This window comes from Dysidea avara, chromosome 15 (assembly GCF_963678975.1).
Source record: "Dysidea avara chromosome 15, odDysAvar1.4, whole genome shotgun sequence".
NCBI classification, from domain to species: domain Eukaryota; kingdom Metazoa; phylum Porifera; class Demospongiae; order Dictyoceratida; family Dysideidae; genus Dysidea; species Dysidea avara.
Window position 1 is genome coordinate 7,500,133 of NC_089286.1, and position 144,179 is coordinate 7,644,311.

Below are 144,179 nucleotides of genomic sequence, written 5' to 3' on the forward strand. Positions count from 1 at the left end.
TCATGTTGTTTAAAGACTATTCACTAAAGATATAAGGGGTAAGCTTCATTATAGAGTAATTAATTCGTGTCATCTGTAATGTGGGCATGTCCACATTCAAAAATGTGCCAAAATGCTTGTGAATGCACTGTAAGACTAGTTCTCACCTTAAGTAACATTTCCCAACTTGTACTTATTTGGGTGAGCCTGAGCGAGCCCCACACTAGCGAGAGAGCTGTAAGTCATCATCCAATACACGGTGATTTATGATCAAATACAAAAAACTGTAAGTCATCGTTCATTACAACGCAACTTCACAAATAAATACGAAAAACGAACCTTACAAGTTATTTAGTGTCACACAAGGACGTGATTATTACTGGACTTCCTTATTTGTACTTGTCATTGTCAATGCCATGGTAAAGTTAAACAGCATAGATTACTGAACTTCCTTCTTTGTACTGTTAGTCATTGTTCAAGTTAAATGGCAATAAATAAGGAAGTCCAGTAATCTACGCCGTTTAACTTTGCCATGGCATTGATGATGACAAGTACAAATAAGGAAGTCCAGTAATCTACGCTGTTAATTATGGCATAGATTACTGGACTTCCTTATTTGTATTTGTCAATGTCACAGTGACTTTTTGAAGACTTGTAGTACAATTGATAGAGCTTACTTCCTTCGAATGAATAGGCTGTCCACACAATTTTGGATCTTCGATAGCAACGGAAGCGCATACAAGCAACTCCAAGATAATGCGCACCTTCACAGTGATAATGCAGACTGGATAATGACACTGATAGTACTAATGACGATGATGAAGAGCTACCAGATTATTCACCATGTGACTGCGTAGTCTTCGACACTTTCAACCATAATACAGTATAGTGGTGGCTATATAAATGAAATAAAATGCTTTAATTGAATTGTTTTTAATTGTAATATTGAGGTAGTTATTCATTACTGAATGAACATGTTCCAATATATGTAATGACTGCCACTATCTCACTACCTACATAACACAAACAATGCCATACAGTCACCAGACCATATTAACCCTCTCACCGCCACAACTGCCATATGGTGGTTTCAATTATAAACACCCATAGCATCACATTCTAAATGTTCTGTAACTGCATTCAAGTATTTTAGTAGCCCCTGCACTTATCCTGTAGTGGGCACATCCTTAAGTGAACGAGAACAGGGATAACCGGTCTCTCGCTCACTATTGCACGGTTAGATGATGCAATCGTGTACTTTCAGAACGTCGATAACAAGCATTCTTCAACATGATAATGGCACTACTAATAAAGAGTAACAGCAAGGAGAGGTAGATTGGGGTGGCGCATTGCTACTTTTGTATGCCTCGAAGCAGTGACCTCGTGTTTGTATGTGCATGCGTACTTGCTCAAATGCTGGAAAACCTGAGTTAGAGTTAATTGCTTCAACTGTGAACAGGTTAGTGATGTTTATTGTACAAACAGTGCTAGCCAGTAAAGTAGTGAAATTTCACGTTTGGTTTCACTTAGATCGATTTTCGTACTTTACAGTTATATAATAGATTTGTGGTTGCTCTTGTGTAAACAACAACTTCATAATCAAATTCCTTGTTCTATAGCGAGTAACTTGATATATAGTTTTATAGGATTATATGGTATGGTGTGTAAGTTACAGCAGTTTAGAAACAGTAGATTGGAGCCTCTACAAATTTGGCGGTGAGAGGGGTGAGAGGCTCCAATCTACTGTTTCTAAACTGCTGTAACTTACACACCATACCATATAATCCTATAAAACTATATATCAAATTACTCGCTATAGAACAAGGAATTTGTTAATTAAATTAAGCACAATTACAACTACACAGGCTCACCCCATGATGCTGATAGCATCTGTCTAGTAGAATGGCAGGGATACTGAAATGCCATTACTTAAGTGCTTCTTGTGGTAACACTTCAATTTGTGGTAATCATCATGTGAGCATTAATTTATTCATCAATTTTGGTCTGAGTTTGTTTAAAACAGAGGGCGGTACCACTACTTCATCCACATGTAGTGTTACATTGGTTACTAGCCGATTAATAGGTTTTGATTAAATCAAAGCTGATGTTAATCTCCACTTCACTGTGTAGTATAATGATGTGGGGGTGGCTAGACATAAGTTATTTGGCATTTTAATTAAGTTATGTGGTTATGTGTTGATGATTTAGCAGTAACTACAAGCCATGCCCATAATAAACTGTCAGGGCCATGCCCATAATAAACTGTCAGGGCCATGCCCATAATAAACTGTCAGGGCCATGCCCAAAAGTAAACTGAGGTTTTTAGTAAAATGTACTTAAAAACCTGTTTACCATGAGTAACTTTTACTTGTGGTATACATCTAACTTTACATTGTAGCCTCGAATGAACTGTATATCAATGGATGTGGCACTAATATGAGTCATTTAATATCAATGAGGATGAGTGTTAGTGTTGTTAGTGTGTATCGGATCGGTTATCGCTATCGGCTAATTCTGTTGCTTAATATCAGTTATCGGCTAATTTGGATATCGGTGCAACACTATCCACATCAAGGCCATGCTTACTTTGATGAAAGTGGTTTGCTCATTTAGAAGTGCAACCACTTTCCTGGGATACATTTCAATCAAGAGTTCATAATACTAGTAAGGCTTACTGCTGTATAATATGAACTCTTGTACACCAGTGTATATTTAGTTGTCTCCCTGTAAGTTAGAGTTAAAGCACTGCGGCACGTGTGTATTAAATACAGCACGAGGGAGCATGTCAAGAGGCTAATACAACACGAGGCGAAGTGGAGTGCTGTATTTGCCTCGAGACCCCCCCACCCCCGAGTGCTGTACTTTCCATACACACAAGCATAGGCAGTGCTTTAACTGTTATGTTGTACTTCCTGGTCGTCTGGCTCAGAGCGATTTTCTCTAGTACTCAAACTGCTTCGACTTTTGGTGATCAGGATATCAGTAAGTGTTTAACTAATAGAACGAACTAATAGGATTAGTTTGGCTAGTTTTAGCAATTTACAATGTCACACACCTGATCAATCATGCTGTCTTAGTGGAGTCATGTTTTAAAAGCTTTGTGATCAGACGATCAGTATGTGTTTATACAATCTATTCCTAGCCGTAGAACGAACTTGTAGGATTAGTTTGGCTGATTTTAGCAATTTACAGTGTGTTGTTTCCGTAACATTCCTTAAATAAATTCTCCGCATAATTGTACTGTATTTGCCCAAGTGTGCTATATTTGCCCAATTAAGCGCTTGATTAGTACTGTATGGACAATACAATACACGGCATCGCTTTGATCCTCCCATGAAAAGTACAACAGAGGTATACATGGAAAATGTATCCTCTGGAATTCCTTTGATCTGAGGTGTGAAAGTGTTACATTGAATGTAAGAGACCTATTAACATGATGTGGCAATGCAAAATAATCCCACTAAGCGAAACCTGACCTAAGTTTTGATATAAATGCAAAACAGCATGCATTTGTCTTGTAAGTATGTATGCCTCACTTCCCTTGCTGCTTATATAAAAGTTATCATAATTAAATGCCATCTCTCCCACTACCACTGTGTACAAAGTCTCCCTACTATTGCCTCTATTTTTATGTTGTGACATAGTTGTGGATAAGTTTCATGGAAACTATTTGCAGTAGCTAAGAATTACTTTTTTGCATCCCTTTATGTAGAAAATCAAAACCCACAATTGAATGTGGAAAGTGTCTGTATAAAAGAAATTACAGAGTTTGACAAACAGCATAACCTGCATATGATTTGTAAAAAAATTGTTCTAATTTTTTTGTAAACGGTTCTACTAAACTGGTCGACACCCTTGTATTGTCAATGTGTTAGTATGTGTAATAACCTTGGTTACTGCTGAAATGACTACATCATCCTCTTATGATGCTTTCTATCCATCACTGATATTCTGTGTAGTATTTTCAAGTTTTCACACATTCATTTAACATATGTGTACAGCTCTGAGGCATTGTTGTATAATGTGATACTTTGTTATAATTCTTGTTATTTCAGGTGGGGAAACACCTTGTACATATCTTTTATTTTATTACAGGAAACGACACCCTTGTATTGTCAATGTGTTAGTATGTGTAATAACCTTGGTTACTGCTGAAATGACTACATCATCCTCTTATGATGCTTTCTATCCATCACTGATATTCTGTGTAGTATTTTCAAGTTTTCACACATTCATTTAACATATGTGTACAGCTCTGAGGCATTGTTGTATAATGTGATACTTTGTTATAATTCTTGTTATTTCAGGTGGGGAAACACCTTGTACATATCTTTTATTTTATTACAGGAAAAAAGGCATAAGCCTGTGAGTTCTGCTAGAAACTAAATCATTAGAGATAATAATTATCAAACATAATCTTGAAGTTATTTACTGAGTTAATCGACACTACTTCGTTAGATAGATTATTCCAAGCATTTATTGATCTTATAGAGAAGGAATTACTTTGAGCAGATCTTTGTGCATTTGGCTTGGACAATTTGAGATTGTGTCCTCTTGTTACACTAGACAGTTGTTGGTGAAAAACTGTAAACTGACATCGCCATATAAAATATTGTGCACCATCAACATATCTGTCCGATATCTTTGGTAAGATAGTGAAGGAGGACTTAGAGCATTTAGACGATCATCATATTCTACATTAAAAGTTTAAGTCCTAAAATACAGTTAGTTTAGTTTGCATATCCTAACTGGATCAAGCTTTTTTTAGGATTAGACTGAGTCATATCTTCTTCACCCTTGTAGAGTTGGAGGAGAAAGTGGAAAAGAAAGCAGCTCACATATTCACTCTATTCCAGGCATAATTTTTCGACATTACTTGTGGCTAGAGGTTAGTAGATCAACAAATTCAAAATGTTGTGATTGCTTTTCATGTGCTGGAGTATTCTAGAGTTTAAGTGTTTGTATATAATACTTACATCACTCTTATTTCATTCACATATTTTATACAGTAGAGAAAATTGTAGAGGTTACTTCTGGCCCATACAATATGTTTACTGTTTGAACATTTGATGTATAAGGGAACAATGTTACTATTAGAACTAACTGAGAACCTTACTTTGTTTTTATATTGTTCTGTTATGATTTTGATTTTGTAATCACTAAACTAGGTATGTATGTATGTATAGGTTATTGCACAAATCCAGGTATCTTCACTATTTGCCTGAGGTGATTATGTGCCATTCAAAAGGTCTCTAAAAGAGCGAAGATAATGTGGATTGTGCAATAACTAATGGTTCATGCGGCTCTGGTCACTGCCAATACGTGCGGCTTCCTGATCAAATTAGTACTAAAATAACTCACTGGTAGGCTTCCTAGATGAATATATAACCATCTTTATTATTCAGCGATGCTTTCTTTACACTCGAATCCAGCAAAACATGTGACGCAGGTGACGAAAAGTTTTGTCATGGGTATCTAACCGGTTTAGATACCTACCCGCGAGTTTCTATTGGATTTTATAAATACCTCATTAACGACTAAACTTCAAAGCATACTATGCTTACCATAGTCTAATTTGTGTAAAGAGCAGGACTCACAGGCATTTGCCTTTTTTACCTGTATGATTATTATAGACAACCATATACATGTTTAGTATCATGTACCGGGTAGTTGGAAAAAGCAGATACGGTCGGACGTGGACACAGACACAAATATTTTTATAATACACTTTTACAGTTACAAAACAGTTATTTTTCATACCTAACGTTTTTACAGCAGCATTCGCTTCTAGACCCAGGCGTCGATCTTGTCATAGCGCTTATCCATTTATAAGCGCATGTGCAAAGGATAGACTAGCACTCTAAAGACCATATAGTGTTGTACACGTGCTCTAGAAATCTAATTCAGAGACTTAGAGATTAAGCTGGCATGTCCCGACCTAATCTTGTAGGCCAGGCCCTTGAAACCCTCAATGCTTGATATAAGCGCCTGCGCCCTTATACTAAAAGGCATAAAATTGTGGATTTGGCCTGCTAAGCTAAGTTGCATGGGGGCATACAAGCCAGCGTTGAAACCGGGTCACTACTGCTGACCCGGATGACCCACTGACCCGGATAGCAATCTGGGTCAGACCCGGATTTGACCCAGATGTGATCTGGATTGACCTGGATTAATTAAAGCCGAGGCGTGTAATAAGAGCTATGTTTCGGCATGGTTTCGGGTATAGTCAAGTCTTGCAGCAGAATTAGTACTTTTGTGAGCCACACCCACTTCAATATATCGGGAAATTGTAATACTAGGTATGCATGAAGCCACACCCAATTACTGTCTGTAAACTCACAGTAGCTACGTGGAACCAGACTCACTGACTGATTTTAAATTATAAACTTACCGGCTTAGTTACCACATAACTACTCGTTTACTCAACACGAATTGAACGCTCAAAATGTAGTCTCGCTCGCTCGAGACTATACAACCTACAATAATTGATTAGTGGATGTGGCTCCTCATAAGCTTGCAGGCAGCCAATGGACACAGTTTCATGCTACAAACTGCACTTACTAATAAATGGGTGTGGCTGAGCATATATTTGTAATGTGATGAGTGGGCGTGGCTCACGAAAGAGCTACGCGAGTAGCGTTTATAAGTTTCCACGTTGTCAAACGAACAGTTTCGTTTCTCACGTGATCCAATCCGGGTCAGACCTGAATAATTTGTAAACCGGGTCGGACCCGGATGACCCGGAGAAAATGTGACCCAGATGACCCGACCCGGTTTCAATGCTGATACAAGCTAATCTCTACAATTATATAACTCTGTATTAGACTTTAGAGCATGTGTACAATACTATATGGTCTTTGGTATTCTGTGGAGCTGGTCTAGTCCTTCACACGTGCGCTTATAGATAGGTGCTATGACAAGATCAACCCCTGGGTCTGGAAGCGAAGACTGCTATACAAACAACGTTAGGTATGAAAAATAACTATTATATATGTAAAAGTGCTTTTTGAAAATGTCCGTGTCCGATCATATCCGCCTTTTCCAACCACCTTCATGTACCAATGAGAAGCCAAACTATCTATGTATTTTAGACTGGTAGTTACTTGTTTCTTTGTGTAGTATTGAGGCCATTGTAGGCCACATGTTTTCATAAATTGTTATCATACCTTTGTGGGTGTGGTGCACATGGTGGTTTCTCCTACCACTTTCACAACTGTCTGAAGTAAGTTTCAATTATCATACAGTATAGTAGTACTGCATATTAGGGATCATGGAAGGTGTTATTTTGCAGTAGTACATCATATATTCATGTAATGTAGCATTTGTTTCTTGGTTGTAAAAGCCACACAAAGTGTTAGGCAGCTGAAAGAAGGGCTCTGGGAACCACACACATTAGAATACTTTATGTCAAGAGTTCATAATATATATATATATATTTAGATTATGAACTTTTGTTTTTGTCAATTCTGAGATATTGGGATTGAATGGGTTGAACTTTTTTTGAAAAATTAAGCACGTAGCCTTAGCCATTATATTATCGAGTTGCGCTTGCACTTGTCTGAAGGCATCAGGCAGTCGGTCAGTCAGTCAGTAGAAAATTCCATAAAGTAAATTATTTTAAATTCCGTAGCAACTTGTTGAAAGCATTTTGGGTTGATCAGAAAGCTTGTTTGGACTACCAATACTGCCTCATCGTCATCAGGTAAAATTGAGGCTGGTTTTTGGGTGAAATTATTCCGTGGGCCACGCCTACTCCTTTGTGGTCCCTACTATACAGTAACTATCGTACTGTATGATAATTTTTATAAAAGGTTCTACTCAGCTAGTGGATACCCTTGAACATATAGTTCTTTCAATCCCTTACAACTAGTTCTTCTGTTTCAAGCATGGCTTGTATTGTACTAGAATATTACTTAATCATGGTTGATGTATCAATAAAAAAGTCAGTGGCCACATTAATACAGCAAAAAAAAATGTTTAAGTTATCAGTACTAGTGATAATAGTTATTAAAGCTCTGCAGTAGCTAAGAATTACTTTCTGCTTTCATTGCATCCCTTAGTGTTCATTAACTGCTCTAATATTAAAAGCCAGAAGGTTGATACAGAACCAAACCACAAAAATTCTGCCTTCAAAAATCACCATAGAAATATGATATGTGACAAAAAGGAAGAGTCTTAGTTCAAATCCATGCAGCGTTAAAAACAGGAAATACTTAAGAGATCTTGAAAATTTAAGAAGAATCACCAAAGCCCGATTTTTGGTGACTGATTGACTTCCAGCCAGCCTGCCAGCCTGTCTGCCTGCCTGCCTGCCTGCCTGCCTGCCTGCCTGCCTGCCTGCCTGCCTGCCTGCCTGCCTGCCTGCCTGCCTGCCTGCCTGCCTGCCTGCCTGCCTGCCTGCCTGCCTGCCTGCCTGCCTGCCTGCCTGCCTGCCTGCCTGCCTGCCTGCCTGCCTGCCTGCCTGCCTGCCTGCCTGCCTGCCTGCCTGCCTGCCTGCCTGCCTGCCTGCCTGCCTGCCTGCCTGACCACAGTTGCAAGGCTAGAAGCTAAACGAAACAACATATAGCCATAGCCACCATTTCTCACCACAATAACAAATCCATCTGTGGCACATGCCTTTCCTGGTTCAATAAATGTCCTACTTTTTATACTTTCCCTTTCCTTTAATCTTCGGTTGTCTTCTTCATACAAGGAAACCATATCAAGGCATTAGTTTCCATATCTACAGTTTCCTTATAAGAACATACTTCCACTACAAAACACTTATACACTATTGTAAGAGGGAGTAGATACCTGTAGCTGCACTTATAAAACAATTGCATTGTGGTCCATCAGAACAACATGCCAACTGAACTTAACTAAAATACGGAATGTGCTAGAGCTAACAGACTGGAAAATGGGTTTGCTAACAGACTGGAAGAAACTTGCCTTAAAAATTCTATTTATCACAATTAGCCACTTAGAAGCAATACAATAATGGTAAATAACCTCTAAGCACCATCTTGAAGCCAATGCTAAGCTCTGCACTTACAGCAAGTATTAAATTTCTTTCTTTTTGTGCTCAGTTAAAGTATACTCTTTGAATTACAACTGTAAACAAGTCAAGATACAAGCTTCAATAATTGTTGAAGTGACACTGTTACTTGGATTTGTTTTGGGGTTAATTGCTGCAATTAGTTTCGTGGCTGCTTCTCAGGTTACAGGTGATAATGGGAAGGCTTCAAGGTCATACCACATTGTAGTTCATCGGCTAGCAAAGGCTGGCTGGCTGTTACATTGGAATTTTAATGTTATGTTATTCATTATATAGGATGATTTTAAACCATTTTTATGGCACTAATGGTCAAAGTGATACGTTCACTGATCACTTGCATTAATTAAAGCACAGAGATTGATGGTAGCTTGATCACGCTTCATTAAATCGTGTTGAAGGGTTTCTGCAAGATGTCTGCTATGCTCAGTATTGTTTTTGGGATGCTGTACTGTGGACTACATAGAAAATTCATATTTTATACTTATAGGAGCTGGTCCATTAGTGAGTCCGTTTTCTAGTCTGTTGTGCATTTTAGTAATGTCCCATGCTGGCTCACCCTTACATCACGGAGCATTGTGACCACGCCCCTTAATGATCTAGCTGCAATCAGCTACAGTTTTGCTGTATAATCAATCCAACCCCTTATTATACAATTGTGTAACTCGCTTGAGATAAGTAGGACATAAACACAAAACCAATTAATATTTCCCATATAAAGGTTTTTAATGCACTCCTCTAGTTAATAAAACTGGGATTATACTGTCTTGGTCAGTAGGTTATCTGAGTCAACCTTGATACTTATTGTTAGTCTCTTACACCTTTATCATTCCCACCTTCGTCTCATTTTCAGCAAGACAATGTCCTAAACAAAGTATAACTCCCATCAAATAATCAAAATTCCGGATACTAGTTAGTGATCTTAATTGATTATGTTAATAACTTGGGTGAAGGGAAGGATTTGTAAACAAAACATGTTAGTAGTAACTAGGGATGAGCAGTATTGACATTTCTGGCATACGATTATTGTCATGAGCCATTATCACGATTATCTCAATTATAGTCCACTTAACCACCATGACAAAAAATGCTAAAACATTCACAAAATATTTAAATTATTCTTTTTAAAATTCCTCGATTATCATGATTGTTACATGATAATTGCCGATTTAGATTATCACTAGTTGATGAAAATTAGACGATGACAATTATTGCCAACAAAATAATCACGATTATCACGATAGCTGAATAGTTGCCCATCCCTAGTAGTAACATGTTGTGTTTGTTTATAACAGAATAAAATATAGGATAGCTACATATTAAATAGTATTTCATCCTAGTATATATTAAAAGTTATTAATTTTAACCCATAATGCCGCACGCAATTATTAATAAAAGTGTACTGAAAACGCATAGGCCGATATTTTGGCTATCCAGCATGACTGTAAACACAGTGCTGTAACGTCCGTACAGTAAGTGCTAAGGCTACACAATTTGTACCATTCTGTTCATGATGTAATAAGGGATAAAACAGTACCTAGGGTTTTACCCTTTGGCAAAAGCATAAGAGCAAAACTCACTGTGAATACTAGCTGACACAAAACGCGAAAACAACTCATTACATACTTTCGGAAAACAGCTGATAACTTCTTTACAGTGTGTCCTATGGAGTTCTGGTAAGGACCATTTGATTTTCCATTCAATAACAAATCATGCCATATACAACTCAAACCTTTTATAAATGGCTACCGACACGATACGTGTGAAGTAACAGGAAATACAGTCGCCGTTTTAGTGGCGTCATAACAAGTGAGCAATTGTTGCTATAATACTATCGTTCATCTCTTGTTTCACTACTGTTTATTGCTTGGATCTCTACTTTATTTTGTTTGGTTTTTTTTTGTTATAGCATATAGCTATGCATACACGTGTGACTCTATTAGGGTGACTGCTGTCAGAGGTGGATTTAGGGGGGCTAAGGGGGCTGTAGCCCACTTTCCTTTCTAAGTTACGTAGTAGTTGACCAATAAAACCCTAAATCTTCTATGTGTATCAAAAGCAGACTTATTTCAGGAACTATGCATCACTACCAACACAAATAATGTCTATGTAACTATACCTATTGTTCAACTCTGTTCCAGGAGAGTATTGTGGTCATCATAATTGAGCAAATAGGTTGTTAAGAGGTATTGTATCCATGCTCGATCATTATTAATCACCCAAGATTGTTAATGGACATGGTATTGAACCTATCGTGAAGTTGCAGGTATCTACTGAGCATTAGAAAATGGTATGCATAATATATGCTTTGATCTTTGGAGGATAATGAGGTCTTTAAAATCCACTAAGAGACCTGCTAGCAGGTTCTTAAAATGGTTAGAAACCTGCTAGCAGAAAAGACCTCAAGCATCACAAATCTCACTTTCGATCATTGATTTGCGATGCTCCCTCCAAGCATATTCAGGCCAATAGCCTGCAGTGGGCGACCAGTCACCCAGGCCAACATGTGGTTAACCACTCTATTTATTTTATAGGCAAACCTAAAAGAATTCGATTATGGGAGGTACAATCTAACGTTGTACATACGTTTGTCACGATGAACAGAGAAGTCCAAAAATATCACGGAAAATTCTGTTTAGCACCCATCTGTTTCTAGAGTGTTTTATGGCTGTTTTCGTTGTCTATTAAACTATGGATGTACTTTACCAAGACCTAACTAGGTAAGCTTCCTTGTAGAACGTTATTTTTTGCTACGTGTAATGTGGGTGCGGTCCATATTAGAAGCTGTGCCTGTTCTTTGTGCTACTGTGGCGCCACCGAAGGCACAACTTGTGACAACTCATTCCCATCGTATAAATCCACACAAGCTGCTTCTTCGACACACATGTTCTTTACACTGCCGTGACGCCATAGGCACTGGCTACCACTAACCCGGCTCGACATTATTAATCACTGCCGTTTCCCAACTGTGCCAGATCCAATTAGTCTAACTTTCGAAAGGAAGCAGTGCGAGCTTCGATTTTTTTTCAACACTTCAACAAAAACATGTTCAGTCTTCCGTGATTAATTTAACATTGCACTACGATTTTGGTACGACATATAACCCAATCCCACAATGACTCCACCTATATTGACATGTATAATGCATACATTTTCTAAGTCAGTTAGAGACCACGCCCTCAGACCTTCGTGTATTTTAAAAACCTTGCTTTACTCAGTTTTTAAAACCCACGAAGATCCTCGTGCTAGGTCTCTAACCTATACTAAGCGCTTAATTAAGTTTGTAGCATCTAAGTGTGCTCAATGAAGGTGTTGAGAGTGAAATTAATGATTCAATATGATTCCATTGCATAAAGAAGGATGAAGACCAGCCTGATTGAAGATAAAAGGAAAGACAAGGTGCAGACAGCACACTTGTCAGAACCCCAAAATGCACATGCCAAGGGTGAGTTTGTTATTGTGGCATAAAATTGTGGGTGTGTACTGCTTTGTTTGCTTCTTTTTCTTATAAAAATATGTCTACCAGAACAATGTAACTTGTAACTGTTCTATCATACATGACTGTTGTATTAGAGTGACTGTTGTATTAGAGTATATCTCAAGTCAGCCAAAGGGTGTGCAGCTAGCTAGACCAATAAGGGGTGAGGTGATCTTGTTTACTGTTAAGTATTGTTAAGAGGTGGGGTCTCCATAATCTATCGCTATTAGTCCACCTACACCTTTATTTGGTCTGAACCTATCGTAAACGAGATCCCAATAGTGAAGTTGTAAATATCTAGCTAGTGTACCTCTTATAGTAGCGCCGGGACTGAAGCACTTCTGAAATCCAGCTCTGAAATAATTCTGTGACATCTAAATATGCTGCTGAAAGAAAGTGTTGATATGGAAAATCATTGCCATGATATGGTTTCATTGGATGAAGAAGACAAGCAGCCTGATTGAAGATATAAGAAAAGACAAGGCATAGACTCGTCAGAATCCCAAAAGGCACATCCCACTGCTGAGTTTGTTGTTGTGGCGTAAAATGGTGGCCTTGCATTGCTTTATTTGGTTTGCTTTATTTGGTTTGTGACTGTGATCAGTCAGGCAGTGAGTCTAAAATTTGAGTTTTAGCGATTTTTAAAAAAATTCTGTATCTGGCCACCTGTAAGTGTTTTGTTATGTTTAATGTATTGTGTATTATATGGACTAGTACTATTCAATAAAGGTGAATTTCATCGCGTAGAATGTCTCTAGGATGATTTTTGAAGGAGAAATTTTGGTGGTGCACAAAATTTTCACCACGATCCCTACTTAAACAGTGTCGTTTGATAAACATAAGTTTCAATGTGTAAAATGTGTCTAGGATGATTTTTAAAGGTGGCCTTTTAAACGATTGCATAAATTTTGGGGGGATCAGTACTTACTTAAACAGTACTACCATACTGTTTGATGCTGCAATGTGGCACTATTTGTAGTGTTTCAAGAAAATTGATAGTATTCCTAAAGCTTGAATCAGAGGAGGTTGGACATGCTCCTAGCACCTTTAAAGCAAACTTATACAATAATTGTTTTATTACAGAGACAATAAGCCAATTTCAGTGTAATGTAGTGAATCATCATTGTTCTGTTAATAGAGTAGATTATGACAAATCTGGTGAAATTGTACACACCAATTGCAAACCACAGCTTATTAATTTCACCCAGAATTAAAGCGCTTCTCACAAATCATACATTGTCTTAAAGCTTACGTGAAGCACATTCTGAATATCTAACAATCCCCAGCAAACCCCTTCATTTTTCAGTTTTGTATTGCGACTATTGAGGGTCAAGCGAAATACCAAATAAAACAATGCAATTAAGAGCAATATATTTAGGTAGCATTTAAGGCACATCAATATGGCACACTCTTGTAATATCAAGTGTGGATTTAGTGCACAATGTTCTAGTGATGTGATGTTGTGTATTGTATAGTGTGTATGTGGAGGTTGTGGTAGAAAATTAAAACCCACAATTGAATGTTGTAAATGTCTGTATAAAAGAAATGATAAAGTTTGATAAAATCAATAAGGAAATATTAACTTTATTTGTGAATTTGAATTTTTGTAAAGGGTTCTACTAAACTAGTAGATACCCTTGTATTGTCAATGTGTTTGTATGTGTAAGAATCGGTAGCAATACCCTTGGTTACTGGTGTTATCATTGCAATGACTACATCTTCCTCTTGTGACACTTTCTATCCATCACTGATGTTCTGTGTAGTATCTTCTCTCCCATTTTAAGTTTTCACACATTCTTTTAACATATGTGTATAGCCCTAAGGCATTGTTTTATAACGTGATGCTTTGTTATAATTCTTGTTATTTCAAGTGGGAGATCGCTTTTTACAATATCTTGACTGAATCAAGCTTTTTTTTTAGAATTGAACTGGGTTGGTGAAGAGGGTGGAAAAGAAAGCAGCTCACATATTCACTATATTACAGGCACAATGTTTTGACATTACTTGTGGCTAGAGGTTAGTAGATCAACAAATTCAAAATGTTGTGATTTCTTTTCATGTGCTGAGAGTATTCTAGTGTTTAATTAAAATTTTAATATTAACTTAATTAATTAAGTGTTTGTATATAATCCTTACATCATTCTTGTTTCATTCACATATTTTATACAGCAGAGAGAATTTTAGAGGTTAGTTCTGGCCCATACAATGTATGAAGGACTATGCTACTATTGAAACTAGCTGAGAACCTTACTTAGCTTTTATATTGTTCTGTTAATGTAGACAACCATATACATGTTTAGTATCATGTACCAATGAGAAGCCAAACTATCTATGTATTTTAGACTGATACTTGTTTCTTTGTATAGTAATGAGGCCATTGTCGGCCACATAATATTATTTTCATAAAGTATTATCAGGAGTAGTGCTCTGCGATATACAGGTAATACCGTTTATCGTGATAAATTATCATACCGTGGCAACCTTTGATAACTGATATATCAAAATACTGGTATATCGATGAATACCAATATAGGATTGCTGTTAACCCAATTTGTTGATGGTTTAGCAGACACGTACTAAACAAAACTTGAGGTTGTCACATTACAACACATGCCTACTAGTACTGAACTATATTTTTTGGTTTTTGGGATACATACTGCTTCATACTAGGCCCAAGAAATGGTGCAATAGATACAATAACAAGGTAACTATATAATAGTTATATGGGCACAATGTGGAGTCTATGAAATTTATTAACCTGAAGGCCCAGGTTGTAACACACGTGCGAAGCGAGGGCACTACTAAGGGCCAGAGGGTTTATAAATTTCATAGACTCCACGTTGTGCCCGTATAACTGTTTTAGACTCTATTTCACATTACACTCAGATTACTTACCTCATCCACGGCTGTTTCTGCTGTAGGCTTGGCAAAAGCAGCTGGTTTTCTAGCGCTATGGCAACTATGCATCCTCACGTGACAAAATAATAACGCTTGTTAAATCACTGCACGTGAACAATGCATGGCGATTGGATAAACCTAGATGTTGAGCATATGTTATATTGTGCCTGAAGGCGTGGAGTATAAGGTGGAGTATATGAGATTTATTACCCACCCAAAACAGCCTAAATAGAGCCTAAATACTGATATACCGCGATATTTTCCTGTTACTAATACCGTGTATTCAAATTTCAATACCGCCGAGCACTAATCAAGAGTTCATAAAATAGAAAGAGAGCTCTTTTTATATTATGAACTCTTGATATTATCACACCTTTGTGGGTGTGGTGCACAAGACTAGCACACAGTGGTTTCCCCTACCACTTTCACAACTCTCTGAAGTTTCAATTATCATATAGTACAGTAGTACTGTATACCAGGGATTGTGGAGTTCTACATTTCCTCTCAAAAATTGACCAGAAACCAGTCTCACAATACCATCATGGTACCTTGGCAGTATTGGTTAGGTGCAACTCCTAAAAAGCATGTTCAGTATGGCTTGAAATGCTTCTGACTGCCTGCCTGAGTGACGCCTTCAGATTTGATAGCTACAGACTTGATTTTCACTGTTCAACATGACTTCAGCCCAGCATGTACCTTTGACACATACAATACATACTTACCTGTGTCCTTGTTGTGTTTCATTAATCCTTGTGATAGTGCCATGTGATGTTTTCCCTACGTTTGTAACAGGAATATTAATGTTAATTTGTAGTAGTACATCATAGGTTCTTATCACATAAGAACTAGTATAGTTTAATTTTTAAAATGACCATTATGTGCAGATCCATAGTCATAAATTATGTTACAAAAAGGAACATTTTAAGCTCAAGGAAGATCATGGAAATAGAAATTAATGAAGCAAGAGATGTTGTCTACATATAGCAGGATATCAGGACCCCTAAAGTGTTTTGTTGTTTTAATGCTGTAATTGATGTTGAATGTGTAAATATGATAGTGATGGTTTTAGACATGGCTTTTTAAATCGCCGCGTGTCACTTTAGGGGGGAGGGAATCCTACTAAACAGTACAACCGTACTGTTTGATATGATAATATTTTAACTTTGTAGGCATCTGCCAGATCACCAAATTTAATTCCATGTGAAAATTTCCATTCATACGTTATCTTAATTAATTGTTTCACTACTTTTTATTGCTGGAACCCTACTTCATTTTTTAAAAATTGGATAACACTTTGTAATGGATAAAGTATAGCTGAAAACCAAGGGAAATTCCTTATCATTAATTGATACATGTTCAGATTTGAAATTTATTCATGTCCTTTTTTAAAAAATGATAACTCAAAATTTTGTCTGTCAGCCTGTCTGCCTGACCACAGTTGCAAGGCTGGAGGCCAAATGAAGCTACGTACAGCCATCATTTTACACTACAGCAGCAAACTTACAGGTGAGATGTGCCCGACGAATGTCTGCATTCTGCACTTTGCCATTCCTTTTATCTTCAATTAAATGGTTGTCTTCTTCATGCCAGGAAACCATATCAAGGCATTAATTTTCTGTATCAATAACTTCCTTGAGGAGCATATTTAGATGCCACAAAATTATTTGAGGTGCTTAACAGACCAGCGTTGAAACCGGGTTACTACTGCTGACCCGAATGACCCACTGACCCGGGTAAAACCCGGATGTTATCCAGATTGACCTAGATGATAATTAAAGCCGAAGCGTGTGATAAGAGCTATGTTTCGGGTAGTCTCAAGCGAGCGAGACTACATTTTGAGCATTTGATTCGTGTTGAGTAAACGAGCAGTTATGTGATAACTAAGCCAGTAAGTTTTAATATGATTTAAAATCAGTCAGTGGCTTTGGTTCCACATAGCTACTGTGAGTTTACAGACTAGGCACCAGCCTATTATGGTTTTACAGGTTTTTGCAATTGAATTCGTCGTCTTTGCGATTGAATTCGTCCCGTTTGCAATTGAATTCGTCGGCATTGCAATTGAATTCGTCCCGTTTGCAATTGAATGCGTCCCGTTTGCAATTGAATTCGTCCCGTTTGCAATTGAATTCATCGGTTTTGTCGGTTTTGCAATTGAATTCGTCGGTTTTACAGTTGAATTAGTCGGTTTTGCAATAGAATTCGTCGCATTTGCATTACAATTCGTCATAAACAAAACGGCTCCAAGAAACCAACCCGTTCATTAAGAGATGAACTATTTATGCCTTGGAGAGTTACACTTGAGACACTAGAAAGTAATTGGAGCTGGTAGTACGCGAAGTTGATAGCTGTCTGACAAGTTATTTAACTTGCTCGCGAGTGACCACACCCATCGCGAATGGCGCAGTAGAGTTTGGAATGTTGCTGGATAGGCTGTAGAGGAAGAATTATTGCCTTATAAAGAGTTGTTTACTACTGTTGTACTTGAACAAGTTCTTGTAACAGCTGCTACATCATGTTTTCGTGTTTCCTCCAGCTGCCATTCTTGTTACGGACGAATTTAACTGCAAAACTGACGAATTCAATTGCAAAACCGATGAATTCAATTGCAAATGGGACGAATTCAATTGCAAAAGCGACGAACTCAATTGCAAACAGGACGAATTCAATTGCAAAACCGACGAATTCAATTGCAAACGGGACGAATTCAATTGCAAAAGCGACGAACTCAATTGCAAACGGGACAAATTCAATTGCAAAGTTGCCGAAGTCAATTGCAAAAACCTGTAATTTGGCTTACTATGCTATGCTGCTGTGCTCAAAAATTTTGCCTATTATGCTCATAATTATGCTCAAACTTTTTGCCACAGTTCCCATATTTTGCTACTTTCTATGGATAATCATAAACTTTGGCATATTAACAACTGGCTAAATGTAAAAAGTACTTGTTGTGCATTAAGAATTTGGCTGCATTGTAAACTATAATAACAGTCATGTCAGATAACTACTAAATGCCATATGAGTGGCATCAACTGTTCTGTTATTGTAAGTCAACCTTTTTCTGTGGTATGCATTTGTGCTTACAGTATGACATAATTATTCTGCCTATTATGCTAGCATTATGCTTGATGCTTTCAGGCACCTATTATGCTCAAAATCATGCCAGCATAATAGGCTGGTGCCTATTACAGACAGCAATTGGGTGTGGCTTCATGCATACTTAGTATTGCAATTTCCCGATGTATTAAAGTGGGTGTGGCTCACAAAAGTACTTATCCTGCTGCAAGACTAGACTATATACAACTCATACAATAATCAATTAGTGGGCGTGGCTCCACATAAGCATACAGACAGCAGCAGACACAGTTTCATGCTACAGACTGCACTTACTAATAAATGGGTGTGGCTGAGCGTATGTTTGTAATGCAATAAGTGGGTGTGGCTCACGACAGAGCTATGCGACTAGCGTTTATAAGTTTCCACGTCATCAAACGAACAATTTTATTTCTCACATGACCCAGTCTGGGTCAGACCCGGATAATTTGTAAACTGGGTCGGACCCGGATGACCTGGAGAAAATGTGACTCGGTTGACCCGGATGACCCGACCCGATTTCAACGCTGTAACAGACTGTAGTATCACATGTAGCAACTGAGCTGCACTTTTAAAACAATTACCACAGTCACACCCTTAAATGATCAGAATGCACCATGACAGCAACCTGTCTCCATAGGAAAATAAGACATTTTGCCATGCCCACTAACTTAATCTACTGCATAGTTGGATAGCAAGATCAAGATATTCTAATACAGCAGTAACGGCCACACGTGTATGTCATAACTATGCTCTAACAAAGAAATTAACAAACTAGCACCATAACAATGAAGCAGGGTTCCAGTGATAAAAAATAGTGAAATAAGAGATGATGGCAGCTATGAGGGAAAATCCCTAGCTACTTGGCAATCTACTTTTACCAATATGCCGAGTATGGATTTTCCTACACTGCTACAATGTCTAGTAACTGGGCATTTCCCCTCATAGTTACCATCATCTCTTGTTTATTGCTGGAACCCTACTTCATTTTTTTGGAATTAATAATTTTTTATTGCTTTAGTTTTATTATTAAAGTTTTAACTGATTTTACATACACGAGATTAGGCAAGAAGCAAGGTGCTGTATCTAGCAAGCTTGTCAAGTATGGTGATGTTGAAGGTTGTCAAAAGAGAAGTAAACTGATTTGTAAAATCTAGCAAGAGTGTTAGCTATACCTGTATGGGAGACACAGTCTGTACTAAATTTTTACTATTGATGTACTGATTGTCAGCCTGTGACTGGTTAATCAAACAGTTTTATGACTGTCTCTACTATCACAGGTTAAGGTCTACTCTTTCTCCAAAAGGAAGTGAAGATACATACAGTGAAGATCTTGTATGGAACATTTCCCGATCACGTTGTTTCCTTTTCAGATGGTTGTTGCACTGGCTATGGAGTGAATAAATCTCCATCCTTTGTTTCACATGAAAGAGTCTCTATAGTACATGGGCCAATATGAGGTATACATCTTTGTAAACAAGAAGCCACATAGTTAGTTACACAATATGTATTACCATGTGAGATTCCACTTGTATTTCATCAAATTAAACTCTTACCAAATGGAAATTATTAAGCAAACACGAAATATTCTGCTGTCCAAACATTCCGCTTAAATCATGAACCACGATAGTGGTTCATAATAGGGATCAGGGCAAAATTTTCAAAACTCTCTAATAGAACGCACGCCAAAAGCAGCCTTCCAGGCTTTGGATGTGTTTCAAAAACCTTCCAGACCTTCCTCTGGTGTTGTAAAGACTGACCTGGAAGTATAAAACACAAGGGAAGTGGTTTGGGAGTTTTTAAAAATTTCCAAATCGCCCCAAATCTTCATCTTCTTATTTCGCGCGTATACAGCCCACAGGAAGTAGATATCAGCACTAAAAACATATGGTGTATTTTAAAATCATTCCTACCCAGGTCTGTGTGTTATAAAATCTTTGCTTTCTGAAAGATATAGAGCAAGAGTCATGGCTTTGAGGCGCCATTCACTCGCAAAGACATATATGCAAAAACACAGCAGTTTAAAAAATGCCATGTGAAGCAACGCACGGGACTAAAATGCATCAAGTTGTATTAAACTAAACATTAAACATAAATGCTACTCACTGAAATTTATTTGTGAACGTTTTAGAGTTCTTCAACTCGTGTCAATGAAGGGTGTGTGGCCCATATCCTGTCACTGAAACCGCATTCCGGGCACTTTCCTAAGGACTACTACAGCCGTTTATCTGTCAACAATCAATGTAACAGCCTCATAAGCTATTAGAAATAGCGTAACCATTTGAATCGAAAAGGGGGGAGGGGTGTCCCCTTTGTACACTTAAGGGTAGCTCCTGCAAGGCCTTGGCGGAAAGAATTTGCATAAGAAAACAGTATTGACTTCCAGTATATTATGTATCATGCCTTAAGTCTTATAAGCTACCGGAAATTTAATTCAGAAGGTTGCTATTGATGTTCAACGTGGCAATGCTGCTTCTGTAGTGGCAACAATTCCATCATCACAGGATTGGGCAGAGAATTTCTATCATAAACAAGAAGTAAAAAGAGGGTGTGTCTCCTTCATACATAATCGAAATATTGAGAGCACTTGCCTTTAGGATCTACATGAGAGAAGACTAAATAGCTACAGATAGTTAGTTTTTACAGATTGGTAGGGTTTTCCAGCTATATAATTTCAATGCCATCAATGCCTTTATTGTTGTGGATCAAAGCATTTAACACGTTGGGTGAATAGAGCCTGTTGCATAATCATGCCTTTTCAGAGTTTATAGCTATTCCATAAGACTGATCATGAGTACACACTCTACCTGTAGTTAGTAGACAGATGCTTAAGCATCATGGAGCAAGCCTTCATATACTATATTACTATATTACTGCAGTACTATATATTACTTAAGTACTATATTACTGCAAGCAGTGCACACCAGCCATAAAATTGTGCTGTCCATGTGCATGGACATAAAAACATTTCAGAAATTAGGGGGGCAAAAAAGTATTGTTAGTCACAGAAAACTCAGCTAATTAGAAGCCATATGAGAAGAAGCCATACAGTTACCACAAATTTTGGTTTGCTATATCACGCAATTACATTTGCGTAATAAAATGTGGTTACGCTGCATATTGCAGTGCGATAAGGAGCGATTTGTTGTTGTTCAGTTTGTAATGGAAGTAAGTAGAACAGTGAAGGAGCTTTGTTTAAAGGGATTTGTGTGGTTTGCACCAAATTTTCACTGCAAGGATGATAATGTGGTTTTAGTATGGTATCTTAAATGGTGAGTAGAGCACTTCTGCATCAGTTTTCTTTAGTGTACTAGTGAGTAAGACCTCTGTATTTGTGCTGGATTGTGTAATATACGTAGGTGTAGTAACCAGTGGTGTAAAGAAGTGGCTTCTTTTGTTGTAGCAAATAGTACATGCGATGTGTCACAACTCCACTGATGCCTTGCACATTTATTATGGCTTAATAGCGTCATTGTGTTGCAAGCTATCTATTCTTCTTTGTTGCTGGTTACCTACTAGTAGCCCATACTACCATACCATTTTGCGATAGTGGCTTAATACAAGTTCCCTTTATCGCTAGTTGACACCAAACAATTAATTTGAAGGTGCAAATATCTTGCTGTGTAACTTGGCAAATAAAGGTCCCACTTATCTGAATGTATAGTTGCAGGTAGAAGGACACTTTGTTCTTTCAATTACAATCTAGGTTTAGTGTGTAACATGTAGGGTCTATGTGCTAGAACTGTAGTTTATGGAGAATGCATGTAATTAGAGTTTGAATGTCATACTGTATACTGTAACCTTAATAGACTGATCTAGTGTGTACACAAACGTGTGATGTTGTGTATTGTATAGTGTGTATGTGGAAGTTGTGGTAGAAAATTAAAACCCACAATTGAATGTTGAAAGTGTCTGTATAAAAGAAATGATAAAAGTTAGCAATTTGAATACAGCAAAAATGTGTTTGCAGGGGATATAAATTTTTGGAAAGGGTTGTACAATAGAAGTAGATACCCTTGTCATAAACCACAATAGGGATAGAGAATGTTTTGTTCTTTTTCAAAAATCTTAATGCGCAGTCCTTGGAAAGCATCCTTCAACTCAAAACAACCTTATGGTGGTTCTTTACAAAGAGTAAGTCAACTAGTGAATATCAAAAGAAAAGGAACATTCCTGACAACACTGAAATTTATCACATGACGTCAATGAATTTTGTTACATACTGCAATAATTGTGGAGTTGTTGTCAGCATCTGTTCCCAAACCCACAAAATGATATTCAGGGGATTCCCTAGAAATTTTTAGTAGAGCGGTGTGACAGTAAATGTTGTACTAGGTGAAACAAAGAAAGTGTGCCACAATGCAGAGCATGCAGGGTGTCTGGGGGCATGCCACTATCTTGATTGCAGCAGTGAAGGATCATATATACCCTCGGGTTTGTCCACTCATGTGACAAGCCAATTTTGGAAATAAGAGGTGGTTCTCCATTGCCATAAAGTTCACCAAGATGAGAGTTCCATTGTCTTCTTCGTACTGTTCTTCACTGGCCTTTTCAGATGACTTGAGTAGATCTTTGGAATTAAATACTGAGAAAGATGCTAACTTACCCATGTCAGGTAGTTGATTTTAAATGTGGGAAATTAAAGCATCGACAAACTTGACTTGTGTCTGCTTTTGGAAAGTATTCAATTGCAAAACCCAACAGTGAAGACTTCAAATCAGCATCCAGCTTTTTCGATTGGGTACCACAACGTTCTCTTAGATTTTTCAGTTCCTTGATGGTAGTTGATTCCAATTTCTGTAATACTGACAGGTCAATATTTGGATATGGGAATATTCAACTCAAATGAGAGACTACTGACAACGCATCACACATCATGTACAGAGTTGCAATGGAGTTAAACTGTTTGACTATTTTTCACAAACCATGAGCCAAAGCAGCTCACCCTCTCTCTTCAGCTTCACTTTCAAGACTAGTTATCACAGCTGGTAGAACTTTCACTAGTGTTTGACCGGCATTGTTAACTGACAGCCAGCATGTGTTCACAGATTTCTTTAGTTTTAGCTCTTTAGTTAGCAGCAGTTGTTCTATGGCTTTTAATCCACACATCACTGTTTTCATAGAAATAAAACAGTTGTTGCAGTGTTGGTTTTAAAGTGTTGGAAATTATTAACATCGTCACCTGCTTGAGATGCAGCCAGTGCTAAGAGATGTGCAACACAATGTGTGCTGGTAAGCAATGGTTGCCTTCTAGACAGTCGAACAGCCATCCCATTGTGACAACTAGTAATATCATTTGCTTCATCAGATGCAAAACCCTGAGGGTTCACATATCAGGCAAAAACCTGAGTAGCCTGTATTACATGTAACACATGTAGCAAGCTGAATCATCATCTTCTGCAAAGAGCTCCAGACTCATTGTTTTGGATTAGATAGATATCTCAATGTAAAACAACCTTATGATCCATAAAGTATAACTAATAATAGAGGTGTACCGATATGGGTTTTGGCATGTATCGATATCTGATATTGATGCAACCAAAAGAAGCCGATAACCAATAGTCGGTCCAATATTTGCATTAATATTGTAAGCACACAAAAGTGTACATTTACCTACCCTACAACAACATGTGCATGCATTCAGTGCTATACTCTGCCTGTGGTGGTATACAGCTTGGGAATTGTGCAATCCAGACAATTAGGCACCCACAAACATTTTTATGTATACTCCCATGAAGCCTTAAATGGATATTTCTGCATTACTCCACATTCTAATGGTTTGTGAGAAAGCTGGTACACAGCAAGTTTCCTTGGTTATCCTGTGATCCTTCTTTTGTTACAAAGGTACTCTATAACTGCTTCATTTGTAAAGACTGTGATACGCTTTCCAGCAACAAACAGTTACACTAGAATCTCGTGTGTTTATATGGCTTCTCGTAGTGTAGCATTTGTTGCAGAGTGAACAATAAGCCAGAGCCACATAGATAACGTAGAAAACCAATACATAATCTGTTTATGTACAAACTATTGCTACTGTATAAATATCGGTAGCGGTATTGGTCCTCCTGCCATTCTGTACCGATACCGATATTAGTAATAAAAAAAACCATATCGGTGGCCGATATTGTAGCTGATCCAATTATCGGTACACCTCTAACTAATAACAGAGTTATCGTCACTGCAATTCACACCTAGCCTATTCAATCAATCAGGCTCATGTGACTAGGCTTGGGTGTGGTCAGGGCCGCCCACAGGGTGGGAAACTGGGGCATTTTGCACTGGCCCAAGCCTGAAAGGGGCCCCAGGAGGCCCCATGAAGGGCTCCTTAAATACGTGTTTAAAAGATCAATATACTCTAATAGAGCAGTCATATCTAAATACTCTAATATAGCAGTCACAGTATTCTTCAGAGGAACAATGTAGCAAGTTTATAAACAAGAGATATGATTGGTGAGGGCTAGCTATTGTCATTGTCAGAATGTAGTGATCTTTTTTTTTTCATCTTCAACTTACAGCTTGGGTGAAGTTGTGATTCAGAATGGAAACCTCCTTGCCCCTGGGGCCCCACTTTAACTCTTTGCCCTGGGCCCCTTAATTTCTCTGGGCAACCCTGGGTGTGGTCAGCAATAATACACTGCCTACATTTATTTGTTTATTATTACTAAACAGGCAATATTTGCATTGAGGGATTAAATCACAGTTGTCAAAGCACTGCATAAGACATCAAGTGTTTAAATGGCAGATATCATGTGAGATTATTGTAAGTTAATTTTCTTAGATATTATGATTATGATTAAGGTATCTTAATCATAATCATTATCAATGGCAGAAATCATGCAAGCTTACAGTAAGTTAATTTTCTTAGCATCATTTAATTTAATTTTATGATTCCTGATGATGATAACTTCACTTCTAGCTGTGCTTTAGGGATCATACAGTTGCTTACGCCAAGATTTCTATTTTAAGGTCAAGTTGTGTAGTCAACTTGTGATTTCGGGCAAATTTTGTCCTATATCACGTTCACCTAGATGGTAAGAGATGCCACAACTTGACCATACTTTGTATGTGACTTCTTTATCGATGGACTGTGATGTGTGGAAGTTTGGGCTATCAATCGCTTGGTGTGTGCAGACAAAAATCCATTTTTTGAACCCAAAGTCATGCTTAAATGATGCTGCGACAGGAAACCTACCTCACTAATCAAATTACCAATACTTTTAAGTGAAGGTTTACTCAGAGAGGAAGGTTTACTCAGAGAGGAAGGTTTACTCAGAGAGGAAGGTTGAACTCTAGTATTTCGATAAAGAGAAGTGAGACTTAATCCAACATATAACAGCAGTTAGCAAATTATTTTGAGAAGTTTTGGAAGCCCTAAGTCACATGTAGTATCAAGTATGGTTAATGGACTGGTCTAGTGTGTACATAATGTTGTAATGATGTGATGTTGTATATTGTATAGTGTGTATGTGGAAGTTGTGGTAGAAAATTAAAACCCACAATTGAATGTTGCAAGTGTCTGTATAAAACAAATGATAAAATTTAACATATTGTGTGATTGATCATAAATTATGGTTGAAAACCTTTGTTAAATTTTTGTAAAGGGTTCTACTAAATTAGTAGATACCCTTGTAATGTCAATGAATGTGTTTGTATGTGTAAGAATTGGTAATTCCTTGAATTAGTCAAATCCATAAATTTTAGAAATAACATACAGTATGCTATTAGTGTATTGTAACTTTGTTGTGTAATAATACATGCACTGGTAAATTGATCGTATATTACAAATCACCAATTATTTGAAATTAATCAATTATACTATGTAAGTGTAACTGAACAACCCACTTTAATCCACAACTCACACACAGAAGTATCTTCTTAACTGTTGTCTATTGTGTTTAGACAAATTCTCTAGACAATGCCTCATAGCTGCGGTTCATTTTTTCGTGTACAAAGGAGTCATACCCCTTTAATTTAAAAAGATATCAGCATTGTTTTTCAGTCATTAAATTTCTGTTACAGCACATAGACAAGCCCTCCATTAAACAGTTTCACATGGTTTTAGTGACTGATCATACACCTTTCAAATAATCATGACAAAAACAGAAACCTAATTTTCAATACAGTACATATACAACCTTCATCATACAGTACAATAGTACTGTATAGTAGGGACGATGAAGGTGTGGGCGTGGTCCATGAAGAAAAATCTACCCAAAATCATCTTCAGAAATCCTTCACGGCCATTTCACAGTATTGGTCAGGTATAAACAAGCCCAAATGTGTCTTCAGAATGACCCGAAACGTTTCTGATGAGGTGCTACGAAATTTTTAAATATATATATTTTAGCAAATTTTCTAGTGCCTGCCTCACTGATGCGTTCAGTCAAGTGTAGTGGAAAACTGGCTACAGCTACAGCCTTGCTTTGGTGGAAATGCTTCAAATTTTGTGGAGAAAAAATCCTTCACTATATTAAATACCTACGATATGTGCACTACTGTCTTACTGTTTTATCTTTGATCTTTCTTTATCGTGGCCATCTCTCATGGGTACGGCTTCAATCAAAGCATGCACACCACAGCGCCCCAACATATTGGAATAAACGGTTAGCATAATTGTAGCAAGCGCGTGATTTTAATGTTGGGATGCACCTCGGGATATGCTGCTGCCTGTTCAACATCGCCACTACACACAAGGATTAGAATGTTTACTTTGGGTCGAAGGTGGTTTCTTTTCTGAGTTTAAAAACCGGTTGTATATGGCACCTCTCTACAGACTCTATGGGTAGCCCCAGCAGAGCACTTTTCAGGCGTACTACAACTGAAAAACACCATAGTAGGCCTCATATGCTTGCGTATCTCGTCATCTAGAAAGTGGGCGTGACCCGTACTTACGCGAACTAAAAGTAAGAGCAGCCCTGAGGCTTTGTTGAGAGAATTAGTGGAAAATAATACTGTAGACACACTATAAAACAGTTGAAAAGATACTTCTGTGGGTAATGTGTTGTTTAAAGCAGTTTGTTAAAAATCCAGGAACGTTTAGCTGTGTATTTCGAGAATTGCAAGGGGGGGGTGAATTACTAAATACTGTTATTCAATAAAAAAGTACACAAACAAGTGCAAGAAAAAATTAGGAATTTTCCATATAAGTAGGGACTGCAGCAATGAAAAGTACTGAAACAAGCCGCTGAGACAAAACGCTACTGAATGATTGCATTTAAATCCCTACTTTAGCCTGCTATGATGTATGATTAAAGTAGGGATTAAAATGCAACCATTCAGTTGTGTTTTGTCTCAGCGGCTTGTTTCAGTGCTTTTTATTGTTGCAGTCCCTACTCATATAGAAAATTCCTAATTTTTTCTTGCTCTTGTTTATTTTTTGTAGCTCAAAGCTTGTTTGCTCATGTGAGTGTATGAACGGACAATATGATGTTTAATGATGTTGATATGATGTTTAATATTCAGTAAATTGTGTACATACATGTGTGTTCCTTTTATCTTTATATCACTGACTAGATGGTTTGTTATTATTTGAGATGGTAGAAGACTAGTGTAGCTGGATCAAGCTGATCAAAGATTAATAAATGAGATGTTGTGTTGAGAAGAGACGTTGGAGGAGAAAGTGGGAGGAAGCAGCCTAGATCCTACAACACTCAATGTCATTGCTACCTGTCTATGTAGAAGAAGTTGAGGTTAGTTGTTAGTGTTATAAGTGTTGTGTTTGTGTACATGTGTGTAGTGAATTAGTGACTGTATGTAGCTGTCTACATACTGTGTAACCTTGTTAAAGAGTGTATAGAGGAGCTAGTAAGATTATGAGTTGTTGAATATTTGAGTGTGTAAATTATGACAGTTGGTAGTGATGATGTGTGTCATTTAGTAACATTGTAACAATGAGACACAGTAAATAGTCTCACAACCAGTCTCACAATATTATCATGGTACCTTGACAGTATAGGTATAACCAAGCCCAAAAGTACCTTCAGTACAACCAGAAATGCTTCCAGTAGGAATTTTGTACTGACTGACTGCCTGCTTGCCAGCCTGCCTGCCTGCTTGAATGCCTGCCTACCTGCCTGCCTGCCTGCCTGCCCGCCCGCCCGCCCGCCCGCCTGCCTGCTCCTGCCTGCCTTCAGGCAAGTGTAACTCGATAATGGCTAAGCTTATGGACTTGATTTTTGATGTCGCTTCATCTTTTGGCATACCGCGGTACATACAATGCACACATTATGCACTTACCTCGTATCCCATATTTTTTTGCTGACAACCCAATATGTCAATTCGCGGTAGCTCAATGCATAGCTTCCCTAATGCAAATCGTATGTATTTTCCATGGTGACTGGATTGATTGCAGAGGTGCTTCTGATACTGCTCTTGTTTGTAACGCTGTGTAACAGGCTGAAAATAAGTGAAAGCAAAGCATAATTACCTCTTCACCTTCAAGTCAGTGTGGGGTTAGTACATAGTGATAGCTTATTCAATTTGTAGTCAATTGGGATTGATGGTATTGGCATGTGGGAAGGGAGTCTTTGTTTTCAAGTGGATTATACGATTTGTTAACACAAACATGTTTTAAAGCTTTGTTGTCTTGGGAGCGGGTTCAGTAATACATGCAGTAGGAGGAGAACAAGATTTACAGGAATTAGGAGGAATAAGTACTCTCCCGCCTATTTCTTATTTGGGATAATTGATAGGTGCGTCAGATGAAAACATTAACTCTGGTGCTATGCTTTTCTTTGATGTGGTATGTGCAGGTTCACCAGTCATAATAATGTTACAAAAAGTTAAACAAAGAAAACTTAGGAATTTTAAGTTCGATTAGAGATAATAGAAAAAAGTTGGGAGGTCACCTACACCTGCAGGTATACTAGTGAATATAGGTATAGACTGAATTAGGGATTAAACAGAGGAGGTTGGACACGATATAAGCGCTCCTAATAACTATTACCGTTAATTGCGTATTTCCAATACCAAGTCGAAGATTAAGTGATAAAGAAGCACTCCTGGATTTTGTGATGTTCAACAGAATTCTGATTGAAACACTAGTGCTCAAGTTTCCCGTTCTCTAATCAATTCTCCGTGAGGCCAGGCTGGCGGTGTCCACTTCTTTTATTTCAGTTTACTTGGAGGAGATTTCAGCATCCATATTACTTTCTTTAATGTTTATTCGGCTCAACTACAAACACGTAAAGTGTCCTTATAGTTCTACCCATCAATTTATCTGTAGATAACTGATGAAACTTGCAACACACATGATCCATCAAGATTTCAACAGCGATTTACGGGCTTGGATTAGTGGGGTTGAATGGGATAGATTGCCCTAAAATACTAAACTTGAGGTGTACTTTTGAATGGTGCTCGTTAAAACTTTGCAGAAGGCTTGGTTATACTTTCAATACAAATATATGCGCTCACGTGTGCCATGTCCAGCCTCTTCTGGGAATTAGATATTCACTAGTATATCTAATCTGCAGGTGTAGGCAACCTCCCTTGTTTCCCTACTCTTTTCTATGGTCCCTAATTGAACTTAAATTTCAAATTTTTCCTTATATTTGTTGTATAGTGTGTATGTGGAAGTTGTGGTAGAAAAGTAAAGCCCACAATTGAATGTTGAAAGTGTCTGTATAAAAGAAATTACAAAGCTTGTACAAATGGGAGATTTTTTATGTTTGTAAGTGTTTTTAATTTTTGGAAAGGGTTCTACTAAACTAGTAGATACCCTTGATACCCTTAATCCCAATTCTTTATAGAATCCAAACTATCAAACGTTCTTATATTGGCATCAAAATTTTATTACATGTATTACCCACCACTGCAGCCTTACTATGCTGATAGTAACAACATACCCACCCTGTCTAAAAAACTGAAATTTTGGTTGTTTGTATCTTGGGAATCACTAGGGTAATTCACCCAAACTTGGTATGTGGTCTGCCTTTCCTGGCAGGCAACACCACTGTTCATTTGATAAAGGAGTTTACATATAATTTATGAATATGAAAATCAAGTTTTTAGTACTTTAGTGTAGATGGCGCACCGGCTACTTGTACCTTTATCCTAAATAATTCCAAGCCTTAAAATATTTGGATGTTTTTTCCAGTTTATATGGACCTGCTTTAGATTAGTGGGTGTTGGTTTCTTTAAACCCACTGGTAGTGGTAGCAAATTTCCTTGGTACATGGACAACTTTTTAGTGTGCTGCATTATGTTTAGAGTTCATTTTGTCCTGTTTATCAAAATCACTTGTGCACCACATAAAATCATGATAATTGTCAGTATAAACTTGATCAACTAGTATTAATCTGAATTTGGCAGGCATAAAAGGAAATGTCTTACACTTGGCATACAAGTATATTGGGGTACATCCAATTGGTAGACACTTCGATTGATTGATGTATGACGTGCTGTGTATTGTATAGTGTGTATATGGAAGTTGTGGTAGAAAATTAAAGCCCACAATTGAATGTTGAAAGTGTCTGTATAAAAGAAATGATGAATTGTACTGAATGCAGATCATCAATAACTTGGAATTCTGTTCTTTTAGAATTTTTTGTACAGGGTTCTACTAAACTAGTAGATGCCCTTGTATTGTCAATGTGCTTGTATGTGTAAGAATTGTACACTCGGTTATTGGATGGTGATGTGAAAAGTGATCCTGGTTCAATGCATTGATAGTAACACATCATACTATTATGATGATTATGATTATAGTACCTGGTAAAGGTAGAGCCTGTATACCAGAAGGCATACAATGACTAATCATACAGTCATGTAGTGTTATGTATCATTAGACAAGTTCAACTACTGTAACCTAAAGCAAAAAAATCAACTGATGTGTATTCTAAAGTCTTGTTTTTGGCTATTCCATGGCCACACAAAGATAGCAGATCATAGATACATTTTTTACTCCTTTTTAGGGCAGTATTTCAAACAGTAGTATCATACTTGACCATTATTTCTAGAAGATAGGTTTCATTAAACACCAACCAATATTCTTTGGTGTAATAAAGCAGATGTTGCTGGTGCTACTAATGCTTTGAGATTAGCTGAATCATCCCTCAATGATGTATGAATACATTATCAACCATTATTAGTTTGATGTATAGCATAATGGGTGTGTCTTAAAGAAACCTGATTATATAGTCCAAGTATTTTGTGTTATTTTTAGGAGAATTGAATGATGTATAGTGAATTTTTCATGAATGTGAATGTGGAAGTTCTTGTAAACAATTAAAACCCACAATTGAATGTTGTCAAACTTTGTATAAAACAGAAACAGTGTATTCTATTAAAGACAGCCAAGCAAAATTTTGGGCGTAATAGGTAATCATAATTTTTGTAAAGGGTTCTACTAAACTAGTAGATACTCTTGTATTGTTAATGTGTTTGTATGTGTAAGAATTGGTAATACCCTTGGTTACTAGTGTTATCACTGAAATGACATTGTCCTGTCTATCACTGCATGATGATCTGTGTAGCATCAGCTGAACGTAGCTGAAAGTGTACTGACCACTTCACTACTTCAGTTGGGACACACGTTCACATTGAAAACAATAGCCTGATGTAGTACTATTCTTTTAATGCAATTTACATGGCTTTACCAGTCATAATGATGTTACAACAAAGTAAACAAACAAGTACTAGGAATTTTATGTTTGATTGGATTAATTAGATATCACAGCAATAATAAGTAGTGTGTAAACATCAACTTGATAAAACTTCTTGATCTATAGCAAGTAAGATGATGCGTTATAGTTGTATCACAAGCAAAGGGATTTGACAGTCCGAGGGCTGAGGATTTACATATCCAGTGAAAACCTGTGTATCCCGTGTTACATGTAAAACATGCATAGCAAGTTAAATCATTATCTTCTGCTAAGAGCTCCAGACTTATTGCACTATGTGCTAGAGCTTCTGGTTTTGTTTATGGTTCACAGTAAGCAGAAGTTTACATTGTCATGCCAGTATTTTAAACACATTGAGGATCATACTTCTGTTTGTGGCATGAAGAAAAAACATTGTGAAGATAAGTATTGAGACACACAAACAAGTGTTTACTTTTTGTAACATTATTATGACTGGTGAACCTGTGCATACCACATCAAAGAAAAAATGGCACCAGAGTTAATGTTTTAATCTGAACGTGCACCCCAGCTATCAATTACTGGCTCATAATTGAAGTGGACATTATGCTTCACTTTTAGCTGTGTTTATATATGCAGCTCATATGCACCGTGCTACAAATGAAGACCAGTGAGAAGCTCGTCTGCTATAAAATCAGTCACCCTAGAAAATATGAATGATTGCCTGGTGTAGGGAAGCAATGGACAAATTTCATAATAATGAAAAAAATCGACTGTTGCCCCTAGCAACCTAAATTTTACATTATTTGTAGGTGTCAATGTCTTAAGTCACCCCTCCAAGTTATAAAAGGATAGCGTATATAAGTCATGAGATATGACATTTTGAAGTTGCAATTTTTCCATACATTGTCAATGAGAGCGGCAACAGTTGCCCCTTCTCGGTAATCACACAAATCATGGGATTCAAAGAATGTCATATCTTATGACCTATATACACTATCCATTTATAACTTGGAGAGATTATTGTTGACATTCACACCTACAAATTATGTAACATTGAGATATATGTACTTTTGAATTTTTGGTTTTTGCATATGTTGAAATACCTCATTTTTGTGATTGTCCAGAAGGGGCAACTGTAGCCCTCTCACATAGATATGTATGGGAAAACCACAAATTTCAAAATGTCATATCTTATGACATATATATGCTATACTTTCAAAATTTGGAGAAGTTACTTTAGACGTTATCACCTAAAAATAATGGGAAATTCAGGTTGCTAGGGGCAAAGGTTATTTCTATATGCTATAAAGCCTTATTATGGAATTTCTCTATCATGCATGTACAAATCAACACCTTGGGCTGTTAGCAAAAAGAAATGAAGGACAACAGTAAGTCCATGATGTGTGCATTGTACGAATTGCATTATGCCAAAAGGCATGTCTCGGACATCAAACGGTGAAAAAACAAGCCTGTAGCCTTAGCTGTCATTGAGTTATGCTTGGCTGAAAGTGTTAGGCATGTAGGCAGGCAGGTAGGCATTTTGGTGTATGGCTAAGTTATTGTAATGCACCATGTGGTTCCACTCCCCCTACAGAAATGGCCGGGTTTTGGTAGAATGTATGGGGAACTAGTCAACACAAATGATTTGTGAAGTAATTGTCAGAGTACTGGCTATCAGTTACCCCATTAATAGTGGTACAACATTAATGTATTACAAATACAACATACTAGTAGTACTGTGTATTAGGAGGCTTGGGTTTTTCTTACCAAAAATATCACCCAAAAACCAACTTCACAATACCATCCTGACACCTTGGCTGTATTGATTAGGTATAACTAAGCCCAAAAGTGCCTTCAGTACAACCCTAAATTCTTCCAATAAATTGTTACAAAGTTTTTAAAAAAGTTATTCAATGTAATTTTCTAATAACTAATTGCCTTCCTAACATTTTCAGCCAAGCATAACTCAATGACAGCTAAGGCTACAGGCTTGTTTTTTCACCGTTTGATGTCCGAGACATGCCTTTTGGCATAATGCAATTCGTACAACGCACACATCATGGACTTACTGTTGTCCTCCATTTCTTTTTGCTAACAGCCCAAGGTGTTGATTTGTACATGCATGATAGAGAAATTCCAAAATAAGGCTTTATAGCATATAGAAATAACCTTTGTCCCTAGCAACCTGAATTTCCCATTATTTTTAGGTGATAATGTCTAAAGTAACTTCTCCAAATTTTATATGTCATAAGATATGACATTTTGAAATTTGTGGTTTTCCCATACATATCTATGTGAGAGGGCTACAGTTGCCCCTTCTGGACAATCACAAAAATGAGGTATTTCAACACATGCAAAAACCAAAAATTCAAAAGTACATATATCTCAATATTACATAATTTGTAGGTGTGAATGTCAACAATAATCTCCAAGTTATAAATGGATAGTGTATATAGGTCATAAGATATGACATTCTTTGAATCCCATGATTTGTGTGATTACCGAGAAGGGGCAACTGTTGCTCCTCTCATTGACAATGTATGGAAAATTGCAACTTCAAAATGTCATATCTCATGACTTATATCAAGACACACGGTAGTGTGTAGTGCGGCCCAAGAAGCCGGTGCGCCACCCGTGAGTATATTAACAGGAAGAAAGAAAACGCAATTTTCACACCTATGTAGTTCTGTGATCCCTAATCCGATTGGAACCAAATTTGCTAGAGAAGTACCGGCCAGTTAGGGGAGTCTACATACCAAATTTGAAGAAAATTGCTCCAGCCATTTCCGAGATACGAGCGAACAAAATTTCGTTTTAATTTCTTTGTTTTTTTCTTCTTCATCTTCTTCATTTCGCACACTTCGCAAAATCCACCATAAAACACGAATGCATGCTCGGATCGGGCTGAAATTTGGCACACGTAAAGGGCTCATTAAGGCGGATCTCCGTACCAACTTTGGTAGGAATCCGATGAACATTCACAGAGTTATGACCGATTATTTGCATAAAATAAGGTCGAAGGTCTGTCATGCCTACAGGGTAAACCCCTTGGAGGAATCAGTTGAAAATTGATATGTAGATGGAGCAACCATCGTAGGAGTGCCTTTTTGTGGTTTGAAAGGAATCGGGATAAAGACCATGGAGATATGACACAAAAGCCAACCTGTGTCAACATTACTCGATCGATTTTTATGAATAAAAACTATTAGTTTTCATGTCTACCAGGAAAACCGCTTAGAGCAACGAGCTGAAAATCAGTATGAAGCTGAAATAATCATCATAGAAAGTTCTTGCAGTAGTACAGAAGAATCGGATTACAAACTACTGAGTTATGATTCAAAAGGCAACTACGTGTAGCAAATGCGAGATCGAGATACTCTAATAGAACAGTCACCCTAATAAAGCATTCAGCTGCATTTAAAATTTACTCAATTATATTACATTGCAAATTATTCTGTAGGGAATTCAGCTACAAACAAGTCACCCTGTAGTCAGATCAGCTAGAAGAAAGTATCTAATAGAGAGTTCAGCTACAAAGAAACTATCATGTAGAGAGTTCAGCTCAAACAAATCACCCTGTAGAGAATTCAGCTACAAACAAGCCATCTGGTAGAGAGATCAGCTAGAAGGATCACCTTGTAGAGAGATTAGCTTCAAAGAAATCACCCTGCTTCATCTTTTCTTCTTCCTGTGGTAAAGAAAAAAAATGATAGGTTAACAAGCCATAAAGCCGGCCATAGGCCAGCTTTGGGGTATACAAATACAAAAAGAAGTGAAATCTAATCCAAAACAGCCAAGCTGTAAAAAAAGAGTGCGGCCCTCAGAAAGGCTATGGTGAAAAAAGATGTGAAATCGAAGGTGGCGGCCAAGAAAAGCTGTGATGGTAGGTTAATGGTAAAAAATTTAATAATGACAATTCAGGTGAATTTTGTGCCAAGACCAAGCGGTACCAAATTCACCTGAATTGTCGTTATTAAAATTTTTACCATTAACCTACCATCACAGCCATTTCTTGGCCACCACCTTGGATTTCACATCTTTTTTCACCATAGCCTTTCTGAGGGCCGCACTCTTTTTTTACAGCTTGGCTGTTTTGGATTAGATATGCTATCCTATTAAAACTTGGATGGGTGACTTAAGACATTGACACCTACAAATAATGTGAAAGTTAGGTTACTAGGGGCAACAGTCGATTTTTTTCATTATTATGAAATTTGTCCATTGCTTCCCTACACCAGGAAATCATTCATATTTTCTAGGGTGACTGATTTTATAGCAGACGAGCTTCTCACTGGTCTTCATTTGTAGCACGGTACATATGAGCTGCATATATAAACACAGCTAAAAGTGAAGCATAATGTCCACTTCAATTTTGAGTCAGTAATTGATAGCTGGGGTGCACGTTCAGATTAAAGCATTAACTCTGGTGCCATTTTTTCTTTGATGTGGTATGCACAGGTTCACCAGTCATAAAATGTTATAAAAAGTAAACAAGTTTAAGAAAAGGGATCATAATAATCAACTACAGTGTGTAATTGTTAAGTGCTAATTCATTGCTTAATTGTTTATTGTACTTATTCTGGAACTATCTCCAGTTTTCTGGATTTTTGTACTATAAAAGGAGCATATGTTGTCAATTTTGTAGTTCCCTAAAAACAAGGCTTAAAATCAGTCATTAAAGTTGCTCTGTCAACTCTACAACAATTTCAACATGTACAATTGTCTGACCAACTCAGTTTTCCTCCCTGCACTATAGTGGCAGTATTTAAAAATAAATGCATGATGTTTAAGTTACAACTGTTTTGGTAGCAGAACTGTTATATACTAACAGTAATTTCACACTCTTCTTCATGAAGTTTCCGCTCATGAAGATGATAACAAAGCAACAAATCTTAATTGAATTTCTAAAACAACACTGCTTGAACAGTGCCACAGTACGTGGACCATATCAACCTATAGATCAATGAATAAACTTTTCACATGGCTAGAATCCACAGAGTTCACATATCTCAAAGACACATGTCTTCTTTAAACTATGATGCGATTTATACCCGTGTTTACACTTTCATAGCTTAGCAAAGGAAAACCTCATCATTCCATTTCAATTGATGAACATCAGTAATCATTCTGTTTATTTTGTCTGTTTCTACCAGAAAATTTGAAGTACAAGTTACCATGATGATCACTACTCCGCACTCAAAAAGAAAACAGGCACTACAGAACTCACCAGGCAAAAATTCAACAATCTGTCCAATCTGTTTTGACAGCATAATAGATGCCACTGATCAGGAAGCTATTTTCTGTGAAGGTAACTCTTGGATTCACAGGGAATGTGCTGGACTATCTATTCAAAATGCTACAAGAAAGTGAAGATCCTTTTTACTGTCCCCATAGCCGCTGATCACACAGCTGCAGGAGTTGAAGACTATGGTAGAGGACCTATCACAGAAAGTGGTCTTAAAGTCACAGTATCTGAAAATCAACAGTTCAATCTTCTACTTCTCAGCATCAACTTCAGCAAGAAACACAGATGACTTCCAACAATTTCATACCTACTTTAAGCAAACAAATCCAGCCACCGAGGCGACAAACAGACCCATTGAAGGAGACCGTAAGTTCAATGTGATAATTCACGGCATAGATGAATGTAGCAAGGGAACACTTATTTAATCATGACTTAGATAAAGTTACCACTACATTCAGTGAAACTGAAAGCAGCATAAATCCTCTATCTATAAGAGACATTTCAAGACTGGGTAAATACCATGATCAATCTCACCTCAGCCAATACTTGTCAAATTCAACAGAACTATTGATACGTCACTGTTATTAGTTGCCCAAATACATCAGGGTTAAAAGAAGAACGGCATATTGAGTCACTTCTCTTGTAGGATGGAATTTAATTTAAAAAGGAACACAACATAAAGCAATCAAAATACGCAACAATAAACTTTTAATTCAGAACAAGTTGTATGGAGAAGTTATTAATTAATTCAGTCTTCGTCCATTCTCAATCCTCACGAGCTAGAGCTGAGATGGATACCTCCAGCAATTGACTAGCCTCTCAATTGCTAGGTTGCACACATCGTGATTAATAATATTTGCACACATAATACACTTTTACATGTACGTTTACATTCATTTGTCGGGTTCTGTACATTACATATAATTAATTAATAATTAGACTATGGTACAGCTCATTTACAAGGTTACTAAATCACTTAGGTGCCTGACATGCTCATTTAGTCACCTACACATGTTCATTTAGTAACCCACCCTCAAGCAATTTGTACATGATAAATAATTATAACATGAAAGGCACACTGCAGTACTTGATAATACTGTAATACTCTTCTTATCGTGTTCCGCAAATAATTCTGGGCAAATAGTAGACTAAGCAGCGTATCTACTGTAGCTCTAGCCGTTACTCTGGTTACCAGTCGAATAATTGTTTTTGTGGGCGCTGTAACGACTTCAGGAAGAAACCGTTCTGATGTTCTGCACTGCTCTTTCACCCCACACTCATGCTCTGGCTATAAAGGTACTTACTTTAAACCATAGTCTAAATAAGTTAGACACCATGACCAACGGGAACTAAGCGATTTATTAACCCCTCTGGCCCTTAGTAGCGCCCTTGCTGCGCTCGGGACGCTACAGCCTCAGACCATCAGGATTACTAAATTGCTTAGTTCCCTTGGTCTTGGTGTCTAACTATTATTTAATTAATTAAGAAGCACAACATCAACTTGTTTTCCTAATAATACGTAGGTATCAACTAGAGCTGGGCAATATACCAGTATTGTTAGTAATCTGTGATATTTAAATCATACCAGTTTTTGATACCGCCTGTTTTTTTTTAATACTGCCATACCATCTGGGCACTATGGCCTCCCTGTGGGCTAGTTTCATCCCATATTTAGAAGGTAACCGGACATGTGACAATGTTTGTAGGCAGGTGCTGGTGTAGTCAGCTAACCAAACTATGTAAACAAGTTTGTTTGTGGCTGAGGTTTGCTGAGCTACTATGGATATTTGGTGCTTGTGCTGAGGTAAATAGCAGTTACTTTAATACTAAGGCTGAAACGAATAGTATGAATATTCGTTATTCGTTCATTAAGAAATATTCATATTCGTTAAGAAATATTCGTTATTCGTTAAATATTCGTTAATCAGATATTGTACACATTTAACCTTCAAAACATTTTGATAACTGAAAGCTGTCATTTTAAAATATAATTTTTCATCTTAATAATACTTGTAAAGGACTTTTCTTTTTTAACATTTAAAGTTTTAGTAGTAATCAAAGTGATTTTGTCCCTTTCAAGCACCTAATTATACAAAAAATTCTTAAAGAATAATTCATTAATTTGTTTGTTAATTTGAAGAATATTCGAATACCTAAAATTTAATATTTGTTTCACCCCTATTTACAGTAATACCAATGGCTTTTACATTAATACCGTGACATGATATTTAGTAATACCGTGATACTTTTTATGGAAGATATACCGTTTGCTATTTTTCAATACCACCCAGCACTAGTATCGACGATATTGATTGTAAACTGATCACCGATTTATAGAAGTGGCTCTTCTTTGCTAAACATGTGTACTTGTATTATCCATGTCACTGGAACATGTACAGTAGCAGCTGACTAGCTGTTTGTGACATGTAGTGCAAACATTGATATCGAAATGTATTTCAGTTTTACATATGTAACTATATATATGCGTGTACATGCTAAGTGAAGTGTATATGCAAACTCTTCTTACTAGCCTGAGTGTTACAGTATTTCTGTTTGCAGATCAACTTGGAAATTAGCTGTATGCAAATGCACTGTAAGATGAAGTGGTTATTGCTTATTGCATTTCTTGGACTGACATTTAACACTTTAACATGTCCAGCTACTAAGATATTCTATGTTCTACCAGATGTTTCAACCAAAAACATCAGCTGTCCATCTGTTCCGTGTTTCAAACTTAGTCATTACTTATCACATCGTAATGATGCATTACTAGTCAAGTCAAATGTTGAATATCATTTCTTACCTGGATACTATTACCTTACTTCTACTGTGATGATTCATAATGGGAATAACCTACTAATAAAAGGGCATGAACAACGACCAAATGTGACATGTTCTTCACATTTTCATGTAGTAGTTCTATATTCCAATAATATTACCATTGAAAATTTCATATTTACCAGTTTTAATGCCACCACAAATGCAATAAGCCTTGACAACTGTAAATTCTGTAAAATCAATCACATTTATTTCTTTTTGAGTGGATTAAAGGCTGTCAATTTGTTCAATAACTCGATTTTGTATAATGTTTCCATCACGGGAAGTCAAGAACAGTGTACATCAAGATTCTGTGGAATTTTTCTAGAATATAATGACATTTATTATCACCGATACAATGATTCATTGGTCATTAATAGAGCTGAATTTTATTCCCAAAAAATAACTATAAAAATGAGACAAGACCAATACAACATGACCATTATGGTAAATAATTCCTGTTTCTCAGGGAACAATGAAGTAGCCATTGACTTTGAGACAAAATACAGTCAGTCTGCCAATACATTTATTATGCATTCTTGTCTATTCACGAGCAATAACAATTATGCGTTTGCAGCTTTAGTACCAGATGTTCTGTCAACGCTTATCTTTGATAAATGTAACTTTACCGATAATAAAAAAGTTCTCTCTGTAAGTGTCAAACATCTTCATCATTTCTGTTTGTTGTATGCGTCAAACATTATACTACAAGATTGCAAGTTTTCATACAACTGGGGTCAATTATTGAACTTCAGAGGTGTTGATGTAAACGTTGCAAACATGTTTTCCATTTATGGATGCAAAGCTAATGTCTACTTACGTGGCTCAGTTAGCATGGTACATACTAACATGATCAATGTAGACATGGTAAGTATGCATAACATGACCTTTATACTAGATGGGTCAGTAATGATAACGCACAACCATGTTGGTAGATTAATGGTATTTGGATATAGCAATGTTATTTTTAGCAAGAATATCACATTCAAAGTAAACTTTTGTGATGACTTGATTGTTTTACTATCAGATCTACCCTATGTTACTATAATGGAACACATAAATCTTATAATACATTTCAATGGATATGAGTCTTTATTAACAACTACATCTGATTATTACAATAACAATCCTTATCCATTGTGTCTGTTTCAGTATGTGTCCAAAACAAACAAAATAGTTTTGCCAACACATTATACCATCATCATATCTGGTTGGTACACTGGACCAAAAAAAGCATTTGAGATCTTTTCATTTTTTCTTACTTCACATTGTAGATGGTTACCTTCAGCAGTTTTTAAAGCTTACCATCCTGGACCTGTAAACAAGCAAATTATAAAGCAATATTACTTTGAATGGTCCCCAATTCCAAGTGTTACAAAGACTTATCCACCGAAACCCATTTGTTACTGTTATAAAAATGGTACTGTGAATTGCAGTGTTGATGTTTTAGGACCTATTTACCCAGGACAACAACTGAATATTTACCTATGTGATCCATTTGACAGATTTGGAGGAAGTGAAATACTATTTGTAGAGATGCACAGCAAACTCCTGCCAGAATCAGCTTGCAAGGTTGCTCATCACCATGAGTTGATACAAACCATCAATAAGCTTAATCAACCCCCAACAGTTAACTTTACAATTGTTTCAGAGGTTGATGATGAATGTGAACTATTCTTAACAGCTGAGCCATATTTGTATAAAATTTACAGTGGATTTTATGTGAAGTTGATGAGATGTCCACCTGGGTTTACACTACAAGATGGAGTGTGTAACTGTGACCCTATTCTCTATACTGATGACGTTCATATAGACACATGTGATATTGATCAACCAGCCATCCACAGTCCTGCTAACACTTGGATTACTCATACAAACTCTAATAACACTAAATATTTAGTATCCAGTAATTGTCCAATGGATTACTGTCTACCGCACTCATCACATCTTAATTTACATAATCCTGATTTACAGTGTCAGTTTAACAGGACTGGTATGTTGTGTTCACAATGTCAACATTCACTTAGTACGGTATTTGGATCATCAAGGTGTATGAAGTGTACTAATGTACATATCCTCATCACTCTCATAGTAATAGTGGCTGGAATTGTTCTGGTAGTATTACTATATCTTCTCAACCTCACAGTAACTAATGGAACTATCACTGGAATAATATTTTATGCTAATGTCATAAGCATTAATGATTCTGTGTTCCTAGTAAATGACAACGTATTTAAACCACTGAGAGTGTTTATTTCTTTTGCCAACTTGGACTTGGGCATTGAGACTTGTTTCTACAATGGAATGGATACCTATGCTAAGATGTGGTTACAGCTTTTCTTTCCATTCTATCTCATAATCATTGCTACTATAATTATTATATCAAGTCGATACTCCTCTAGAATATTAAGATTAACGTATACCAGATCTCTTCCTGTACTTGCTACACTATTCCTACTATCCTACACTAGTGTTCTCAGAGCTGTATTAACAGTCTTGTTCTCTTATTCTACCATAACAAAGCTACCAAGTGGTGATCAACAGTTAGTGTGGTCTATTGATGCCAGTGTTCCATTGTTTGGCTTAAAGTTTACCATATTGTTCATCACATGTCTTGTGTTGTTCTTACTACTAATTCCTTTCAACATCATTTTACTGTTTACAAGGTACTTATCACAGTTCAGGATAATAAATCGGTTCAAGCCTTTACTGGATGCATATCAGGGATCATACAAGGACAAGTACTATTACTGGATAGGAGTTGATATCATTTTGAGAAGTTTATTTTTTGCGTTGTATGCACTCCAGTCAAACCTCAGACTAATACTATCAACAATGATCCTCATTGCTTTTGACATTGCAGTTGGCTGCATTTATCCATACAAAAGTAGATTTGTAAATATACAAAACCTTTCACTACTTTTCAACCTCACCATACTATATGCTGTGTCTTATCAAGGCAGTGGAAAGATTTTCTCATTTGTCACAAATGTTATGATCAGTTTGGCTTTCATTCAGTTTTGCTCAATTGTGTTCTATCATTTCCTCACTTACACATGTCACTGTAATGTTGTGAATGTAATACAAGTTGCAAAGGAGAAGATTACAAGCTTGTGTGCTGATAAGAACTCAAATAATGATATTGAACTACTTGGTGTTCCTGAGCGTACATACAATTATAATGAGTATCAGGATGGACTAGTTAGTGATGACTTTAACTGAACTTAATTTTGTATACTCTAACATTATGCACACTGTTGTTAAGTTTACTGTCAATATAAATGTATACATAGTTATAACAGCTGGGCATATGTACACACACACATAATATACATACATACGTACGTACATACATGCATGCATGCATATACATACATATATTGTTAACATTGGGTGATTTCAGAGGCACCAGCCAGGATGTTATGTTTTAAATTTACCAGCTATGCTGTACAACTAAAAGTCTTATCCTTGGTTCTCATGTTTTGATAAGCTCTCTCTGAATATTTTTCTAACAACTTTTGGCTCTATTACAGTATCTCAGTCATAGTATATCTTTGTTTATTATGCATTATAAATGCTTCAAACACCTACCATACTCAACTTTGTGCTAGGATATATAATTGGCAGGTACCTAATGTAGGCTTGCATCAATTATGTCAGCATAATTTCAAGCACAACAGTCTAGCAAAAACATCAAGCATTATAGGACAATTTTCAGTATTTTTGCACAAGCCAGAAGTATGAACACACTACACATTATTACTACACGTTTCATGTCAAAAACATTTTGACATTCACACTTGGTGGAATACATTCCAGTTTCTCTAATAAAGTAGTAACTCCGATACAGAAGTCAGGAAATGCTGATATACTCTAATAAAACAGTTAGCTCTCGAACATGATTTTGACATAATTTTCAGCATAATAGCAATGCTCAAAAGCATATAAGAAGTTATTTTCAAAGCATAACTGCTATGCTCACTCCCTCTGTAATTTGACAAAACTCATACTGCCTATTATTACAATTCACAGACTGAGCCAACAGCTTCAGCAATTCAGAGAATGCTTCACAATTGAATTAAAATGTGGAATAAAATAATGTGTTGATTTATGACCACAACTAAATTACGTACAATTTGGTTTATTAGTATAACGAGTCTTAGCTGTGCTTCTTCGATGTGCAATCACAATACACCTTTATTTATTGTGATATGTATTCTAATAAAGTATATAGGTATACATCGCAACTTTATCAGGTAAATCATTGATTCTTTAATATAAACCGTAAAATGTTATAGACTGGTCATTCATTGTTAGCTTCAGAATCTAATACAATAGTTAAAGTCATGTCAAGACAGCCAAACTTTGCAGTCGGCACTAATAATCTCAACACTTTCACTGTATGAATATACCATATTGATTTTCAGTGGTTGATGTTTATTTGATAGCTGGTGTGTTATGTGGTGTAACTACATTGTTTATTGTAAAACAACAATATGATGATTATGATGTGATTTGGGTTGAGGCTTAGAAGCCCATATATAGTAAATAATTTGAGTTGAGTAAAAGATTTATCTCATGGGTGTGAATTTCAAGTAATAGCTATCAATAGAACAGGATTGTATTGCTTTGTAAATACACACACTTTATCTTAGAATAGTTTGTACAATGCACTTAGTGCTACTTTGTATCCTGCATTTTAGTATTTTATAGTTTTTTGATTTTTAAACTATAACATCTGCAAACTAACTATAGTGGGCTATTAGATGTCTGTATAATTTCTCATTATTTTAATTTTCTTTGTGTGTGTAGGTTGACATGACGTAGCAAGGTAGCATGTAAAACACATACATGTTACATGGCTTAACTGTGGAAGACAATGACAGTACAGTACAAAAAATTATGAAGTTGTTGATATGCAACTGAGTAAAGATCCATAGCAAATGTTTGTTGCTCATTCTGTGCAAGTAATGACTTGCTATCAATCAATACCATTGAGTCTTAAGCAGAAAACATACTGAAATAGTAATATTATATCAAGTAGAGGGAGTATATGGTTGCTGCAATGGTACCATTGAGCTTGACTGTACCCAACTAACACCTCCAAGTCATCATGATAGGCACCCTCTCATTTGTAGAAAATTACAAACTGACAATGATAAATAAATTCTACCACATACATGCAATCATAGTTCAATGTATCATGTGTTCCACTCCATTAGAAACATTCAAACACAATTTGTGGTTTATACATACTAATCAACCCATACATTTGATTGTATAAAATTGTGTACACAATCAAACATGTGGGCTGATCAGTAATCCTCAAAACTATACATTTAAATATTTTAAAGCATGGTAACTGAACCAGCCATGGCAACAGCATGTGTATATTACTTTTACCGCTAAAAATGGAGTTGTCCAAATGTCCATGGTACAGTCTCCAAGAGTACATCACTATTTGAGATATGAAGTTTGTAGTAAATTCAAGAATTTTGTTGGCTGCCAAGCAACAGCACTTTATTGGGCAAAATATCACAGTACTTTCTTGTTCAATATCTACTGGTCTACCTGAGAATTACAATTTTTTTCTTACTAGTCCTCGCTTGGCCTTCAAATGTTATGGACACACCATAAACACATCACAGAATTCCTAAACAAGTTTAAGGTTTGTGTAGTTGACAAAGCCAGAGACTAGAATTTCAAGGGTGGCGGGATTAGTCTTGATCAGCACTATCCATATAAACTTTTATGTCTGGTAAATGATGTGATTTACGTACTGTCTATAAAGTTTCGTAGAAACTATAAAATAGCATGTAACCTGCATGATAGGACAGTAAGACAGCATCACATATACATCACTTAATACTTCCAATAAATGCATTCATACTTGCTTACATATTCATTGTATTGTATGGGAATTAGTGAATGTGAAGCACATACAAAAACATCAGTTGAGTTACTTATGACTAGTTATGTTATTGTTTTGGTTCATTGTGGATAGTGTTTGCTTCAGTTAGTGACTTGAAATAAGATCAACAATATGTGGTATCAGTCATATTGAAATTCACTTATGTAAGTGTCAGGCTATATGTTTATATATTATGACATGTGCAGTGTGTAGCTACTGTTAATGTGTAGCTACCACTAAAGGTCATTGATATTATTTTCCAATTGTAATTATATCTGATTATTATATAAACAATCCTTTTCCAGTATGTTTGTTCCAGTATATGACAAAAACAAACAAAACAGTTTTACCAACACATTATACCATCATCATTTCTGTTTATTTCACATCACAAAATATAACAAAGATTTTCCCATTACTCCTCACCTTACACTGTAAACGGTTAGCTTTTTCAGCTTTCACCATTTACCATCCCGGAACAATAAACCGGCAAATTATAAAGCAGCTTTATGAGTGCCTAGGCCTGCTAATCAAGTTCTTCAACAACGGCTGAAGCATGTTTGTCTTTGCTTTAGAAATGCTATTGTACCATAAATTGCAACACTGATTTACTGGGACCAATATATCCAGGACAACAGTTGAATGCATATTTGTGCAAAGCATACAATGATAGCTTTGACACACGGTACCCAATTATATTTGCAGAGACACACAACAAACTTCTTCCAAGCTCAGCTTGCAAGGTTGCTCATCAGAACGAGTTAGTTCAAACTATCACTAATCACTTTAGTATTAATCAAACCACCAACAACTTTACAATTGTTCCAGAGGTTGATGATGAATGTGAACTATTCTTAACAGCTGAGCCATATTTGCATAAAATTTACAAATGAAGTTGATGAGATGTCCACCTGGGTTTACACTACAAGATGGAGTGTGTAACTGTGACCCTATTCTCTATACTGATGACGTTCATATAGACACATGTGATATTGATCAACCAGCCATCCACCATCCTGCTAACACTTGGATTACTCATACAAACTCTAATAACACTAAATATTTAGTATCCAGTAATTGTCCAATGGATTACTGTCTACCGCACTCATCACATCTTAATTTACACAATCCTGATTTACAGTGTCAGTTTAACAGGACTAGTATGTTGTGTTCACAATGTCAACATTCACTTAGTATGGTATTTGGATCATCAAGGTGTATGAAGTGTACTAATGTACATATCCTCATCACTCTCATAGTAATAGTGGCTGAAATTGTTCTGGTAATATTACTATATCTTCTCAACCTCACAGTAACTAATGGAACTATCACTGGAATAATATTTTATGCTAATGTCATAAGCATTAATGATTCTGTGTTCCTAGTAAATGACAATGTATTTAAACCACTGAGAGTGTTTATTTCTTTTGCCAACTTGAACTTGGGTATTGAGACATGTTTCTACAATGGAATGGATACCTATGCTAAGATGTGGTTACAGTTTTTCTTTCCATTCTATCTCATAATCATTGCTACTATAATTATTATATCAAGTCGATACTCCTCTAGAATATTAACATATACCAGATCTCTTCCTGTACTTGCTACACTATTCCTGCTATCCTACACTAGTGTTCTCAGAGTTGTATTAACAGTCTTGTTCTCTTATTCTACCATAACAAAACTACCAAGTGGTGATCAACAGTTAGTGTGGTCTATTGATGCCATTGTTTGGATTAAAGTTTACCATATTGTTCATCACATGTCTTGTGTTGTTCTTACTATTAATTCCTTTCAACATCATTTTACTATTTACAAGGTACTTATCACAGTTTAGGATAATATATCAGTTCAAGCCTTTACTGAATGCATATCAGGGATCATACAAGGACAAATACTATTACTGGATAGGAGTTGATATTATTTTAAGGAGTTTATATTTTGCACTATATGCATTTCAAACAAATATCAGGTTATTGTAATCCTGATTGTTTTTAGTGCTGCTAATGACTACATGCAGCCACATAAAAATACACTTGTCAATATCCAAAAACTTTTACTGCTCATCAACCTCACTGTACTACACACGGCTTCTTGTCAGGGTAACAGTAGAATTTTCTCTGCTGTTTCAAATGTCATGATGAGTATTGCAGTTATTCAGTTTTGCTCAGTTGTTTACTATCACTTCCTCACCTACACATGTCACTGTAATGTTGTGACTGCACTACAGAGTGTGAAAAAGAAGATAGCACTAATGAAACACTAGATAATAATAACATTTCACTGCTTGGTATTCCTGAGCATACATACAATTACAATGAGTATCAGGATGAACTAGTTTGTGATGACTTTAAGTGAACATGTGTTGTAAATACTAGCAAACTTGTGGTATGCATGTTTGTAGTTTGCAATTTTCATCACTAATATATCCATACACAATAGCAATTCCAAGAAAAGCAAAAAGTCAGTTTAAGCTGAATGCAGCTGTTGCACATATACTGCACATAGATATGCCACATGCACAAGGTGATAAAGTCTTTGCTTAGGCTATATAAGTTAAGGTCACGTATATATCTAAACTAGCTAACTTGAAAACCCCCAAATTTTAATGTACAAAGTGATCTGTTTACTGCAGCTACAGTCATCTGGTTAATAAGAATGTTGTGGCCATTATATCATGGTATCATGTACCAGCAACTGGGCATGAAACCTGGGACCTTGTGTTTATTGTGGTTGCTGCTGCTGCGTAATCACTACAACTAGTGAAGCCCACAATCATTTCTTTTTGTGCATACAATTTAAACCCACAATTGATGTTTGCAAACTTCTGTATAAAAGTAATGTGGTGAATGCAGGTTTGTACCTATTAGGTAAGCATACCAGAGTGGTATATATTACTTATGCCATGGCTACAAGGGATTTTCCTGATATATATGCCCATGCGGCCTGAGGGCACGGGCATATATATATCAGGCAAATTCCTTGTGGCCATGGTATAATGAACAATGAACCACTTGCTTGCATTGATTTAGGTTAAGTTTACGCAGCAGCAGCAACCATTTTAAACCAAATAATCATGCACTTTGTGGATGAATAAAGTAACCTAAGGTGCCGAAATAAATTAACACTTAAACATATATAGGTTGGGAATGTTTGAGGCATCTTTTCATGCAGTTGAAATGTACTCTGTAGAAAAACAATCCCCACATTGCAAAAATGATTATTTAGTGATGCGTAGTAACTGAACTATGCAATGCTGACTCACTCACTTCTTTTGCTTCACAACAATGCCCCCTAACTAACATGTTAAACTCAAACCCATGGCAATATGTGAAATATAACCTTGTGGTTGCATTTTATCTGAGGTGTCAAAGTGGTATTATTACAAATTAACATGCATCTGACTGAAGTAGCTGAAGGTTGCAGCAAATTCATCAACCAAACTATCATCACATTGTTCATAGCCATTTTTCCTTCTGTACAACAAGCAGATGGAAGCAATCACACCACACTAAATGTAGAAGCCCTTCTTAATGTAGTGGTGTACCCCTAATATCCTTAATATTGTGCAGTGTTTCGTCAATGATGAAATGTTCCACATGGACAGTACTCCATGTGACATGTTTTTAAATAATAGTGGCATCACAGATTTGACCTTTGGTGACGACCATTATGGCCACTATTGCCTAGAAAATTGACTATTTCTATTCCTGTCTCTGTGTTGTTCTTTCAAACATCCTGCTATAGCAAAAATGATACAATATACCCTTTATGCATTTGCATTGACCCATAAAAGTACTTTGTTAGTGTTTTGGAAAACTATTTTTAAACTCAACTTCTTGTGGCTGAATTGATATGTTCTCAAACTTTATGTCTAGATTTAAGTCAAAATACTTCCATACAACTTCATAGAAATTTAATCATCTTTTTATCGAAAGGCTACAGTGTCTGGAGGACCATGCCCCAGACCTCCTGTTGCTATATAAACTCAATCAAGCTTCATACTTAACTAAACTTCCCCCATCTTTTAAATAAAATGTGGGACAAAAGAAAATAATGACCACTGTAACCGGATATGCTACTGCAAACAAGTTAATTCCCCTTTAGATCCCCAACAAAACTTAATAAACCCGTAGTGCTCTAAAGGCTATTGTTACAATACAAATCATACAACTTTCAGTGTCTGTTCACAACAAAGTTATAGCACAAGTGCAACTGTAAGTACATGTCTAATGTATACTCTCAGCTTCTCCCAGTTCTACTGTGGTCAGTGATGATTCAGCAGCAGCTTCAGCACTCCCACCCTTACTGTATCCTCCAATAACCATGATGGTGGTGTTGTTGATTGTGGCTATGGCTACATTGGATCTTGGACTAGTGAGGGAAGCTACCTTGGTCCATATCTGATCATGGCTATCATAAATAAAAATATTAGAAGTTATTACTCCTTTAAAACTTCCACCAGCTATTAATATAGGACAAGTAGAAGCTACACCTGCTCTGGTAAGAGGAATGCTAGGTAGTTTGCTCCACAGAGAATCCACATGACTATTTAGAGCTGAATTATCCAAGGAAACCACTGTGGTTATGTTTATGAAATGTACATTTTGGTATGTTGTTTTATCATCGTCGTAACCAACAATGTATAAATCTTCTTCACAAATAGTCAAATGCATTGCAAACATAGGACAAGGCAAATAGACACTTGCTCTTTTCCACATTAAAGGAAGTTGTTTCCAATTGAGTATTTCAATATCATCAGCAATACCATCACTTGTTTGTCCACCAGCTACTATCACATGGTCACAGTGTACAACTGCTCCTGGCTTGGATCTGGGTATAAGCAAGTTAGGGTAGAGAGAAATCCAACTGTTATTCAATTTACTGAAGGTTGAAACTTTACTAGTCTGATTAAGTGTAATGAAGTCTAGTCCACCGATGGCAGTCAATTGCCCATTGACCATCAGTAACACAAAATAATACTGTTCTGGTTCAGGCAATTCCTTCCACTGATGCATTGAGATATCATAACAGTAAACAATATTTCTGGGAATGTGACATGGACTGTTAGTATCTGTGACATAAACGTTCTCATTATCTCCAGCCACAGACGCTCCATACATTTTATGTGGTAGATCAGCACATCTTGTCCACTTGATGTGACACTGTCCACTCTCTAGTGCTGATACTAGTGGCAATGCCTATAAAATCATACACATCAATTTACTTAAATAATGCCACACTCTCAAATGTAAGAGTTTTGTGCATTGCATAGTCTATAATGCTATCATGCACTATTATGTTGTAAGACACGCATGTGTAGTGGAGATTATTATAGATGCACACCAGCATTGAAACCAGGTCACTACTGCTGACCCGGATGACCCACTGACCCGGATGTGACCCGGATTAATTAAAGCCGAGGCATGCGATAAGAGCTATGTTTCGGCTAGTCTCGAGCGAGCAAGCGTGACTACGTTTTGAGCGTTCAATTCATGTTGAGTAAATATTGCAACTTCAGCCTAGCTGTAGGTTGAAGACCAAAAAAAAAAAGGTCATCACCTACTGACAATAGCTACCCCTCACCATAGATACCCTCAATTTCATGCTACATACTGCACTTACTAATAAATGGGCGTAGCTGAGCATATGTTGGTAAAACGATAAGTGGGCGTGGCTTATGAAAGAGCTACGCGATAGCGTTTATAAGTTTCCACGTCTTCAAACAAAAAATTTCATTTCTCACATGATCCAATCCGGGTCAGACCCGGATAATTTGTAAACCGGGTCGGACCTGGATGACCCGGAGAAAATGTGACCCGGTTGACCTGACCCGGTTTCAACGCTGATGCACACTACACATTGATTGCATATTTTGTAGATGTGATTATCCATTTGAATCATGACAATACTTCACATAGCACCCTTAAGTAGTACCTGCACTACACCATTGTTATTACTAGTGGTCTCCTACTCTTAAACATCAGTCTCCATCTTATTTTGAGTGTAAGGCTTTCTGAAATGTATAACTGGACAATACAAGCACTATATCAGCAGAAACTGTAAGGCTAAGAGAAAGACTACTATTGCCATACCATGACTTATTGATGGTGTGGATACTTACAGTCCCATCCGTACGTCACCCAGGACTGGACCAACACACTAATACACACAGAAGGAATGCATGCGCATACCATCATCCCATGTGACCAGATTTAATAAAACCAATTTAAATCACACAATGTGTAACATAACCATTAAGTAGCTACACCACCAGACTATTGGTTATAAGCCTCAGCATTGTTCAAACTACACAAGGCTTGCTGTATGAGCCAGGGTGTTGTGACAGGTATGGCAATAGTAGTCTTTCTCTTAGCCTTGCAGTATCTGTTGATATAGTGCTTGTATTGTCCAGTTATAGGCATTTCAGTATATTCCCTATGCTGCACTTTGTCGTTTTCTTGTTGTGTAACTTTACTGTTTTGTTATTTTTTATGTGTCTTATCCATTTTAATTGTAAATTTCATGTGTATGTATGTTTGTACTTTGTGTGGGGAGCACGTTAGCAGCCTATATGCCTTTTGTGTATCCGTGTCTTTGGCAAAAAGGGATAATCTAATCTAACAAGCCAAAATTAATGGTGATTTCTGGCCCTGGCTTGACAGGAAGCAACAGTAAGAAGGTGGGTGGATTGGCACAGTAATAATTTCAACATAGTGCCACTTGCTGGTGGAATAAGTTACCATTTGAAGTGCCCCGCAAGCATGGAGAATTTGTTACTTTAACGAAGACTCACTATATGACTAATAATAGGTAAATGTGTGTATTATTTAATTGTGTTGCTTTTTATTTGTCATGTCTTGTATGCTTTTCAGTTTTGTACTTGTGTATTTGTATGTGTCTCAGTGTACTCTGACGTGGAAGAACAGCTATGCCGAACATCATGAGTTTAAACAAAAAATCAAATCAATCAGTTGGCTGGATGATTTACGAGTTGAGTTTGATACATTACAGCCAGTAAGGATCCAGCACACCTCTATAGCCTTCAACTGTTTTCCTGATTCATAAAAAGCACAGGTGGTGTTCATCCCACCACAAGTGTGTGCACTCTCAATACTACTACTACACTATTCAAATTTCTATTTTATTTGATGGGAAACAGATACGTACATAAAAGTTGAAACTATTGAAGTGTGATTTGGATAGACTTACACAGAATTAAACTATACTTACTTTTACTGGTTTTTCTGGTTCAACAGTGCTGGTAGATGGCAGTGATTCAGAACGCTTAAGATGTTGAATTGTTTCACAGCTTACATGATTGATGGGTAGAGAATCTACACGACATGGAATGGGTGGGCGACGTGTATGAGTTGGTGAATGACGTGGAATTGGTGGAGGATCATCACTCGTTGATGTTTCAGATAGATTATCTCTGAGTGAGGAGTGTACAGCAAGCTATAATAAGATAACAATAATATTAGAACAATAAGTTGAATTTGGCAGTGTAGAAAAGCAACAATAGGACAATTAGTACAACAATAGGCTGGTACGTACTTATCACAAAATTATAAATTCTAATAACTATGATTATAGACGTGTCTCACCTGGAGAGCAACTAACTTAATGGTACAATAGTGGCATACTATGCTAAGAACTCAGCTTCTCAGAATTAGTATATAAGTTCCTTAGTACCTTTTCCAATTCTATCTTTGCAGTCACTATGTATGAATTATTACATTAGGAGATAGTACTCCTATGTATGTAAATCATGTCTCTTACAAAGAATTGCTTTTCAAAAGGAGAGTACCACGTGATATACCCCATAGCTAATTAATCAGTGTACAAGTTAAAAGCATGTTTACTATAATAAAATGGTGGAAAACAGAAAAAAATATATAGCCTGTGAAATACATCAAATATTCAATCACCCATGATGAATTAAACTACTTATAAATTACCTTTTCTGGTCTAACGGTGCTGGTAGATGGCAGTGATTCAGAATGCTTAACATGTTGGACTGCTTCACAGCTTTCATGATTGATGGGTAGAGAATCTACATGACATGGAATGGGTGAGCGACGTCTATGAGTTGGTAAATGAGGTGGAATTGGTGGAGGATCATCACTCGTTGATGTTTCAGATAGATTATCTCTGAGTGAGGAGTGTACAGCAAGCTATAATAAGATAACAATAATATTAGAATAATAAGTTGAATTTTGGCAGTGTAGCAAAGCAACAATAGGACAATTAGTACAATAGGCTGGTACGTACTTATCACAAAATTACAAATTTGACTATAGATGTGTCTCACCTGGAGAGCAACTAACTTAATGGTACAATAGTGGGATACTATGCTAAGAACTCAGCTTCTCAGAGTTAGTATATAAGTTCCTTAGTACCTTTTCCAATTCTATCTTTGCAGTCACTATGTATGAATTATTTACATTAGGAGATAGTACTCCTATGTATGTAAATCATGTCTCTTACAAAGAATTGCTTTTCAAAAGGAGAGTACCACGTGATATACCCCATAACTAATTAATCAGTGTACAAGTTAAAAGCATGTTTACTATAATAAAATGGTGGAAAACAGAAAAATATATAGCCTGTGAAATAGATCAAATCATCAAATATTCAATCACCCATGATGAATTAAACTACTTACTTTTTCTGGTCTAACGGTGCTGGTAGATGGCAGTGATTCAGAATGCTTAACATGTTGGACTGTTTCACAGCTTTCATGATTGATGGGTAGAGAATCTACATGACATGGAATGGGTGAGCGACGTCTATGAGTTGGTGAATGAGGTGGAATTGGTGGGGGATCATCACTCGTTGATGTTTCAGATAGATTATCTCTGAGTGAGGAGTGTACAGCAAGCTATAATAAGATAACAATAATATTACAGGTACGTAAATAATCATTGCTGAAAAGTTGTATAGACATAATATATGTTGTAAACATCTATAACCATTAGGCAACCCACCAATTATGCTGTGAATATATCCTAGCTAATTTAATCCTGGATTTGACAGAATAATAATAAAGAGAATAGTTATGCTATAGTATAAATCCTTGCCTACAAAAATTCATGCCACAAAAATGACAAAAATTATATATCTCTGACAGCAGCCACATTAATAAAATTTACTATATGTAACAATACTATTACAGTTGTTCACAAGCTTACTTGACTGCCATGTTTGATTTCATAACTTTTTCACCCTGGCCTTTTTGGAGGGCCACACCCTTTTTACAGGTTGGCTGTTTTGAGATATCACTTCTTTTTGTAATTGCAAGCCACAAAACCATTCTAAGAAGGTTTCTTTTTATTTGTATAGGGATCATCAAAGGCTGCTATTAATGTGTAAATCTATTGTAAATTTGAAACTGAATAAACTGACTACCATGTAGTTATTAGGGTGACGTGTTACACAACTGAATCCTGTACAGGATGCTAAGCTGAACCATCAAGAAAATAGGACAAACTTTGAAGGAATGTATCTCAGTGATGGCTGGGTCGATTGAACTCAAATTTGGAATGGGAGGTGCCTTACCCTTCGGAAGTTCCCATGGTTAGTAACCTTTAAGGCACTATCAAGTTACGGATCAGTACTAGAAAATAGCATTTTCTTGGTTCTGTACAATACACACTTTTCTGTTGCACGCCTGCACCAGCTGTACTTGACACGCAACACACTACTGTGTGTCTTGATATAGCCTGCTTCTATGTTTTTGCAGTATACGTACTCTAATAAATTACACACATTTTGAGCACCCACAACTTTTACTTCTAGGTGACTGTTCTATTAGAGTATCTTAATCACACTTGTTTCACATATTTGGTTTTTGGTTTACATACTCTCAGTGTTTTCAAACCACAAAAGGTTTGTACTAATAGTTACTTCATGTACAGATCAATTTCAGGTTATTCAATTAAGTGAAATACCCTGTAAAATTTCTTTGGCAATTAACTCCCATTAATTCAATCTGTACAAAAATTGTGCTGTAAATATGCTCTTACTGCTCTCAAAATGTTAAGTAAATTGACAAAAGCATACAAGTTATTGCAATTTTTCTAAACTTTGCAGAAAGAAAACGAAGAAGAAGAATACATAAGAAGATTAAGAAGAAAATTGCAAAGTAAATAAGATGAACTTTGAAAGCACATATCTCAGTGATGGCTGGGCAGATTCTACTCAAATTTGACATATGAGATGCCTTACAGGAGTTTCCATAGCAAAAATAGTTAATTTCTGTTCAGACACTATTGAGCTATGGATACATGAAAACGGTGTTTTCTTGGTTCCTGTAAAATACACACTTGCATGCAATATATCTGTACTTGGCCATACAGCACACTATTGTGTGTCCTGATAGAGACAGACACTTTTATTTGTTACTGGTGCAATTTTTGTTGTGTTGTAGTTACTTTGCTGTATGTGCTGATTTGCTTAAAGTCAGTTTAAGAATTACAATTATTAGTCAGTAACCTGTCAAAAGCTTAGAATAGAAGGTGGAGAAAATGGACTGTGCATTAGGTTTGAGCCAAATTATGCTTTGAAAATAGCCTATTGTGTTTTTGAACAGTGCTAAAACCCAGCTTATTATGCTCAAAATTATGCTCTTAAAATCAAGATTATGCTCTAGAGCTGGCTGGCTGCTGTATTAGAGTAAAGTGACTGCTCTATTAGAGTATCTTGATCTTATTTCCACGAATTGTGAATAATCAGCCAAGAAAACAATAATAATAATAATAATAATAATGATGTGAAATGCAGTACTAAGGTGTAGTGTGTTCATGTTTTGCTGTATTTTGGCACGCACATTGCACATTTAATTAAAATCGTCCTATTATGCTGGCATAATGCTTGCTTAAAATTATGCCAGAATAACTCAGGGGAGGATCCAGGCACAAACTGAAACAGGCTAAGTTGTAAGTGGTTTGGAGGAGGGGAGGAGTTGAGCATACAGATTCCCTTGTTAGATCCTGTTTCTGGTCCATGCTGCATAAGCTATTAGACAGCCCATTATTAGTAGAATTGCACATGCACAATTCTATTTAATGCACATCATGTAAGCAGGTGGTTACTGTTAGAAGCCACTGATGTAGATTTATTTAATGTTTGTACAAAATTTGTAAACTGTACCAATGTGGCACAACGTTGAAACCGGGTTACTACTGCTGACCCGGATGACCCACTGACCCGGATAGCAATCCAGGTCAGACCTGGATTTGACCTGGATTGATCTGGATGTGACCCGGATTAATTACAAGCCGAGACGTGTTTCGGCTAGTCTCGGGCGAGCGAACGAGTCTACATTTTGAGCGTTCGGTTCGTGTTGAGTAAATATTGCAACTTCAGCCTAGCTGTAGGTTGAAGACCGAAGACCAAAAAAAAAAAAAAAGGGTCTTCACCTACTGACAATAGCTACCCCTCACCATAGATACCCTCAGTTTCATGCTACATACTGCACTTACTAACAAATAGGCGTGGCTGAGCATATGTTGGTAATGCGATAAGTGGGCGTGGCTCACGAAAGAGCTACACGATAGCGTTTATAAATTCCACGTCGTCAAACGAACAATTTCGTTTCTCACGTGATCCAATCCGGGTCAGACCCGGATAAATTGTAAACCGGGTCAGACCCGGATGACCCGGAGAAAATGTGACCCGGATGACCCGACCCGGTTTCAACGCTGATGTGGCATTTTATACCTACATGAGCAAGAATATGATAGTATAGAATCTTGGAGTCTTTGTGGTTTGAGTGCTAAATATAGTGTCTTCCATGTTTACAATAAATAATGACATAATGCCCAAACCTTCCCACCCTCATCCAATTTTGCATTCAGCCAGGACCAGAAACAGTTAGTTGCTGTATTTTGAAGCAACAAATAACCTCTTAGTAGTGTCTCACTGTTTTGACCTTTGTAAAGTCAAAAAACTGTTTAAAGGTTGTGAATGCTTAAACACCAGCCACATGATAATTAATTTTAGAAGTACTTAGTGCATCAAGTGACAGTTTGACAGCTGCTTTGACATTGGTTTCAAGTGAGTTTGAATAATATGTTATAGTTAAACCAAGAGTATATAATATTTATATGGGGAGAGTACTCTCAGTATGGCCTGTACAAACACCCCTGAGTAAAGTTCACCAAAGTTCACCTCTCATCAAACCATCACCTTCACTGGAAATAGAGAATTGTTGATTTATGATGATGAGGGTAAAGCCAAAAGGCTGAGCTGTTACTTTACCCAGGGTGTTTGGTGAATGTATTCAAGTTAGACACTCTTCCTCATATAAATATTATGTACTCTTGGTTAAACCTCACCAGGAGTAGGAAATCATATCTTTGTTAACCAGAGGCGAAGCTGAGGTGTTGATAACTAGATATCCTACAAGTGCAGGTGGGGGTTTAGCTAGCTTCTATCCCACACTTTAAAGTAGTCAAGTTCATAAACAATGTGTTAATAAGCATGTCAGTTGTGTATGGCTTAGTTTTGTAATGATATGGCTTCAAGTTTTGCTGAACATGTAGTTTTACAGTGTGTATGGCTTCAAATTTTGCTGAACTTGTAGATGGTATGGTGTGTATGGCTTCAATTTGCTTTGATTGCACTTCTTTTAACTTAATGTGTAATTTCCATATATGTACTGAGATTTAACTACCATATACTCTCAGTTTTTTACTTTGATGTATGGCTTCAGTGGGATAGAAATGGTAGTAATATGCATATTTATCATGAGTTCTATATTGATTTTGGCCTGACAAGATTTAGTACTGCAATCAAAAGAAATAGCTATGGCTCCTTCACCCATAGCTACTGTCCTCCACAAAGGGAGGGGCATTTGCCCCAAATGCCCCGTCATTGTAATTGGCGCAAGCCCACTGTGCAGCAGTAAATCTGAGATGCATAAAAGTAGCTAAATGACTTCTCCTTTAATCATGAATCAATCAAATAATAATTTTCAAGATGATGAATAACACAACTATTTGCATACTTACTTTACACCGGCGTTGAAGCCGGGTCACTACTGTTGACCCAGATAGCAATCCGGGTCCGACCTGGATTTGACCCGGATTAATTTAAAGTGAGGCATGCTATGTTTTGAGTGCCGACTAGCACATTAAGCAAGAGGGTGTCCACACTTAACGATGGGCATGATTCCATGTAAGTTTGCAAAAGCAAGACATGGCTTTGTGCATACCTAACACACCATAATTTTAAAAAGTATGACACATTCCCGATATAAAGTAGGCATGGTTCACGAAAGAAACTAGCCTTGACCTATCCCGTACAATAACAATCGATTAGTGGGCGTGGCTCCACATAAGTTAGCAGGCAGCTATGAGCATGGTTTCATGCATACCTGTAGACTTTAATATCACCGATAAATGGGTGTGGCTGCACATATGGTAGGTAGTCATCCGAAAAGTGGGCATGGCTCATGAAGCTGAGTTGTATCAAGACTTGACTATGATGCATTTATACACTTCTGTACCATCCAACTAAACAATTTGCTTTACACGTGATCCAATCCTGGTCAGACTCAGATAATTTTTAAAAGCAAGTCTGACCCGGATGACCTGGACAAAATGTGACCTGGTTGACCTGGATGACCAGACCCAGTTTCAACGATGCTTTACACCTGTTCTATAAACTAAAAAATGCTCTGTGTATACAGTTACCCTATAATCTATGATTACAGTTGTAGTATGTGGTAATGAAACATCACTGTCTTCACTGTTGAATCTTAGTTGAGTTTTTTAAAGTGTTCTTAACAGTCTTAACATCAACAACACAATATCATTAATTTTTAGAGGCACTTGAAACTTGGGTGATGCCAGAGAAGCCGTTTTGGGTGATATTTTGCTGCCAAGACAGTATAATGTATACAGGGAAGGGTCTATGGCAAGATTATGATGTCAAGTTCTGCATAATATATAGCCTTTTTATCTGGTAGAATACAGAATATACGTAGCTATATGTATGTATACCCACCTGTGATTTTGGTCTCTTAATGGAAATAGCTGGTGAAGATTTCAAGAGATGTAACGAGAGTGGGGGCTTTACACATCTTAGTGAATATGGTGGAATTGGTGGCGGATCATCATCATCATCATCATCAAACCTCAACAAAGGTCCCCTTCTACTCATTTGAGGACTCCGGTAAATATTCTGCAAAACAGTACCAATTTTTACAACCGCATTGAAATGCTAGCAATTGCAAGTTGACATAACAATTTGTCTAAAGAAGGCATGTCCCAAACTTTCTGTCTTTTTAAGCATATCAAGAAGTTTGCAGACATTTGCTATACCTTTGTTCATGGCAAAAATGCCAGTTGGAACAGGAATGTCCAATACATTTCGATTGAAAAACCATTAAAAATTAAATTAATTATCGTGTACCGCCTACCTCAAGTCTGTTTAGTAACTTTCTGAATTTGATATGTGTAGAGCAACTCTCTGCAAGTACAATGATGCCAAAAGAATTCACAGAAAGTTTGGCTCGTCAAAATGGCCTAAACTGACCAGGTGTAGCAAATTTCCCCATACATTTTGTATTGGGCATTATGGGGGCATACAATAAAAGGTATAATAACCCACAACACGTGATAGATACCTCAGCTTTTGGACCAGGTTTGGAAAGAGTAGTGAATAGTGATTAAAATGAGCTATAGTAGAAGGCAATCAGAGGAAATTTAAGCTCATCATTTTAAGGTTGAAAATTACCTACTTTTTAAACCAGGCGCACACCCACAGCCGGCCGAAGGCCGGCTGTGGGCGTGCACCTGGTTTACTGAAATTATTTTCGTAAAAGTGTGTGTGTGTACCTATCTATCTACCTATCTACCTATGTTTGTCCGTACGCACCCACGTGAGCAAAATCGTTTAATAACGGTAAAAGAAGCTTTTACGTAAGAAGTAAAAGTGAAATGAAGTCTGTATTAAACTTTTGCACAGGTGAACTTTGCTCTGAGGTGGTTTCTTTTCGGCGGACTGAAATACGGGTGTGGTGACTTCCTCAGACTACCTTCCCCTTGAGGTTTTCAGGCATTTAGCAACTGAAAAACAATGGTGCAGGCCTCGTACACTGCCAGGAATAGTCTATCGCTTCGAGTTGAAAGGGGGCGTATCCCTTACGTACGCGAACGAAAATGAAGAGCAGCTTTGAGGCTTTGTCGAGAGAATTTGTGGGAAAAAACACGTTAGTCACACTATAAAACAGTTTAGAAGATAGTTTTGTGCGTAATATGTTGGTAAAAGCGGTTTATTTAACAAACGCTTCCTTAGCAGTGCATAGCAACGTAATTGAACGAATTACGAATATTTCATGAATTACGAAATACGAGAAATAGCTAATTATATTATTGCACAACCCAAACTACCCTATTGTAAAGTAGTAATACATAGTTGGTTAATTCATAGTAGTATATACTGTCTATAGTTATTCCAGATGAGTTAGCTAGCTGCATGGCGCCTGGTTTTTAGAAGTAGCACATCAACTTGTTCTATGGCAAATTGAATAGCGGATATTTGGAAAGGGATGCTCTAAGCTATTTCGATGCCTTGACAGCAATTAACCTTCACTACATTATTGTTACAAAAGCACTGTGAATTAGTTCTGCAGGTTAGTTTGTGAAAATTACAGTGTTCTGTAATAATATCCATGCCATGTAGCAAACTTCTTCATATGTCTAAAGAAGGCATATCCCAGACTTTCTGCCTCTGGCAGCAAAAGCAATAAACTCATACCATACTATAGTCTAGATATGTTATTGTATATATGATTAAAGTTAAGTTCAAACATCAAATTATACATGTCATGTTCTGGTATGAGTTAGTCACGTACCTCATATCCTGGACGTGGTGGAAGCGGAGGTGATTGAATACTGGAAAGATCAGGCATGCTACTGCTGGGCTTCAGTTTTATGTCTGAAAATTTGGTATGCAATAACTTTGTGGAACCATCAGCAATAACCTATAGAAAAATTGTTTCTTTTTCTTATATGGCTAAATTGCTAATATGTGCAACACAATACCACTATTAGACAGGCAGGTTACCTTAAGTGAGTCAGATAAGTTTGTTGTATTTGGACGCATCTTTGGATCATCATCCAGACAGCAGCTCACTAGCAACTTCAATTCATCAGTCTGCTTTCCCACCATCTTATCTAAATACTTCCTACGGCGTTCTACTTCAGTGAAAGCTTTGAGACGTCGTGTCTTAGGATCATATTTTACTGCTGCTGTTGGAGTAGGCCATTCTTCATTGATCAGAAATAACATTACACCACCAAATGAGAATATATCTAGTGAAGTGTCATACTCGGGATTGTCAGTGAGTGACTCGAGTGGCATGAAGTCTGCAGTCCCTGGAGCTGTTGTTAGTTTACTTTTTGTCTGCTTGCTGTCAGCTTGGATCACTTTAGCCACACCCAAGTCTCCGATTTTAGCCACCAGTTTGTCAGTCAACATCACATTATTGGGAGATAAATCACGGTGCATTATTGGTGGATCACGTGAGTGTAGGTAAGTGAGACCACGTGATACGTCCAGCAGAATGGAAAGTTTCACTTTAATGTGAACTTTAGGCTGGTCCGAGCGCTTGTCACTGACAAAGGACGTCAAGCTGCGATCCATCAACTCCATAATCATGACGGGAAGATACGAATCTCTACGGAGATAGCATATTCCAATAAACTGCACGATGTTTTCGTGATGCAAGGTGCTGCATTGGTAGCATTCACGTAAGAAAGTCTTCTTTATTGCCTGCTTTTGTTCTTCCCCGACTCCTTCCACCAGTATTGAATGAATCTCTTTTGCAGCATAAACAATTTCGCGATACTTTACGGTGAAAACCTTTGCATATGCACCACGCCCTAATTCTCTGCCATCAGAATCAACTGCTGCGAGAGTTACTTGCTTTAGCGTTTGTTCTAAGTCACTCATTATAGTTTTCAACTTCGTGCTCCCACAAATAAGCGCCCCCCCACGCAACAATTAGGCGGGCGCCGTCAGGTGGTTGATCATTTTTCACCTAGCTACGAACTCGTTACAAGAAATTTGAGACTGCTTTATTAGAGAGTTTTGATGATATTTAAAAATATTTCTCCTGTTGTCTTAAGAGTAATTCAGCAGGAAACCATATACTTGTAATTCCCTTACAGGTGGTCAGCTAGCAGCTTATTTAACTAATGAAAGCCATACAAGTTCCAAATATATTCATAAGAGGCCTTGCGAAGGCACATTGAATTTCTTCACAAGGCATTTTGTTAATGTGATTCATTATTGCAATGAATAATTTTACCTATATGTCAGCTTACATTACACTATAAGAGGACTGTAATAGCAGAGATCAAAGACACTTAGCTATGCTCTGATGCAGGCTGAAATAGTTTTAAAACTCTCTAATAGAGCATTCAATAATGACCTCCATTTCTTGCAATGTTTTTCCTTCGAATCCAGTAATTATGTAAATAATTAGCTATAGTAAACGAAAATTTTCCTCCGAATAGTCGCTCATCTACAAAAGTTTTCTACTGGCCTCAAAACTTTTCATATACAGTGAAACCTGTTTATTCCGGTCATCATAGGGACAAAATTTTCTGACCTCATTATAAGGAGGTGGCTGCATTAAACAGGTCACTTTGTACACAGTTGACACATGTGGGGATTTTTATAATGGCCAGTTTAGACATGTGACCTCTTTATGCAGTGACCTGATTAGACAGGTTTCACTGTACTAACAGTATAGGCAGCCATTATTCTCTTTAAAAAGCAAATAAAAATTTCTCTCATGTTCAAAACGGTAACATCTCATCATCGATACGACTATTAGCAACTATTCAGTGATGAAGAAGATAATTTGTTTATGGATGTATAGGCATAAGCCTTTATCCTTAAAATACAAATACAGACTCTTCTGCAAAAAGATATTGATGAAATAGCCGAGTGATGTGGCAAATGAATTTTAACGTCAATAAGTGTGTTTTGCTGAGATTTACAAGGCGTTAGTTCACGGCTAATAGTAAACAACCAGATCAATGAGACATATATACAATATCTAGAGGGGTACTTCTTGATAAAAAGTCTACACGCACACACAAAAAAAATTTGGACTATAGTGTAGCTATGGGCCATAGCACATTGATAAAAAGTACTGAAACAAGCTGGAGTATTGCATGATAGTAAAGCAATAAGTTATAGTTATATCCCGGTACGAGGGTGATATCATTGTTATTACACGAGTCCGAGGCGGAGCCGAGGACGAGTGTAATAACAATGATATCATCCGAGTATACGGGATATAACTGTTTTATATCCCAGTGCGCGGGAGTGCGCAGAAGTTTACGGATAGTAAATTAAGTTCCGGTTTGAGTTCCCGTCACTGTGCTCAAGATTTCGTCCGAATTGTGTGGAGATTCTACTTCGTAGCCACAAGAGAGACCTTACATACTGCCTACAAAACTGTAGCGAAGGGCGGTGTTATGAAGCAGCGGTTCCAGGTACGATTCTATGGTAGGCCATTTGTTTCAAAATGATTATTTGATAGCTATGTTCAATGAATTATTTGGTATGTGCAATGAATTATTTGGTATGTGCAATGAATTATTTGGTATGTGCAATGAAGTATTTGGTATGTTCAATGAATTATTTGGTATGTTCAATGAATTATTTGGTATATTCAATGAATTATTTGATATGTTCAATGAAGTATTTGGTATGTTCAATGAATTATTTGGTATGTTCAATGAATTATTTGGTATATTCAATGAAGTATTTGGCATATTCAATAAATCATTTGGTATACTTAATTATTTTAGTGTTTGGACTATATTTTTGCGAATTATATATTTTGCGTTGGTAAATAATTTGTGTTAAGCATCGTTATCATAATCGGGTTGTTGTTAGTATTTCTACAGGGCTCATCAGAGGGCGTGGTAATTATTTATAAGTGCCTAGCTCTCACTAATTTAAGACACGCGTTAGGGCTGCTCCGCCATTTGGCATAGAGGATGAAAGATGCGGCCATGCAAACTAGGCCGGACGCGGCGGCAGGGAGTGTTGTGCTGTGAATTGTTCTAATCTATGTGCGAAAGGAAGTGGATTGAGTTTTTATACTTTCCAAAAGATCCGGATCGAAGAAATAATATGGATTGCAGTGCTAGCCTGACTCCATGTCAGCAGAAAGAATCTAGCCTGAGCTACCCAGTGAAGCATACAGTCATATAGTAGGGTTTCCACTCAAAATAGGAAGGTGCTTCATTTTGTTGTTTTTTGGAGATTTTCACACAGATTTACCTTTAAGATAAAGCAAAAAAAGTGCTAATTTGTTATTGGAATGTTTGCAGCAGTCACTATCAGCACAATTCTAACATATGTAAATGTCCAAAAAGTGGTTACGTGACCAAAAATCCCTTCATATAGAATTTCCACTGCAAAATAAGATGATACCTCAGTTTTTTCATTATTTCTGATGATTTTCATGCAGGCTGACCTAAAGACAAAATAAACAAGTGCTAGTATATTATTAAACTGTCTATTACTTTCAATATCAATGCAGTTTTAACTGTAAATACCCAAAAAAGTGGTCACGTGGCGAAAAATCCCATTACAGCCATAAATCGGATGGCTGCAGGTTCGAGGCTACCTAGGTCCAGTCATGGATTTTTTCTCCTTTCTCCAACTTTTCAAACACACCTTAAGTAGCTAAAGTCTTTGAGCAGGCTGTAGGACCAGGTGTCCTACAGACCTTCAGCACTTGTGCTGTAAAGCATTAATAAAATAAATAAATAGAAGATGTGCTATAGCACTACAAGATGTAGGATTCTTCATTATAAGGCAAGAAAATACACTAATTGTGAGTCATTTGTGACTTCAGTCACCCCAAAATACAGTGATTTTCTAGTAAGCTGCCCAATTTAACTATTATGATATTTTTGGTTACATGACTACTTTTTGTATACTTTTGTGTGCTAAACTTATGTTGATACCCAATGCTACAAATAATCTAATAATAAATTAGCACTTGTTTGCTTTATCATAAAGGTCAGTCTGTGTGAAAATCACCAGAAACAACAAAAGGAAGCACCTTCCTATTTTGAGTTGGAAACCCTACATATAGCCGGTAAACATGCAGTCAATAATGGAGAAAAAGAGTGGCTACGTGACAACCAGTTTACATCGAAGTACGTCCTCTCTATCTTCAAACGTGTTGACAGTCCGATGAGACAAAAATGGAAGCTCGCCGGTTAGTCGCGGATTTTCAAAGAAGAACAGCTTCCCGGGATACTGGAACAGACCGAGAACTCTCTGATAACTGAATCAGTAGTAGCAAAAGGTAAAAGCAAAGGAATGCAGAGTCTAGCAGGAGCGAGAAAACTGGAAGAAGAAGGAACAGCCGCCAGCAAAGATTAGAGGAGGAGAGGAAGAGACAATGTGAAGAAGATGAGAGGGAGAGATTGTCACAGTTAATAGAAGAAGAAACTGAGAAGGTGAACGAGCTAGAGTAAGAAAAATGTTATTTATTTATTTACATGTATTTATTGATTAGCAAACACCCGACAGGGTTTTTACGCTAATGTACACGGTACGTACACATAGCTAAGTGCCTAGTTTAAGTTACAATAACATAAGTGCCTATAGTTTAAGTTACAATAATGATTAGTACTAAGTTACAATAAGTGCTAAGTTACAATAGGTGTTAGGTCAAAATTAGGGCTAAATTACAGTAAGTGGTAAGTTACAATAAGTGCTAGAATTACAATGAGTACTAAATTACAATAAATACAATAAGTGCTAAGTTACAATTATAAAGTAGGAATAGTTGATTGTTTAAATGTTTCAAGATCAATGGTAGATAGATTTGGGATACATAGATTGTTCCAATGGGGAATAGTTCTGGGTAGGAATGAATAGAGACACGTGTTTATTGAAGATTGTATATGATTAAATTTCTGATCGTGATGGGTTCTGGTAGCAGTTTGATTTAATGATGGCAGACAGCGATTTGGGACCAGTAATAAATGATTAACTATCTTGTACAATAGGATGAGGTGTGTTGAGGTTGGATGAACTGAACAGATTACAACGAGCTTAAGAAATATTTAAATTAGACTATGATGAACTACACAAGAAATAATGAAGAACTACTCCAGAAGTATAAGACCGTGGAAGAGCTTGAACTGAGAACAAGAGAAGCCAAACTGAACATAAAGGTCAATTGGTTACAATCAACTGACAGATAGAGTTTAGAAGACAACAGTAAGCAGGTGAAGTTTTATACCGGACTGCCGTCTTTTGCAGTTTTGCTAGCTATATACCTGAATGCCATTTTTCTGGCTGTGCCATGTTTGATCAGCTCTTAATTACTTTGATGAAGTAATGCTTAAATATTCCACATCAAGATTTGGCATGACAAGAGCTCAAACTTATAAGAAGCATAACACATGCATATACTGTTAATAGGCATGCATCACTCAAAAGGCTGCAAACTGTGCTCTACTTTCAACACTGTTGCCTGGAGATGTCATTTTAGCGGATTGTGGCTTCACAATTGATCAGGCTGCACTGTGCAAAGTCAAGATACATCCTTTTACTAGGTAAATTGACACTGCTTGCCAGCTGTCTCAAGTTAGGATGTTGAAAGAGTCATTGGGCTGGTGAGGCAAATGTTTTTGATATTGCGATCAACTCTTTCTATTAATATGTATACAGGTGATGAAGGAGAGCATATCTCCTATTGATAAAATAGGTGCACTATGTAATTGTTGTGATTGGTAGTACCATTTTAACTATTTTTTATATAATGTACACTGTTAATATTTATGTTTAGTATGTGAAATAATGTGCATTGTTGATATTTATATGTTATTGAAATGTACATGTATTAGTGATATTTTGTCTTCTTTGATTTCCATGAGCTCCTTAGCTTGTGGCAGTCTGGACAATAATATTTTCCTTTTGGCCAACTTTTCCAGTTATTTGTAAGTACGAAAATGAAACAATTTTATCACACAGTCCCTGCTATCACAGCAAATCATGTCATCATAATCTTCCCCTTTACCGTAATAACAGTATACCCTTGCTGGTCAGTAAAAGAACTTGAAGAAACATGGACATCATTGTTCCTAAAGCTAGCAGTGGCATCCACCTCACCAACCAACCTGAGAGCCAGTAGAATCTACTTCGCTTATACAACAATTGAGCTTGTACCATCTGCATCACTAATAGCTGTACTGCCTGACGACTGTAGTGGCATTATTGGTTCCTTTCTAAACCACTTTCCCACTAATTGAGGCAATATGGCTAATTTAATAAATGGCTCGACATCAAGTATAGCAGAGTCAATAAAATCAGAATCCAGCTCTAAAATTATTTCATCTTCCCTCCAAGCTACACAATCACAGTATTGCATGTACATGGCATGGTTTCATTTGCAGTTGAACTTGATAATAGTACATGCATGTAATCTTCTTAAAGTGCTACTGTCATGTTCCAAGGAAAAGGAGGAATTATCAAGAATGGCCTCAGAGAATGCCTTATTTTTGCAAGAGAAACGACACTTGATTTCTAAAACATGACACAATAGACTGAGGCACTTAAATGGAAATTCTGGATCCAAAATGAGACCACATTGGATCACCATACTAGGGCGTAGCCAGGAGTTTTTGAAGGGAAGTTCCAACACCAGCATTGTGTTACTAGAAGCTGGGGGCACAGCCCCCAGCCGCTGAGAGACTTTCAATATTTTAATAAATCAAAACTCAGCAAATTGCTATATATATTATGCAAAAAGTACACTAATTATGATGCATTGAGTGCCCCTGGGATGAAGATAGTACTAGATAAAGTCACCTAGTGGAAACAGACAGCATAACACATAGAGACACATATAGTAATCTATAAGTGATGGTTATATCTCACTGTGCCATGAATCCACTGATACAAATGGAATGACTTACAATCAAAACAATATAACTATACAAACATGCATAGCATGAATTCATTTTGCATAACACAAGTGATAAATTACTGGAGCTCTATATCTTTAAGCACTGCACACCAAAGCTATAGCAGTATAAGGCCATGCTAAGTTTTGCATTTAATATTGGAATGTCTTCATATGGACATGGATATATTTACAGGCATGTTCTATTAGAGTATACCTGACTGCTCTATTAGAGTATATACCTGACTGCTCTATTAGAGTATATCGATCTTGAAGGCTGCCATGCTGCATGCAGGACTGTACACCCATGCACCTAGCTGAACAAGAGTGGAGGGTCTTTCACTCTTCTGCTATGTTTATATGCACAGCTAATGCATTTACCTTAAAGCTTGGTCACTCTGTGCCTCCTTCTATCATGAAATAGTGCATTCACGTGATCTATAATCAAATAATTAAAATTTGGTGCGGCTGCCTAAAAATTGATGCGGGTGGTGACGGGAAACAAGGAATTTAATAATGATGGTCTTAACTGAAACCCCATACCTTCACGGTAAAGAAAGGCTTTGAGAATGTTTTACAAGTGCTGTATTAATACAAGAAAATTAAAAAATTTTTCTGGATCTACTGACAGTGCAAACACTATCACTGACTCACCCATCTATAGTAACGATTGTGGGATTAGTTTTCTTCATTTTGGACAGGCATGTTCTTAACCTGATACCAAGCAAGGGCACCTCAGTTCATTGTTGTTTTCGTGTTACAGGACAAGAAAAGTCTTATCACCACTATACAGAGTACGTACTTCAGTTAGATTTTGCTGATTTTGGTAGGCAATATTTAGCGGAATTTCAATCATCTGACTATTTTCGTGCCATAACTACAATGTCTACTAATAAGTCTGCATCTCCAAGAAAGCAGAAAGGCACTAGGGAGGGGAAGGGGCCTGCTGATTTTACTCCACCCAGCTGCGGTAAGAAGCAAAAGGACAGAAGTGAAGAAGACATATCTGAGGACATATGCCAAGTATGTGACACACTAATTGTAGAGTACTCATCAACCACTGAAGGAGAAGAGGCTGCGTTCTGTGAGGGACACTGCAATGCCTGGATTCATAGAAAGTGTAGTGGATTAACTTCTGAACTTTTTGATATTGTAAGCAAGTCAAACGAACCTTTACGATGCTGTTACTGCATGCTGACACATCAAAGAAGTGAGATCAACACACTGAAACACCTTGTAGAATCTTTAACTATAAAAATTTCCAGCCTAGAATCTAAAACAGTTGAGACCAGCACAATAGTTAACCCGCAACCTCCTCCTAATCAGACACCCAAAAAAACACAGTTTCAGTCAACTTCAAATCCAATTCAATCTTCTGACTCCACCTGCCAACACAAGTACATAGCCCCTACTTTTAAGAAGCCAGCTACCCCAGATGACAAGATGCAAAATGATTGTAAATTTAACATAGTCGTCTATGGTATAGATGAATGCAGCAAAGGGACTCCAAAGAACGAATGACTCAATCATGATCTAAACAAAGTCACATCCATCATCACTAAAGGAGAAAACAGTATTAGTCCTTTATCCATTCGTGACCTTGTAAGACTTGGAAAATTCCATGAGCAATTGAAGCAACCTCATCCACTACTTGTCAAACTCAACCGATCCATTGATGTATCCAGCAAGATCTCTGCCAATAAACATTAGAATAAAACCAGACATGTCTCAAGCTGACAGGCTTGTTGAGTCTTTTCTTCTAAAAGAAAGATAGTCATTAATTCAAAACAGTTGATCACAAGGTCATCAAAATTCGAAGCAACAAAATTTTTGTGCAAAAGAAACTTCATGGCCAAGTTATAAATTCAACTTCTGTCCTATCTCAGTCTCATCAGCTCATTCCAATGGACTCTTCCAGTAGCTAACTGACTATCCCACAAGATTCCTGAATTTTTGTAGCTAACTAATCAGTTTAATTATAGTGTATGTATGTACGTAAGTCTTGTTAGGCTGCTGGTACAAGTTACCAGCAGACCCTTGGCAGTTCTTTACGATAAAGTTTAAATAAATAAATAAAATCCGTTTACAACTTGATTGAAATCCTCTAGAATTTTTATAAGATTTTAGTTGCTCGTGTATATAAAGACTGGGTGTCAGTTTGAGTTAGTTTATACATCTCCATACATCGCATCTGGACATTCATGCCCATGTACTCAATAGCTAGCATTTCAGTATTAGGATCTTCCTCACAACAAATCAGCTTCAATTTATCGAGGTATCGAGTAACTAAACTTCTTGATCCCGGTCGCAAGCGTATCAGTTGGTGGTATGGAAGTGACTACCCCTTGTTGCTGCTGTAAACTGATACAGTACCCCCTACAAATGGCAATGTCGCGTCTTACATTTGTGAGAGCTAGGCATTTAGAAATGATTACCATGCCCCCTGCATAAGCTCTATCCGATACTAACAACAACCCGATTATGATAATGCTACCCAACACAAATTACCAATGCAAAATATATAATTCGCAAAAATATAGTTCACAAAATAAAACACTAAAATCATTGAATATACCAAATGATTTATTGAATATACCAAATAATTCATTGCACATACCAAATAATTCATTGCACATACCAAATAAGTCATTGCACATACCAAATAATTCATTGCACATACCAAATAATTCATTGCACTTACCAAATAATTCATTGAACATATCAAATAATCATTTTGAAACAAATGGCCTGCCATACGATTCTCCTTCGTCAGAAATTGGTATAGTGGTGTCGCGTGGTGTGCAAGAGAAAAATAAAGACCAACAAGTGGCTACCATAGTCCCAGATAGAACGATGAAGCTAGAGGAAGTTAGTTCTTCACCATAGTGACCGTTGGGAGTGATTGCTGGAGCGAAAATCGTCACGTTGTGACGTACTATTCTTGACATTTGTTAAACTATCGTATTGGTAACTTGTAGTGTTATTGTGTAAAGGATTAACAGTTTTCTTGTAAGATTTAGGTAGTTTTAAGTGCTGTATTGGTGTGTTTTGTATCAATATTTCCTTATTTGGCTCTTTGTTCCATCGGTAAACAATGCCATTCGCGGTTATTATGATGTCACGAAAGAGACTGAGTGGCTCCGCAACAGGGTGATAAGTTGGTGATAACTAATATATCGTACAGTAGCAGCGCCGCTCTGTCTAGCTGTGTGATAGTTATAACCCAGCGCGGCGCTTTGATACTCCCACGCACTGGGGTTTAAGGAGTGTTATATCCCTACTGTGCATTTCCATTATGGTATCTTGGGATATAACACAACACTTCTTATTGTTTTACTGTGATTTAATATTGTGCACTACTCCAGCTTGTTTCAGTACTTTTTATCGATGTGCTATGGTTCCAATGGCGGATCCAGGATGGGGCATTTGGGGCAAATTCCCCCCCCCCCCCCCTTCAAGAAATTGCATACAAGATCGAGATACTCTAATAGAGCAGTCAATTACTCTAATAAAGCAGTCACAATGTTCATGAGGCAGTGTAGCTAACCTATGAAGCTATAAATAGGATTTTATTTTACATAACAGATGTGATATAGTTGGTAAGGATAACTAGCTATTATTGTCGTGACCTTTTTTTTTTTTTTTTGGTCTTCAGCTGGTTTTCAATAAGTTTTTTTGGTCTTCAACTGTTTTTCAGAAAGGTGCCCCCCCTCTTTCCAAACTCTGGATCCGCCCCTGGGTCCTTACTCTAGTTGAACATTTTTTGTGTAACTACTTGTTTGTTAACTTTTTTTTGTAAAATAAAATTATTATGACTGGTGAACCCACGCATACCACATCAAAAAAAATGCCCAGGTATCACTGAAAAGTGAAGTATCCATTACACTTCATTGTCAGCTATATTCAGCCCGTTACGCAGCATTATACGAATCACGAACTGTTTGAAAAGCACCTCTACAATCTAAGTAGCCACTATGAAAAATACGGATGATTTCCATTACGAAGGAAAGCCATCATGTGCTACTGCCAAATCGACACCTTTCGCAGATGAATGGGACACAAAGGAGGACACTGGTAAGTCCATGAAGAATGCATTGTGGTATGCCAAAAGGCACGTGTCCATCTGAAGCGACGTCGAACAGTAAAAAATCAAGCCCATAGCCTTAGCCGTTTAATATCGAGTTACACTTGTCTGAAGGAATCAGTCAGTCAGTTACACAGTCAGTCAGTCAGTCACTAGAAAATTCTCTTTATTAATATTATTTTTAATAGCAACTTATCTAAAGCATTTTGGATTGATCTGAAGGCTTATTTGGGCTTAGTTTTACCTAACCAATACCCTTGTCGTCAGGAGAAAAGTGAGACTGGTTCTTGGGTGATGCTTTTCATGGGCCACGCCCAAACCTTTGTGGTCCCTACTATTACTACAGGTCCCTAGTAGGATAGCATTCACAGTAGAATACACTTTCACGGGCATCTCATCACATCAACAGTATTACCATGCAATGAAGCCACTATAGGATGCTGAACTTTGCAGAAAGAAATCTATAGCTGAGGAAAATGTAACAGCAAGGTGATCAGATGCTTACTTGTACTTGAGCCACTTGAGTCTGGGATCGATGGCATATGAGAATCGCCTGCTGAATTCATAAAATTTGAATGGTGCAGAGGAAAATGGCAAGACAGACTGTAGATTCCAGAACAGTGTAAAAGCAACCCCACACTAAAACAGAGGCATAAAATAAATCGACTATCCATTTTTTACAAAATTGTCCACCTACCAAGTTATTTTTTTACCAAAACCAACAAACATCAGACAATACCATTCACTTATATTTACACTGCATAGCTACCACCAACTATCAAAAGAATAATTTTACAGAACTGTTCAAAATGTACCCCTCATTTTATGACAAAGCCTTTGTAAGTAATGCACACACCCTAACTATATTTACTTCCCAGTTTTTTCATTGGATGTAATCAACAATAATATTGTGCTGCCTTCCTGTTATCATAATCATCACAGTACATAGCAGTAGTACTACCACCACCTTAGCTTGTTATGATACAGCATTTAGCTAATATAGCGAGGTTGATGTCATGAGCAGTGAAAGATGTTGGGTGTTAGCAAATCTGTTTTAATTTGCGGTGACATAATATATAGATGGGTTTCGGTATAGTTTCGGTTAAGCAGTAAAGCCATTTCAGTATATAGCTATATTGCTTTTATTGCTTTGAAACACCAATGAAGCTAGACATGATGTGCATAGTGTAATAAAAATAATGTGGTGGTCAGGTGGCACTGGCAGCTACATAATACTAACTATCCAGACTATTTACTTATAAGATACAGTTTAGCTACTTACTTAACTACTGTACATATAAGCACCAAAATACAATGACAACTACCTCTTTACAAGATTTATAGGACAGGAAGGTTTTGAACACAATACAGCAAGAACACAAATAATGGAGGGTGCAGTTATAAGTTGTCCACAAAATAATTCCAGAAATGACTTTTAAATTGATTCTTAGTCTGGGAGGTCAATGTTGGCAGTGTTGTTCTCATAATGAGGATTCCACTTCAAGTTTTCAATGGGGATACCAGTGGTACTATAGTTGTGTATATGGTATGACGGACATACAGTGACTAGGACGAATGTACACTTGGACAATTTGAGTATTAGATGTCCAAAATGATGGTCAGCTTGGAGGTGGAGTACATCTGCAGCATCCTTAATTCTCTTGTAGCATTGGTAATAGGAATATTCAATGCAGATGGTAGTTCAAGTGGATGGATTTCCTAAATGTCTTTAAAACCACCTTCAAAAGCACCATTTACCCTCTGGTGGTTCTATGCAAGGAGTACATGCAGGCCTACTAGTGAGTATAAAGTGAAAAGAAAATGGTAAGTGTATTTTAGATAAATCTGAAATTCGCAATTTTGTTCATAATATGTGACCGGGCCTGTGAAAATAGGGCATGTGGGCACATGATTTTTGCCTACTTTTTCAAACTTTCGTCACTCATAACTTTTTGTACCATTACGTTATGGCAATGCAATTTTCAGCTCTTGTTAAGCATTTAATTGGCTTTATGATGCAAGTTACAGAATGTGAGTATTCTTTCGCAGTACTGAAGTATTGCTTGTAGAGTGACGGGATGTAGTTTGTGCCCACATGCCCTGTTTTCGCAGGCCCGGTCACATATTATGTATCTTCATTTGTAAGTGTATCATGGGTGTACAGCAAAATTATTTACTTTTTACAATAAAGGCACAGTAACAGTAAAAGCAAGTTAGTGAATGTCACTGGAATATGTTAGTGAATACTTAATTGTCACAGTATTGTTCACTTGAAAATGCATAATGAGATTCACTTAAGCTAATTTAAAAAGCTGTAGTGAACATTGTCACTTCCCTACTTGCCACAGCAGCTATTCACTGGTTATCATGTATAGTGTTTTTGATATTCAGGACAAATTCCCGGCAACAAAATACAATCATATGCATAAAAAGTCATCATTCTTCAGTACACTTGTAAGCAAATGTCACATGCACATCTTGGTGTCAGTATTTTATTTGTTTAATAATTGCCAATTAAGTAGTGTGTTGAATTGCTTACTGTAAAGTTCACAATAAACAATACTTTAACACACACATGAACAAAGGAGTGCCTTCTCAGCTGTTTAAGCTATTTGCAGTTTCATAAGTAAGTACTTATACGTACACAATAGCAGTTCCAATAAAACTTTTAGCCAGTAAAAAGTCTATGTGGTTACGTTTAACAAAGGAATTAATTTTCAGATCCCAGGGTGTCATGATCTTAACCCCTGCATTTTATAGGCTTCTCTTGTTGGTTCCGAAAGGGCTATAGCAATTGTAATATTAAATGCATATAATAACTTTGTGGTCATACTGTATAACTGTAACTTGTATTTGTAATGTGTGTGTGTGTGTGTGTGTGTGTGTGTGTGTGTGTGTGTGTGTGTATGTGTGTGTGTGTGTGTGTGTGTGTGTGTGTGTGTGTAAGCTAATTCAATGAGAGGTGATTAAAATTATATTTTCAGAGGAAAGGTGTGCCTGCTTAATAATTTTCTGCTGAGCTATGCCCTTCTTGTTGTTGGTGTGTCGCATGCATGTGTGTGTGTGTGTTTGATGTAGCATGTGTGTGCGCCATATGTGTGTGAGTAAAATGAACATAATTTTGGCTAAGAAAATATTTTACTTAAATGATCCATTTTGCATGGGCAAGTGTGACTAGAGGTTAATTGTTGTAGAGAGTCCCAACACTATATAATTAGGTGGCTTTTCTGTATGCATTCAAACTTTGCATAAACACATGCACAATCATATGTACCGTAATTCGCTTTATTTTGTGCAAAACAAATTTTCGTATGATTTACGTGAATAACTGCTCTATTAGAGTATATGTAGTTCGAACTTATGTAAAAATTCACGTAAGAAATTTTCATACAAGTTTTGCATACGAAAACTATTTTACAATGAAAAAAAGCAAATTACGGTATGCACACATGCTACACTATAACTACATACAACTGATTTGTGCATAGCTAATTAGTGAACAAGCTCTCAAGAAAACTATTAGTAAAAATTCCAGATGGATCTAAATGATGTTTTGTCACAATAAAATCTTCATACTTTGGATAAAGAACTGACAGGTAACTTTTAGTTAGATTAAAGTTTTTACCCCAGTGTGGCCGAGGATGGAATGCAGTAATCAGATCAAAGTAATTATAGAAATATTGATTGAACGTCTCAGTGCTAGGACGGTAAATAATCTGTGTCAGGTGACAAGAGTTACGGTTATAATTTGGGCTCAGCCATATTTTGTCAGAGTTCACAAGCCGTAGTTCTATAAATGAATTAACTGGTATTTTATTGCTGTGAACAAACTGGTGCAATATTTCCACACTCTTTACACAATCTTTGATATCTAGCGCCAGTTCTTGCTGAGTTTGGGGACTCTCATAAAATGGAACGTTGAAAATTTCATAACTTTTACCAACTCTAGAATTTGGTTGAAAGAATAGTGGAGTTCCAATAATGCTAGGCATTAGTTGGCCAGTCAGCTGGGGAAACATCGTTATGATCCATTGTGTCATCTCAAACATGTGCATTTTTAGGTTTAACCACCAGAGGTTAGGGAAGGGTCGCAGATGGTCTTTAACTTTATCAGCTGAAGACACCAGACAGGAATTTGAAACTACATCAATCCACATCTTTATGTTGTCATGTGACATGGTCATGTTATGAAACTGGTTCATACATTCTTGTAGGGTCAATACAGTCACCTCTTCTCTCAAGGTGAATGCATCCTCTGCTTGTATCGTCACTTCAGTGATCACTCCCAGCATACCCAAACTCATAACTGCAGCATTATATAATTCATCATCTCGATTAATCCTCAGTACTTCTCCGTTAGCTGTTACCATTTCTAGGGAGACAACCAGTGTAGCAAGGTTTCCATGATTGATGGCTGCACCATGTGTTCCAGTCATAAAGGCTCCAACTATGGTTTGCCAACTGATACATGACAGCACGCCCAAGGCTAGTCCATGGCTATCCAGTGCTGTGTTGATCTCTTTGAGTGTGGCACCAGCTTTCACCGTGATCTGTTTAGCTCCCAAATCAACGCGCACCACACCTCGATACTTGTTTAGTGACAGGGTAATTCCCTCGCTAATTGCTAAAGGTAAAATAGAATGACCGGATCCGACCACCCGTAACTTCCGACCATTCCGCCTTGCTTCATTCACGATATCAACTATTTCTTCTCTGCTTGACGGTGTTCGTAAGTTGGTGAGGTTGAAGGCGTGAGATCCTTCGAAGATTATTATAGGCGGAGAGTGGTCTCGTCCATTCGAGCTTAACTTCCACGCCAGTAGTACGAGAAGGCAAGTGAGTAGAAACAAAGCTCCTCTCATGGTAAACCTCACTACTGTCTGACCTCAGTGATCACTGTCACGTGTTATGTAGTTCATTATAGCTAGTGGCTATAATGGTCTGGAATTCAACCGCATCTACGGCATCTTTACCGCCGCTTTACATCACTCGTCATGATCCAGCTAGGTGAACGTTTTATTAGGAAGTGACCTTTGACCTTACCGGATGTAGCAGAGAATTAGGCCAATGAAATTTGATTCGCAGTTTCGCGTCATCGCCCGCATGCTTTTGATCCACCCGCATGGAATTTCATTATTGCATGGTATTTCACATCGAAATACTCTAATAGAGCAGTCACTTTTATTCTAATAGAGCAATCAGCTATAGTCAGGGGCATACCGAGGGGGGTTTCCTGGGGTTTCAGGAAACCCCTTTGGATTTTACACACTACTTGAAACATTAAGAAATTGAAACTTCAGGTTTCCAGCCGGAATGTGAAATCTGTCATGGAACAGGACACAATAATCAAGACACACGGTAGTGTGTCGTGTGGCCAAGAAAGCCGGCGACCACACCGTGAGTATATTTACAGGAAGAAAGAAAACAGCTTTTTCACGCATGCATAGCTCCATGGCCTCTTCTCCAAAGCACACTATTTTTGCATTATAGCTGTCCCCCAGGTAGGGTACGCCACACAGCAAATTAGATTAAATTCGCAACAGCCATTTGCGAGATATGGGCGTCCAAAATTTCGTTTTAATTTCTTCGTTTTTTTTCTTATGCCGTACGAAAGGCTTCGATTTCTTTTCGCACACTTTGCAAAAATTGCTATAAAATGCAAACGTGTAACTCGATTGCCTCGATCTTTGGCACAAATTAAGAACGTGTAACGGTGGATTCACGTACCAAGTTTGTTGTAAGTCTGAGTAGTATTCAAGGAGTTATGGACGTTTATTCACATAAAAACAGATCAAACTTCTGTCACGGCTACAGGGTAAACCAAGCATAGAAATAACTTGAAAATTGTTGTGTAGATAGGCTGATCATCGTAGCAGTGTCTTTTGATAGTTTGAATAGCAATAGAGTTACAGCGACAAAGTTATAAAGCAAAAACTAAGCAAGTGTAAAATCGCGGGATCGTGATACTCTAATAGAGCAGTCACCACGGGGTAAAAAAGGTGTGCAAAAAATGTCCAAAAAAAACTTACCAGAGTTCGAACCAGGGACCTCCATACTTAACACCTGCATCCTTAACCACTGAACCACTGCTACCTTGACTGATCACCTCACTTAATTTCTGCTTTATAAATGAAATTTCTAGTTGAAATCTGCTTATAGTCAAACGTTTGTAATTTCATAGATCTACCAATAGAAGTTCTAGACTGTTCTAGAACATTCTATGTATGTTCTATTAGAAGTCCTCAAAAAAATGTGCACTCTATTAGAGTATTACAATAATATTATCAAATGTTGAATTAAATCATGCAATGAAATACATTTATAAGTCTGTCTTCAATAATCATCATTGTATCTACATAGAAAAGAAGAAATGTGAGTAAAGACAAACCTCAAAGTCAGCCATAGACTGGTTTTGGGGCCTTGTAAAGTACAAAAAGGAGTGAAATCCACACAAAAACAGCCAAGCTGTGAAAAAATGGTGCGGCCTTAAAAAGCCTGAGTGAAAAAAGTTGTGAAATCAAAGGTGGCGGCCAAGAAATGGCTGCAATGATGTTAATGCTAAAAATTTTAATAATGGCTGTGTGCATTGTTAAAATTTATTAGCATTAACATCATTGCAGCCATTTCTTGGCCGCCACCTTTGATTTCACAACTTTTTTCATCCAGGCTTTTTAAGGCCGCACCAATTTTTCACAGCTTGGCTGTTTTTGTGTGGATAGTTTGCAACATGATAGCAACACTTATAGCATTGTTCTGAATTATGATTTTGGTGAAAAGATCGAGATACTCTAATATAAAAATACTCTAATATAACAGCCACTTAGCTGTAGTGGAAACCCCTTTTCAAAATTTCTGCGTACGCCCCTGATACTCTAATGGAAAAATTACTTGTTTAGGAGTTACAGAATTAACTGAATATTCTAGTAACGTACTTTAGCTAATGCAAGAGTAATCAATGTAGATCTCACTGTTTATTGGCAGAAATCTTCATGTTTGGGTGTGTGATGTGCATAACTGATGAATAATGAATAATAACCGCCCGCCCGCATCAAATTTTCAAAAATCTGAGCGAGAAACTGGTAATCAAGTTTCATTGGCCTTACAAAAAATCTTGGGACATGTATACTTGCATTTGGGCTACGATATATAATCAAGCGTAATAATAATAATAATAATAAGCGTATTGTTAATTAGTACATTCTTCATACCTGAAAGAATGTTTATTTGTCAATGACAGGTGTCACACAAAAGGCATAAGCATGTATAGTCTGGTGGCGCCCGCCCCTTCACATAGAGTAAGGGTCGGGCTCCGCCTTACTTTATGCGAAGGGGCGGGCGCCGCCAGACTAAAGCCTGTACAGGGTGCTTCCCCACAAAAATTACACACAACATACAACTATACCAAACAAACGACTACAAAAACAAAGAAACACACACACAAACAATAAGAGTAAGGCCAATGAAACTTGATTAGCAGTTTCGCGTCATCGCCCGCATGTTTTTGATACACCCGCATGGAATTTCATTATTGGTATTTCAGATCGAAATACTCTAATAGAACGGTCACTTTTACTCTAATAGAGCAATCAGCTATACTCTAATGGAAAAATCACTTGTTATAGATTAGTAACGTACCTTAGCTATTTAATGCAAGAGTAATCAGTGTAGATCTCACTGTTTTTTGGCAGGAATCTTCATGTTTGGATGTGTGTTGTGCTTTTGGAAAAACAATGAATAATGAATAATAACCGCCCGCCCGCATCAAATTTTCAAAAATCTGAGCGAGAAACTGGTAATCAAGTTTCATTGGCCTAAAGTTACAGAAAATTAATTCGAATTTAAAAACAAAAAACGTTTCAGTTTTAGCTTAAAACTGAAACAATATATAGCTATTAATTTTATTTGTTTAAAAGGCAAACGCCTATAAAATTTTAAGTTTGTGCTTGATATAGAGCTAATTTTCCGGCACTGTTTGCAAGATGCCCATCAACAAAACAGTCGTGAAATCTTGTACCAGATTGGAATCTTGATAGTGATGTGAACTGATTTATCAATTGGTAAGCCGCACCTTATGCACAATTTAACAGTCATCATATAGCTACATGACATCCTGTCATGTGCCATTCTTTCCCTCCATGTGGTGACCTTTTTGTAATCAAATTATAGACTATTAAAGCATCAACTTTTATAACTGCATGCTCACTTAGTTACTTAGTTGCTGTTTTGGTCCAGACTAGAGTTGCCTTTTGAATATATACTAACCTGTACTTACACTGTAAATTCAGAAGTATGAAGTTCATACTAATGGCATGCTTCTTCAGTATGAAGTAGCTATGTACATCATACTGAGTGACCCAAGGTAGCATACCATTAGTATGAACTTCATACTTACTGAATTTCAGTACAGTGCATCAGTGTACTTTCCATAAACTCATCAAGTATTTCTGGTACTAAAATAGTATATATTTACAGATGATTTTGAGCTAGAATTAGTAATGGCTACTTTACATTAATAAATCGATGCACTTAGATTCTATAATGATACTATTGCAGGGCCGTAGCCAGACTGGGTAGGTAGTCTGGGTAGGTTCTTTTAGAATAAAAGTGGACCTTTTTATATGACATGATTCAGATTATATTATGGTGTGCGCATCCAGTTTGCATGTTGAAACTAGGGGGTCTGGGGGCATGCCCCCCAGGAAATTTTTTGAAAATAGATTCTAAAAGGTTGAATTTAGTGGCATTTCAGGCAATAAAAATAACAGTTTTTTAGGTAAGCTGAAGACTAGCTGTATGGATGATATCTGGAACTGTAATTATACCATCTGCACATGTATGTGTCTATAATATATTGGAATGTCACAGTGATGAGAATGGGAAAAATTGAGCACTCTCCCATGATTGATAGGGGCAGTGGAGCAGAACAAAGGGTGTCTTAAACAATGAAATTTACACATTGCATGGAGTTGAAGCATGGATGCTATTCTTGGGCTCTGCATGAAGCGGCTTGTCCACCATAATCTTATATTTTAATGAAAGCTCAGTTTAGACAATCTACATGTAAATTAAGTGGCTTTTAAAAGAAAATGTAATTGTGACTGTTCTATTAGAGTGGTTGACTGTTCTATTAGAGTATCTCGATCTTGCATTGCATTTTAATACAAGCACTAAATTAGTCACTCAGAGCTCTTAATTTAGCTTCTTATTAGTAGTATCTAGTAAACTGTAGCTAATGGACTTTTGCTCCTGAAAATTTGGACTTGTATACTAAAATTGTGGACCTTTTTGGTTAAATTATGGAGCTTTTTGCTAACATGGTGGACCTTCTTACTGAAATTGTGGACCTTTTTTCCAAGAGGGCGGTTCTTCAGAACCCCCTAACCCCCCCTGGCTACGGGCCTGTATTGTAGATAGGCAGTACAAATGGGGACATGTCCACTTCCCCAACTATTATTGAGATACTCTAATAAAGCAGTCAACAATAGAAAAGTTGCCTTGTAATTGTATATCTCTTAAAACAGTATAACTAGCTACTACTACCTACTGTCTCAAAAGTTATAAGCTATAAATGAGAAATATAGCTACCAGTATGCATAATCAAATTCCACATATCTGCAAAAATATGTAGTGGAAGTTAAATACCATGGAACTATTTCAGTTAACCATGCAGGCTTCAAAACTAATTGTTCTATTATAGTGATTGCAGTAAAACCTTTCTTGATTGTAAAAGTGTTACATTTTAGACAGCATTATGGACTTTTCAGTTATCTGAACATAAGGTCACAGTGGTCCCAGGTTTAGTATTTGTCATTACCATTTTGAACAAGTGTCATTGAAGACTCATTGCATCAGAATGATGCTATAGCACTGGTTCATAATAGAGTAACATAATGTACATTTTAATCCTTCTTGCACCTCTTTCCAATTACCAAATAATAGTTGGGGAAGTGTGGCTATGTATGTGGCTTACCATGTGGCTATGTATAATTGCTTCAATCAACTTCCCCCCACCCCGCAGGTTATTTGTATAAAAATCAGATGTCTTAGGTATATAGCTCATCATTTTCTAAGAGTCTTTATGCTGGGTGTGCCTACTCATCTCTAAACCAATATGGTATTATATACCTTGTATATATAAAGAACCTGGGAGTGGCCACATACACATGTATTATTTAGCCTTGTCTAAAGGTTCAATTAACCATACATCTCTAGAATTTTTAAAGCCATCTTACATGTATACTGATATCATTCTTCATAACTGCACTTGAATCATATTGGTGAGGCATAGTAGTAGACTCAACGTAAAACACTTGACAATCAAGTTCTCACCCACTATAATGATGACATGCTCTTTATCCTATTTTGTGATGTCTGGGATGGCTACTTCAGAACTGGTCTACCTCAGTGCCACATTTCTGCTCTCATGTTATGTTGTTTACAGTAACTTGTACTCTAGAGTGGGTGACTGGAGACTGTACACTTGCTCCTTGTAGCTATCTACATTTTCTGAATAATACTTGCAACTGTCATGGTTATCAACATTCTGAGCTATCAAATGATACAGGTGAAATCTAAAGCATGCAGGCTCTTTACAACAAATGCATATACTTTGTGAACATACGTGCATACAAGTATCCGTTCACGGTTATCATAAGTGCCACAAGGCAAATTAGCATAACACTTAGAATATATACAGGGGTGAATCTAGAAGGGTTCTGAGGTTTCCTTTAACTGATCAAGTATTTTTGAATTGATTTATGAAGGCTCAGATTGAAATACTCTGATAGAGCAGTCAACTACCCTAATAGAACAGTCACATTTTGCATCTATAATCATACCTGATTTTTACCACCAGAATGGCATCCATGTTTGTTGCTTTAAACTTCACACAACTCCACCTCTTAACTCTTTAACCTGTTCCTGATACAGTGCCAATGAAAAATGTCAGCTTGTTACGAGGGAGCATGCAGTAAATGTTAACAGGTGCTACATGCCATGGAATGCTAATTGGTGTGGTAGTTGGTGATTTCCATGAAGTTGTTACTTGCCCCTGACCCCTCTACAGTACAAAATGGTTGCCAAGCTTATTGTTACAGTACTGCCATTGTAAGAGCTGTTCAAGTATAGCTAGCCAGTGTTTTGACTCAATATGGCTTCCTGTAGGGGTCATGACTGCCCTGTATAATTATATTATAGGTAGTTGAGTCTGCAAAAATCATGAATCGAAATATTGTTGTAGTAATTAGATTCAAGGCTAGTGTGACTCTTCTCTCAATCTTCATAAACATGTCAGGCTTGAAACAATCCAGAGGGGACAAAATAATATTTTGGTCTTGGGCTGATATTTTACTAGAATTGGCAAATTGGTGAATCCAATCTCAATCTTTAGCTAATCTCAGGCACGACTGTACGAGCAATTGGCAGGTCAAACTTTGGCAAATTGCCAAGTTTCCTCTATACAGTACCTGATTGTTAATTCTATACCATCAGTCACCCTTGACATCTGAATGATCATTTAAATGACAAATTCATAACCCTATATACACAAACGTGCATTACATAAAAGGCATGTACATTTTCCTGTTGATATATCCGTGTGTCCCTTTTAACCCCCAACCACCACATTAAGATACACACACATATTGGATTATCTGATACGCTATAGAGCTGTACAACAACAGTACAATAGCAACCCAATTCACTACAATAATGAATGAGTGAACACAACATGTTGAGGGGTGGGTAATACAGCTAGAAAGTACACATAAAAATCAATAACAATTGGTGTCCTTAAAAATTAAGCTATCAATTGAAGGTGGTGGGTCTATAGTGATGGCAAGGTTCACTTGACCCATGAACTGGTGATGAAGGCTGGCTGAAACGGTGTGATGAAAGAATGGCTGTTATTAATCAGTAGTGTTCCCATCGCCGTGCTCCCACTTGAGGACAACTGTGGTGGTTGTTGTTGTGATGACATTTGTCCCATCACATGGTATGGATGGCTTGCAGGCAATGTACCGTTTCCAGGGGGAACTTGTAACACCGATGGCACTTGTACTAAGCCCTGTGGTAATATAACATGATGTTGTCCCACGGGGACTGACATAGGTCTCAGGACTGTGTTAGAAGAGTTTGTATGTTGCTGCTGCTGCTGTTGTTGGTGGGCAATAGCTGCCACATCAGCTTGCAAAGGAACAGTTTGTAGGAACTGGTATTGAGATGTATTGGTGGGCATTAATTGGGGAGGATGTTGCTGTTGCCATAATTGCAATGTTTGTTGTTGATGCTGTTGTTGTTGTTGGTGCTGCTGTTGCCATAACAACCCTACTCCACCTGCTGCAGATGATGTTGCCAGAGGGTGCGAGTAACACATCATATTGGATTGCACAAATTGTTGCTGTTGGCTGTTTTTATGTTCTTGTTCGGCAGCCTTCAGACTTTCTTGTGCTATTGCCATAGCTGCTGCTTGCTGTTGCTGAAACAGAAGACAAAAGTACATCACTACAATCACATACAACCAAGATATTTAGCACAACATTAAAATGGTGAGTGGCTACACACAGAGATCCATGTGAGCATGCTGTAAACCCAGAAAAGTCATACAAGTACTAGTTACCTAAATATTATGCAATTCCTTTTCCCTCCCACTCACTGGTATATAATTTAACTATCAACTTTTATAATTTGTCCAGATGGTGAAAAGCACAAGTTCATTTCCTGTGAATGATTCTGGAATATAGAGGCCAGCACCATATATCATGTTTTGGTTGCCAAGCACAAATAATTGCAGTTAAAACTACATGGACTTCTTGCCTTAAAATAATACTAGCTTGTATATCGATCATTAGCAACAGACATATAGTATGCTTTAGGCATGTAATTAAATAATTTTCCATCACCCATAACCAAAGGATGTATGATGAAATTTAATGAGTTAATTAATGTTGAAAAACACACATTGCACCACACATACACATGGCTCTGTTTAAGCAGATAAATAACACTTTAAAATGGTTCTAGTTTAATTAAAAGTTTCACAACTCATTTCTATATCTCATTTCATATATAGAGCAAGTATGTGAGAAATATCACCACAGAAAGCATAGACCAGCTGATTCTATTGCCAAAACAGCTACCATACTTGTACAACTATCTTTTGGGTAAATAAATCAACACCTGCTGTGTACAGAGATGCTTTACATTTTCAACAATCTCTTCTAGAATGACTGTTGCATTGCATAAAGTCTAAATATACAATTATGTTGTTACATGGTTGCTCAACAAGCTTGTTGATCAAAGTACTACATACGGACACACCCAAAGACCCGGCCTTAGTTATATAACAGTCACTTCTAAGGGTTGTACCAAGCTTGTAATGTTATATGCCTCAAACCCAACAAGCATTTAACTACTTCAAGAATAAGAAAGATTTCACGTTTATTCCTTTTCAGGCTAAGTACTTGGAAGGCGACAACCATTAACAGTTTGTTTTAGTACAAATGGACTGGAGTGAATTGAAACTAAACATTTTGTCCATAGCATAGACGGCTCCTAAGTAACAAGGGTAAATGCATAGTTGTAAGCTATGTCACCTTGTATTGTGAACGCTGTAAAGTGCATGACAAAAATACAGCTAAGTTGAGGCTACCATTGTGTCCCAAACAAAAACAGCAAGTTAATTTTAACAAAAACATTAATTATCACATCACTGGAATATGTATATGAAGTAGTGCTATCCCATGAAAAGCTTTCCCAGCTCCACTTGAGGTTCTACCAACAACAGATTGTAGTGTGATATGGTTACCAAACTTGTAACCAATTATGTAATGAAGTGGTTTTGACTGGCAGCTCAATGTGGCACGTATTACACCCAGTCACAACCAACCCTCAGCACTCATAAAACATATCGTCTTATGTTACAAAATACAACACAGTGTCTTGAATAACACAAGGACACTACACATGTGGGGTAGAATAAACAGACCTCTTGTTGTTTGCGATGAGTCTGGATGAAGCGTGCTATAGAAATGTGAGCACAACACCACTTTGATATCACCTGTAGTAAAGAGAGAAGGATGATCGATAAAATTAATATTTATTGCATCACATCAAAAACCAAATACATTTAAGTACATATATATACACAGATAGGGTTTGAATACCTCCTACAAATGACTACACTGAACCTAGCCATCATTGATGCATTAGACAGCCAACAAGTGTGACTCGTAAAAAACTAGACATTACAGAATGCTTCCATGAAACATATAATTCCACATTGTCGAGTAGGCAAGTTCTGTTGTAAGTTAATATGAATACTAGATGCCTTTCCTGTCCTTGTCTTTTGCTTTATAAAATGTTTTTAAAATCTCTGTAGCTAAATTCCGCACTTTTGTCCCAACCTACTATACTATGCAACACAACCTTCAGAGTTATATTAAAGTAGCATATTAGGTTACTGTCAAAACTAGATTGATGAACCAGTGGGTGAAGCTATGCTCTTAGCAACAACTAAATAATTGAAAGGCAGAAGCATTTCAACTATCACAAATGTGAAATGAGAGAAGAGGGAGAACACAACAGTTTCTGTAAACCCTATTGATGATACTACCCCATATCATAGTTGGGTGAACTAAAATTCATTTAAAAATAATTAAAGTGATTAGTGACATTCGATCATTTTTCCTGTAGCATCAAAGGGTCTATCCAATCTACTCCCACACTGAGTCATTACACTAATAAAATACTTCTAGCATAGCCTATGGAATTCATAACTACATGACAAATGGAATAGGCTGTTGTTCGTAGCAGCAGTGATAAAAAAAAAAAGTTAACCAATAAAGCACTACAAAACACACACACACATCACAGACACCAACTTAGTGTGGTCAATTGAGTCATTAGAAAAGCAAACAGTTTGTTTCACTTTTATCCCAAAACCCCCACACTACACAGGTAATAGGGCATTTACATTGGGGGAAAATATTAATAAATCTATGGTTTACTCCATGCAGTCAAAAAATCCATCACTTTTTTTTTTGCCTTTGTGTGCACACAAATCGTTATCACATGATATTCATCAAAAGGATGTTTTTTATTGCTTAGGGCAGTGATGACTTTTTTTATAATGAAAGAATGTAATGTAGACCTTAAGCTAAGGAAAAACTGTCAATAATAAGTGTACACATTATGGTGGGGTGGAAACATTTCCTTTTTGAAACAGTGCACTGGTGACATACTTGGACAGGTAAACACTGCACATGTGGACACACACACACATGCGCGCACACACACACTACACATATGTTACATTACCTTTTTCTGAAAAGCACTTTGGCTTGATCCAAGTTCAGCAGTGACTTTGGTTCCCTGAGGGTTCACAGTAGTTGTACTACCACTAGAAGAAACAGCACCATTCTGAACCAGGCCCTGGTCCTTGATAAACTGATAGCTTAGTTCTTGTTGTAGTTGACTCAACACTACATAAGAACATAGAGAGGTAACAACAGCTAACAACAAGGGCATGGCCTGTATGAACATGGTTACTCTCATGTCAACAAAACAAATGGTTGAGAACACGTACCCTATGATACACAGGTATATCCTGTGCCATAGTATATGTGGCCTTGGATTAGAAATACACAAGAGGGCCACATGGAACCAGGTTTGTGGTATGCAATTTGAGAATGGAGAACAAAGCCTAGGAATCATATTATGGGAACAGCAGCCAAGGGCTTCGTGGTTTATGGGGGAAGGTTAGGGTTTGTGGTATATGAAGTAACAAAGTTAAAGATGGGAATATTGAGCAACAAATGATAGTTTAGACAGTACATGTGTTATGAAGTCAGGTACCTTGTCATGATAGTACCTACTGTTACTGTACCCTGTCTCAAATAGGGAGACCTGTTATAGTTTAACTCCAATACTCTAAACTGGGTTAATAACTAACACTGTATCATATTAGGAGAATCACCATCCCAGACACCTTACCAAGAATTAACTCCTTGCATAATAGCAAGCAGGAAATGAGCAGGTTAAACATACAAGACAAGGTACAAATTACAGTCAGCTAATGACACAAATCAGTCAAGCCTGAACTAAGCCTAAGAAACACCCTGAATACACTGACCTCCATATACAGCACAAGTATTGTACTGTGGAAACCCTCAAAGTTGTACTAAAGCGTCTTCTCTTGCATAACCTTGAATCTCTCTATGTGCAATGTGAACAGTAATTCTATTCGCCCGGTCTTCAATTACTGCCAGGTAAGGCAAGTAATTATTCAAATGTTTGAAGTCTGTCAGCGGACAAAGAAGCCAGAGGCTAGGCCAGCGGCCATAGAACATAATGCTACAAAACTAATAGAGATTAGATGGTGGAATTCAAATGACAAGACGTAAACAGCTGAGAATGGCTTCACTGCCTATCTGAAATGATTGACAAAGATTGTAAGATAATACCTTAGTTTTGACGGGTAAACGAGTGAGACAAGAAGGGAACACACACACACACATGAAAAGTTTTGATAGCTAAAGGATTAATCTGTGTCTATTTGAAGTGGTTTAATATTAAAAGAAACACACACATACACTACACATAGTAAATGTACTACACTACACTACACACACCACACACTGTACTTTTCCAACTACACACTACACCACATACAGTTATCACTAGTACAGGACCTATAGTTCACATAAGATGGACACTCTACAAATCTGAAAAAAAAAAAAAAACATTGAGCTTTAGTAATGTAAATCTGAAAGTTCAAATTAAAACAAACAGCTAGCCCAGTTAAACTGCAAGCATAACAAGCTACACACATGACCTAGTGTCCACTGTAGTTTCATTACATGTACACTGTCCCCTGTGGTCACCATTGCTTGCCAGTAAAATATGAATTTCTCAATTTACATTGTATCAAATTAGTTAACCAATTTGTTGGACATTATTACACTGAACACAACTAAATTACAATACTGAATTATACAAGATTGAATTTGTAAATATTAGTTTTAATATTTTGTCATGAATAACAAATTTGATACATTTACATTAGACATTGGGAAATACGCTCAGGGCTTTAAGTACAAAATGAAATGACAGAAGATATGAATGGCCAAACTTTTAAAAACTTTTATTAACATTGTAAGCTGTCACATCAATTTCAATGTACACATTTTGAATTTGTTTTGTTGCCATAGAGACAGAACTGGTAAATACCAAACAACAGGTTGCACCAATGCTGTGTGTGACAAGTAGTGTAGCCATCATCTCCATGGGAGTGGTGGTTTGGTGAAAATTCATTGGCTGGGGTCATGGTAACATGTTACCAGGACAAACACTGTGAGAAATGTTACTATCAACAAGTTGGACAATGAGCTGATGTCACTAATTAGCACTTTGTACATTAGTTGTTAACAATGCCTTTATAAGAAAAGTAGTGTGTGAACAGGGTCCATCCTCCCTTACAAACAAAATAGCTTCTCTATTGACCCACTGTACTACTAGACTCCATAGGACATATACCAACACATCATGCTCAAATTTAGTTCTTACCTGGATATGAGAGGCCTGTTGAGCTGTAACCATTGCTGGAACCAGAAAGTGTCACGGACTGTTGTGGCTGCTGTTGAAGGTACATCGGAATTGGAGCTTGTGGCAAGGTGGACCCATCATGCCGTGCAACTGTTGGCTGGATTACAATACTAGGATAGAATTGAAATTTTTTTAGTAAAGTTAACACAGTCAAGGAATACAGCCACACACATGTACAGCTTCTCCCAAGAGATTTATTAGCAATTCATAAGTGCAGTAATTTGATATTGCCAAAAAAGGGAGAGTGTTATGTAAAATATATTATAGACAGGTGCCACGCTGTTTATTTGATGTGGTCACCTTATATAAGTTGAGGGATGAAATTAAAACATGAAAGAGTTGTCCTCAATAGAAGTATATAATATTTTATGATATGTGTGTTTATCATTCACACTATCCAACAAGCATAAACAATATGACACACAAAATAAACCTTTGGCTATCATGTATACTGTTACAGTTGTCCAGTGGAACACTGGGCCACCTGTGCACTACTCTTATGAGTTAGTGCAGATAAATCCTCCTGAAGGGAAGGACTAGTACTCACAAGAGGCTGTATTACATCTCCTGACTAATCAAAGGTATGGTAGTGTCCACCACACACACACACACACACACACACACACAAACAAACAAACACTATACACACACATGTGCATGCGTACACACATACACACCACACACACACACACACGTGGGTACACACAGGTTAGTGCATATAAATTTCTATAAATAATCCTACCTGTTAGCATTAGAGGAGGTAGCAATGCTGCTGGTGCTTAAACTAGACAGGGTGGTGTTAGCATTGCTGCCATTCACTGAGCAACATGTTAATGGTAGCTGGGCATTGTCGCTTGTACAACAGCCAATGTCTGGACTAGCCACACTACTCCGAGATGATGAAACACTGGACACCATTGAGTTGGATCGGATCTGACGTCTTTTGCTTCTTTTACTCTGCATCCTCCTGTGAATGAAAAATATGTGCAACATATATACATACTAAACACACAAGAAACATTCAAACTGTTGCTAAATGAAGTAAGAGCTTGTTAGTTACATAATCACAAACTGTTATGACTGGTACACCATGGCATTATACCCTCTACAAGCTTTCTTCCAAACATGGCATGTTAGTCTCTCCCTAACATAACTATTCCACTCAGCTCACAAGCAAACTAGTGGTAATCCAGAAGTAACAACTTAAGATACCTTCTATAAGGCATTAGCAGTGTTTTATGGTATGCACCAAAGAAATGCTTAGCAGTAGATCCATATAGTCTAAGTAACCCATATAAATTTAATTCCCAGACCTCAAGAAAGGCCATAAATGATTAATCATTACAGTAAAATGATTAATCATTACAGTAATCTTATAAGTAGCTTGGTGTCTTGATTATGGGCTCATCTCTAATGGAAAGTGTTATCAGGCAATTAGAATAGACAAATCTAACACTTTTTAGTGGGGAGAAATGTATTTAAAGCTACATAGTTGATACTGTGTCTTAACCTTTAGCTGGAAGTAATGTTTGGTACTGAACACCAGCATACACACTATACTACACTGATACACAAATATTCATAGCATTCATTTAGGGTTTAAAGTTATGACAAGGTTACAACAATTGGTTGTTATCTAATTGCATACTAGCTGTCTTTATAAACTCTAGCCATGATTGGATTAGCTAAGTGGCTTAACCAGCTGTCCCTTGGTCAACCATTCAACTCCCTTGACTTACAGTACCACACAATACTGCTATCTATCCCTAGGAGGAACTTGGTCTTATTCCAGCATGTTTAGGTTAGCAGTTTTGGTGCAGGTGATTTAGGAGACTACATAGTGACTGTGTACCATGGTGTTAACCAGAGATATTACATATTATTTTTTCTCATGAGCAATAGTGATGTTCTACATATTCAACTATGTGGTCTCTGATAAAGGAGGGACTTTAATGTAGAGGTTTTTAATGAGACCATGAATATTTACATGTGGGATTTTGGGCTGGGCTTTGTGTGCATGCACCAGTGTGTGTGTGTGTGTGTGTATGCACGTGCATGCGTGTGTGTGCAACTATTATATCAAACCTTTTTGCGATCTCACTGGTAGTTGTAAAGTCTGTGTGAGCAATAATGGTCTCATTGGTGATCGGTGCATCCAGTACTGGCCATGGCATAGTTACACTGGCTTGGCAACCACCGACAGGTCCTTGACAACCAGCAACAGGTAGTATCTGGGGCTAAACAACAAGAAAATCCCTTCATTAAAGGTACTAGCAAATATAATATTATAACAGGTAACAAATTCAAAAACATTTCTGTAGTCATATCACAGGAAATGCCACATAATCAGGACATAATCCAACCATGTGTGCACACCAAGTTTTTCTCTCTCAAAAGAGTGTTAAAAACCTCAATACCAGAACTGCACATGTACGAACTCCATATTCCTTTGTTAGCAGTGCCATTTAGAAGCTGTTAAATTATTAATCAGACACTAATAGAATCAGGGCACCTAGGATAGGCCAACCTAAATTAGATTGCTAGAGTTTTGATATGAATATCTTACAAAATATAGAAATGGCTATAGTGGTTCACACAGATATCTTGTTTACGACTATCTCGGTAGTCGGCTGTGTTCATGTAGAACAAGTTTGCAAAAGAAGCTCTTAAAATTAAACAAAACATAATACAATTGACCAATGGTGTTGCCCTACATGCAAACTATCTTATTGGATTAAGTAGTAACAACATGTGGGCCATTCTCATTGGATTAAACTGTGACAAATAAAAAGACTAAAGGTATTTTAATTACTGCTTGTAAGTTGATTAATAAATAAACTATACTTGATAAATTAACAAAAGGTTGTAGATGACATTTTGATTTTTTCTAGACATTCTTACATTGTGTCATGGCATGAAGACAGTCTAGGAATGGATGAGTACTCTCATACCATTACCCCATACCACATTCTCAATCCTGATACCACCACATACCTGTAACACGCTAAGCATGTCTTCGCTGTTAGAACTATTTTCGCTATGCTGGTATACGTCAACCTGCACAAATAAACAACAACAAAACCCATTAAAGACCACATCATAAATATTAAAAGGGTTACAGATCAAATAGCTACAAGTCAACAATAAGATTGTTGGATCTTCCTGAAGCATTACCAAAACAACCATATGATATGTCCCCTTAAATGCTTCTGGTTTCCCTAGCTTACATGGGGGAAATTTGGTGGCTTTAAAATAGCCAGGCAGCATTAAGAGATTCTGTCATCTCCTCTATGCAAGCTATACACACTTTTAACATACAGTGGAGGATCGGCACTTTCATAAATTACCACCTTATTCAATAATAGCACCTATCTCGTGTACACTTGTAGTGGCAAGGTGAAAAAATTTTCATTAATGAAATTCTAGAAGCATCTATGTCTCTTACAGACGCCTTAGCTGTCCACTATCAATGCCAAACTCTTTAAACTAAGATAAAACGTTGATATACAGTTAGTTTCTGGTATTGGGTATGTCGTTCAATAGCTGTTCTTTACTCCCCGGCAGACACACGTTATAACGCGTACTCACCTTAGAACTACAATCCCTAGAGACGTCCTGTAGCGATATATCACTCCCCGATTGTGTTAAAATCGATGAAGCGTCTTCTTCTCCGCTAACCTGGTCGCTTTGAACACAGCTGAGGTCCTGAAGTAAAGTAGGCAGATCCCGCTGTTGTCTTTGTAGCCGCTTCGAGTGTCGTCTAACAAGTGGCTTGCTACTAGACTTGGCAGTAGTACGTGTTGTTTTATTACAGCTTGCTTGTCTTCGTGCCATAAGCGTTAACGTCAGCCACCATTTGATTGTAACTCGCGCCACTCGATTATTATTGTGGGAATCAGTTAATTTACAACACGGACTAGCACACGATATGCCGGATATGTACAAGCACATCTACGTAATGGTCTCGTGCGTCTTTTTGTTGTTGATGACAGTGACCAGCACTTGTGTTCTTCGCCCCCACACAAGAGGGAAAAGCGTTTTGGACTTATGCAATAGATGGTTTAACAAATATACCACACCACAAAATTGGATATCTTCCAAGACACATTTTATATAGTGTACACTCACACACACATTTGCCTAACGCTTCTCTCATACAGAGGGATGTCACAGCAGCAGGTAACTGCCACCCCTTCACCACATACATTGTGGGTTTAAATTTTATCCTTGACCATGAAATTACTCTGAATTCAGTGGCCTTGGCCATTCTTTGCAGTCACATATCAGTATTGTCACTCCTTACGTGTACACAAATTAAAGATTAGAGAAATCAGGAAACTTCGTTACTAAGGACACAGGACACTATCCCATGATTCCATTTGAGTATGTTAAGAACACTTCATTGGTTCAACTGTAACCAATGAAAACATCTATATTTGAATTTAACAAAATGTTAAACAAATCAATTTTACTGGCAAACAACAACAAAAATGTCTAAATAATAATAAAATCTAATAATTGAGAGTATCACAATTTCACAAAGTCTCTTCTGAGCTCATTCTACTTGCCAGGTCCAGACAGGCTCTTGTCCATAAACTTCTTTTTGGTAAAGCAAATCCACCACTGCGAGTGAAGAAAAAAATCACATTACCATATAGACCACACATGGAACAAAAATTTAATGTTTAACACAAAAATGTGCGTAACTGTGTTGAAAGCTAAAGTACATTTTCAACATTACTTTACATACAACATATGTACATGTCTGGCTTTACTTTAGTATGCTTGCCCCCCCCCCCCCCCCCCCCCCCCACACACACACACACACACATGAACATAAGCGCACACACTACACACACTACACCTTGCTTGGTTGATCATCACTGCCATAAACTTTCTCCACCAACCTGAGGCTTGTCTCCTGTCGCAGTTGTGTAATGTATTGGCGCATTTGATCTGATGAAAATTAGATGATTCGGTCAACAAGTAAACAAATCATAAAATGATACAATGAAACCTCATTAATATGACCACTTAACAACATGGTCACTATAATGAGGTGGTCTTATTAATGAGGTCATGAAGTACACCTTAGCTATGTTAGGGGCCTACTTGACATGGTCACTATAATGAGGTGGTCTTATTAATGAGGTCATGAAGTACACCTTAGCTATGTTAGGGGCCTACTCGACATGGTCACTATAATGAGGTGGCCTTAATAACAATAGAGGGTGTCCACAAAAGCAAGGAACCAACTATCTATTCTAAACCATATTAGAAAACTGTCCTGATTTCTGTGGCAGATTAAAACAGCATTCCTTATTTGGGACTGATGGGTGTCTTGATTACAACACCGTCCACATTTATTTCAAGGTAAGTTGTGATTTAATAGTGTGTCCTAATGCACTAAAAGAGGCCACACTAATGTTAATCACTATTATGGTGATCCCGATCCAACCCAGTTCCACAAAACTGATTAAGCAATCCCAAACTAAAGGGACCAAAGTGAACATGCCCTGAACACTACAGACACAAATCCTGGGGCGGGAATCATACAATTACATTCTTCGCAGCATGTTGAAGTGGTTATTAAAAATGGCAGCAACTGTTTAACACACACTAGCACACAAAATAGACACGACAGAAAATTTTTCAGTACAACACAGTCACACAGGCTAGACATTAAAAAATGCAAAACTTCTACAGAAAACTTTGCTACAGGATTTGCTGATTACTACTGAAATTTTTTAAAGAAAATTTTCTCAAGGGAATAGTATAGATAGCTTGTCAAAGCTATTACACACAAAGGGCAATGAATTTCAAACACACCTGTTGCAAAGACAAGTATGATGCCACAGCAATATATAATATTTAGACTCTAATCAAGAAACCTGTTTAGGCCAACTTTTCTAACAGGTGCATCTTTTTTTTCCTTTTTTTTATTAAGACTTTACAGCACAAGTGCTGAAGGTCTGTAGGACACCTGGTCCTACAGCCTGTTTAAAGTTGTTACAGAAAGTGTGTTTGAAAAGGTGGAGAAAGGAGAAAACACCTGGCTTTATCCTACAGTTTGTAACACAATAAGAGTAAAAATCATCATACCCAGATGAAAACACGGGTCTTTACTATATCAAGAGTTCATAATAAAGTAGTGGGGGAGAATGTCTAACTGAAATACTTCCATGGAACACACTGTGTTAAGTTACACCTGAGTCTGTTCAAAGAATAAAGACTTGACTTTATCAGCACCAATTAACGCTAATAAACAGTTCTCTATCACCAGTACAGGTATTGATTTAATCAAAGAGAAACTTAACACAGTGTGTTTGTACAGGGTATATTGACAGTTGGACACTCCATTACTATATTATGAACTCTTGCTACAAGTGTCACCTTTCCACTAGTTCGAAAGCCATTCTAAAAGTTATGCTTATGTGTGTTGTGGACAACACAAGGTACTAGAAATAGTCATTAGAATTGGCATTCTTATTTCACCCTATTGGATTGATTAATTACCCCTTTAAATAGAAATCCTTTAATAATAAATTATCCCTTTAAAGACCATTGTATTATTTTTATTAAATTTCTATTGTCCGCCAGTTTACATATTTCAGCTTTGTTTGCAGGCAATGTTAAAGGCATGGGTAAACCCAAATTCCACAAAATCAGATATTTTAAAACACTGTATGTAACACTAAGTCACTTCTATCACTAAAGAAAAACACACATACATAAAAAAAAAGCCTGAGACTACACTGTAAACCAAACACACTACACCCCTAACACCAATATGCAAGCACACACTCCAATATAACCTTTTATAGATTGTACCTTGATCGCCTCGGCTACTAGGCTTGGCATAGAACTCATTGAGAGGGAAGCCAGAGTCACCAGGGATATCAAAACCACTAACAGCTAGTGTCTGTAGCTGCTTCTCTGCATCCCTCTTCTTGGGACCCTGTAAGGTAGACTGTATTCATGAAACACTCTCAATGAAAACGGAGATGGTTGAAGCAAAGTGTGTAGTTGAGTGTGTGTGCGTGCGTGCGTATGTGCGTGGTGTACACACGTGTTCTGTGTGTGTGTGTGTGTGGGTCTATGTGTACAGTCGTAGTGTCCATGTGCAAACATGTGTACATGCACACACAAACACACATACACACCAAATGTCACTGGCGTAATCAACTAACCACCATACACTATATACACAACACCAGACAATGGATTAACACAAAACAGACACCTCGACAGCTATAGGTCCAATGACTCATGAATTAACCATTGACAGGGTAAACCAATACTAGTAAAAACAGGATACACATCTCAATAGCAGAGTTATTCTACAGACACTCCAGCTCCCACTGGATAACACATGCACACCATTACACTTGTAACGCACACAACACACATGCTTCAATAGACAGAAAACACACAAAGACTTGTGACTTAACTGTGTAACAATGGATTCCACTTCAATTCACTCTACATGTACATTTTTAAAGCCAAGAGGTTCAGCAGACAAAATAGTGAATACTCTTACATTACATATACTGTAGTACCTACGAACTATATCTCTAAAAGAAAGGTAAAAAAACAAGCTTAATTAATTTATTATAACTCATATTTATTGAGATGCAATGGACATACAATCTGGTATCAGTTTCTCTACATAGTCCGTCATAACGACAACTACACTACAGCAATTCACACAGGCCTCCTGTCTCATGGTCATAAAGACAATGATATCTTGTACAGTACAAAATACAAAACCACAAGCAGAAAACATATTTGCCACATTAGTCAACTAGTGGGCTTCCCCCTAAGGACCAGCTGTGAATGTAATAAGAATACTGTGTGCCCATATAAAGGATGCACCTGTCTTTAAGTTTGTTCTGGAAAAAAAGATAATCTTTAAGACTATATTGAAGACAAATGCTCATCTATATGCACACACTAATATTATTATTTGGGTTAGAACACCACGCAGTACACACACACACACACACACACGCTAACACATAATACACACACACATATGTACCTTTTGCAGTTTCTTCAGACATTCACTAATGTACAGAGTCAAATAGATCAACACTCGATCTGCTGACCCCTAGCAACAAACCATGACAACGATTACTAACTTAGCAACACAACACTACACTAGCACAACAGCAACCAGGCTTCCCATAACCAGTAACAAAATGGCACAAATTAAGTTACAGCCAATAATACAATAGTTCACACACAATTCAGCCTCTTGTACTACACATCACAATAACAAGAATTGTTGACTGCTGATAGGAGGTAGAACAAGTGCCCATGGTCCTGCCTCACTGTTCTGTTGAGGTAACCAAGTAGGTAACTAAGTTATCATCTTGATAAACATGTTGTATGGATTGTTAGCTGCTTTGGCGGGAATACTGACTGGGTAATGTTGTTAGCATTGAAGCAGATAAACAAGTAATGTCTTCTTTAAAGGAAGGAACCATAGTACTGCAAGTACAAGGGCAAGTACAAGGGGCAAACGGATGAGGTGAAAGGTTATGAGCATATTTTGTATTTTGTGTTAATGTCCACACACAAAAGCAAAGCCTCTGGCTGCCCTAAACTTGGTCACATCTACCCAGGTGACTGGGAGACATCATACCTGAATGATACTAGTAAGAATCAGTACTGATAGGGGTAGGACTAGAACAAGATGTACTGTTAACTCCTATTTGAACCTCACCCTTTATTTGAGAAATGGACAGTTTGCATTTGTGACTGTATTAAGGTTCATAATACAACTGGAGAATCAAACCACAAATGTGCACGCACACACACAAGACACACTATAAGACACAGGTACTGAAGACAACAACTCAGAAAGCATGCGCACACACACACACACACACACAAATTCTAACAGCACTGAACATCACGTCCTATCACATGAAGACACCATGTAATACTTATACACACCACATCACAGACAATGATCTACACAGCATGGTAGCACACACCCTAACAATTAAGCCAGACTCTAGTCCAGCTTCATTCCAAGCTACATCCTTTGTAACATGGCTGTGATGTCTAGTAAGCCTTCAACAATACTTCCACTAACTACTAGCATGACATATAAGGTAGTTAGATAGGGGAATATTGGAGAAGGAACAATGTTTGTAATATTTCTATTATGCATAGTGGAGCCTGTTAAACAGTATGGACACCTGTATAACACTATACCTATAGAAAGTGACCTGGAAAATCAGGGCAGGGATTTCCAAGGTGTGTTTATATATTGTAACTAAGAAACTATGCAACAGATCACAGAGGAAAATTCACTAGTATAAACTCTTATTCTACTCATTAAACTGTTTCTATATATCTTTAGAGACAAGAACTATTACATATAGGTAACACACTAGTGCTTCGCTTATCTTCTAACTGTTAAATACTTCACAGGTGCTTCTTGCTCAATGTGGTTAACTGTTGTCAATGGCAACCAACAAAACCCTTTGGTCACTAAAGATCCTAATTATTTAATGATCACATCTCCCCCAATATGACCACAACATGACTATGAAAAGTAACCACAGAATTATGCTTTCCTGTACATTACTACGCAATTTATTTTGTGGGAAAATGAACACTTTTATATCAGCATTACATATTGGTTGGTCAGTTTAATCTTTTCTCTTCTGTTCAGTGTATAGTTTAAAAATTCAAAACAGCTCTAGCACCGGCAAACACACACAATTTAGCCAATATTATTTTAACACAGGATGAACACATCAATTACGCTGGGCTAGGTAGTAAAACACAAGTGTAACAAGCAGGAATTTGTTACCCATCACCCTGTATTTTGCAACTGAACACTTTCAAATGCACTTTCAATTAATCAGGTGATAATGTCCTGTGACTTACATGTACACGAATTCGGTGGCTGAGAATTTCTCACATGATGCAAACCTCTCCAAACACTGGCAGTACATATGATTGTACAATATTATTGTCACCAGAAACCTTATTGATGATTTATAAGCAAGATTCTTGTCTCAAAGATTAAAATTGAGGCCTAGTAGGTACTAAATAATTTTATTCTTACAAAGTAAAACGAAATTTATTAGATTACAAAAGTCTTGTATTTATAAACTTGGACCCTACAACTCCACTCACCAATGTACCAGAGATAATTACACAAAGATATATCATATACTGCCTTGAACTATGGTGGTCCAGATGTTTCCTTTTTCACCTTGACAGCTCAACAAGACTACATGAGACCAGTGTCTACATATAAGACCTGCAATGTATTCCTTACCACACCTCTAAATTGTACCCTCATTGATGTTTCCTTGACATATTCAAGGTCTACAAAACGTTTTTAACATCATTTATGACACCTCTAGGAAGTGTTGCAGAAATTATCACTACATTAGGTGCTCATTTCAGATCCAGCGTTAATCAAAACGTGGCATTTAATTATGCCATAACATCCTCTACCCCCAGTGACTAAATGGGACCAGTGACTAAATGGGACCAGTGACAGGACCAGCTGGAATTCGAGCAAATTGCGTTAGTCCAAACATCAACATTCGTAAACACATTTTGTCAGAAAACGATGTAAATATTACAACAAATATCTAGATATCAGCATACTTTGACTTGTGTACTCCAACAGTGACGTGCTCTCAAGCATTATGTTTATGACAGAGCATGCTTACTGCTTCAAGCTAATGTATGTTTCAAATTACACTACGGCTATTTTATCAATTGAATGCTTACAAAAAACAGATAATTGATTAAGCCCATTGAAATGACCAGACTGTGCTAAGTTATTTATGATTGCTTGGACAGATTCTCATTCACGGCTAGTCTTCAACATAAGCTGGTAAAAACAAATTGAACCTGAAAAATTTTAAAATGAAAGCAACATGTTAAGACAAACGCTAATCTGTATTGAGTATACCTACAGTTTGTAAAGGCTGAACAGCGTAATTTAGAGGTTAGAAACACGGCCATATAAAGCCATTGTTAAGAAGTATGACACACAGGAAAGACTATAACATAACAATCACATGCAAAGAATCGATCCTCACAACTTTTCAAACAAAAGCTTAAAACTACTCTACTCACATTAAGGCCGTATTACACTGTCACCCTTATAAATCAAGTCACCTAATTCCAAACTCAGTTTTTTGTCAGGAAACACAAGAGAGCAGCTTGTTGCTAACAAACATATAACCCATGTTATCAGCAGTGTTGTAGGTTCCCACGTTTACAAGTTACAAAGACAAGGTATTCATGAATACTTCCCATGTTCACAGCAACTCAACACTTGAAGTAACAGTGTTGCAAACAAGAGATAGATGGATATATCAGCTACACACAGGCTGTAGCTTATAAGATATGTCCACACCATATTACGTTGCCAATAAAACTCTATAGCATATCACTAACAGGATAATTTGCAGTAAACAACAAACGTATAATAATAGTATAGTTATTTTTACACCATATATGGTTGGCATAAAAAACTTACTACTGTGAAAACTACAAGTGCAGTCCAAATAAATGGAGAGACGATTACTCAAACCATTGCTATGACAATTAGTTGTATGTGCTAACGTACCAGCGGGTTATGTTGCAGTCCACAAAGCAACTAAAGTAGAATTTATATGATCATGAAATCAAGACACAGACAGTTTCTCTGTAGTTCTACGCATCTCTTTGATAACTATGGCAAAGTTACAAAATATAGAAGGCTTAGACAAAACATTGGTCACTCAAAAATTCAGTCTGTCAGAAGAAATTTTTGTGAGGTACACTATAGGCTTCAATTTGCAAAAAAATTAAACCTCACAAGTATAACGTGCTGTATGGTAATATACTGGGGCAGTGAACAGCATAACAAGCTCCGCTTAAATTAAAGCTGGTCTCAAATAAAAATTCTTTTTCAAAGAGTAGCTTACACAAACAGATGGATAATTTAATGAACAGCTTTGGAGACTTCGGAATATGCCAGTACACAGAGGCGGTCTTTTCACACAGGTTTATCCAGGCTTCACACCAGCAGCACATGAACAGATTCATGAAGACATACACGCCACCAATTGTAACACAATTAATATACAATGCTGCCTACTCAAATAACACCAGTCCAACAGCTGAGCAATTTGATCTAGTGTGTTACAAAGACAAACACACATATGGAGCATTCATAAATAAACACAATTACTTAACAACTCCTTGTAAGTAGTACGAGAAATAGAGACAGTCATCAAGCAAATAACTGTATTGCATCAGCACCATTACACCACCAATATCAAACTGCTACCAGATCAAGAACTATGTTTATGATTCCATTTAGATTGTACATTGCAAAGAAATGTCGAGATATGTCAAGCTCACATCAACATGCATAACTATTGTAATAGAAGCAGCTAACGTACAAGACTAAAGAAAGACGCATATTAAATTCTTTGGGACCCATCCTTAGCCAGTCACTTTAGGCCAAAGACAAGTAGCTGCATTGGGATGCCTGCTCAATTACCCAAATTGGAATGGTTGGATGGTTTGTAGAACCAGAATAGATGATTGTTTGAAACAACATGTAACTAAGAAAACAACCCAACATACTAAACACTGAAAACATTTTAAAGAAGTTACCACCCACACTGGAAAAGAATAGTAGAATTTTCTAATAGAACACACGGGCATGTACCCAACAGTGGAAAATAGTGGGAATATCACTTGAAAGGTACTTCATGTACATATTTTCTTAATAAGAATATAACAGTGGCCATATTGATTGGATAAAAGGCAAGGATCCCACATGCAGTTAAGGTGTAACTATATGACCTCATCATTAAGACCACTTCTATTGCCAGATGAAGCCAACTTTTTGGTTCCAAAGTCATTAAAAATCAAGTTTAAAAAGATTAGTCACACTCCATGGTACACACACAGGATTGCATTAAGATTTCATGTACCAGCTGTCCATTAGAGTACACACACAGGGTCAGTGAAGAGAAGATCGACTATACGACCTGAAAAGGTTCAAGAATATCTTGTAATGAAGAAAAAGTTACTATAACTAAAGTCCCCTACATAGGATACATAGGTCTACCTAAGTTTAAATAAGCAGACAACATCAAGCAATGTTCATATTAAGAAATAATAATTTCCTTCCATTGTCTGTAGTTAACACTGTTTAAGAAACACTGCTAGTACAGGCTTCTATCAGTCATGGGTACAACATGTATATATGGTGATCTTATGCCATGCTGCTGGTAAACATGAGAGCCACGTAGTCACTACTAAATATGGCAGCAGTTTTCATCTTGCTTGTTAGTGAACCATCAACTGGAAAAATACAGAACTGCAACATGGTGACAGTTAGTGTAACTACTTTATGTGGCAAACAGCAGGTGTGTTTTATTTGACTACAATATTTGTAATTTTAGTTGTCGTGATTGAGTTGTGGCTTGTGCCTGAGTTTGCATTATCATGGCACGTGTGCATAATACACACACTAAGCATACACAATACACACGTAACACACACACACACACACACACACACACACACACACACACACACACACACACACACATGTACACGCGCACACACACGCGTGCACACGCACACACATAGACAGACAAACACACACACACACACACACACACAACCGACCTTCACTTCATAACTTTTAAAGAAAACGTTAGCCTTAAAGAAGCCCATCGTCTCATCAATGATGTCATTATCATCACCAGCTACACAAGAATGGAGAACATCACACACACACAACACATACTATTAGACTACAGTACTAATGATGTGTAATGGCATATTACGAAGTCCCAAAAATTCTATTTTAGCTAATCAGAACATATTGAGTTATTGTTATTGTCTGGAGTTTTAGGTTCAAACTACTATACCCACAATCAACCATGTTCAGAGTAAATATCACAAGGAATTGTGTTTAGGAATCATAAGTAGGGAAACAAGGGAGGTCACCTACACCTGCAGATGGGACTCCAGAAAACATGGAACATGAAATAATGCAACGGAATAATTTTTCTTATTCTAAACATTTATCTAATTACATTTCGGAATGCTCGGATCACATATCAACGTGTTTGGCCTAATTTTCCTTATTTCAGCAAGTTTTCGTAGGATCAATAAAAACGGAAGTGACATCACCACAACTGCCATATATAAGTACTGCCATGTGCTCACACCAATCGGCCATTTTTCTTGCTTCAACCAGTCAGTAGTAGGATCGTCCTATCATGTCTTCAAGCGACTCTCCCTCTCAAGCACCGATGCCATCACAAATGAAGTCACTCCAGTGGGTCCAAGCGTGAATCATCGCAACTAGCATCCTTGCTAGAGTCCTTACGCGGAGAAATCAAAACAAGCCACTCTCAGCTGTACGACGAACTGGGAAGAATTACTTCAAGATTCGACACTATTGAAGACAAAGCCAAAGATTTGGCAGTGCAGGGGCAGAGACTCCCCACTGCGTCATCCCATGCCATGGAGCAGAGCCTCCCCCAGCCATCGCCCAGTACAGTGGGGCAGAGCCTCCCAGCCGCTACGACGCAACCCCAGGAGCAGAGCTCCTACAATAACCGGGACAGAGCCCCAGCAGGAATCCAACTACCTGGAGCCCCCCCATCCAGCCAGCATTGGGTCATCAGACTGGGGAGAAAGGGAAGACGAAGTTCCTGACTAGACAAAATAGTCTACTGGGAACCTAGTGATTCAGACTCGCCAGAGGGCGACCTTTGCAGAATATCATCCACCACTGCTAACATTGTCAAGGATGCCTTCTCCCACAAACTGCTGCCCAAGAAGAGGAAAAGCCTCAAAAGAAAGTAGCCCATCCCTGACACTCCACTTACAAAGGTCCCTAAGTTGGACCCCACTATCTAGTCGAGGATGACGCCAGCAGCAAAGACAGCTGACAAGGGCCTAGCAGGTCTACAGGGATACGTATTAGATGCTGTCACTCCCCTGAACATGCTGGAATCAGCCAGAGCAGGGACTCTTAACTCGAAAGAAGCAGCGGAGTCTGCCCAACAAGCTTTAAAACTCGTTGGCAATGCATCAGCTCACCTATCCTCTGAGAGACGTCACAGAGCCTCTCAATGTCTTAACAAAGAGCTATCCACCCTGGTGCAGGACGAATCTACCTTTAATGATGCCGTCCCCTTCCTATTTGGTTCCTCCTTCCAGCAAAGGATGAAAGATCACATGGAGGCACTGATATGAAGCTATCCGCTTCATATGCTCATGGAAAACGGTCTTTTCGGAGGAGCAACCCTCCACAGTCCCGGGGAGGTGGCAGCAGCAGCAGCAGCAGCAGGGGTCAGAGGAACCCCAAAAAAGACCGGTAAATGAACTCATATCTGTATGCTATTCCAATAAGAGTATGAATACTCAAGGAGTTTATCAAAGGATCATAAACGACACCCAGAGCAGGTGTCTAGGGCCCAATACCAAGGAAGTCAGGGTGATAAATGGACCAGTAGTGATCTTACAGGTGCCAGAGTGCACAGCCAACCAAAGGGTATCAGAGAACATACCACAAGCCTCAGATCTATCACCCACCAATCAACAGGTGTCAGAGATCACACCATTACACTCTCAGAAGATACAAATGTGTTCAGTGGCAGAGTCCACTCATTACTCTGTGTTGGGCCTTCCCATAGTGCACTTCTCCTTATAATTCTGGAGAATCCACCTTGGACCCAGCTTACTCAGAGAGATATAATCCAAATGGCAGAGACCATTTGTCAGTCCAGTCAGACATTTGCAGGCAGAATCAGCCTATTCTGTCTGAACTGGAAGGCCCTAACTCCGCAGACATGGGTGATTCAGACAGTGACGGAAGCTACCACATCCCCTCACGTCTGTCCCCAGCCAATACTCCCCTCCCCACAACCCTCACCTGTCCTCAGAGGACACTATAACATTGGAAAAGGATATACAGCCTTTCCTGCAGAAACAGGCCATCTATCAAAAGACCTGTCATCAACCTAAAGCATTTAAACAGACATGTGAAATCAGAGCATTTCAAGATGGAGGTCCTGCACACAGTCAAAGCTCTATTAAGGAGAGATGACTGGATGGTAAAGGTGGACCTGAAGGATGCATTCTTCGTGGTCCCAATAGCCTCCCAAATCTGACATCTCCTCTTCAAGATGGAGAAGAAGACATACCAGTTCAACTGTCTCCCTTTCGGCTTGTGCACAGCCCCGAGAGTATTCACGAAGATCAAGCCAGCCGTCGAGATGCTCAGATCACTGAGCATTCGACTAGTAATCCACATGGACAACATGCTTCTAATGGCAGACTCCAAGCAGAAACTAACGAAGCACGTCCAGTGCACTCTGTTCCTCCTCGAGAACCTAGGATTCATTATCAACAGCAAAAAGTCCATCTTGTAACCCATGAAGGAAATTGAGTTCCTGGGAATGATTGTAAGCTCCCTTTCAATGGACCTGAAATTTCCAGGAGAGAAAATCAGGAAAATCAGACTAGAAGCATGCCGCCTGTTACATTCAAAGCAACCATTAGCTCAACTACTCTCCCAGCTCCTAGGGAAACTAAATGTCACCTCACCAGCCCTGCAAATGGCTCCCTATTCTGTTGTTCACCCCAGGTCTGCCTAAAACAAGCTCTGTCAAACAATCTGTAGAATTATCAGGCAGCAGTCAGCTGTCCCCTCAAGCACTGGAGGACCTTCAGTGGTGGGAGCCCCACCTCTCCACTTGGAATGGAAGAAGCCTGATCACCCAGTCAACATCCTTGACAATAACATCGGAAGCATCCCTACAAGGCTGGGGGGCCACTTGCAATGGCAATCAGACCAGAGGTCCATGGTCCCCATCCAAACAGTCTCTCCTCATCAGCTGCCTGGAACTACTAGCAGCCACTTTGGTAGTTCAGACCTTTGCAAAAGAGAAGTCAGGCATTTCAATCCTCCTGCAAATCGACAACTCAACAGCAGTTGCTTACATCAACAGGAGGAGGGGAACAGCATCACTAAAGTTGTCCCAGCTAACAAAGGACCTGTGATTGTGGTGCATGGAGAGGAATATCCTCCTTCATGCTCAGCATCTACCGGGAGTTTTGAACACAATTGCAGACGAGGAGTCCAGAACCTGGTCAGACAGATCAGAGTGGAAATTCTCTCCAATCCTATTCCAGGAAATCAATCATCTGTTGGGACCTCTGTCCACAGACCTGTTTGCAAGCAGGCTATCATCTCAGCTCCCAATATTTGTGAGCTGGAAACCAGACGCACTAGCAGTGGCTACAGATGCCTTTACTCAGGATTGGAACACCCTTCCAGGGAAGCTGTATGCTAATCCACCCTGGGGTCTGATAGGCAGAGTCCTATCCCTAGTTCACTCCCAAGGAGTTCAGGAGCTAGTACTGGAAAGCCCAACCATGGTATCCCATGCTCCTCCAAATGCTGGCCAGAGCACCATTCCTCATCCCACAGTCTCCAGACACATTACAGCCAGTGTGTTGGAACAATCTACCAGACATTATCCCACAATTAGCCGTGCGGGTTATATCCGCCAACAATACGAAGGCAGCCAGTTTCTCAGACAGCTACAGACGTTGTCCTCTCATCATGGAGAGACAAATCTACAAAGTCATACAATTCCTGCTTTGGGAAATGGGGCTAGCTGGTGTGCTAAACAGAACAGAAATCCCTTTTCAGGCCCTATAAGTAATGTAACCAATTTCTTAGCAAGGCTACCAGCACAGCTTATTAAATTCCTATCTATCAGCTATCTCTTCAACTCGTGAGAAAGTTGATGGTATGCCCATTGGGCAAGCTGGCAATCACTCTGTGATCTGAGCCATTCAGGTCATTACATTTCGGAATGTTCAGATCACATACTGTATCAACGTGATGTTTGTAATTCTGGATTACATGAGGAATGTGAGGTGAATATATCAACGTCTCACCCATCCCTTACCCATTGATACAGTATGTTCAACCATATCACTTAGGAGCAGAGCCTTCTACATTGACAGGAGCAGAGTCTCCTTTGTTACTAGCATTACACCAATCAGCAAATCCACTTTATCTATAAAAATGGCCGACTGGTGTGAGCATGTGGCAGTACTTATACAGCAGTTGTGGTGACGTCACTTTCATTTTTGTTGATCCTACGAAAACTTGCTGAAATAAGGAAAACTAGGCCAAATACGTTAATATGTTCACCTCACATTCCTCATGTAATCCAGAATGGCTGGCAATCATTCTGTGATCTGAGCCATTCAGGTAAATATTACACCCTTTTATAGATAGGTTTATACACTGCTCACTTTGTAGGAACTCTGTCAAGTACCCAATCACGATGGTTGAATCCAAAGTGATGAGCTTTCAATAGAATGTGCACAAAACTATCCACTCTAGAACAATCTAACTAAGTTAAACTACTGTCTAATACAGTTTACTACACAATCGCTACAGAACTACAAGCTCTTTCTGCCATACTTGCTTACAATATAGTGGGCTTTAAAAAGAGCAAAGTACTATCACTCTAAAACCTACCCTAGAATATCTATACTTCCTTCTAATCTTCCTTAACTCACTTAATCATCCTCCTCCCAACATGTTCACAATAAATTCGAAGGTTAAATGCTAGTTTCATCTCCTGTCACTTAGTACAACACAATTCTAATAATTTTGGCACTTACAGTGTTGGGGGTAACGTGTTACTTATGTAACATGTTGCGTAATAATTATTACTTTTGTGGTAACCAAGTAATATAACAAAATATGCTATAAAAACAGGTAATATAACTCAAGTTACTTTACTTACAAATGTAACATGTTACCTAAGTAATATGGTTACTGTAGCGAATCTAATATATTACATAATATTATTACTACAAGTAACGGAGGTTACTAATCTCGTTATTTATCCACTGAGTAACGCCTAGCCACAACGAAGTAACAAAGCCTACTGAATGAAGTTTATTCACCAGCCTCTTACTTATAACCAAGATTTACACATTGTCCAACAACACAATCATGTCACGTGATAAGGCGGTAGTTTCACACGTGACAGCTTAAGGCTATGGACACAAAGTAATATAATATGCAATATTATTATAGTTACTTTATTTTATGGGTAATATGTAACTGTAACTAAATAGCTCAGTTGCAAGTAATATATAACTAGTTACTTTTTAAAAGTAATTTCCCAACACTGCTTACTCACAAGTGGCAGTTGCAAGTATGGCAGAAAGAACTTGTAGTTTTGTAGTAAACTGTATTAGACAGTAGTTTAGCTTAGCTTGATGGTTCTAGAGTGGATAGTTTTGTGCACATTCTATTAAAAGCTCATCACCTTGGATTCAGCCATCGTGATTGGGTACTTGACAGAGTTACTACAAAGTGAGCAGTGTATAAACTCTACAATTAATCCAGTCAAAACAGAAAACTCAGATGATTCTCGTTACACTTATATTATCACTGCCTATTTAAGCTACCTACAGTGTAGTGGACAGTTAAACTTAACAGGATCCTTAAGGGATAATTTAGTACTTGAAGTACATGCCACAGATGCTCACCATAGAAAAGCACAGTATTTCAAGTGACCATGAATTCTTATAGTAAGTAAAGTAAAACCTGTGGTGCCAATTTTTCATGTCCTCGTTTACTGTATCAGGGGTCAAATTTGTTTGCTTCAAACTGGTAAATACTGTATACTGAGTGGATCTTCATATTAGGGCTGAGCAATAGTATCGATAGTGCGATATAATCGCGATAGTAAATAGGGATATCACTATTGTGATAGTTATGATAAGCTCAGATCTGCAATAAAATGGTGTTAACAACCCTTCTATACTGTTTTACAGTTAGCTTTCTTACAAAGGAGTGGCCTGTAAACACTATACCAAAAGTCCATGTTCATCGGCCGCCCACACAGTTAATTAACAAATGTCCTGTGCATGCAAAATAACTTTCTATATGACTGCAAATCATAGCTATACAACTAAGACTTTGTAAAGAGCAAAGTGTTTCATAAACTATCGGGATAGTATTCACTATCGCGATATTTAATGAGTAACTATCGGGATAGTAAAATTTTTACTATCGCTCAGCACTACTTCATATGCCAAACATGCGCGCACACACACAGTTTCTGGCATACTTAAGTCTAAGCATTCATCAACAATTTTCCTACCACCTTAATTATCAGACTATCACTACAGTAATAGCATAAATAATTTACACAGCTGCAATATCATAAATAGACTTGGAGTTATAGTGCCAGACATTTGTAACAGCAAGAAATTCAATTTGTACAGCAGATGAATTAGAAACGCTAATCATAACTCACGACTGAAACAAGTTACGAGATGGGACCTGGCTCAGTCTGTTCACTATGAACTGGCAAATTCATCAAGGTATACTGTGTATCCTATATTCCTCCGTGTGCACAAAGAATTGAAGGCCATTTCAACAAAGAAATGATGACAGTAATCTCTTTTCTATCATATTGCAAATAAGTGCCCATAACTCGCGTGCCTTTGACTGTACAAACAGAATTTCTTACTCTCCATGAACAGGTGAATTTGATGGTGTATATATGTGACCATCGCAGCAAAAACCCGACTTGTTCATACAAGCATGCATATTGAGAAAATCTAAATTTTAAATTTTTTTTTGTAAAATTACGCATGCATGATACGTAAGTTTTTATCAGGCCATTACTCGGAGAAGGAAGACTCAAATCGATTAAAACTATACACCATCTTATTCGTCTGCTCATGGAGAATTCGAAAATCTTCATTTCATTTCTGTAGCCCCAACGGTATGCGTGTCACATGCATTTTTTTTTACAATGCGGTAAACATAAGCAAGATCGTTGTCATTTCTTCAACTAAACCGCCTTCATACCAATATGCATAGGGCTAACACTATACCTTGGCTGATTTGCTAATCCATGGTGAACATTTTAAGCCAAATTGCAACATTGTAAACTAATGCAAACGGAAGTTATGGCTGCGAATGTAAGCACCTGTAGTTTATTTCCAGTATAGTCGCTGTACAAATTGATTTATCTTGTTCCTCCTACCGTCTAGCACTATAATTCCAAAACTACTCACCACCAAAGGCTAAATTTTTGGTGATCCATTCATTGGATACTGCAGATAATGCTGAGAAAATTTTAAAAAATTGGAAGTCGTGCAAACAAGTTGGGTTTTTGCTGAGACGGTCACATATTTTATTGATTTTAGCTTTTTTTCCCTTGCTTTAACCAAAAGCAATTAAAACGTGCATAAAATTTTTATGTCGTACATGTTGTGTTTTTATAGCTACAGACAATTTAGCAAAAAAACGACCAGTTTAAGCTCAGCTGGGCCATTTGTTTGGTCTTTGAAAACTTTGACGACATCACTATGAACTGTGGCCGTTTAACCCATGTGCAATGTTGACATAGAGGAGGTGGAAATGAACTAGGCACAAGTAAAACGCATACTGTTATCACCCTGTAATATAGAGTGCATTAAAGGATACCAGTCACTTATCAATTTCACCTTCAACTCACACATCACAAAAGCCACAACCCTCTGTTCCCAACCTGCTACTTCTCCAATAGAGCGGTTTCAAGTGACGTCACAGGTTGCAGCATTAAATGCAAAAGCATGTGGATTTGTATTGGCAGAGTGCATATTTACTATAGAACCAAACAACTAAGGTAAGGTAAGGTAAGGTGAGGTAATCACTTACCAGTTAGTACTAACATACTAGAAGGATGGTGCAGCTTTTTTTTACTTTCTGATATAACATTTCATCCATGCATTTTCTAAATTTGTGGGAGGTTCTATGGAGACACTAAAATCCTGACTAGTTATACGTTATTGTCTTTCTAGTATTATAATGAATATGTTATCCATGCTTTTGTTGTGGCAGAACAATAGATCAAGAACACACTGTATTGGGTTTTAATCCCAATCTCTACCGAGTTTCACATACATTGAGTTAAACTATCCAGTTTCATTAACCTATGCTTAGAGTATTTTATCACATCACATTAAAGTTAATGGCAAAGTCCAACAGAGAAAATGGGTGCCCCAAATTATTAAAAGTCATACGGTATGGTGCTGCACTCACTCGCTTTAGGCGCCGGCCCTCGAAAGCTGGTCTTCACGGGCAGCAGAGCCATATTAGCGATACAACGGCCACCGATTTCCTTCCCGGTATCATCTTTCTCCGGGTTAAAAGAGGAGTGATACGCCTACAAGAGAAAACACCATTAATACCAGAGCTACATGCATAACATAATGTGAACACATAAAAAGACTTGCTACAACTTAATAACGAACGCTCTAGGCTGTTTACTCACCGGCATCTTTAATGGGCAGGTCAGAATTGGCTATTCACGTGATGAGTTACCTAGGTAGTCTCGGGCCCGCGCTAATCTGGGCCGGCTAAGCACAAGCACTATCACGTGCCATAATATCACGCCATATCTGCTTGATCAACAAGGGAAGGCTTGGTGAAATGTACACTAGCTGCTAGCTATTTAAAGGAGATTTTGTGACTTGTTGAAGATTTTTAAGTTACGAGTTGTGCAAAGATTGGAGTCCCTGGTGCGCTACTTCTTGATCATTTAATAGCTAAAGCCGGCGACTTCATGGATTTTGCATATCTAATTTTATCTTATATCAACTAGTAGAGAAGAAAAGAGACCATTATAATAAAAGGATTTGGGATGGGGGTTGCAAGAAAACGCATTGTAGAGAGGCCAGAGAGCAGGGATGCTGGAAGTGATGGTGACATCTATAATGACACTGCGTCCCTTCCTGTGAGGAGGAGCGATGGATTTGTGTTGGCAAAGCGAGAGAGATCTTCCAGTACATCAAGTATAGATTCCATGGATAGTACATTATCACAACTAATACCAGCCTGTGTGTGGAAGGTGGTATCATTTGACAGCCTTCCTGGTTGGCTGAAAGATAACGAATACCTCATCCATGGCCATCGACCCCCGATGCCATCTTTCAGCAAGTGTTTTGGCACTATGTTCCGCCTGCATACTGAGACTTGGAACATTTGGACACATCTGGTTGGAGCTGTAATGTTCTGTGTGCTAGCGTTGTGTGTCTATGTGTTCAGGATGAGCAAGATTGGTGAACTGCCTTGGGAGGAACAGCTGATAACTAGCGTGTTCTTTTTGGGTGCCATTGCTTGTCTGTGTTTCTCATTTCTCTTTCACACATTCAATAATCATTCCGAAGATGTGGCACGTTTGTTTTGTCGTCTTGACTACTCCGGCATCACAGCAAACATCACTTGTTCATGTATTCCTTGCTACTACTTCTCTTTCTACTGTGCAACGTTCTCCAGATATCTTCACATTGTAGTTCTCATTGTGCTGTGTGCGTTCTGCCTGGTGTTCTGTCTCCTCAAAAGATTTGCTACTCCAGAGTTCCGTGTTGTGCGTGCCGTCATGTTCATTTCATTTGGATTCTACAGTTTCATCCCAGGTCTGCAGATCGTAATTCAGTATGGCTTTAGTTATGCTGATACAGCCTATGCTTTGAGTGGCCTAATACAGATGGCATCTGTGTATGTGTCGGGTGCTGGCCTTTATGCAGCAAGGATCCCAGAACGATTCTTCCCTGGAAAGTTCGATATCTGGGCTAGCAGCCACCAGCTGTTTCACATCTGTGGTGTGATCGCAACCTGTATTCACTATGTTGTTATCAATGATATGGTTAGCCACCGACTGTCTATTGGACTGGATAATTGTGTAGTGTAAATTTTCCACATGCAGACAATTGTAAAATATTAACGACAAAATGAATTTTTGTAGTTACAAAACAATATAATTTAATATTATTATATATATATATGTATAGATTCAAGTTTGTTAACCATGTGAGTTACAAATGCAAAAAGAATTTGGTTGATAAACAAAGTACATAAGAAAACTCATCTCCGAGACAGGTGAGATGATGCAAAGGTATAATTGCTTTATTGACGTGAATGGTGGCCAATGAAATCCCATCCGACAATCCTCCAAATCTTGTGCACACTTCCGTCGTCCTTTTCACCATACCAATGTCCAAGTACTTAGCTTCTGATGGTGAACAATGGGCATGACCAAGTAGTGGTGTTTTGAAACAGACTGTATGCCTCTGACTCTGAAGCAAACATACTAGTCATTGTTATAGAGTAATTCAGTATCCTTCCCAGAGGCTATTTGACAAAACACACAAGTGTCGAGAGGTAGGGTCCCACATCCGATGTTGCTATCCCTACATGCAAATGATAAAAGAATAATCATTACTATTCTGTTGCTTCACACCAACACAGACAAGTATGAATGAAAATGTACAAAGGTTACTGTACCTCATGTAGACAAAATATAAAAACTAGTGTAATAAAACAATGACTAGTTATAACAATATACGACAGTATTACAGCATATATTATAGAAAAGTAGTAAAATTCCTACATTGGCATTCAAAGATATTACCACACAGCTACACTGTAATACTATCATTTCTCTTGTTTCACAGCAAAGATTATGATAATCGAGTGCGACTGTTCTATTAGAGTATGCCATTGTATTAGGGTGACTGCTTTATTAAAATATGTTGAACTCGCTGTTGATCTCAAGCAAGCACTACTCTAGTCAGCCAGGCACGGTTCTAGGAGGGTTTCTTTTTATCATAAAATCACTCAAAAATTGCTTCTCCAGCACCTTGAACACCTCTAAAAATAGTCATCACATTAGTTATTTAAACACCTAAAAACTTATTGACCTGCACAAGTACAGCAGCTCCACTTTGGAAACGTAAAATAGTCAGAATCACCCCTGTACTGGTCAACGTACTCTGTTTTTATGCAGCAAAAACCAACCAGCTATCTACTCCCTCTAATTGTGCTGTAACTTCAAATAATTTTGTGGTGCCTATATCGATGACTGTAAGGAAAGTGTCAATATAAATAAATAACACCTCAGTATGGTATCCTTTATGGAAAATTTTAAATTAATTTATTAAGGCTTTACAGCACAAGTGCTGAAGGTCTTTAGGACACTTGGTCCTACAGGGTGTTTAAAGTTGTTACAGAAAGTATGTTTGAAAAGGTGGAGGAAAAAAATCCATGACTGGACCTGGGCAGCCTTGAACCTGCAGCCATCCGATTAACGAGATGACGACAAGAAGTATTGAAGTTGAAAGGTAAAGGCAAGGCACAGAGAGTGGGTATTCTAAAGGCACATGCAATACTTGAGTTTACTGTTATGTAAAAAAAGAGGTTGTTCGATGTGTCATTTACCCTCTAAGCCTTTTGACTGATCTAAACTAGAGGAGACCATTGCAGTTTTGCAGGAACAGATATCAGAGTACTGCATTGTAAATAAGCGCCCATAAACTTGCATGCCTTTTGGTTGCACAAACAGAAATTCTCTCTCCATGAACAATGGTGCTTACATTTTAGCTTTCTTTCCTCGCTTACCAAAGCATTTAAAACATGCATAAAATTTTATGTGACACGTATTATTTTAATACATTTTTATAGCTACATAGAATTTTGCAAAATGACTGGATCAAAATGTTTTTGGACTACTATATACTACTTTGACAGCAGCTCTATGGAAGCAAATAACTGTGACCGTTTGAAATGTCTAGGATGGAAATGAATTTAGCACAAGTAAAATATGTAATGTTATTGCTAGTACGAGTCTACAAGAAACACATCACCTTGATATAGCATGTTTGTGACGATTTAATGACAGGATACCAGTAAATTATTAATTTCACCTTTAATTCACAGAAACCACAACCCTCTGTTTCCAATCTACTAGTTCTCTAATAGAGCGGTTTCAAGTGACGTCACAGGGTGCAGCGTTAAACTGAAACATGTGGTTAAAAAACATGTGTGTACAAGCAGAGTGCATATTTCATTATGTGCTACTATAGAATCAGACAGCTATGGTAAGGTGATCACTTACCAGTTGGTACTAACATGCTAGAACAATAATGGCATAGCTTGTCAACTTTTTAATATCGCAATACAACTCTCTATCTCTACATGCCTGCACCTGGTGAATTTGTTGTCCACATCTATGTTGTGGCACAGCAATACACAACTAGTTTGTATTGTGTGGGCTTTTTGCCACACATTGTCTCAGGTCATTGTTAAACTATACACTTAAGAGCATTTCCTCACAATTCTTTACATTTAAAATTGTGTGGATGCCCCAAATCATTAAAGTCATACAGTATAGTGCTGCGCACTCACTGGCCGGTTCCGGCCTTGGTGTTCAAGGTCAGCAGAGCCATATTATCGATATAATGGCACCGATTTTCTTCCCGATGTCTCCGGGTTAAGAGGAGTGATACGCCCACAGGAGAAATACCAGAGCTGCATGCATTTAACAGTAATGGGCACACATAAAAATACTTGCTACAACTTAATAACGAACGCTGAAGGCTGTTTACTCACCGGCATCTCTCTGGTTGGGCTATCGTATTGTTCACCCATGTTGAGTCCATAAGCGCCTCAGGCGCTTTTATAAAAATAATTATTAATCAGAGATTGCAGTGCGCCTATGAAGATCGATATTACGAGACACATAGGCACAAGCTTGGACACAAGAGAGAAGATATACTCAACTCTCAGGATGTGAGGTATGTTACTTTTTTGTACGAAACGTGTACTGCACGGTACTTTACCCTGGGTGCATTATTTGAATGCTGTGACAGGAATTAAAGTCTTGCACAATATGCCTTGGCTTACAGGTGTGGTCAACTTAGAGGTTTGGGTAAAAGAAGTGTTGTAATGTCTATGAGTTTGCTACAATAGAGCAGGCAATGATTCTTAAGGTCATCAATGGCACGTACACACTTTAATGTTATCATGCTAGCTATATACATACGCCGCACTCTGGGTGATTCCAATTGACGTGCCACAAGATGAGTATTTGGAGATACAAAGTAGTTAGAGGATAAATTACCTGCAGTATTCTAACTTTTGCGTGTGTCTTTGTGGAGGGTGCTAAACCATAAATGGTAGTTGAAAGTCTTCCAATTGCCCTAAGCAGCCTCTGTGGTGTGTGAAGCCTTTTTCTCTTTGTCATTAAGTTGAGTAGTATCTGGTACAGTTCAAACCTCATGCACTCTTGTATTCGTACACTACTCAGCTTATATTATTGTGTAGTAGAAAGCAATGTGATGAACAGCAGCCATTTGTGTTTCTAATTACAAGCATGCATATGTATTTACAAATTAATGTGACTAAAAGCATGGAGTATGTATATCATAATTATAATCTATGCTAAAAGTTGCATTTGGAATTTATTGAATTGGTTATAAGTTCTTTAGTGATAGACAGGTTAGCTGAATGTTGTATTTTTGTTGTTGCAGTTTTGTTACAATAGAGTTTAAACACATGGGCTATAAATGCTGCATGCTTTGAGGATATCGTGAGTGGGTGTTACAGTTAAAGCAGTGCTACATGTGTGTACGGAAAATACAGCATAAGGGGACATGTCAAGAGATGAGGCAAAATCGAGCGCTGTATTTGCCTTGAGACACACTCAAGTGCTGTATTTTTTGTACATACAAGCATATGTGGTACTTTAAATTATACTTGTACTTCCTGTTCTTGCTTGGAGCGTATGCCCTAATCGTTTCAATTTTTGGTGATCAGCAATGTAAACAGCGGTGTTCATGTGTGCATGTATACGTACGTACAGTATACCCTCTAATGTGCTGAGAACATTATTATTATTATTATAGGCTTTACAGCACAACATACAAGGGACTACGAACTGAGTCCACATACAGTGCAGTATGTATGAAAGTAAATGTGTTGAGGGTCTGGCAGAAATTACTTTTGCCAGCCTTAATTAATTTCAGTAAATTAACAAACTAGTCTGAAGACAAGAAAATAATGATTTGATTAGTTACGTACTCAGCTTGAACGATACACTTTTTGTTCTTCATTCAGGTCGTCAAACATGAACCTCATGTTCCAAAAGAAAATTACTTTTAATGCTGAAATAAATACTGCAAGTGCTCAGATATTGTTTAGAATGTTGGTATTGAAATTAAGGTCACAAGATCCATGTTAGCCAGCTCATGTGATACATTTGTTACCTAACAATAACATCACGAAGGCTGTGGAGTTTGATTTGTGAAATTTTAATGTGCTTTGACATGAGTACTTCTATATGACATGTTGATCATTATTGTTACTTGTAAAAATAGTGATGTAAAATAGCGAAATTCCTTCTCCCTAGTGGATCTATAAGGAGTATTATCCTCAGTGGTGTCACCATTGTACGGAACTGTCTTCACGTACATACTGCAAATTAGTTTATAGTATTCTGTTTTATTTCATCAAAATTAGGATTTTACCGTCGATTACTATTGACAGTTTCAAACACATTATCTGTTTTGTGTCTCGAGTGTTTGGTTGTACAGTATGGCTGTTTGTAACAGCATGTGTTTGCATGCACTGGTAATGAAAAACGGCTTTGCCAGTTATGATGCAGTTACATTATTGTATGTGTACATATATTGTTCGCAGTATGATGTTAGCTGACCTTCACTCTGGTAAACTACACAGATTCATCATGAAGTTGATGTGAGTGATAGGGTAAGTACAGGGTCATAGTACAGGTCATTATAATGGTGTGAATATAGTTAGTGAGTGGGCAATATTACACTCCATTCCCAGTTTATTAACACTCAGTAAGTCTGAGTATCACCAAAACATTACAAAGGGCAACTTGCACAGTGAAATCTCTCACCCTAATTTTATGAATACCACACACTAGATCAATTAAAGCTCAAAAAATGTCAGGATGGTTAGCTCATCAACTTACAAAGTCTTATTAGGAAACAATGTCGATTGTGCATGTGTTCAGGTTTCACTGTATCAGGAGCTCATGATCATAAGTGCCACAAGGCACATGTGATATTCACACATTATTATAAACATGCTGCCATGTGACCACCACTCTATTATACACTCTACTCCATAGCCTATACATGACCACTGGATGAAGTGACACAGCCGTGAGCAGTAATGATGCTAGCAGACAGATGGCTCCTCCTCCCAAGAGTACATTTATGAAATTGTATTTAGGTACACTTTACTGAGGGATGAAGTTTAGTTGTTTTAGTTACATCATTTCTTTATACAATTATTGTGAGATACATTATTATTTTGATGGTTACACGATTGTTGTTCTTAATTCCTTTCTGGTCCGGCTTACACAGAAGATGTTACCTACACATGGACATAACTTATATCATAGACCATAGGGTATGGAGTAAGCACTAAACTAAACTGAGTTACTTGCAAAGTGTTTAAGATGATTTCAAGTGTATGAAGACTCTTGCTAATGGACACCATGTACTGTGTGTGGTACATGAAGCTGGGCTCAAAAATTTTATAGGGAAAACCAAAAAGCTACAACTCGAAAGGACCAGTTGCAGTACAAAGAAAGCTGGATTATCAGTAGATAACATGCATATCCTGTAAGCGGTATATTATGTACAGACCTTGTGGTTATCATCAAGACACTTCCTGTGTAGACCTAGAGAAATATTTAATGGGAATTGTAAGCATTATTATATAACATGAAGTGTGAGCTGCTTCATTTGTAACTTGTGCATAATTATAGACTTGATCACAGTAACCTGTTCATAAATTAGGTTGACTCGTTGAGGTCCAGTAGTTATAGTCTGTGTATGTGTCATATGGTAGTGTCTGCTATTGACACCCGGCAACTTGATGTAGTAAACTAAATCTGTAAACATATTGGAATATAATTAGGGGATTGGTCGTGTAATGTACCCTCTAGTGCTTTAGTTAACCAGTCCCTTGACTTATCACATACAATAATAACTTTTAATAGTAACAAATAAAACTGATAACACAACCACATGACAACTAACTAATAGATACTATATATACAAGTGGTAACCATTAATGATGTCATACAAAACCTAACTACAACATGATTAAGTAATAAAAGTCTTGAGTTCAGTATAGGTCACATGTTACACCAGACCTAATGTGGACACAACTACTGTACACTATCATATCACATAAATATCGCACACACACACACAAAGTAAAGTCTTTGGCTACTGTGCTAGCACAGTCATCCCTACCTGGTGACTCAGAGCAGGGACATCTGTGGAAGTTTTCAGTATGTAATTATTACAAACGAAAGACGTCATCCCTGGTTCCAAGTAGATGGTATTATGGTTGTAAGTACAAAATCCATCTGCAATGATGAAATAAATAATATTATGTATCTAGATATCTACAATGCTTAGCTTCCAATAGGCACATTTTATTATGGGGATCTGGTGGTGAATAATCCCTGTGTGGAAACTATATTGGGAGTTGTGTTTTCAGGGGTATGATTGTATTGGTAGAGGCTTGTAAAGGGACATTCTAAAACTGTACACTATCAACTGTACACTATCAAGAGACTGAATGTTCAGTGCCCTTTATACGGAGGTCCTTTTAGAGAGGTTCCACTGTAGTTGCTTATACTTCATAACACCTCACTTAGAAGCCATGTCTTTAATAAGACTACTTTGATATAGTGGCCACCTCCGAACATAGCTACCGTATGCAAGGAAATTTTGATGTAAGAAAAATTTGACGAATTCACACTTCAGCAGATTTGACGAATAAAATATTGACGAAAATCAAGAAATTGTAGACAAAACCTGTACTTTTAAAGGTGCTTATAAACATATGAATTTGTCGATTCATCAAATTTTTCTGACATCAAAATTTCCTTGCATACATTAATGTGTATGGGACATACTGCTCCATTGCTGAGGCCATAATATATCCCTAGCCACATGGCCCTATTAGTGAGGTTCATTCAATGCATGCCAACTGTATTTAATTAAGGTAACACCCAGCACATTTTTAGCCAGAATTTCTTTAATACTTCTTTCAAAAGTAATAATTGTTTATGGTGCTACAGTACCATATATGGTGCTACAGTACCATATATAGCATTACCATATATAGCATTACAACATACAGATAGTTTACATAAGTTAGTGCAAAAACATTAGGGAATGGAATTATTATAATCAGCTCCTAGCATATTTTAATCTTGGAGGATAGTAGACAATAAGTGACCCGCTGAGCAAAAAATTGACTTGTCTGCATTTTCTTGATTTCTGACTTTTTTAGTTGGAAAACCAATGGGCTATTAGTTTCAGCATTATCCAGTAAGTAATTTCGGAGTTGTAGCAATAGACATCAAGAAGGGCAAAACAATCGACTTGACAGAAATTTACAGGCACTTTGTTTAATCGATCACAAGTCTTGAGTACAATAGGCTATAGAGTTGGGACTTGTGTCATTCTATTCACCATGAACTGGGGCATTCATCAAGGTACAGTTGTATACATCAATGCTATTAAGCAAGAAGCTTAGAAACAGCAATGATAAAGTTATGTTATACCGCAACGTAATCAAATGCACATAACTCATGCTTGTTTCATGGGAGAAAAAAACAACAAATTATTCTTACTCTCAGTGACTACTGCTCATCATATTGCTTTCTATTACACAATAATATAAGCTGAGTAGTGTACGAATGCAAGTGTGTATGAGGTTTGAACTGTACCAGATACTACCCAACTCAATGACAAAGAAAAAAAAAGTGCTGTGGCCACACACACCACAGAGACTGCTTAGGGAAATTGGAAGACTTCCAACAACTATTTACCTCCTTAAAAGACTAGCGCAAATGTTAGAATGCTGCAGGTAATTTATCCTGACTACTTTGTATTAGGGTTAAGACAATAACTTTTGGATACTGCTTTACCGCACCAAAGCTTCGTTACCATGGATACTAACAAGTTAAACCAGTTGCACAAGTATAGTCACTCCTTGTGGGAGCTGCCATTTACATATTTTTTTGGTTAGTTATACAGTGAAACCCCTGTGTATTAATACCGAACAAAAGTGTCCAGATTATCAAGGTGTCCTGATTTTCCAAGTCAGATTGCATGCAAACGGACATTTTGAGACCATTACCATGCATCCAGGTTATACAGGTGTACTCATTTTCAAGTGTCCTGATTAACAGGTTCCACTGTATGTTTAAACAATGGTTGTACTGGAGCTATAATGAAGTGTACGAGTTTGTACTACAGTGTACAGTACTCCTAATAACCATCAGCTGTGTGCATTAATTGTTGACATGACATTTGTAACAAAGCTTTGGTAACATTTTCAAGAGTTTCGGAGGATTTATCTGTACATTCGTTCCAACCCTACATTGTATCTCCAAAAACTCATCTTGCAGCACATCAATTGGAATCACCAATGTGTGACATATGTACATATAAAATTAAAGTGATGACCTTAAGAATCATTGCCTGCTCTATTATGCCAAACTCAGACATTACAACACTTCCCTTAACCAAGCCTCTAAGTTGATCACACCTGTATAAGCCAAGGCAGATTGTGCAAGTTAAACCATGACTACAAAGGGTCTGCCACAGTATAGAGTATATTTAAATAATGCCCCCAGGGTAAATTACCGTGTAGTACACGTTTCGTACAAAAAAGAAACGTACTTCACATCCTGAAAGTTGAATACATCTTCTCTTTTGTGTCCAAGCTTGTGTCTGTGTGTCTCATATTATCGATCTTTATAGGCGCACATTAATATCTGATTACTTTTATAAAAGCACCTGAGGCGCTTATGGACTCAACATGGGTGAACAAAACGATAGCCCTCTGGTTGAAGTTAATCACGTGAGCAGTTACCAAAGTAGTCTAGGGCCCGCGCAGAGGAGGTTGGTCACGCGTCATCATTCATCTCGTAATCTCAAAGGAAGAGTGTACCAGTGATATTACAAGCCTTCTCAGTGCTTTCCTAGCTGCTAAACACATAGAACAATGCTTGGTTGCATAATTTCACGTCATAGGATTATGACGCGTGACCAACCTCCTCTGGGGCCCGCGTTAACCTGAGCCGGCTAAGCACAAAACTTCAAGCTATCACGTGCCATAACATCACGCCATATCTGCGTGCAGACATTACCAACAAGGGGAGGTGTACATTAACACCAGCTGCTAGCTATTTAAAGGAGAGCTTGCAAGACTTTGTGACCTTTCGAGGATTTTTACGCTACGTGTTGTACAAAGGTTGGAGTCTCTGGTGCGCTACTTCTGGATTAAGAGCTAAAGCGATTTGACTTCGATTTTGGTATATTTACTGAAACTTTCATCTTGTATCAACTGAAACTTTCATCTTGTATCAACTGGTAGAAAAGAAAAGAGACCGTAATAATAAGGAATCGTGCATTGAACAAGGTGACCTTTCGTGCTATTTGTTTGTATCTAATTTATCGAAGGAATACCTTTCGTATTCTAGGATGGAGGTTGCAAGACAACGCATTGTAGAGAGTAGGGATGCTGCAAGTGATGGTGATACTGCGTCCCTTCCTGTGAGGAGCAGCGATGGATTTGTGTTGACAAAGCGAGAGAGATCTTCCAGTACATCAAGTATAGATTCCATGGATAGCACATTATCACAACTAATACCAGCCTGTGTGTGGAAGGTGGTGTCGTTTGACAGCCTTCCTGGTTGGCTGAAAGATAACGAGTACCTCATCCATGGCCATCGACCCCCGATGCCATCTTTCAGCAAGTGTTTTGGCACTATGTTCCGCCTGCATACTGAGACTTGGAACATTTGGACACATCTGGTTGGAGTTGTAATGTTCTGTGTGTTAGCGTTGTGTGTCTATGTGTTCAGGATGAGCAAGATTGGTGAACTGCCTTGGGGGGAACAGCTAATAACTAGCGTGTTCTTTTTGGGTGCCATTGCTTGTCTATGTTTCTCATTCCTATTTCACACATTCAGTAATCATTCCGAAGATGTGGCACGTTTGTTTTGTCGTCTTGACTACTCCGGCATCACAGCACTCATCACTTGTTCATGTATTCCTTGCTACTACTTCTCTTTCTACTGTGCAACGTTCTCCAGATACCTTCACATTGTAGTTCTCATTGTGCTGTGTGCGTTCTGCCTGGTGTTCTCTCTCATCAAAAGATTTGCTACTCCAGAGTTCCGTATTGTGCGTACCATCATGTTCATTTCATTTGGATTCTACAGTTTCATCCCAGGCCTGCAGATTGTAATTCAGCATGGCTTCAGTTATGCTGATACAGCCTATGCATTGAGTGGCCTATTACAGATGGCATCTGTGTATGTGTCAGGTGCTAGCCTGTATGCAGCAAGGATCCCTGAACGATTCTTCCCTGGCAAGTTCGATATCTGGGCTAGCAGCCACCAGTTATTTCATATATGTGTCCTGATCGCGGCCTGTATTCACTATGATGTTATCAATGATATGGTTAGCCACCGACTGTCTATTGGACTGGACAATTGTGTAGTGTAAGTTTTACACACGCAAACAATTGTAATTTGTAATATATCAATGACAAAATGAATTTTTGTACAGTTACAAAATCAATATAATTTATTTTAATTATTAGCTCATAGATTCAAGTCTGTTAACTAACCAGTCATGAGTTACAAATGCAAAAGAGTTTGGTTGATAAACAATGTGTTTATTAAGAAAACTCATCTCTGAGACAGGTGAGATGATGTGAAGATGTAGGTGCTTTACTGACGTGAATGGTGGCCAATGAAATCCCATCCGACAATCCTCCAAATCTCCCCCTTGTGTCTTCAAAACACTCTGGCCTACTTCTATCATCCTTCTCACCATGCCAATGTGTCCTTTGCCAAGTACTTAGCTTCTGGATGGTGAGCAATGGGCACAACCAAGTAGTGGTTTCTTGAAACAGGCCGTATGTCTCTGAAGCAAACATACCGGTCATCATTATACAGTAATTCAGTATCTTTCTTCCCAGAGACTATTTGACAAAACACACAAGTGTCGTGAGGTAGGGGTCCCACGTCTGATGTTGCCATACCCTATACATAAATAATAATCAACATAAATAGTAATCAATAATAGATTAATCAGATACAATTGATCTGGTTTTAGTATTATGCCATCGTTCACACAAGTATGAAGGGAAATGTATCTGTATACAAATATATAGAAATTAGTGTAATAAAACAATGAGTAGTGATCCAAGCGACACATGACAGTATCAACTGTACCATTTAGGCACTGGAGGGTGAACATAAGATAGCAACAAATCTCTACATTGGTACAGTGTTCAATGCCAAAGATATTACCACACATTGTAATACCTTCATGTCTCTAATTTTATTATTGCTGGACAGACAGAAAAACTGATATGTCTAGGGGACCAGCCCGGAGTAAGTTTAAAAAATCAATAGTTACAGCAATAAATCATGTAATTTAACTAAAAAACTGTTAAACAGTGGCAGATTCAATTGTTTCAACGGGTAAGTTATTCCAATCATTTATTGCTCTGGGGAAAAAGCTGAATTAGTATGAATTAGTTCTTACTGAAGGAGTGATGAAATGAAGTGGATGTTGGTGGCATGTAGGATAGGAGGTGGGGGAAAAATATGGAGGAATCTTCAAGGCCGAGTGATCATTAATAGAGTTACAGAACATTTTTAGTCTTGAAATCATGCATCGATGTGATAAGGTGGGCCACTGAAGGTCTTCAAGCATAGATGTAACACTACTATTCCAATCGTAGTTGGATGTTACCCATCGAACACCTTGTCTTTGTACCATTTCTATAGAATGAACATGTGTTCTGAACATGTGGGTCTAGCATTCTCGTGCCTTTTAGAACAATATTTTCTATGTGAGGAGTGAAGCACATAATATATTATTTGAATCAAATGTGACACCCAGATAAGGATGCTGAGAAACACAGGTTAAAGGGAGATTGCCAATGGTGTAAACAAAGGAGGATGGTGATAATAGTACTACATGTAAGGCCACACCTATTTGATCTTGTTGCGAGGGCCCGACCGACTGCATTTTTCTTCAAGTGAAATAATTTTGAAAATCACGTGTGCGGATCACGTGTACTTATAAAGACAACACATCATCATGTTTAAATCTGATGCTACTAGAAGAGTATGAAACCTAGATTATTAACTGTGTATGTACTATTATAACTACATTCATTATTTGCATTTTGTATGCTTGTGTTTAAAACTTTTTTCATTTCCAAACCGACCTACCTACCCAAATTTAAAATAATTTTGCCAGCACAACATAAGATTAAATAGGTATGGCCTAAGTATCGCACATTTACTGACATTCAAACCCATCTGCCACACTTCTGTGATTAAGATCTGATTGAAACTGTAAAAATGGTCTTGTTCACAAGTAATTGTTTGGTAAAGAATGCAGTCATCAGCATACAATCGTATCTTAGAAAAAATCCCTGTAGTGATGTCATTTATATATGCTAAAAACATCACAGGTCCAAGTACTGTGCCTTAGGGGACACCAGATAGAACAAAGTTGGATTCATGACCATCGATAACTACACGTTGGGCTCGCTGTGTCAACCAAACATTTATCCACTCAAATGCTTTCCCTTGAATTCCACAAGTTTGTAAAGTAGTGTTTAGAATCAAAAGCCTTTTTAAAATCTATAAATATTACATCAACTTGAGAACCTTGGTTTCACTACCTTTTATCACATTCAGCAAAGAAATGTGTGACTGTTCTATTAGAGTATGCCATTGTATTTGGGTGACTGTTATGTTGACCTCACTAAGTGAGCCATCAGGCATGGTTCTAGGGGGTTTCACCGGTTTTTGGAAACCAGTCAGCTTTTTAAAATAAAGATATTTTTATTATCACAAAATCACTAAAAAATTGCTTCTTCAGCACCTTAAAGTTAATAAGAACTATCGTGGTAGTTATTGTTAATACCTTACAACTACAGAAAATATATTATTATGCCTACCTATGGCAGACCTGCAGCTGCTCTTCTGCTTTGGAAATGGAAACCAGTCAACATCTTCTAGATTCACCCCATGCTTTGTTTTATGCAACCACTAGTCCACTACATTATCTACTCCCTCTAATCATACCTTCAAGTAATTTTGTGGTGTCTACATATATGAATCACTGTAAGGAAAGTATCAATACATAAAATAACACCTCAGTATGGTTTCCTTGCATGGAGATGATGACAACAAGAGGTATTGAAGATGAAAGGTAAAGAAAAGAGTGGGTATTCTTTGGAACCCCAAAAGGCACATACAATATGTGAGTGTAAAATGGAGGTCGTTCGATGTGTTGTTTAGCCTCTAGACTTTCAATAGTGAAGCAGGGAGGCCCAAAATCAAGTTTTGACAATTAATAAGTGATATTGGTGGTTTTCTTATTATACAGGATTTGACATTTTAATACTCTTCTGTGAAGGAGCTTTTCATAGTATACCTAATTTTTGAAGGGGCACCATTTTCTTTGGGGGCCCCTACTATACTACATGATATAATCCATCCTATCAATAATGCAATACATTTGTATCTTACACATGACAGACATGGACTCTTGCCTCTCCTTACTTTGGACAAAGAATCTGGAAATATTTGAGCAGAAAACTTTCACAAATGATATGTAATCAAAAACTTCCTGTAATTTTTGGGTATGGACTTTCACACATTCATTCTACGTAATGACAAATACGATGATAATTAAGTTTGGAAAATCAGCATGAAATATATGTGTGACTGTGACTGCTGTATTAGAGTATTTCAATCTCACCACTCTGCTACACAGTAGCTCATTTCCTATGGAGCTAGATGGTTTTTGTGGCATATTCTGATCGTTGAAGGGGGCGTGGTAATTGTTTTAAAGCGCAGCTTAGCTGCTACAGTCCGTTAAGTGCCTCAAATAATTTCGTGGTGTCTAAATTCGCTTCTTCAAGGAAAGGGGATAATGCCTTGGTATGGTTTCCATGCAGAAGACAACCATTTAATTAATTGAAGATAAAAGGAATGATAAAGTGCAGAAGGCAGACATTCGTCGGAACTACAAAAGCACATCCCACCAATGAGGCATAAAATTGTGGCCATGTGCTGCTTTGTTTGACCTCTAACCTTGCAACTGGTCAGGCAGGCGAGCAGGCAGATATACAGTCAGACAAAATTTTGAGTTATTGCGAAAATTCAATATCCGGATGCCTGTAAAAAATTCAATATCCAGATGCCTGTAAGTGTTTTGTTTTTTAAGCTGTAATTGATGCTCAATGAAGTAAGACTATTCCGTAAAGGCACAAACACTTGCAGCAAACTCTTTCATAAAAAAATAAGTGCCACATATTTAAAAATAAATGATATCTAAACGTAGATTATAAGTTACTATATTTAAACTTGAAAAGCGGAGATATGCCCACCTAAAATGAATGAATTGTGATTTGTTACATCAAACTTATACTGTAGTGATGGCTGGCATTTGCCTGTACACAGACCTATCCAAGTGATGCTTATTAATACTCAAGATGACTAGCTACTTGAACTCAGTAATGTTGAACCAGTGCCCCAATTTGTTGCGATACATCCGAGGATACAACATGAGAGAATGACATTTTGCCATGGGAGCACTCGGTAAATCCTCAGTTGGGTATAAGTGAATTTCAGCATCCCTAGGTGTAGTCCATGATGCTGAAATCTCACAATCAATAGCTTGCAGTTATGCATTGGACTACTAGGGAGCTTTTGTAGAAATGACTAATAAGTTATTAATCTATATGCTTACACATAGTCAACAGCAATGCCATGCACTTGATGAATGCATGTATGAACCCCTACAAGTTGTTCACTGGATTAACTGTACAAGGTAAGGGGCTTGCCCATATCACATTGCCTGTACATGCAATCCATGTGTAATACTTTGATCAGGCAGGTACAAAGCTTTAACTAATTGCACTGACACTAATAATAAAATGCTGCTAAAGGAAGACTGTAAAATGACTAGTTCAAAAGATGTCTACTTGATAAAGTAACCAATCAAAATTGCTCCATCATTGTTTACATGTAGTAATTCACTCTCCACTTGGCATGACCATAAGTGAAGGAACTGAGGTGAGAAAATCTTCCCTCCTAACCTCAGCAGAAACCACTTCGGAACAAAAGCAGTGGGAAGACTCAGCTTTTGTTAGGGGCACAATTCAATCAGCTCCTTCAGTAATATTATACTATAGTACATTCATAACCAGATTCAGCAACATTATGTGGGTCCTCCATTACCACCAACACATTACATAATGTTGTTAAATTGTATGGCTTCAGTCTCGTGTGACCAGACTGTCATTGGGAAAAGAGAGGAAAAAGTGGTCTGGCCACATGAGACTAAGTTTGCTAGTACAGTGGAACCTGTGTTACGGTCACCTGGATAAAGCAGTCACCTTTGCATAACGGCCATCATCACAAGGTCCCAAATATTTTCCCATACAAATGTATGTATTGTGGTCTGCATTAAGCGGTCACCTGTCTAACGCGTATAACGGCCAACCAAGAATTCGCCTATGAACCACTGTATGCATAAATTTATCCTTCATATAGCGGTCGCTTCCTTTTATGCTGGCTTGTTGAGCCAATGGTCTGACACCACGGCACTGTTTCAATTAATGCACAATTATCACACTTCCTGCCTTTCAATGAATGCTATATAAACTATCAGGCTTCACTGCTTAAACATATTCAATAGCTATAACCAACATTCATAGCAAACTCACCTTGCCCTTTCTGTATAAAGACTAGTAAAATTATTATTGTATTGTGGTTGGCGCGAGCCTCTTAATAATAATTACTCATTTATAATGGTCATAGCCACTAAAATGCTGCAGACCACCTTATGCAGGTTTTCTCTATAACAGCCACCTGTATATAAAGGCCAGATATATCTGGTCCCAAGGTGACCATTATAGACAGGTTCCACTGTAGTAAAATAATTTATCGTGTAAAAATGGCAACACAATCACTACAACCAAGAGTTCATAATATATATAAGGAAGAGAGAGTGTCGAACGCTCAATAGACCCCGTACAAACACACTGGGTAAAATATAACTCGTAAATTATCGTTAAACCCCGTTTTTTGTTATCACCTTACAGACTTGACAAAGGCTGTTGATAAGCGATGATAACGTTGAAGACCTTCTCTAGTGTATGGCTTTCGATAGTCGATACAGCATTCAGTGGAATTCCTTTTTACGATATGAGTGGTGAAGAAACTCTGACGCCTAGGCGGTTTGCTTCGGTCAGCAAGCGCCGTCGTTTGGCTGATAAGGAGGACCTAGTAAACAGTAACCAAGACAGCAACGCTGGGGTTAGTATGTTGTTGAAACCATCATAATAAATGAGACATGTATATACATTTACAAATTCAGTAACCCTCGGTCACATGCGACCACAAGGCTGGTGATCAAGTGATACCAACGTGGGCATGGCAAGGGAGAAAAGTAATTACAATTACAAACAAAAACAACAATTACAAAACAAAACAAAAATATTAAATTACAAGTACATTATCACAACCACTCTCGGCAATCCCTTGCCATAAAAATCCTCTGGGATGCAGTCATACAAACCTTCGAGGCATCATCCAGCATCCGTCGAACCAGTGACCTTGTGATATTGATGTCCTTATCAATAAAATGTAGTACATTGTAAGTGTTAGTGACTGAAAATTGCTGGAAGTGACCTAAAACGCTGATCTCAAGAGTCTCATAAAAGTTGGTAACATTTAACCGATCTAGCTCTGATAGAATTTGGTGGTATTCAGCCTTATTTTGTTTGCGAGATCTAGCCTGCTCAAGATGGTGGGCACTGTCCAATGGACATGTCAGTTCAAATAAAAGTATACTAGAAGTGACGGTATTATGGATAACAATGTCTGGTCTAAAGGGGGTCACAATCACATTAGGTGGAAGTGTAGATGGGGGTGACTCACTGGCTCGCAAGTTAGGAATGTCAGCATAAACCCGGATATAGGGCAAGTCTATGTAAACCCTGATGAAACTGTCGACCAAAGACTGAATGACTAAATCATGTCGATAAGTGTACCTTCCCTGAGATAACGCAACCAGACAGCCCCCCAAGACATGAGCAGTAGTTGGACGTGAGGAATCACAAAGTACACATTTCAATGTAATCGAAGAAGAAATGTATGCTCTGTTCTAATCGCACAGCTCCGAGACACGTGCCGTGACTTCTCTGCCGCTCCACAGCACCACGAACAGTCAAATCCTGCGGTGTCGAGTTGTCAATCCCAGATACAGCCATTCGAGTGGCAGCCTTCGGTACCCAGCCAGCATCTACACGGATTTACTGGACCACAAGCTGAACAGATTTATTCAACAGAGGTAATGAATATTGATTTTAATGCACAGCCATCGCATTTTTACTATTATTTTTTCTGCTCATGTACAGACTTTCAGCACTGTTCAACCAACATTTCTGCTTCCCCCAAGTATTGCAGAAACCCCACAGCAATGGCCATGGTCAATGCCTGTTATAACAAAATTTCCACAACTTTTACAGAATGGTACTTCAAGTTGTCTGGGGTATGGACCATGTAGTCTGCAGCCTGACCCATCATCAGTTTCTACCCAACCTCCACATTTATCGAACGAAACTGAACTAGTAGCCAATCAATCCAGCTTAGAGGAGTCAATGCAGTTACCTGATGCTTCAGAGAATGAACCAACAGAATTGTTGTGTTTAGAGAGTGCTGTCACCAAGGGCCAGGCCACTTATCCAGAGTTGTTTTTCTTGAAGAAAGATTATAACAGAAAAGTTATATTGGAAGTGACACCCAAGAGAATGCACCATGTGTCTGGAAGTGGTCTTATATCAGTAGCCAGGATCACATTCAATCAAGTAGAGCCGTCTGGATTTACTTATGATTTACAAGTCCTCTTCTCATCAATAGAGACTGGAAGTGTTGCTAATTTGGACGAATTTATGTCAGTATGCAGCAAATTATCAACCGATGCTCAGTACAAATTCTGTCCTGGTTTAAATGAAAAGTTCTATTATGACACTTTCTTTGCTACTATTCGCTATCATATAAATAGTGTGAGGATATGGGAAAAGCCTTTCAACCGGATTGACTCGAAGAATTGTTCCATGTGGCATCAGCTTTCAAAGAATCAGAGTAAAGAAGAAAAGAAATCGCTAGAAGTGTTGTGTGGCAGCTGTAAGCGTCTCTGTACCAACTTGGAATATCGAAAGCGCCAAACAGATGTTAGCCCAGCCCGGAAAGTTGCCCGGCAACAGTCATCATCTCACTTTAAATTGAAATATCTATCTCCTCTAAGTACAGCTGCGAGGAAGAAGGCTGCTCAAAAAGAACGTTCAGCTGATAAGGCCAAATTAGCAAAGCATGAGGAGTTGGATGTACCACTAGATGATGACCAGTCTGATGAGCTTTGCGATGTAATAAAAAGGATTGAAGAGACATGTCCAAACGAATTGGACAAGATATTTCAAGAAGGAGATGACCGTGCAGTGGGTGATCTTGTTCGCAACTCTTGGGAAGCAGACAAACTAAATGGCAAAAAAAGTTTTTTTAAGGACCAACACAAGAATGGTAAGTTCGGTGATTTTTTTGTTGATTTTTGTTAGTGGATGAAAATTGTAGAAAATGGAAAGCGCTGTAATCGATGGAGTTTAGTTACAATTAGAGTAGGTAAGTAGTTGCTTGTCTCATGTGTATGTTATTAGCAAACCTTCTTATATGTAGCTCTAGCTGTATTTGTTCGCAGTCCTGCTGCCTATGAAGCTCTCAAGAGTTTCAATATTCTGCAGCTTCCATCAAGAGCAACTTTACAATCATACACAGGGGCATTTTTAGATGAAGCAGGAGCATACCGGGAGGCAATTGGAAAGCAAGTAGAGAAGTACAGAATATTCAAGGAAAGTTGTAAGGCTGAAGGGAAGTTGCTGCCAAAGTCTGATGGAGTAATAATCTTTGATGAAGTCAAGGTAGTATCTTCACTGATGTGGAACTCGCGAAACCACAAAATTATTGGCTTGGCTATGACAGAGGAAGATCAAGCATCGCTACATGATGTTTTTCAGTTATTCGACAAGGATCGTCGGATTAAGCAAACAAAATATATGCTCCAGTTTTTGTGGAGAGATGTTACATCTTCTTTTGATATTGTGGGGCCATATTTTTCCAGTGAAGATTCGATGAATGGGAAGTTCATTTGTTCATGTGTTTTGGAAACAATAAAGCTTTTCCATGTAAGTTGGTGACATATAATAATATTTGTACTGTATATATTAAATCTAGGTTCATGGGCTGCGGACAGGTCTCCTTATTTGTGATGGAGCTGCTCCAAATCTGTCAGCATTAAAAGCCACACATGGACATTATGGTATGTATGGCACCGGGGATGGTCCAGACACTTACATGATCAAGCCTTGGTTTGTCAACCCATATGATCCTTTGCGTAACGTCTACTGGCTAATATGCCCTAGCCACCAGGTATGTTTAGTAAAGTTGTGTGACGGTTTTATATTTCATATATTAGTTGAAGAATATGATCAACGCCCTGTTCTCGTCCCAAGATGGAGGAACAAAGCGTTTTACCGATGAAAATGGTACTAATTTCGGTTGGAAGACCATTTTAGACATGTACTCGCGAGAATGTTCCAGAAGAGATAATGGAAATGCCCGAATGGTACCCAGGTTACGTGAGGCTTACATACTTCGTGACTCATGGACAAAGCTCAATGTCATGCCTGCTAAGATTATGCAAGTAAGCACGAAGCAAAATTGTTTGGTTGTCATTCTCAAACCTCTAGCAAGAGAATGTTTTGTCAGAATTATACAGTTACACAATTCAAGACCCTCCACCTGCTGATGTTGAGAGTGTCAAAGCTACATTGCATTACTTGGAGGCCTGTCAGAAGTTGTTTGAAAAGGGGCTACTTAGTCATGAGAAAGTTTGTGATATCGACAGCAAGGTAGTGAAGTCGATTAAAGAAGGGTATTCATTCTTTGTGAACTGGCATACTAACCTCTCAAAGGACGGTTAGCTTTTGTATTCATGATATTTGCAACTATAGTGTTAGTCTAGCAGCACCCACCCTTTGCTAAAATCTGGTGACCATAGCATATGGTAGTTGAGTGACTGGATATTGTGTTTGCACGTCTCGTTAGACCCTTACTATTAGCAAAGGGGCACGCATTGCCATAGTGTGCTATTAACTACTAGAAACATTTCTGTTATGTATACAATTGGTTTCTGTTATATAGGTGAATTAAGTGCACAAGACAAAAGGTTTATTAGCTGGCAAAGTAAGCACATGATTTATCAAGTTTTGCTAGTGTCATGTTTTTAATCATGTATACAGCATTTGATCTTCTCAGGGTTTGTGTCTATGGGTTCATAGGCTACACAACCTGGTTTTTGGAGGAATATCCAGATCACTTTGTCAGCCCTGTAAGATTGTCAGGAAGTGCTGTTGAAACTCTCTTCAGCCAATTTAAACACACATGTGGAGGTAAACTGAGTGCCACTAACTACTCTACAGCAAGAGCTGCACATCTTGTGAAGCATTGTGTAACCTTCCATGATGGATCAAAAGGGTACAGAGATGTTCCGTTGGAATTATCGGAGTGTATTCTGGAAAAAAAGAAGTACAAACGTAATGACAAATGATTCTTATTCATTCATTATTGTAATATTGCACTTCTAAATTTGTCACAATTCCCCAAATATTTCCCATGTGAAATTTCATAAAAATTTAACTATACAGTAAGAAATAACACAGACAAAACACCTCAGTACAAATCAGTTATTTTATTTTAGTTTTAAGGTTTACATGATGGCTTAACAACGAGTCTCGTAAGTTCTGTCCTGCCAAAGTACCGCTTCCTTTACTGGCAGCTTCTGTTTGTTTGAAACTATCTAGATATTCTTGAACTCTGATATGACACAATTTACGAGTCAGTTCTTTAAACACTCCATCTAAGCAAGATGAGCTAACATCTCTCAACTCTGACACTTTTGACAACACAGAATTTACAAATAGCAACCAAAGATTGGAATCTTTCTCAATAGATACAGCCAGTGTGGTTAACAATTTTGATCCTTCACGTCTAAACATTTCATCTGTACAGCTCTTAGTAGTGGCAGTGTCAACAGCTTTCAAAAATGGCATCAGCTCTTCACACGGAAAATACATGTATCCACAATCCCTGTATTTCAAGTAGCTTGGAATGTGAATTTTCTCCTCAATTTTGTGTATGCTTAATTTCTGCAGAACACTAATCTCTAGAGATACTCTTTCCTTTAGTGATAATCCACAAGACTTTATTTGTGAGTACCTGTTGTGCAACATGCTTGATAGGGATGCCCCTCCAAAGCGATAATAAACATCATCACTATCTTCGAAACATGTTGGTGTAGGTTCCTGGTGAACTTCAATGGCTGAATGACAAGTACGGAGAAGCTCATCATAAACACAGCTGCAAAACAAAATTAAAAATTTTTTTGCATCATCTTTTGTCAAAGAATATAACATCACTACACGGTGCCACTGGGAGCGGACTGACACAACATCAACTGCAATGGGGTCACCTGGGTGCAATCCGATCAGTGATAACTCACGATTGTAGTCTACGAGATAGTAACTGCAGTGCTGGTGCCATTGGAGTTGAAATTTTAAATATTTATCTGCCAATGTTGAACAGTCACTGTACATTCTTACAAATTGCTTCTTTAATTGGTCTGCTAAACAGTGTAGTGAACTCAAGGGTACGGACGCACAAAACTGTTTGAGTTCTTCACTAGCGTTGAGTGGCAACTGATGTCCTACTGCTGTCATTGCAATGACAGAAAGCGTTCCACTACTGTAAGTTTTCACTTTCTCTGCGACGTTCGACTTTTCCGCTTCAGTCAAGGTTCTTCGCTGACGAACCTTACTATTATCTTGGTGATTTGCAGTCTCTTGAGCCGTTTCACCTCGCGCCATTTCACAACTGTCAACTCTGTCTTGTGCTCGGACTTCTTGTGTCTTGGCCGTCTTCGCGGATACTCTGGCTTGCTTTTTCTTCTTACTGGCCGTGGTGGTAGAAGGCGCTTTCCTCTTCATTTTTCTAGTTTTCACACTCCCTGTTACTTCGCTCATTGTCAATGGGAATGAGTATGGTCTCGTGATTCAATCAGTATCGATATCAAGTTTTGGCTTTAAGCGCACTCCTACTGCGCTACGATAGAATTGTCATTTGCCGATGCTCCAGTGAAGTGTATTCGACATGTCAGAGGTGTTAAACGTCTACTTTACCCAGTGTGTTTGGTGGAATCAATACCCGTTCGACACTCTCTCTTCCTTATATATATTATGAACTCTTGCTACAACTGGTTGTCTTACCAATATATCAAGGGTACAGTTTTGGTCAAGCATTTTGGAGTTTGAATCAATCAATTAACTGTATCTTTAGGGAACCATATTTGGGATACAGCACACTCCAAAATACCCTTATCATACAGGATCTATGTCATTATCAATATAAAACGTTACAAACACTTGAAAACATACCCCAGTTTGTCCTCGTCAGTCATGTATATCCTGAAGTGGCTTTAAACACAGTCAAAACCAAGCTCCACGGACACCTTCACTATCCAGTAGGCTATTAGTCACACTGATTAGAAGAGCGAAATGAAATCGCATCCAACCCCACTCCTGCAACTGGCAGCCTTTTATGTTTTGTCACACGTGATCCCCCAGCAACGCAGACGGCAATGTCGTTTCAGTGGGAGGTGCCAGATAATCTCACACTAGTTACGAGGAGCTAGAAGGAAGGAGCATTGACTTAACGTACGTTAGTTCTTCAATAAAGTCATATTTTAAGCCACAAATACATTGATTACATGTGACACCTGTTTTTCAGTAATGAATCTATTTATTGCCCACAACAGTTTTATTTTTGTGGCCTCTGTGAGTGTAGGAATGTCTCTATATAGTACTAGCCTATGCAACTGGCTTGTGCAATCAACATTTTGTATTGGAAAATATTGTTACAAGGCCAGGATGTACAGTGGACACCTTGGGACCAACCAAATGTGTCCAGTTGTCTGGCACATGCCAACTTGTGCTGGGGGTGGTGGCAAGGGCAGACCATCTAGCCTGGGAAAAATGTGTCATGGTTGTCAAAGTGACCTGATTTTCCAGGTGAAGTTGTATTCTTTGGGACCATTATTGAGTGTCTAGATTGCACAGGTGTCCTCATTTTCGAATGTCCTTCCTATTGAATGGCTTTGTATTAAACATAAAATGAAGTGTGTGTGCTGGCTATATTGGGCTTCAAAGTCAAACAATGTGTGGTGTGTGTGATGTTGACATTGCATGGGAACTAAAAGCGAGTCTTTTGGTCGTTATGACTGAAAGCAGCAAAACATGTTCAACTTCAAAACAATTTATGCCCTTTGAAGTACAAATTTGTGGCATGGCTTACTCCCAACAACAATAATTAGGCAGCTCTTATGAAGTCACCTTGTGCTACTGTACACCCTGAAGAAAACAACTTCTCTCTACAAGCATTTATAAGAGAGTTTTTAAAGGTGTAAATGGAACTGTAGGTGAGGAGTGCGTGCGTAAAAATTAGTTTGCTATCCCCCTCTCTATAATCTATGGTTAATGGCAAAGTCCAACAGGGAAAATGGGTGCCCCAAATTATTAAAGTCATACGGTATATAGTGCTGCACTCACTCGCTTTGGGCGCCGGCCCTCGAAAGTTGGTCTTCACAGGTAGCAGAGCCATGTTAGCGATACAACGACCACCGATTTCCTTCCCAGTATCATCTTTCTGCGGGTTAAAAGAGGAGTGATACGCCTACAAGAGAAATCACCATTAATACCAGAGTTACATGCAGTAACATTAACATGAACACATAAAAAGACTTGCTGCAACTTAATAACGAACGCTCTAGGCTGTTTACTCACCGGCATCTGCTGTTTACTCACCGGCATCTGCTGTTTCAGACCCTCGGTTAGGAGGAGCAGGCGTTTAATATCTCTAATCGATAAGCGCCGTGCAGTGAAATCTGCCACCTGGAGTCTTGCTTGGTGCATAAACAGGTAGTGCATGCATATATTATAGTGTAACTGTGCATAATATAGTGATTGTCCTCCACTAGACTGTAGTATGATTTCGTTTCGTTTTTTTTCCCATTTCGATTCCGGCTATTCCATTTCGATTCCGGCTATCCGTACAAGTATAGGTACAAGCACTATCACGTGCCATAACATCACGCCATATATCTCGCCATATCTGCTTGACCAACAAGGGAAGTTTGGTGAGGTGTACACCAGCTGCTAGCTATTTAAAGGAGATTCTGTGACTTGTTGAGGATTTTACGTTACGAGTTGTACAAAGATTGGAGTCCCTGGTGTGCTATTTCTGGATCATTTTAATAGCTAAATCAATTTCTTGGATTTTAATTTTACCTTGCATCAACTGGTAGAGAAGAAAAGAAACCATTATAATAAAGGATGGAGGTTGCAAGACAACGCATTGTAGAGAGGCCAGAGAGCAAGGATGCTACAACTATATGCGATGGGGCGGACGCCGCCAGACTTGCAGATGTCGTTGCATTCTTTCCTGTGAGGAGGAGCAGCGACGGCAAGAGTGACGGATTTGCGTTGGCAAAGCGAGAGAGATCTTCCAGTACATCAAGTATAGATTCCATGGATAGCACATTATCACAACTAATACCAGCCTGTGTGCCACGGTGGATGGTGGTGTCGTTTGACACCCTTCCTAGCTGGCTGAGGCATAACAAGTACCTCATCCATGGACATCGACCCCCAATGCCATCTTTCAGCAAGTGTTTTGGCACTATGTTCCGCCTGCATACTGAAACTTGGAACATTTGGACACATCTGGTTGGAGTTGTAATCTTCTGTGTGTTAGCATTGTGTGTCTATGTGTTCAGGATGAGCAAGATTGGTGAACTGCCTTGGGAAGAACAACTAATAACTAGTGTGTTCTTTTTGGGTGCTATTACTTGTCTGTGTTTATCATTTCTGTTTCACACATTCAGTAATCATTCCGAAAATGTGGCACGTTTGTTTTGTCGTCTTGACTACTGTGGCATCACAGCAAACATAACTTGTTCGTGTATTCCTTGCTACTACTTCTCTTTCTACTGTGCAACATTCTCCAGATATCTTCACATTGTAGTTCTCATTGTGCTGTGTGCATTCTGCCTGGTGTTCTGTCTCCTCAAAAGATTTGCTACTCAAGAGTTCCGTATTGTGCGTACAATTATGTTCATTTCATTCGGATTCTACAGTTTCATCCCAGGCCTGCAGATTGTAATTCAATATGGCTTTAGTTATGCTAATACAGCCTATGCATTGAGTGGCCTAATACAGATGGCATCTGTGTATGTGTCAGGTGCTGGCCTTTATGCAGCAAGGATCCCAGAACGATTCTTCCCTGGAAAGTTCGATATCTGGGCTAGTAGCCACCAGCTGTTTCACATCTGTGGCGTGATTGCGACCTGTATTCACTATGATGTTATCAATAATATGGTTAGCCACCGACTGTCTATTGGACCAGATAACTGTGTAGTGTAAATTTTGTACATACACACAATTGTATATGTTGTAATTGTAAATTTTGCATTCGATTTTCGCACATGAAGACGATTAAAAATATTAATGACAAAATGAATTTTTGTACAGTTACAAAACAATATAATTTATTATTGTTAGCTCAAATAGATTCAAGTCTGTTAACTATGTGAGATACAATTTAAATGCAAAGAGTCGATAAACAAGAAAACTCATCTCTGAGACGGTGAGATGATGTAAAGGTATAGATGTTTTACTGACGTGAATGGTGGCCAATGAGACAAATCTTGTGTCTTCAATACACTCTGGCCTACTTCAATCATCCTTTTCACCATGCCAATGTGTTCTTTTTCCAAGTACTGGGCATGCATGACCAAGTAGTGATGTCTTGAAACAGGCTATATGTCTCTGACTCTGAAGCAAACATACTGGTCATCGTAATTCAGTATTCTTCTTCCCAGAGACTACTTGAATAAACACACAAGTGCCGTGAGGTAGGGGTCCCATGTTGCCATACCTATGTGTAAATGATAAAAGAATAATCAATGATAGACTAATCCAGCACGATTTAGCTATTTTCATTATTATGCTGTTGTTTCACACTGACAAGTATGAAGGAAAATGTATAAAGGTTACTGTACCTCATGTAATTTTAAGAAAATTTTAAATGTTTGTTGTATTGTCCATACTGAAAACCTTTTATGTTCAGATGTTTGACTATGATCTGCACAAGTACAGCAGCTGCTCTTCTACATTGGAAATGTAAACCAGTCAGAACCACCCAGCATGTTGTTTTCATGCAGCAAAACCCAACTAGGTTTTATATTCCCTTTGCAGCTTCACACAATTTTGTGGTGTCTATATCCATAACTTAAAGGAAAGTGTCAATACATAAAGAAAGTTCGACATCTACAGGACACAATAGAAAAAACCTCCATAATAAGGACAAAATTTTGGTCCCAACAGGTCTGGTTAATACATTTTTACCTCTGAAAGAGGAAAACCTCTATATTACAGCAAAAAGTGGCCAAAAATTTTGGGTCCCAAAATGTCCGTAATAGAGAGGTTCCACTGTATGCCAATGATACCTTAATTTATCACAATATTTTGAATGAACAGGATGTAGTTGCTCTTCAGAATGATTTAAGTAATAGTTGTATCATGGGCCCCAAGTGAATTGCCTGATATGTACACCCAAGCTCGAGGGCTGTCAGGCCCGAGAACGTGGGTGTACATATCAGGCAAATCACGAGGGCATGTGATACAACTGATATGTACCATGCCAATGTAGGTTAAGAGCCTGATTAATCACCGAATACGAGACCGACCACTGAATTCATTATATAGACCAACTTGTGAAATTCGATTATGGGACAGCAGCAACTAACGTTGTGACTATGTTTGTTAACATGAACAGGCAAGTCCTAACAGTATCACAGAAAAGTTCAATTAAGCAATTTTACAAGTAGTTAAAGCCACTGCATCATTTTACAGACTGTTTACAACATTTACTAAACATCTACAGGAGTAAGCTTCACTGTAGAGTGTTTATCTTGTGTTACTCGAAAAGTGGGCATGTCCATATTCGGAAATGTGGCTAACCGCTTGTAAGTATGCTATAGCACTAGTTATCACCTTAAACCAATGTTTCTCAACTCGTAGGATGGCAACGTGTGCTGTAGGATGCAAAATCGGACGCATGGTTTTCATCATGTGACCAATAATAAATTCCCACAATCAATTTCAGCTTGAGTTTTTATAAGACATGTACCCTGAAATTTGCCTTTGAAGTTAGGTGGCTTCATGGTACATACTTAATAATAAAGTGGTCTATAGATTGACAAATGTCATTTATTACTTCGTATTTTCAATTTTTGCAAGCACTAGACATGATCAAATATCAAACTTTAGTACCATTCAACTCCTTCTGAAATGCTCTATCTGATTCTGCCCAAAGAAAATTTGTAATCACCATGGTTACGGTGTGATGCTGCTATTTAATTCGAATGCTTACTTCGTGATTGAATCTCCTTTTGCATAAGTTACTACTTACTACCATTTGTTGTAAATTTGCAGCCTTTAAACACTGGCATTGATTTAATTTTCATATCATTGGATGGAGGAGGCTTATGCGTGTGTAATGGCAACCAAACAAAATTGATATCGCCTTCAGAACAAAAGTTATGATAAATGATGTAACTTACCTCCATAGGCTGTTGTAACATTTTTTTCACATACTATTTTATAGGAAACTTAAATGTATGGTTAACTTACTTATGTTTTGATATGCCATAATTTGGACCATTGGGCTCACTTAAGTTGAGTTGAGAGTTGAGATCACTTATATTGTACCTTACTTATATTATGAACTCTTGATTGTACTGTTGAGCATTCATGAGATTGTCACCTGACAGGTAATTGATGACTCACATCCTATTAGGTTAAATTCATTTTAAGCAGACCACAACTTATAAAATATTTATAAGTTGTGGTCTGCAGTCAGACTTCATAACAACTACTCTAAAGTCTAAACTAGGGCCAAAATAAATACACAATGCTCATTAAGGAATTTGGTACTCGAGTACTCGTTAAGATCACATGACCCAGTTCACTTGATGCATTTGCCATCAACTAGGGAGTGACACAATGAAGGCTAGAGTTTGATATGCAATGAAACCATACCGAGGCGTTATTTGATATTTGTTTATTTATTATTACTGTACAAACTCATTGAGTATACACTCTACAGAAAAAGAAAGGTCAAATGTTCAATTTTACTTTTGAATATTTCAAGGCTGGTGGATGTCACTGTGTTAGTTGGCAAGCTGTTCTGTGGATAAAAATGAATGCTTATAAGAATTGACTTAAGTTTGCAATTGCCTGAATCATAATGGGTGACCCTTTGTTGGTGACCATACACTGCAGGTGCAGTCTAGTATGGGGTGAACATAAGTGGTATGAGGAGGAGAATTAGGACATTTACACAAGTTATGTTGTGGGAACCCTCTTACAGAATCTGCTTTAGCTGTTATCATGGTAACATGATCAGTGCAGTTTAGATGCTTGTCAATGATCACACCCACGGCAGATATTTTTGGGCATTTTTCAAATAGTAAGCAGATGATATGTAGTTGACCTCAATTGTAATCCTTAAACTTAGATTTGTATGGAGAAATCAAAGAAGTGGTCAATGATTTAGCCTCAGACAATCACATACAGAGTTTAATCAGTCCATTTCATGATCTAAGGACAAAAAGGATATGGTAATGCACAGTATTGCTAACATATCGCAAGTGTATCAACTGGTGGTATGGAAGTGACTACCCCTTGATGTTAATAGCGAGGTTAATAGCGATACAAAACGGCCGATTTCCTTCCAAGTATTATCTTTATCCGGGCTCCTCGCCGGGTTAAACGAAGAATGGTACGCATACAAGAGTATAAAACCATCAAGTACCGTACGGCATGAAATTTTCGTGGATTGGTAAAAGTGCTGAAGTGGATATTAAGACACCCGCGAAATCCACGAAAATTTCTTGCCCTACAGTAGAGTAAACACCTAAAAGATTTCCTACAACTGTGTACTGCTCACCGGCATCTTTTATGGGCACGAGACTGGTCAGGATTCGATTGACGAAGTTGCTACAGATCCAACCACAGTGAACCAGTATGACACAAATTTTAAGCGCATCGCTAGAAGTCCGACCAGTCACGTGATCTTTGTTCTTAGGGAATTTCTAACAAGGAGTATGTGAGGAAGAACAGAGGGGAGAACTCAACTAATAGGATATGAGGTATGGGAGTAATCTTGTCAGTAGATAGGTGTGCAGATCTGCACGTGTTTCACCTGGGTGAATTGTAATACTGTGAAAAGAAGTCTTCACAGACTGTACACAGTTTGGCTTACTTAGCTACAGTATCAG

At 37.8% G+C, this 144,179-nt stretch overlaps 6 protein-coding genes, 5 long non-coding RNA genes and 3 pseudogenes across 23 annotated transcripts in view; 8 read left to right on the forward strand and 6 right to left on the reverse strand.

The window, feature by feature from the left end:
- Positions 1-3,112: 3,112 nt before the first annotated feature.
- On the forward strand, positions 3,113-43,400 carry LOC136245784 (uncharacterized). Of its 7 annotated transcripts, XM_066037257.1 has the most exons (5): positions 3,113-4,626; positions 4,783-4,867; positions 14,410-14,504; positions 27,990-28,165; positions 39,861-43,400. In XM_066037257.1, exons 4-5 carry the CDS (start codon positions 28,130-28,132, stop codon positions 43,338-43,340), a joined length of 3,516 nt encoding a protein of 1,171 aa, XP_065893329.1. In that variant the 5' UTR covers positions 3,113-4,626; positions 4,783-4,867; positions 14,410-14,504; positions 27,990-28,129; the 3' UTR covers positions 43,341-43,400. The 7 variants fall into 7 exon arrangements, with proteins under 7 accessions (XP_065893329.1, XP_065893330.1, XP_065893331.1 ...); XM_066037258.1 differs by lacking the exon at positions 14,410-14,504; XM_066037259.1 differs by lacking the exon at positions 14,410-14,504 and having other exon boundaries at positions 3,113-4,867; positions 28,010-28,165.
- A 6,777-nt stretch (positions 43,401-50,177) lies between these two features.
- On the reverse strand, positions 50,178-63,027 carry LOC136245741 (probable serine/threonine-protein kinase roco5). Of its 2 annotated transcripts, XM_066037222.1 has the most exons (7): positions 62,107-63,027; positions 61,895-62,023; positions 60,043-60,219; positions 54,698-54,913; positions 53,991-54,206; positions 53,263-53,487; positions 50,178-51,230 (listed from the first exon to the last, which is right to left on the reverse strand). In XM_066037222.1, exons 1-7 carry the CDS (start codon positions 62,992-62,994, stop codon positions 50,259-50,261), a joined length of 2,823 nt encoding a protein of 940 aa, XP_065893294.1. In that variant the 5' UTR covers positions 62,995-63,027; the 3' UTR covers positions 50,178-50,258. The 2 variants fall into 2 exon arrangements, with proteins under 2 accessions (XP_065893294.1, XP_065893295.1); XM_066037223.1 differs by lacking the exon at positions 54,698-54,913.
- Positions 63,028-64,244: 1,217 nt separating this feature from the next.
- LOC136245589 (uncharacterized) lies at positions 64,245-68,106 on the forward strand. 2 transcript variants are annotated; one of them, XR_010695968.1, is made up of 4 exons: positions 64,245-64,550; positions 66,094-66,539; positions 67,095-67,706; positions 67,762-68,106. It is a non-coding gene; the product is annotated as an uncharacterized lncRNA (long non-coding RNA). The 2 variants fall into 2 exon arrangements; XR_010695967.1 differs by having other exon boundaries at positions 67,095-68,106.
- An 8,461-nt stretch (positions 68,107-76,567) lies between these two features.
- Positions 76,568-77,941, reverse strand: LOC136245244 (L-gulonolactone oxidase-like). Its single transcript, XM_066036733.1, has one exon. The coding sequence runs from the start codon at positions 77,939-77,941 to the stop codon at positions 76,568-76,570; it is 1,374 nt and encodes a 457-aa protein (XP_065892805.1).
- A 6,762-nt stretch (positions 77,942-84,703) lies between these two features.
- Positions 84,704-94,586, reverse strand: LOC136245630 (putative uncharacterized protein DDB_G0271606). 2 transcript variants are annotated; one of them, XM_066037133.1, is made up of 8 exons: positions 94,269-94,586; positions 93,675-93,737; positions 92,766-92,917; positions 91,423-91,647; positions 90,642-90,790; positions 88,395-88,558; positions 87,064-87,135; positions 84,704-85,554 (listed from the first exon to the last, which is right to left on the reverse strand). In XM_066037133.1, exons 1-8 carry the CDS (start codon positions 94,512-94,514, stop codon positions 84,922-84,924), a joined length of 1,704 nt encoding a protein of 567 aa, XP_065893205.1. In that variant the 5' UTR covers positions 94,515-94,586; the 3' UTR covers positions 84,704-84,921. The 2 variants fall into 2 exon arrangements, with proteins under 2 accessions (XP_065893205.1, XP_065893206.1); XM_066037134.1 differs by lacking the exon at positions 93,675-93,737.
- Positions 94,587-95,068: 482 nt separating this feature from the next.
- Positions 95,069-113,193, reverse strand: LOC136245632 (actin-related protein 2/3 complex subunit 3-like). Its single transcript, XM_066037136.1, has 7 exons — positions 113,057-113,193; positions 112,825-112,948; positions 104,358-104,437; positions 98,722-98,790; positions 97,512-97,638; positions 95,545-95,636; positions 95,069-95,303 (listed from the first exon to the last, which is right to left on the reverse strand). The coding sequence occupies exons 1-7, from the start codon at positions 113,060-113,062 to the stop codon at positions 95,241-95,243; spliced, it is 561 nt and encodes a 186-aa protein (XP_065893208.1). The 5' UTR covers positions 113,063-113,193; the 3' UTR covers positions 95,069-95,240.
- Positions 113,154-114,581, forward strand: LOC136245631 (adiponectin receptor protein 2 pseudogene; annotated as a pseudogene).
- A 2,671-nt stretch (positions 114,582-117,252) lies between these two features.
- LOC136245639 (uncharacterized) lies at positions 117,253-119,911 on the forward strand. Of its 2 annotated transcripts, none has more exons than XR_010696028.1 (3): positions 117,253-117,356; positions 119,260-119,328; positions 119,717-119,911. It is a non-coding gene; the product is annotated as an uncharacterized lncRNA (long non-coding RNA). The 2 variants fall into 2 exon arrangements; XR_010696029.1 differs by having other exon boundaries at positions 117,311-117,356; positions 118,678-119,328.
- Positions 119,827-123,664, reverse strand: LOC136245641 (uncharacterized). Of its 2 annotated transcripts, XR_010696031.1 has the most exons (4): positions 123,303-123,664; positions 120,855-120,970; positions 120,240-120,487; positions 119,827-119,964 (listed from the first exon to the last, which is right to left on the reverse strand). It is a non-coding gene; the product is annotated as an uncharacterized lncRNA (long non-coding RNA). The 2 variants fall into 2 exon arrangements; XR_010696030.1 differs by lacking the exons at positions 119,827-119,964; positions 120,240-120,487 and having other exon boundaries at positions 120,575-120,970.
- A 47-nt stretch (positions 123,665-123,711) lies between these two features.
- LOC136245635 (adiponectin receptor protein 2 pseudogene) lies at positions 123,712-125,225 on the forward strand (annotated as a pseudogene).
- Positions 125,226-127,620: 2,395 nt separating this feature from the next.
- On the reverse strand, positions 127,621-138,776 carry LOC136245637 (uncharacterized). Of its 2 annotated transcripts, none has more exons than XR_010696026.1 (4): positions 138,622-138,776; positions 138,388-138,511; positions 137,218-137,470; positions 127,621-127,781 (listed from the first exon to the last, which is right to left on the reverse strand). It is a non-coding gene; the product is annotated as an uncharacterized lncRNA (long non-coding RNA). The 2 variants fall into 2 exon arrangements; XR_010696025.1 differs by lacking the exon at positions 127,621-127,781 and adding an exon at positions 134,894-135,299.
- Positions 130,667-135,455, forward strand: LOC136245633 (uncharacterized). Its single transcript, XM_066037137.1, has 10 exons — positions 130,667-130,987; positions 131,850-132,023; positions 132,091-133,252; positions 133,304-133,351; positions 133,406-133,911; positions 133,961-134,155; positions 134,202-134,429; positions 134,476-134,704; positions 134,930-134,971; positions 135,028-135,455. Exons 1-10 carry the CDS (start codon positions 130,799-130,801, stop codon positions 135,333-135,335), a joined length of 3,081 nt encoding a protein of 1,026 aa, XP_065893209.1. The 5' UTR covers positions 130,667-130,798; the 3' UTR covers positions 135,336-135,455.
- Positions 138,777-138,885: 109 nt separating the features above from the next.
- Positions 138,886-140,516, forward strand: LOC136245634 (adiponectin receptor protein 2 pseudogene; annotated as a pseudogene).
- A 3,077-nt stretch (positions 140,517-143,593) lies between these two features.
- The window catches only part of LOC136245636 (uncharacterized), a 3,601-nt gene continuing 3,015 nt past the window's right edge, over positions 143,594-144,179 (forward strand). The window contains exon 1 of the long non-coding RNA XR_010696024.1: positions 143,594-144,050. This is a non-coding gene — a long non-coding RNA (uncharacterized lncRNA). The remainder of the gene's footprint in view (positions 144,051-144,179) is intronic.

Coding starts and splice junctions, on each gene's coding strand:
- LOC136245784 (XM_066037259.1), top strand. CDS start 28,130: ATGTCATTGCTACCTGTCTATGTAGAAGAAGTTGAG. Junction 28,166..39,860: donor TCTATGTAGAAGAAGTTGAG/GTTAGTTGTTAG, acceptor TTCTGTTTGCAG/ATCAACTTGGAAATTAGCTG.
- LOC136245741 (XM_066037222.1), bottom strand. CDS start 62,994: ATGAGTGACTTAGAACAAACGCTAAAGCAAGTAACTCTCGCAGCAGTT. Junction 54,914..60,042: donor TTAAGAGACCAAAATCACAG/GTGGGTATACAT, acceptor ATCTTATTATAG/CTTGCTGTACACTCCTCACT. Junction 51,231..53,262: donor AACCAGAAAAACCAGTAAAA/GTAAGTATAGTT, acceptor ATGATTTTATAG/GCATTGCCACTAGTATCAGC.
- LOC136245633 (XM_066037137.1), top strand. CDS start 130,799: ATGATAACGTTGAAGACCTTCTCTAGTGTATGGCTTTCGATAGTCGAT. Junction 132,024..132,090: donor AACAGATTTATTCAACAGAG/GTAATGAATATT, acceptor GCTCATGTACAG/ACTTTCAGCACTGTTCAACC. Junction 133,253..133,303: donor TAAGGACCAACACAAGAATG/GTAAGTTCGGTG, acceptor TGAAAATTGTAG/AAAATGGAAAGCGCTGTAAT.
- LOC136245632 (XM_066037136.1), bottom strand. Junction 104,438..112,824: donor AGGGCCGGCGCCTAAAGCGA/GTGAGTGCAGCA, acceptor ATTCTTGTGTAG/CTGGTGATGATAATGACATC. Junction 97,639..98,721: donor GTCTGAAGAAACTGCAAAAG/GTACATATGTGT, acceptor TCTACCTTACAG/GGTCCCAAGAAGAGGGATGC.
- LOC136245244 (XM_066036733.1), bottom strand. CDS start 77,941: ATGAGAGGAGCTTTGTTTCTACTCACTTGCCTTCTCGTACTACTGGCG.
- LOC136245630 (XM_066037133.1), bottom strand. CDS start 94,514: ATGGCACGAAGACAAGCAAGCTGTAATAAAACAACACGTACTACTGCC. Junction 91,648..92,765: donor ACCAGTGAGATCGCAAAAAG/GTTTGATATAAT, acceptor TTTCATTCACAG/GAGGATGCAGAGTAAAAGAA. Junction 88,559..90,641: donor AACAGGCCTCTCATATCCAG/GTAAGAACTAAA, acceptor GTTCTTATGTAG/TGTTGAGTCAACTACAACAA.